The sequence below is a fragment of the Myiozetetes cayanensis genome, unplaced genomic scaffold (genome assembly GCF_022539395.1).
Source record: "Myiozetetes cayanensis isolate MyiCay16 unplaced genomic scaffold, myiCay2020 scf3, whole genome shotgun sequence".
Classification (NCBI taxonomy): Eukaryota; Metazoa; Chordata; class Aves; order Passeriformes; family Tyrannidae; genus Myiozetetes; species Myiozetetes cayanensis.
Window position 1 is genome coordinate 7,249,870 of NW_026087521.1, and position 144,179 is coordinate 7,394,048.

General features: G+C 40.8%; 1 protein-coding gene and 1 long non-coding RNA gene across 4 annotated transcripts; one reads left to right on the top strand and one right to left on the bottom strand.

Annotated features, from left to right (window-relative positions):
• Positions 1-3,217: 3,217 nt before the first annotated feature.
• GRM3 (glutamate metabotropic receptor 3) lies at positions 3,218-107,348 on the bottom strand. Of its 3 annotated transcripts, none has more exons than XM_050324886.1 (7): positions 106,672-107,348; positions 67,649-67,757; positions 46,980-47,580; positions 35,146-36,001; positions 15,090-16,156; positions 9,419-9,593; positions 3,218-3,765 (listed from the first exon to the last, which is right to left on the bottom strand). In XM_050324886.1, the coding sequence occupies exons 3-7, from the start codon at positions 47,445-47,447 to the stop codon at positions 3,692-3,694; spliced, it is 2,640 nt and encodes an 879-aa protein (XP_050180843.1). In that variant the 5' UTR covers positions 47,448-47,580; positions 67,649-67,757; positions 106,672-107,348; the 3' UTR covers positions 3,218-3,691. The 3 variants fall into 3 exon arrangements, with proteins under 3 accessions (XP_050180843.1, XP_050180844.1, XP_050180842.1); XM_050324887.1 differs by lacking the exon at positions 106,672-107,348 and adding an exon at positions 69,058-69,192; XM_050324885.1 differs by lacking the exon at positions 67,649-67,757.
• Positions 107,349-107,627: 279 nt separating this feature from the next.
• On the top strand, positions 107,628-119,918 carry LOC126644992 (uncharacterized). Its single transcript, XR_007630054.1, has 4 exons — positions 107,628-107,662; positions 107,947-108,118; positions 108,359-108,531; positions 118,363-119,918. It is a non-coding gene; the product is annotated as an uncharacterized LOC126644992 (long non-coding RNA).
• Positions 119,919-144,179: the final 24,261 nt, after the last annotated feature.

Sequence of the window (144,179 nt, forward strand, 5' to 3'; positions counted from 1 at the left end):
AGCACTAATGAACAGGCAGTGGCATCATGGACATCAGACTGCATTTAGTGATGAGTTAAGGGTTTGTTTTGGTCTCCCTTACTCTAATTTTGGGTTGCATTGTAAACCTCTTTAACCAGAGTCAAAATTTCTGGGTGGAGTCAGTATATTTTGGACATTTTTTTGCTGATTTTTGGGATTTGTTCTGTTCAAGTGCAACATGATTTTTTTTTAAATAGGTTTTGATTTTTAAATTTGAAAAGACAAGTCATTTTGAAATTGGTTTGGCTATGACTGAAACTAGTCATGTTTAATTCAAGAAAAACAATCACTTGAAGACAAAATAAAATGTTTTGATTTTTTAGAGTACATTTTGGTTTTGTTTTCAAACTTCATTAAAGACTTAAAAAACAAATACTTCTTGTAAAAAAACCACAAAACCCCACACTAAAACAACACATCCAAACCTAAGAACAGAGACAAAACCCCACAAACCTCGTTCACTTCAGACTGACCTGCAATGATTTTTTTGAGTTTTATTTTTCTATTCTGCCAATACATACAAAGTGCTCAGTTTTTCACAAACCTTTCTGTCCCCGTGATTTGTATTAGAGAGCTGAGGTACTTGACTTACAGCTTCTGAATAAAAAACTGGTTTTCTTCAGCCTCCAGTAAAGCACTGTAAGGCAAGGTTAAGCCTTGCTCTCATCCACAGCATTCCCTCTGCTTTCAGCATTTCACCCCCGAGTGTGCAGGGCTCAGAGCAGTGTGATGACTTTCAAGGCTCACAGCTGAAGTACTTGGGGCTTCCCTCCACCCTGTGAGGAATTGCTCAGATCTTTTCACATGGTGGGAGAAATAAAGAGCTCAGAAGAGGTTTGTACTCTAAACCCAAGTTTCACAAAAATGGGAACAAAACCTATAAACTGTTTTAAACAGAGAAACTAAAATAATTATATGAGACAATGGCAAAGAAAAAAAATATTTAAAATTCCCTTTGTCAAGAGGTTTTCATAAAAGTACGGTGTAGAAAGCCTCTGCCAGACTTTGACACTTTCCTTCTCTGATCTGCTGTCTTTTGAAACTGGATTACTTGAATCAACATGCAATACCAGATAATCTGCATCCCTGGACATCCAACAGAAAGTAGTGAAAAGCTTTCAAGACAAAACCAAGTAAAGTACAGGAATGTCAGGCGCATTCTGTGGGGCTGGATCTCCAGAGCTGCATGTTTTAGTTGTTGGGAGTTTTTTTGCATGAAAAACCCACAGGCAAGTGGCTTTCAACCCAACTAAGTATTCGTTACATGTCCAGACACAGGTATTGGGTCATTTTCTCAATAGTGCCATTGAAACGAATGAAAACTCCAGCACAGTACAAACCTCACCTGCTACAAATTAACTTCAGTGGGGTCAATTTAGATTTTGGGGTTGGAATCACCTGACACAATGCCTTCATTTTCAGGTCAAACTCCGTGATCTGAGCAAGCTGTGCTAGCATTTATTTGAAGAGATTCATCCCTGCCTAAAGTGGCAGTCTGAGATAAGCCAGGGGATTATGCCTGCTTCCCTCCACTGAGTACAAAGGGAGAAAGGGTTGACAATTTCAGATGTAGCTATTTACTTAGTCATTGTAAACAATAAGTGTTAGATGAGGTGCTTTTGACCCTAATTGTGGCTTTCCATAAAAATTGAGAAGAAACTCTCATTGTCCTGGCATTTTTAAGAGCTCCATAAAGATGGGCTGTCAGCATTATGATCATATACTCTAACCTTTTGCCACACTGTGAACAGCCTCTTAATCCACAAAAGAGCACACCAAAGTCAAATGGATGTAGCTGCCCAACCTGAGATGCTTTAAAGGGTCTTAATTTGGAAAGCAAGACTCCCAACCTGTCAAAACTTGACTCTGTGCCCTGCATTAAGGTGGGAAACAAACCTGAAATATTAGGCATGCCAGAAGTTGTGGAGAGAAAAGAGTTGAATGCAAAGCTCTGCATACAATGCAGGCTGACAATATTTTGGGGACAGTCACGGGGATTTCTATACAGGACAGCTCCATGATGCAGAGGCTTAAATGGCAGCCTGTGTAGCCAGTCACAGAAGTGTTGACATCAGAAGGTCTTTGCCGGTGGGTATTCAGAAAATACAGGTGTCTATCTATGAATAGGAATTTTAAGATCCTTCATCTTTTAATTTTTGCATTCCAAATAGCAGCTACTTCCAGTGCTAGTTCACCCCTAGGGACTTGCACCTTTACAGAAATGTGTAAAAACCTCTGCAAGTGCAGGAGAATTGGGCTCCAGAGAACATGTACATCCAACAGTGTGTATCTCTGGTGTCTGACTTTCAAGCCTCGGTGATGCTGCCTTTGAAGTCAATGAGAATTTTGCTATTGACCTCAGCTGGAATGAGATCAACGGGAACAAGCCCTTAGGTAAATATGCTCAGACACATTAATCAAAGGTGTGTTTGTTTCCTTAATGACTTTTTGGACCCTTCAGAAGGGAGGATTTCAGTTTGTTTCAATAGAGTGAGGGCAGCTTTAAGAGTAGCAGTTATAAAAGCCAGACTTTCAAGGTATTTTGCAATTGTCTAAGTAGGTGGTATGTGTGTCTTGAAGCATTTGGTTTGAACGCAAAGGTCACCCCAGAGACGTGTGTAAATGTCTCCTGGATTTCTCTTTTTTGACTGTTTTTTGCTCTTTCTCTGCAGTGCTCCAATTACCTTTCACAGCACTGTTGATGCAGGCAGACTGAACCAGCTTTGTTTTGGCTGGAGATATAAAACAGTCTCAGCTAATTTTCTGACAGATTTTCTTCCAACCTAATCTAAAATCTCTTTGTTTTTATGTGCTACTAATCTGTTGTGTGCATGATGGCATTAAGTCGTGCCAAGTGAGTGAACCAGCGATCAAAAACTTGTTGCTAATATCTCATTGAGATGCAATTAGACATTTTTACTTTTGAAAATTACATTTCAATAACAAAAAGAGAACTTGTGATGCTTTAATAATGTGCCTTTTTTTTTTTTTTTCAAGAGAAGGAATTTCTATTTGACACCGACAAACTATTAATTGTAAGCACATATTATGTGCTATGGATTTCATAACACAGGTACAGACCAACACAAAGATACCTGTGTGCACACACTCCAGACTTTTTATCCTTTTCACCTAACCTGCTCTCTAGAAGAATGTAATGACCTTGAAAGAGGAAGAAACAAAAATGAAACCATGCTGAAAAACTTTTACCTTTTTATTATTGGTGCCTTTACATTAATACTGCTGTTTTGTGCTGAGAAAACCAATCTGTTACACATAAGGTAACTGTAATATACAACATAGAAATGCAGTCTAAGTTAATTACAACAAGGAGCTACAAAAAAAATTCGTAGGAAAGAAGTCACCTAACATTGCAACTGTGCTTGCAACAAATCACTCCCTTACTGCAGGACTATGCACATTGTGAACCATGGTTATTTACATGTCCCTTACGACCGTTAACAACAGAAGGGCTAAAATCAGTCTAAAAAGTTCCAGAACGTCACTATATACTGTACAATCCTCAAAAATAATTTATTACACTGTTTCTAAAAAAAGGTACTAATTTTGCTTTGATTTCTTTTGTTTTCTGGTGTTTTCTGGAGTGCACAACATGTGCAAAGTTTTGCCTAACAGTCTAAAAACTCAAGAACTGAACCACGAGCCACAATCACAGAGACGAAGTGGTGGAGTCCAGAACTTCCCTCCCATTGCAGACGGTGGGTACGTACATACTGGCAGATGCTGAAAGAGAAAGAGAGGGGAAAAATCAACTCACTTCAGGACAGCAAAAAATGACAACACACAGGATTAGAATTTATGTCGATCCGGACCATCTCACCCAATTTAGCCTAATGAAAAGTCCCTCTACACGCCTGTGTCAGCAGCGGAGCTGATGGAGGTGCTGCTTGCACCTCTACATGGCAATTCAGACCTGAGGCTGAAGCATCCCCTGGAGAAACCTGATTTCACTTTGCTGACCACTGGGAACACGCAGGGTGATTACACTTCTACAAGAAGTGTTGGAATAAAATACATGATTATTTTTTTTTTGATGAGTCTGCACCAGTGGGTCTCACTTTATAGCACTTTGCATGTTAGTGTGAATTAATACAGCTAGAGTGGTGCTAAGATATCTCAGTAGAAGTAAAAAGTGAATCTTTGGATTCTTTGTGTTTTATTGGCAAGAAATAATAAGGTCTGATCCTTTGAGCTTTCAGCTAATTGGAGTGGACATTCTTGTAACTAAAATATATGTACCTTTAAATCCACCTCTGCATATTAGAACCCTGGGTTGATCTACTTTTTAATTACTATAAGAATTATAATTAGATGTTGGATGAAGTGAAGAAATTTTTGAATAACTGCATTTAAAAGCAAGATTATTTCTCACCTAATCCCAGAATAATTTCTACCTGTGATACACTTCATTTCTAGGAGCTCTGGATCAGGATTCAAGATGCATCCAGAGACGAGGGCCAGATTCTGATAAAATTGTTTGCAATGTATAACATTTTATACATCAGCTTTTCACTGCTCCAATGATATCAGATGGTAATTGAATCTGAGTACTAGAATCTGCTTCTAAATCTATTTTTGATTGTAGAATATATTACCCCATTCTGCTAAAGTCTTGTGGATTTTAATTTAAAAGCAAGCTGGTTTGTCCATCTTTGTTAAAATTATCCACTGGTCATCAAGAATGTGTTTTCAGTTGCTCTGTGACATCTCTGCCCACAGTACCACAAAGCTGTTTTTTGAAAGATACATTAGGTTAATGGTAACAGTGACCCAGAGAAATGTGATGCCTTCATCAAAGAAAACACACGGCAAGCAATGACTTAGTAAACTCAATCATCCAGTGTAAAAAGCAATTTATTCAGCTGACAAGGGCATGCTCAATCTTTCAGATCTGGTGCTGGCTACACTCTCAGTTGCAGACTGGTTCATTAAAGATGCTCAGCATCATTTTTAGAACAAATAATTCTTTCCTCAAATCGGCTACTATTTCTAATTCTTTCATTGACTGAATTAATATTTTACGTAAAAGAGAACTGCTCTAAAAAGAGAAATTTAAAGCCATGTATTGAATTAACTTACTACTTAGAGGGCAGGACATATTCCTGATAAACAGGAGAGCCAAGAATGAGCCCCTGTTCTGGATTAGGTAGATGGAGTTTGATATCTCACAACACAGATATGTGTTTTGAGTCACAGATGTGGAAGCAGTCATTGTAGGTAGAAGGCCACAGGGTATCATGTTTGCAGTTTGGGAAAATTAACTATCAGGTCTTGTGTTCTGTTTTTCACTGGGTATAATGTGGCAGCACATTGACCTAAATTCTTTACTATTGTTGTTACTTTTATTTCTACTTTTTTTGGAAAGCAGAAAAATCAGTTCTGTTCAGGAAACCTGATTCAAATCCCCGTTCAACTGCAGTATGGCTACAGGCAAAAGCATTTTTTTCCCCCTGAACATCAGTCACTTATCCAGTACTTTTTTAGCTTCTGGGTTTTTTTTTGAAGTCCAACACATTGATGAGCATGAATAGCTCAAATAGTACGGTAACTGGGTCAGGAGGATATCAAAATTGGACAGAAATATGTGGTGGTAGACAAGAAAGTAGTGGCCTTGCCTTTTGAATTCTCAGGATTTCTCCACAGCACATACCCCTCTCGTGCTGTGCTGGGATGAAGTTATTAACTCTGCTGGATGGAGTAAAGAGTTCACACCAAGCATCCAGCTCTCCTGAGACAGTACAAAAGATCTTGCTTTTCATTACAGACCTCAGCAGTGTTAACCACTGGCCCTGCAGGGTTCTGAGTGTCCTGTAGAAGCAGCCAAGGGGTTTTCTGAAATATTGCAGGATATGCAAGAGACACTTCACTTTCATTTTGCCTTGTGTTGAGACCAAGGGCAAAGGTGTGACATCACCAGAAGTTGTGATTTGGCTCCAGTTCATGCTTTTGATCTCCTCTTTTCTGGCTGTCGCTGATTTTGCTTAGACAATCCAAGGAAAAGAACCAGAGGTACAACGCAAGAGCCAGCACTGCTGTGGCCACCTTGCAGCATTCCTACAGAGCCAGGAATGGGGAGATCCCAACATGCTGTCAGTGTGTCACTTAGAATCATAGAATCATAGAATATCCTGAGTTGGAAGGGACCCACAAGGATCACTGAGTCCAGTTCTTGGCTTTGCACAGGACAACCCCAAAAATCACACCATGTGCCTGAGAGTGTTGTCTCCTCTGCTCATGCTCGTAGCTGAATAACCATGAGTTAATCATATATAAAGGTCATATACCAGGGTTGGTTGGAACAAGGTTTAGGAAAATAAATTCAGAGAGAAAAAAATGTACCAGTCTGGCTATAAACAGTAGCTTCAATTCTCTTTCTGACCCATCTGGAGGACACCTGGAGGAGCTCAAGTGTGTGTGCAGCTCTCCATGTGGACATAACTTGGAAGAATGATATCTTCTGGGTGTAAAAGCTTAGCCTTAATCATCTAGGCACTTAAAATCAGTCCTGAGCTCTCTAGGAAATTTTACGAATGCTGAAATCCACAAAATAGGCCTTAAGAAAACTGGGGAACATCCCATTGGGGGAAACACTACAGGGGAAGCAGAACTTATGCAGCACCTTGTCAAATGGAAATTTTCAGATTCAAATAAGTGTGTACAGATATATACATTTCAAAACACATATACCTAGTACAGACTTACCCTGCCTCTATTCATCCTAAATCAATATTCTTTTTTTTAGTCCAGACTTTAGCTATCAAAATGATCAACGCTTGGTGCCTCTAAAACAAGTTTCCTTGCCGAGTAAAGTATTCACCTCTGCTTGCTTTCTGCAGAGCATGTAGCAAAGAAGAGCTGTGTTCAAATGACTGCATGAGGTGCTCAGTTTAACTCTCATGACCACTATCACACTACAGCTTATAGAGCTGACCATTTACTCAGGCTCTCCCTCCACTGCTCAGTTTAGGGATGTCATTGTGACACTCATTTAGAGCTAACACTTAGACTACCCAAGAGCATCATGAGTGTCACTTACCTTTTCTCATAGTGTTTGAGCAGTTTTCATGGTTCAGGGAACTCTGTTGAGAACTGTCTGTGTGTCTCTTGCTGTTCATGACTCACTATGCTCATGGAATTAACAATCAATGGAGTAAAGAGGTGGTGGCAACCTTGAGATGCAATGGACATGGAAGTCCATGGGAGACAGGAAAAATACTGCCCATTCAAGCAACTTGGGTACTCCTGACCTCCAGAGCTCTGATAATGAATAAGAACTGGCTTTTTAAACATACTTGAATGCCCTGATATCAATCTGATATTAAGAAGTTTCTGAATGATGAAAATACCATCAAGACCAAAATAAAAACAAGCTGACAGGCCCAGGACTGATGACAGGAATATTTTAGACATAGATTAGAATCAATATGGATGGCAACCTTTTTGGAGTTCTACAAATGACTAAACGGTTAGGAAAAACAATAGAAATTGATTTAAAATAATCTACAAAAAATTGGAAAGCAGTAAGGGAAAATTTCTCATCTTGAAAATACTGGTATTTTGATAGAGACTAAATTCTCAGCATTATTTTCCAAAATAATTGTAAATATAATTTTATTTATTTTCCAGGCTTTTTCTATTTTATGTGATATACCTTTTAGCTCTAATTCCATGTCTTTCTATGGTTCAAAAATTCAACAAGACATCCCATATTCAATTAGTGTAATCAGTGAAAGTACAAGCCTGGAGCCACCTTTCTAAACAATGAAGCAGAAAGAGATTCTAAGTCTGGATTTTTATGCTTTTCTTAATGTTTTAAAGCTACTCACAAACCTGAAAACACAGGCTTTAATGCAAAGATGTGCACTGAGGATGTCTCTCTGTTGCATGCATGCTTGCATGCACACGTTATCCAGCTGTTAAAATGAAAATATCAAATTCCAAAACCCAATCCAGAATCCCGTACAAAGTATTTATGAATCAAAATGATTTCTGACTAAGCTTATTCTACAGCATGAGAGTATTAAGAAACTTGGTAAGAGCACTTACACAAAACTCCCAAGGGATGAAAATAATCTCATGGGACCAAACTTCTCAGGATTTTGGGAATCCATTGGTCCTTTGGGAATGTTTAGTACTTTGGGCACACAAGGCCATCTCATTAAGTTTTCCAAAATAGCAAGGAGTGTTTGCTCCCTGGTGTCAGGGCTGGATGCAGCTCTGACTCTGATGAGATGGCAAACATGTAGAGCCACATGGCTGCTCTCTTGTTAAGGGACCCTGGGCATTCACGTACAGTGTGGTTTGGGTGGGGAGAGCTGGAGATGGTTGGGATCCCTTTACCTCCTAATCCCTGCCATGGTGATACACAGCAGGGTTCCAAGTTACTTCCATGTTCTGTCTGAAATCTGAAGTGCCAAAGGTTTTGAGCCAATTTTGAAATTTAGGTGACACTTAAAAACCTCAGCCTAGGTTAGTGTGAACTTGCTAGCAAGCCTTGTTCTGTGCCCCTCCCTCCCACCCCTTTCTTATTCCCTTCCTCTTTATAGCTGTAGTGTGATTTCAATTGGAATTCCAGGGTAGACACGCTGTCCACAGTGCTCTGCTAACAAGGTGCTGTGTGCTCCCATCTTTGACTAGTTAAGCTAATTAGGCTAGATTTAAAAAAAACCAAAACAAACCCCAAAGAAATATACAGGTGACCTTTTTTTTTTTTTTAAATCCAAAAATATCTCTGAGAAGCTCACACAGATAAGGAGCAACAGCCTCAAAACAAAATCACAGCTGTGAATCTGCTTGCAATGAAGAGAGTAAAGATGAAGGAAAGGAGCGAAGCAGAGCAGATGAGCTGTCCTTGCAAAAGAGCACTGATTGCTTCTCCTGGCTGTGGCACTAACAAAGGGTATTGATCATGCTCTGCATACAGATGCCATTTATGGCATCCCTTGGATGCTTCTGCTGCAGACTTGGTGCCTTTCCTGATAATGCAGGTGATGAGCCATTGAGAACGTGCTGGGCTGTGACCAGGGTCCTGCCAGCACGTCACTTTGACAGGAATACTCCAAGGCAATCTGTTCCTGTCACAGCTGCCAGGGTGACAGTGAACCACAGGGTCTATTTGCTTTGCGCAACATGCTGGAGTCAAAGCCCACCAAAAACTTTCTGCTGACTTCAGTGAGCTTCAGAGCACACTCTGAGCTGATTCCCCTGGGAAGGGGATGGATTTTTCTCTCCAGACACATAGAAAGTGATCCTTTCACAGGACACAAAGTTCAGCCCATTAAGATATTTTTCCTGCTGGTAAAAGACCTGTTTTGCCTTTACCCAAATTCACCACAACCCCACACCCTTATAGAAAAGTGACAGTTTTGTTACTTACACTGGGAGTAAGTTGTCCCGGTCCCACTGACACTGAACCTGTTGAGATGGAGTCTGTGAGTGACCACGTTCTTCTGGGGCTGGAAAAGGATGATGTGCACCTTGGGTGCAAACAAGCAGCCCAGCACAACGAAGCCGCTCAGGCTCACAGAGATGCACATGGTGGTGGTTTGCACCTAGGACAGAGCGGGCACAAAGCACTGTGTTTCAGCACAGAAAACTCTGAAATGCAGAATACTAGAGACATTATCATGCAACAGCAAAACCACAGTCCTGGGGGTTTGCATCCTTTTCTTCCACAATCTCAGGATTGCATGAGTGAGGTGCGTGGTGCTGTGTCTCTTCATATCAGGGGGAGATTGATTGAGTGTGTTCTCCCTCTGTTTAGTACAGAAAGGATAGTTCTGCACTCTTTCTCTCACACCCTTGATTTCTAACTCGATGAGGGAACCCTCTGTAATGCCTTTCATGCAATATCTGAACAGTCCTGGCTGCAGTGGGAACCAGCTCACACACACCATACATCATGTGGGTTTATATGTCTCATGCAAGGCATCCATCTGAAAAACACTTTAGTCTCCAGCCTCAATCCTATTCAGAGAATTTGAGTAATCCCTTGCAGAAATATATGTGTAATTTGGAGTAAACATAATAGCTAGTGACTCTTGTCAGAGTGGGCCTGAAAGGTGTCCTAACTCTGAGACATCAGTTTTTGAGCTAAGAATTGAATTGTTTGTAAGGCTGTAGGATTTTAGGGTAGTTGCTTCAGGGCATTTGTTAGCATAGCTTTGATGGCACTGTCTTTTATCCTTTTTATTCAATAGTATGACTAGGTGCAAGTTTACTGCCTCATTTTCAGTTTATATTCTTTTCTTCCAAGTAGATTCCTTAATTAAGATGCTGAATTAAACTGCTTTAAACTCTACTGCTTAATTTGAATGATTATACATCCACGGCTCATTTTTCCTCAGTTACACTCCTGTAGTTCTTGGAGATTAGCCTTCATCCATGGGAATGCTTCTCATATCTCCTTGTCAGAAATAATTGGTGCAAATTAAAAAATAGAGTAGGGAATGGACTTTGTTACTTTATATATATACTGAGCACGATTGGTGTTTTGTCATCAATAATTATAATTAATGTGATCATATAATAATCACCCTTTACACAACGTGGATGTGGCAAGCACTGTGAAAATGTACTCAGCTTTCATGGGGTGAGTGAACATGGAAGGTTCTACAGAGGCTGCATGAGAAAGGAACACCTTAGTTGTACTTTCACTTCTCTGCATTTTGTCCATGGAGCTAAGCTGTCAGTTCAGGTGGGTATTGAACTGGGTGCTGTACAGATAAGACAGGGAGTTTTCTTATAAAAAAAGAATAAATGAAGCTACCTTTATTTTCATTAGTTTCAAGGTAAGTTCTCTTCACTATCAAAGCCCTCCTCCCCACTCTGCTTTCCTAGGGTTTGTGCCTCCTGGAGCAGCTCAGCTGTGCTGGTATAATTACACACTCAATCAATTAAATGATTTGGGTTAAAAATAGCTCCCTCCCACAGGTTTCCTTTTAATCCAGGTCACTCCAGTGGTTCAGTGTTTAACCTGGCCTCACAGACTGGACTGGTGTGCTGGTGGAGTGGAGGAAATCCTGCTAAACCATGTGTTATGCCGAGGCACGTGGAGAACTGGGAGCTGATTCAGGACAGACAGCACAGCTTCACCAAGGGCAAGTCCTGCCTGACCAACCCAGTGGCCTTCTGTGATACAGTGACTGCATCAGTGGACAATGGGAGGGCTACACATGCCATTTATCTGGACTTCTGTTATGCCTTTCACACAGTCCCCCACAACACCCTTATCTCTAAATTGGAGAGAGATGGATTTGATGAGTGGACTGTTAGATGAGTAAGAAATTGGTTGGGTGGTCACATCCAGAGGGTCAAAGGCTCAGAGTCCCAACAGGTATCAGAGACAAGTGGTGTCCCTCTGGGATCTGTACTGGGACCAGTGTTATTTAATATCTTCATTAATGACATAGATGAAGGGATTGAGTGCACTCTCAGCAGGTTAGCTGATGAGTGGTACAGCTGACACACCTGAAGGATGGGATGCCATCCAGAGGAAGATGGACAAGCTTGAGAAGTGGACCTATAGTATGGTTTAACAAGACCAACTGTAAGGTGCTGTAGCTGGGCTGGGGCAACCCCGGTATCAATACAGGCTGAGGGATGAGCAGATCAAGAGCAGCCCTGCTGAGAAGGACTTGGGGATGCTGGTAGGTGAGAGGCTGGACACGACCCAGCAATGTTCGCCTGCAGCCCAGAAACACAATTGTGTCAAAAGCAGCATGGCCAGCAGGCTGAGGGAGGTGATTCTGCCCCTGTACTCTGCTCTGGTGAGACCCTACTGGAGTGCTGCATCCAGGTCTGGGGCTCCCAACAAAAGAAAGACATGGAACTGTTGGAACAAGTCCAGAGGAGGGTCACTTGGCTGATCAGAGGACAAGATAAGCTCTCCTATGAATGCAGGCTGAAAGAGTTGGAGTTGTTCAGCATGGAGAAGGCTCCAGGGAGACCCTAAAAGGGGCCCACGGGAGAGCTGGAGAGCGACTTTTCACATGGGAATGTAGTGACAGGAAAAGGAGGAATGGCCTTAAGCTGAAGGGTAGAAATAGGTTAGACATTAGGAAGAAATTCTGTACTATAAGGGTGGTAAGACACTGGAACAGGTTACCCAGAGGGGTTGGGGACTCCCTGTTCCTGGAGGTGTTCAAGACTTGGCTGGATGTGACTCTGAATAACTGATGGTGTCCTTGCCTGTGGCAAGGGGCTGAAGCTAGATGATCTTTAAGGTTTGTTCCAACTCAAGTCATTCTATGATTCTATTCTATGAAACACACCATTTGCCTGAGAGAATTGTCCAAGAGTTTATTAAATTCTGTCAGGCTTGGTCCTGGAATGGCTTCCCTAGGGAGCTTGTTACAGTGCCCAGACACCTTCTGGGTGAAGATCCTTCTTCTAATATCCAGCCTCTCCTGACACAGTTTCAGGAAGAAGAAGAGGCATTACTCAGATAACTGGAAGAAGTCTCCTGTTTGCAGGCTCTGATTTTCTTTGGGCAGTTCTCAGTCTAATACTGACTGGAGGGACAACACAGAAGGGCAGAAGAGAGGCAGAGAAAGCTCCAGCTGCTGCAACCAGCAAATGGTGGAATTCAGGATTCCAAAAGAGGATAAAGCCAGGCAAAAAGTCCATAGAAGTTCAGGCAACTTCTTGGAAGAATACCATAGGATACCTGGAGAGTAGGGCGGTCAAGGAAACCTGGCTGCTTTTCAAGAATCATTTCGTCCAAGCTTAACAATGGCAGTGGCCCATCCCAGTGGGCAGGAAATCAAGTAAATGTTTTGGGATGTTTGCATGGATGAGCAATGGCTGTCAACAGCATGGACTGACACAGGGAAAATTGTTTAATCACCCTGAAAGACTTCTACAGTGAAATGACTGGCTCGGTGGATGGTGAGCAAACAGTGAATATACTTTGTTCTTAGTAAGGTTTTTAACAGTCTCCTATGACATCTTTGTTGACAATATGATGAAGTACAGACTAGATAAGTGGTCAGTGAGTTGAAATGAAAACTGGCTGAACTGCTGGGCTCAAAGGATTGAGATCAGTGTCTCAAAGTCCAGACAGAGGTGGGTCACTAGTTGTTGCAGGGGTTGATATTAGCACCAATGCAGCTTAAGACCTCCATTAACAGTCTGGATGCAAATAGCAGGTGTATTTGCTGCAATCTCAACATAGTGATAACATGCTGTCAAGTACCTGTCATATAGGGTTCATAGAGGAACATTTCTGCTTCAGTATTGGTATGAATGTATCCTATGTTGAACTACTTTTTTTTTTTTTTTGTTCTTTAACTACTGTGGTGAGTTCAATAACAAATCTCTGGATAAATTCTAAGGAACTCTCCCTTTATTTTTTTAAAAGGGTGAGTCCTAACTGATGTTTGTGCTTAAAGATGAAATCTCAAGCCAGACAGCATTAATTATTTTATTGCTACTATTATGTTTCTAAGGTTTTTGTTGGGGGTGCTACCAGAATTGGGCTACACTAAGATGGCACAAGTTGACTCATAGTCAACATGTGACACTGCATGGAAATTAAATATGGGTTTCTCAAAGCAACCCCAGCAGTGCAGACTTGTTGTGAAAGTATAAAAAAGGTGTTAAAAGCATTTTCTGCTGATTTTGTAGGACTTGAGTTTGCTTATTTGGAATCTTGAATTTAAATTAAATGCCTACAAGTGGTTTTGAAAACCCCACTCAGGACATAAGGCTGTAAAATTCTGCTTGAACAATCAAGTCATGCTCCTCTTGACCATTACTGTCAGCACTGTCCACTCATGTGACTGTCTGCACTGATATTTCCTGTCTGCTGAGTCTGTCTTCCTGATTGCTTTGGGTGTCCAGAGCTGTTCCCTAGTGCCTTCCTTAAACTTTTCCATCATTAGTTTCAATCCATTACTCGCTATTCTAACTTCTCCTGAGACTGAATAATCCCTTCCTCTCTTTTTGTTGCCTGGAAATTATTTATAGTCTGTGATCACGTCTCCCTGGGTTTACTCTTGTCTAGACTAAATATATTTAGCTCTTTTACTGTCACTCTGCGTGTCTTACTGCGTCATTTGTTAGCTATCCATGTTTTCTCGAGGTTTTCAGAACCTTTCCTAAGATGAGAAAAATAGTACTAAATACATTGTTCCAGGGTGGTCACACCAAAATTAAGTTAAATGACATTATTAGCTCCAGTTTTATATGCTATTTCATGTACACTCTAATAGCAGTAATACCCACCTAAGCTAATCTACCTTTCTTCCAGGCAGAATGTTGAACTAATTTTCTGAAAACTGCTGTAAGAGCCAAATCCCTCACTCATTTCTCACATCATAATAACTGTGAGATTTCAAGTGGAGCAGATCTGAATTTTTTTCTCAGACAATTTCCTTCCTTTCAAAAATACGATTTTATTGAACTTGAAGCTTTGCAACACTATGTGACAATTTAAACAGTTTAATATTTTTAGAGTTTGTTGGTGTAGGCTGACCAATATTTTATGCTCAATGAGTATGTGTTTTACAAAGTGCAGAAAGAATAAAAAGTTCTATCTATTCTTCTTAAAGAATAACATTTGTTGGATTTTTTTTTACCAACCGTGTTTAATAGGAAATTTTGAAATTCTATCCTTTTATTTTTTACTTGGAAGAAAATACCACATTTCAATAGCAGAAGGAGACTAGGTATCTCAGATTTTATTTTAAGGCCCATTTCTGCCAAATAACTCATTATGACTCATTCTAGCTCATGATCTACTAGGTTTTTCTGTTAGAACTATGATGTCAGATATTCATGAACCTGTATGAATACTTAATCCATACTCTGTGTCTCTATCACGATCAGACTGATAGTGCTAATCCTTTCCAGCTCTAACTGTACATGTTCTTTTGGAAATGAGACCGTCTTTCTCAGAAGTAAGCCAAAATCTGCTAACACTGAAAGAGAACTTGTTTGCAAGGGATCCAGGGGACAAAAGAACTGAAAGAACCTTTTAGTGAATGCTGACATGGTCCTCTAAAGTGATTCATATGATTTACGGAAACAGATATCCAAAGACTTACTCTGTAGTCACTGGACGTCACATAAAATATAGGGAGAAAGGCCAGCCAAATGATGCACGTTGTGTACATTGTGAAACCGATAAACTTGGCTTCATTGAAGTTCTCTGGACATTTCCTTGTTTTGAAGGCATATACAGTGCATAAGACTACGAGGATTACATCGTATGTTAAGGAGATTAACATACTGGAATCCTTGACATTGCATTTCAGTATGACAGTCTCTCTCTTCTCGGGAACAGTGTACCGCCTGGTGCCTGGGGCCTCCAGGATGAGCCACACAGACACCACCACCACCTGGACCAAAATGAGACTCAGGCAGATGAAGACCTGAGAACTGGGGCTGATGAACTTGGGCCTTTGAGCACCGTTCTTTACACCATCGAATATTCTGGCTATGCAGTTCGTTTTTGTCAGAAGGGCAGAGTAGCAGACGGCAAAGGAACTTCCCAGCCCCAAGCGACGGAGGGTGCAGATGGCTGGAGAAGGCTTGGCTATGAAGAAGAAAGTCATGCTGTAAGACAGGAAGACCCCAAAGAGCAAAATGTAGCACAGTTCACGGCCAGAGGCTTTGACCAGGGGGGTGTTGTTGTGCTTGATGAACACACCAATAACCATGAAAGTACAAATAAAGCCCAGGCATGCAATGGTAACAGGACCTATTGCCCAAGCATCTTCCCACTTGATGTAGTCTTCCGGTAGGTCGTAACAGCCAGTCAGGTCAGCTGTGGGCCATTTCCCAGGTCCGCAGTCTGCACAAGTGAATTCATCAGCCAGGTACTCGTAGGTTTCACAGGGAATGCAAATCCAACAGCAGACATCTCCTGGTTGCATATTCTTCATCTCGTTAGGAGCGCAGGGGTCGCTGCACTGGGAGACAGGGACAGCGCTCCTGGACCACTGGATAGAATCCACCTCAAGTGACAAAGTTTCTGCCCACTGACCAACTTTCACGTAGGAGTATTTGTCTCCAGTGTACTGGAAATTGAACACGTTGTATCGTCCTATCCCATCTCCATAGGCATCAAATTTGACCATGCTGTCCGGATCATTGGGAGGGTTGAAGGGAGCTGTGGGGAAAAAACAAACAAACAAACAAACAAGAACAGAGAATGTTATTACCAAAGCTGCATCTGACTTTTTTTCAACCCTTTAGCAAGCACAGACATCTGACAGCTCATAGAACCCAATTGTCAACAGGTAAGTCAAAAGGTCTGTATTTGCCTCAGTTTTGAACCTGGAGGAAGAGAAGAGCTCAGATACTACAACTCTATTTCACTTTGCTGTATGACATATATTTGTAAGTGTAAGATGACCAATCTCCTTACTGGTTTTTGTCTTGCATACAAATCAATTCTCCAGTTACTTCCCCCAGTAAGCACTGCTGTTACCTTTCACATTTTCTCTTGAATGAAAGAGGTCTGCTTCTAACTGAGACTCAACATTGTTTGGTGAAACTTGGCTGCCGTGATATAAGAAAATTCAGATGGTCAGATCAATAAATGCTGTTTTGAGGCCAACACTTTGGAATACAGTTGAATAGAGGATTAATTTTCAGGATGATGGAGAAGTAACTGTGAAGTCCTCAACAATTTCTTACTATGTCTTTTCACTTCTCCCTGTGTAGTAGGAAGTTTTGAATCCCTTCTATTTTGTTTCAATTTTACCAGTTTCTGATATTTCTTGTGTGGTCTGAGGTTTCCAGCACATGCTGCTTTGGTCCTGTATCTTGTTTGGGGAATAGATGAAAAAACCACAAACTGTATCTGTGACCTTCTGTGAAATCAATATTGTAACACTTCCAACTGCTAAGCTCCGGAGAGTTTTGTTTTTATTCCATCTGAGGCTTTGGCAGGGAATGAAGAAATATTAAAAATGTAGGAGGAAATTGCATTTACCATGTGATTTATTGGCCATTTGCTGTAGCATCAAAGGTGAAAGACTTTATAGGCAGGAAGTGAAAGGGGTTTTTTTGCCACTGATGAGCAATAAAGGTGATTTTATTCTCCAGTGTTTTTGGTTACAGAAGTAGTTCCACTGCCATTGCTGGAATAAATCTCTTTCCCTACCTCTGTGCCCATGCTGTGCTTGAGCATGAGCAATATTGTATAAGGGTGTAATATCTTACTCCACTTCAATTTCCAGATACTTTGGATTTCTTGTGGTAGATTTATTTAGCTTCTTTAAAGCACTGAGGCCAAATTCTTTCACCTTTATTCCTGCAGAGTGTTACCTTATTTTGCAATACACTGGCTAAGGTCAGTAAAAGGGACACTGGACTTTGGCACAGAAGCCCCTGCTGGAGTGTTGAAATGTAACCTGCATATCCTCAGGTGATGCACTTGGAGGGCATTTCTTTCCCAACTTTCTGCTTATTGTAGAGCAATACTGGAATATAATTTAAGTCACCTATACTCTCTTCTGGGTTTGAGTCAAGACTGATTGTTCTTATCCCTGCTCACTCCTGCACTTTATCACCTCACCTGTGTCAGCTCCAGTGGTGGACAGCCTTGGTTTGTAGGATTGCAGACAGAATTACAGAATGATTTAGGAAGGAGGGAACCCCTGGTGGGTCATCTGGTCCAACTGCCCTGCTCAAGCAGGGTCATCCTAGAGCACATGGCACAGAATTGAGTCCAGACAGTTCTTGAATATCTCCAGTGAGGGAAACACCATAATCTCTCTAGGGAACGTGCTCTGGTGCACAGTCACCTGCACGTAAATGAAATTCTTCATGTTCAGGTGTTCCAGTTTCTGCCCATTGCCTCTCATTTCATTGCTTGGTACCACTGAGAAGTGGCTGGCTCCCTTCAGATACTGATATAAATTTATGAGGTCTCCTCTTAGTTGTGTCTTCTAAAGGCTGAACAGGCCCAGCTCCCTCAGCCTTTCCACATAAGAGAGATGATGTAATCCTCTTATCATCTTTGTAGTCCTCTACTGGACTTGCCCCAGGAGCTCCATGTCTTTCTTGTATGGTACAGAGTAGGAGTGGGTAGCCCAGGAACTTGTAAGAGGTTTATTTTATCTTCTTCTATACTGTTGGCATCTAATTGTACCACTCTGCAGTCCAACAAGACCTCTGAGTGCACAAAATTTAAAAGCAGCACAATACTCTTCCAAATGGCCAGTCATCCTGGAAATTACATGCTCTAAATTAAACAGGTATTCAAAATATAGGTCAACAAGAAGAATATTAAGCAGCTTCCCTTTTCGTCCTCCTCCTCCTCACGCACAGGCATGCGAGTTCTCTCATCCAGGAGCAGCATTAAAACGAAATCATAATGCAGCACTTAACAGCTCTTCAATAATGTGTTGTCATTGCCAGTGTCTTATTTCATTATTCATGACACTCATATAGATTGTAGAAGCTGTTAACACAGCAGCCCAGCTTTAAGAGCCAATTTATTCACTTCAGTGTTATCCAGGCCAGCTCCTGGGATGGGCTGAGAGCCTGTGACTGCTACTGGTGCCAGTGGAGCTTCAGGTAAGCAAAACAAACTGCAAACTGGTTGTTTGGCATCAAAACTTGAAGGGCACAAACACCCCAGTGTAAGTTACCTTACGGTCTGAAATACCAGCACTTTTCAGGAAGGAATTTCCTCTGTGTAATATGTTTAACAACTTCTTAGTTCTGATAGAATATTTATCATTGAAACAGAGCAAAGTATTTTCCTTAGACTTTGCAGGTAGGTACAGAAGGCAGAGCAGGTAATCTCACACAGAGTTAGCTTGAAGCTCATGAATAGTTGCCTTCCATGGGGCTGTTCTCATGCTACAAGTATAAACAAAAGATTTTTGTAGGATAATATATTTTAAGTTGACCAAAGCTTGTAGCTTGAAACATTCATTTTTAGTAGCTGCTGATACAGGAAAATAAATCACCCTCTTTCAGATGGAAAGGATGAAATCATTAAACCAAACAGTGATGTATTTAATTATAGTATAGTAAGCCAAAGCCTACAAATGAGCCCACTGGGTGGCAGCAATTAATATATCCACTGATTACATACAAAATCACTAAGGCATTTTAATGTATCATTTATCAACATAGTCTAGATCCTGTAGGATCACTTTCAAAAAGTAATGTTTTCAGAAAATATGGTGTAATATTCAGCATAAAAATAAGACGTTTATAGGCAAGAATGTAATAGCACAAAAAAAGCAGGACTTTATTTTTAGTGTTAAAAAAGGATAATTTTTGCAAATTGCTTTTCCCAGAGATGATGTCAGTCTATGTCATAAGTCAGTCTGCAAATTTTCTCCAGTTACATTTCAGTTTTGAGAGGAAACCTACATTCTTTACAGCAGGCATTTCTGGTAGGTCTTTTTCAGAGCTAAGCTGGTTTGGATTCATCCCTTGGGACAGGAGGGACTAGAGTCTCTGATCTATCCACCTGTTGGCTAAGAAGCTATCTCAGTGACAATACAAACTTTGTCTCCTTTGAGCAGTGTCTTTCAATCTTGATCTTCCTTTGCACTTCATGAAATGAATTATCCCTGTGCAAAGCAGTTATCCAAGAAAAATTTTGGAAAATAAGTTATCAAGGGAAAGAAAGGATAATTAAAAGTGACTTAAAGATAAACCAGTGATGCTTCGTGCTCCAGCTTGCAGCAGTTCAGCAGTGAAGATGCCACAGCAGTGATGTTTATGTGCTCAGAAGTGCAGAAGACAGAAACTTATGGAGACACCTCTGTCAGCTGACTGGAGAAATCCTACTGGAGGACAGGATGCCAGTGTGCAAGTGGAGGACAAACTCCTTCAGCTTCAGATAGAGAAAAATCACTACAGATTTATGGCTGTCTCAGTGGCAGATATGGATAAGAACATAAAATAACATCATTAGCTTTTATGTAGTGAATTATATAATTTGTTTCCATCTTCCTACAGTGGCATCAATTTTTTCAGAAGTCAGGTAACTTGTAAATATGTGCTCATTAGCATATGTGCACATTACCAACTGCTGTTGGAGGCAGGTGAGTTGCTTTCATTTAGAAATCTTTATTATTTTTGATGTGAGTGATGTACAGCTCTTGGTGACATGAAAAATTTCAGAAAGAAAGTTCTGAAGGGGGGGATTTGTTTTTTTTGAGGGCAAGCCCATGATTTGAAGAGGTGGTATCAGAAGTATTTTTAAAATGCTTCTAAATCTGCCTAAGTTGGGTGAAAAATACTACAGGATTTTTTAACCAGGAATGAGTAGATGAGGAAAACAAAGCAGTTTAAAACCTAATTAGGTACTGGGAAACTTTTAAGAGACCAAGCAGCCTAGGAAAAGATGAGTGTCATTTTAAGTGGCTTGGAATCAGACTGGGTTTTGTTTATCAGCATCTTTGGGCCAGAAAAGGTATTTTGCATCTGTCACAGAGCTGAATGTATAGATGTTGCCTTATAGAAAACATCCGCAATAACACTTCCTGGTAGGGATGATGACAGATAAGCCTACATCTGAGAACATCTTTCATTTCCATAAAACACACATCTGTTCTTTGCTTGCTAAGTGTATTCTTTCAAAACAAGATACAGATCACTACCTAGGAGGCAATTCATTAATAGCAAGGCTTGCTGAAAGCGCTGCAATTTTTCAGCTTGGCAGTTTGCAAATCTAGGAGGTTTCATGGGGTTCAGAAAGAGATGTAAGAAGAACTATTTTGTGCACCACAGGTACCTTCTTCCACATCTTGTTGGCCCCAAAGACTATCAGACCAACAGACTATAAGAAGATCAAGATTAAATGGAAATGTCAGTGTAGAGGGAACAGGCTGGAGTTCCTGAAAATTGAGTAAAACCTCCTTAGTCTCACTAGATGGTGCTGCAAAAACTCTGAACTTCTGATTTAAGAATGAAAAACAAGACATTTGTTTATGTAACAGAAAAATATAGTTATTTTTTTAATCCCCCCTACTCCTTCCTGTTACATATCCTGGGTAATGCCTTTTTAAAACACTGTAAGGAAGAATCTTGGTAATAATATTACAGAATATGGTGTGTTTGTCCAACAGGCTCATCTGCATGTATGATACCTTATCTTGAAAAGTATCAGAAAATATCCTGAGAATGCACATATCTTTTAATTCTCTTTTATTTTTAGCTAGATATGGCTTGTTGAGTCGAAGTGACTTATTTCTGCTTGGCTGAACATTGACCTGATGCACTCACTCCTGTTTCTATCTCAGCATAATGCAGCTGGTTTCATACCTGATTGACAGAAGGCACGTTGAAATTCGGCAATTTAAAAGTTAGCACAGGGAAAGCTCAGAGTGAAGTGTCACTGGTTTGCACCTCTCCACAATTAATGAATAATGAACGGGCTTAAAATACCAGATTCCACAGAGACAAGCAGTCACTCTTAACCTCTGCACCACAGTTTCTTGATGTGTTTGGGTCACTTGCAGCACTGCTTTCTTCTCATTCAAGAAGCAAACAAGACAGATTAGTCTTCTATAAATGTAGTTTTCCTATCTATGTCTACAGATTTTCCATTCAGGTCTGTGGTTTCTCTCTTAGGTTAGATGCTTGCTGTAGGGAATTTCAACACCTCCCACAGACACCCCCTCAAGAGTTTGCAGTGGTCAGAGACAGAAATGTTTCCCCGGGCCTAGTTGCAAAGATCTATCACATATCACAGATATTTGTAGGTAGGTTAGTTATCCCAAGCTTCCATCCTACAAAAGAGAATGAGTACTTCTAGGGTTCACCTTAGAGAGGTATTTAGCCCAGCTAAACTGTACCTGCTCTTTTTCTGCTGACCATAATGATTGTGAGTAGCTAAAATACATCCACAATACATGAATCTGCAGTCAGGTGAGATGAATATCAGCAATATCTGGAATGGAAAGACTCACAGCTGGAGCACCAAGTGATAGCAGCTCGTGCAAGCTCTCTGTGGTGCACCTGTGAACGGGTGTCTCGTGCAAGCTGTCCACACAGGCTGCTGTGGAGGCTGTTGGAGAGCATGCCTGGGAACACTGGCAAAACAAACTAAGAAGGGTCTGAAAGATTAGAAGAACTTGTTCAGCTTGTCACTATCCTCAGCCTGGCTGAGCACAGAACTCCCCAGCTACCTTTCCTGTGAAATGCTTACCTCAAACATCATGTTTTACATTTTCAGGTATATGTTGTCCTCTTGCTTGTGTGGCCCTTAAGCATATGTGTGGTCTACAGAACTCAGGAACAATTAACTAGATGCTAACCTTCACCAAGGAAGTTAAGAAATTACCTTTTTTTTTAAAAAAAAAAAAAAGGAAATTTGAGGAATTTAAAAAATAATTTCTTACTTCTTACCTGGAAGGTAAAAAAGCAGGTAAGAATTCTGCACTCGTTATATTTCTCCTTAAAAATACAAAACATCTCCTCTGAAATTAAGAATATTTCTTGGAGTTTTTTTGTAAAGGTCACACCAGTGCAACTTCAAAAATGAAACAAACACTCATGGAACAGTGTCCAAGGTGTTTTTCTTTTTAATGTCTGCTCGGTTGATAATTGATATGAGTGATTTGTGAGATTCCAACACAGTAATGCATTTCAACTGATACTGTTTTTTTAATTTAAGACTATCCACTTAAAGAAATGGTTGGCACAAGAGGCAAAATGCATGTAAAGTAATTCATACCAGCAATCAACTTGCAATTACAAAGGAAATTAAACCATGACTTCAAACTGCCTAACTCCTCCCTCAGGCCAAGTAGTTAGTTATTTTGTAAACAGAAGCAAAGGGAACTCAGTCCCATTATGAAGAATTATGGCCACTGTTAGGGTTACAACACACACTCAGGAGCTGGAACTGTAAGTTCTGGGTTGGCTTTTGGTAGCTCATGAAATGTTTTGGTCTGAGGAAAAAAAAGGGATGGTTGGTGAGTTATCTGTCAGTTACTGAACATTAACATCACTGTCAGAGCTTGAGATTTTGGCTGAGACTTTCTGCCAGTTCAGAGTTTCCTGTCTTCAATTTAAACTTCTGTTGAAGGACATTCCCATTTAACCTCAAAGCTGGGAACTGGTGCTATACCTTAACCCTTCTCTCCCCAGTACATCTGAGGTACAGCTGAAAGAGACTGAAGCTGTGTTTTAATTTTGCTAAAATTCACTTCTGGACTAAACGAGGGACTTGGTTATATCACAGGAACACGACTATTTCTCTTTTTGGAGGCACCATTCCATGATGTGCTAATTCCACCCCCAGACTGCATATCTAGCTGTCTAAGGAAGTGTTAAATACCTAATAATATTTTTTGTCCTTCTTTGTCAGCCCGAAGGAAATACGAATAGATTCAGTTATTAAGATATTAAAGGGACTTGGTTAAAACATCCTCTTCTCTGTGGGGACTTGAGGATTAGAGAGGTGTTTCCAGACACAGCTCTGAATAATTTAGTTAGATAGTTTGCCCTTAGAGATCAGAACCAAATGAACCATGAAATAGACCCTCTGGCTGTTATTTCCTAATTGATGTGATATGAAGACACTCCCAAATCCGGTGGACTGATATGGACTTAATGAATTATACTGCAATATTATTATTTAGCAGTAGTAATATTGCAGCTGTTACATTCCAAGATTCAAAAAATTTCAAGTGCATGAGAAAGGTAATATTTCTTGTTAGAGTAGTCTATAGATGGAAGAAGTGCACAAGCCTTCAGGCACAAGGTCAGTCCATTAGGTTATCAGAAACATTACTCAATAAATTTGACCTTCTTTTCTTTTGAAGGAACAGCTCTGCTCAGAGTTTAGTATATCAGGTTTTTATCTCCTCCTGGAAACAAAATTTCACTTTGCAAAGAGCCTCATTACTATCCATTTACAGGGTAATTGCTGAAAAGCTTTTTGTTCCCTTCTTTAAAAGTATGTAGTTTAGAAACACAAGGGATGATCAAGATGAAAGACAAGATATGACAAAGGGATGTTATGCCAAAAACTTCTGTTTTTTCCAGATATGTGGGCAGCCTAATAAAAGTATTGCCTCTTCCTACATATCTTATGACTCTATGCTATTATTTTTGTTAAGGAGCTACTGAAAACTTTCAGCAATCACCCTACAAATTGCTAATAATGAGGTAATTTGCAAAATGAAATTGTATTTGCAGTAGGAAAATAAAACCATAAGTAGTGAATTCTAAAGAGAACACCTATTTGAAATAACTGAAGCTCAAATTTAGTGAACATTTTGCAGAAAAAAAAAAGAAGTTTTAAAATGCCTCAAAACCGGAATAAAGAAACACTGCTGTGGTGAAACACTGGAACCTTTATGCTCAGACATGCTCAGCTCAGTTACAGCATTTACCACATCTGACATAATGTTAGTGGAGGACAAAGAACACTTGGAGTTCAGCTGGAAATATAAGTGTTTCACACATCTCATAGTGTAAGATTCTGGAGTGGATCTGTTTTCTCTCTGAATATAATATGTGAATGAAAAAAAGTGGCCTATATTTCTTTAGCCTAAACTTAATTAGTATCAATATGATGCAGTTTTCTCACAGAGCTCCTATAATCAAGTGGAGAGAAATAGACACCGCCACAGGTGGGCTCTGGCTAACATGAGCTGCCATCAGAAGGGTGGGTAGCTTCCTCCATTGATAGTTCTACAGTTATTATATTACAAAGTGTATCAAAAAACACATGAAAGCTGGCTGGCTTGAATTTTGGCCACTAAAGAAGAAATCAAACTAATGCTTTCAGTAAGGCTCACTACACATATGAAACGTGTTCATCTTCCTTTTTAGAGGTTTGAGTCTGGATTTTATTTTTACTCATTTCCTTATAGTAAGGAGGTGCACTGAAAATGCACATCTACTGAAACTGCAAGTTAAATCAGTATTCAGTAGAGTTTATCTCATGTCTGGCCAAATCTTGAGTCAGCCAGTCAAGAGGTGAAAGTGGGTTTCTCACAACAATGAAATTTCAGTAAAAAGATAGTGAGATAAGGGATAAGAAGCCTTGGCTTTTAAGGTTATTCATGCATATTACACACCAGCTGCAAAGGTAGCACGTCACCTCTCCCAATATCATCAGTGTTCATTGGCATGCCTTATGGTACAACATGCAAGATGGGTGTTCTATTAATACTTGCAAATTCTGCTACTCTCAGGAAGAAAAGATAAAGCTGAAAGCACAGAATCATTTCTGTTAATGTTTTGCTCCACTGAATCAGTTCAGCAACAGCAACCACTGGACCTCAGGGAAAAATGTGAAATGAAAATGTTGATTTATTTGCCTGTTTTATGGTGGAAGCAGAGACACACTGATAGGCTTTGACTGATAAAGTGTTTCAGAGATCTAGAAAGGACATCAACAGCACTGCCACAAACCTTCCTCTGACCTGAGATAATTTCTTCTCCGAAGAGCCTTTAAAGATGGGGTTTTTATTCTTTCAGTTACGGGAGCATTAACTAACCATTAGCTATTTATTCAAGTAGATACACAAATGCTGTTGAGGAAGTTTAACAAACTTTTTCAGCACATTTCCATCAGTTCCCAATAGCAGCTTCATACAGTGTTTTATCAGCCACTGTCTGGTGGACGCTTGTCCTGGCACAGCAGGCCAATCTTTGACACAAAACTGATCACTTGCAGCAGTGATCAGCTTCTCCATTCATGAGGACAACAGAAAAATGTAATGCAAAAAGTTCTGTTTTTTCAGCAACCATAGGCAAAATTTATTTACAGGTGTATAATTATTTATGTCAAGGGAAGGAACCATAAGAACACAACCTCTGGCTGTCACAGGCAACAAGGATATTGCTGCTTAGCATAGAAGGGTCCAGCAACCCCACTCCATACACTCCTGCATATGATCAAGCATGTCCTAGTGTTTTGGAGCAAAGAGACCTATTGTAAAAGATAAAGAGTGACAAAGAAATTGTTCCCACGGGAAGAGAGCAAGAGAGTTCTGTAGCAGAAGCAAAGGAAGATGCTCGAGGCTCCAGAGGTGTACACAGTCAGCTACTGATCACTACAGAAATTTAACCTTGGGAAGAAGGGAGGATTATTTTTAGGGTATAATCAGTATAAAGAAAAGCATGTATGCAGCATATGCAAAACATCCTGCGTAGGGTGAAAAGACAAAAGTGATAACAAGAAGGTATAATGCCAGTAATGGCCTCTGCAAGTAAAAGAACAAAAGGAAGATTGAGAGAAGAATCGCTCTGGAACTGTCCCTGGTTGTGGATGCTGGAACTCATCAGTGCTGCTACCTCAACACAAAGAGGTTCTCCCTTTCCTTTGATGTGGAAAGATAGCTGCTTTTGGATTTGCTGTTCACTTTTTACAAATGCAAACTGAACAATCATACATGAAGTTACTATGTTTTATTATAGAGTTGAGTTCAATAAATTTAAAAAACAGTGAGTGAGTGCTGTTGTGAATGTGTCTGTGTGTGGGTGCAGGCCTGTGTGTGTCTTTCAGTCCAAACTTCCTGTAAAACAGTGTGGTTGATACTGGACCACAGAGTCAAAGTTATATCACATTCCACCCTGGAAATCCAAATCAGCTACAGAGTCACACGGAAATTCTGTGGCACATATATTCTTTGTGAGGACTTTGTTAAAGGCTGTGCTTCCCTCAGCTTTCTCACACATGTTTTCCCTGTTTCCTTTTGCATCCCAGCAGTGAGCAGGTGAGTTGTCTGTGGCTGGAGCAAGAGGTGAGAAGCCAAATCAAAGGATTGCTCCTGTGGCTGAGCCATGCTACACTAGGATTTTGTGAACATTTCAGTTAGAAGTTTCTCTGCTTCTGATATCTCTCTGCATGAACATGTGTGTTCCCTGTGCCTTGAAGAATTTTAGTATTCTTTGTCTTCACTTGTTATATCCTCAGATGAATATACTTTCATTGCAGGAAGAAGGAAACAAAAGGAAATGACTCACCCAGATAACAGCAATGAAATATATTTTTCTATTATATTCTATATTTGCTAACAAAATAACCATAAATGGTGCAGTGATGCCAAGGCAGACATTCTCTGAGATGCTTTTAGAGGTGTTTAGTAACATGGCTCTGACAGATGAGGAAGTGAAAGAAAGTCAAACACATTTGCCTGCCAGGTCCATCCAGTTTATAGTTGATGGGAATTGTGTAGAGGGTCAGTTTGTGGTGAATATGCATAAGCAAAAGCAGTTTCTGCTCTGTGAAAATATAGAAAATACATAAAAAATTTTTGGAAAAATATTTTAGTGGAAAAGTTTAAACAATGGCTATTTGGAGTTTGGGTTGAGTTTCTTTCTCCCTTTTAGATAGAGAAGAGACTTGTATCACTGAGGGGTTTTTTCTGTACTGTGAATCAGAAACAGGCAAGACAAGCTTGAAGGGAATAGTTCAGGCTTCCCAGAAAGCTGAAACAGATTCACATGCTCATCTGGGCTGCAGTTTAACAAGTACAGTACAGCAGTCGTCTTGGGACAGGTTTGTCTGGAGACATGCTACATGCAAGTGATGGAGGATTTAGACCCTGTTGAGATTGCAACACCAGACTGGGCTGAGTGTCAGTGTCCTGCTAATGCAGCTATACTGGTCTGGTTCCTCCTCCTGTTTAGTCAGTGTTAGCCTGGAAATATCTTTGCACTGTGCTCTACTGGGCAAAGAAAATTTTCCAGGGATGTTGTGATATTCAGTTTATTTCAGGAGAAAAGATGCTTTTCTACAGATTATGCTTTCACTTCTGCCTTTGTAGGATAATTATTATCTGCCAACAAAGATAGAGGTTTCGTAAAAATAACATAACATTTGATTGTCTTTGGGTTTAGACATCTAGGTTTGTGACTTTCTGTAGTTTTCTTCATCACCTTTTGGAAAGACCATTTTTTTCAGGCTCATTGGAAGTCCAGGACACAGATGGATTAATCAAAAGAGTTAAATGGAATCTCCTTCTCATGTTCTTGTCCTAATCCTCATTAACACTTTTGTGGTCATGTTCTGAGCACAACCTCTGCCTTTGTCAGCCCCTAACATATATCTCAGTGTCCAAGTGAGACTAACTGATATTAGTTATGAAAGTGCTAAACTGCTCTTCTGCAGCAGGTAGTACAGAAGAATCTTGTCCTCCCTTGGGCTTTTTGGAGACAAATTAGATGCTAAAACGTAAGGGATAGAAATCCTGAACCAAATTCTTCTCTCACATGATAACTTGTCCTTCCAGGCCACAAGCAGAAAGAAGCAGACCTGACATCACTTATGTGTGAATGTGTCTCACAGGAAAATCTGCATGAAGAATAAGAATATAATCCCATGGTTGCCCCCTATCACAAACCCCAGTAGGACTGGAAAAGGGAGTGTGCATATTTGGGGGATGAAAAGGTTGTATGAGACTTCCTGCTCCTTTGAGGACTTGGAATGTGCAGACCCTTGGTATTTGGGATTCACATGACATTTTCCATCAAAACAAAAGACAAAATAATAACAATAACTATTATAAAACAAGCAACAGGCAAACACAGAAGTCTGTGATTTAGAGAAATTAGGTTACCAAGCCTTCTGTCTCTCAAATATGTGATCTGAAAGAAAATCATTGCTCAGTTTGTCAGTCATGTGTTTCTCCATAAACACAGGGTGTCTAATCTCATCCTCATTTACACATTTTCATGGATGCTGTGATATCTAGAGATTTATGGATGCCTAAAGGCCACATTATTAATATGAGATAAGCAGCTGACTATAATTTACATACAAGGCACAGACTATTTAATTTTATGTTCAGTATTTCCTAGCTCAGCTGAAGTGGTGGGTTGGGTAAATATTCAAGTAGAGGAAACTGAGATGGAGAGCTATTTGCAATTTTAGGAATGTCAAAGCACCTTCACCTAAATATGCCATTATAACAAGTTTGGGGCCGTTGCTGGCCTGTGGTTTCTGCAGTCTTTCCAGGAATGACACCCAGCTGGGTAAAGGCCGAAGGCAACATACTTTCAGAGACTTCCTGAGGACTATGAAGAAAAGCTGTTGCTGCTCTCTGTCCTGCTAATGCTGCATTTCCCATCTTTCTGTCCATGGGAACTCAGTGCCTAGGTTGGGCAGAGAGTGGTGACAGCAGGCAGAGGTGGCAGTGGTGGCAGTGGTGGCTGCAGGCAAAAGTACCTCGCTCCTGAGTCAGGCAGGGAGCAATGGCCCAGCACACCTTGGCCTCAGCTGCTGGAGCTTATCTCAAGGGGTAAAAACACAATTCAACCTCTGCCCTGCTCACTCAGGCTAATTACTGTGAATTAGTGCCAAATGAAAGCACGAAAAGGCAGCATTTTACGATGGTCGTTGGCTAGACAGCAAACACCACTAACAGGTAGGTCACTGACCTGCTATCATGACATGAGAAGTTTTAATGAAAATTTTATTTGGAAGTTGTGCCCTAGGGATGATGATTCCTGTGTCCTGCTGCCAGCCCAGGTATCCAGTTTACATGAGTCAGTGTGTGACACACAACACACCTGGAGTGCAGATCAGTTTTTTGCCATCATGATACCTCAAAACTAAACCAGAGGATGAAAAGGTTCTTTAGTATTTGAATCTATAGTATATATCGTTAAATATAGATAGAAATGCATATATATATATAAATTACATAAATATATTAATATATACACATATGAAATGCTTCAGGAAGAACTAAGCAGAGATTAGCTTATTTACCCTTGGAGGGGTAAATTTGCCCAACAGAAAAGAACTGCATATCCCCATAAGGTCTGTGAAAAGACAGCTGGAGGAAGAAGAAAGTAGATGGGGCCACCAGGAATACCATGCCATCAAAATCTCTCTAGAGCTCTCTGCGTGTATAAACCAACGTAACTCTAAGATAGAGAGAAATATGGGAAAATACTGCACAAGTTCAACTCTTCCTTTGCTTTGAAACAGCAAATATCAAGTGTACTTTCAGAGACTGTCCCTTAACTGCTTGTAAAGTTTTAAATTCTATGACACATTTGTGGTCCCAGGAAAAGGCAGTCATTTTTTCTATAAATTCTAGACATCTTTTTCATGTGCACTTTTAATTAGTATCTAGGGAAATTCACTCTGCATTTTCCTTGGTTTTATTAGCTAGAAATCCATCATGAATTACACTTTTACAACTTTTATGATTAACAGGGTGTTTAGATGCCTTCTGCACATGTAAGTTTTGCCTTCATCTGAAAGCTGTGTTTTGTTTTCATTTACAAATAAGCATCACAAGGAAGACCAGGAGGACCTCGCTGCTGACTGAGTGCTGAAGGCAAGGGGGATCTGACCTGATGAGAAGGAGCTCCTTGGGTGCAGTGACAGAGTAGCAGGGCCCTCTGCTGCAGAGCCTGGGCTTTGAGCTCTGTCTTTAGCCTGCACATCTACTGACAGGCACTCCCTGCTGTAAACTCATACCTGGTCTTTGACGTTTCCACATCTGTAATCTGCCCATGATAGCAAATGCAGAGTTTTTGGTCTGTGCTCCATGCAGCCTGGCCAGGCATTGAGTTTTGAAGTGGACTTTTGAAAGGAAGTATTTATGGCTAAATCCCAGAGCAGGCACCATGCAATGCTTCTGTGCTCAGAAGTGAGGTGACATCTGCTTGTTGCAGACCGTGACTTTTAAGCTCTTTCTTACTTGGATGGCACAGTCACGATGGAAATGGTCTGTGAAATTATGTTCCCACAACAGAAGTCACCAGTGTTGAAGAATAAATGAGAAGGTGAATTTGTGTTTCTGCTTCATATTATTTGAGTGTTGACAGGGGCACAGTGAGGAGGAAGAAAAGAAAGGAAATAAATCACACAGAAATGTAGGACCAGGGAGGAATAAAATTTTTGTCATAAAGTCCTATGGATGAAAGGGAACAAATCAGACCTGACTTACTTTTCTCATTTGGAATAGCCATTTGGGTTAGCTACAGGAAAGGATTTTCCCCAGTATAAGCTAGGTTTGATGACACAGGCTTGACTGGAGAAGAGATGGACTTCTGAACACAATACAGAAAGGAACAGGACTGTGACTCTTGTACCTCTGGACAAAGAAAGGGGTAGGAAAAGAACTGAGTTCCCTCTCTATGCTGCCCTTCACCAAGCAGTGGCTGGCTGAGGTGAGAAGTTGAGTTTGTGCTCTTTCCCATGGAGCCCTTTACTTATGTTCAGCACTTTGTTGTTCTGGTAATACAAGTTAACAGCCTCTTGAACCAGCTTCTCTTTATCAGCAGAAAAGCATCATAATTCAGAACATCAAGTGCTGCACTTGTGCCCTCAGGAGGGAATGCAGAGGATGGGAAGATCAAGAAGATGAACCAGCCTATATCTCTTTGAAAGGCCAAACAAGCACTGAGATAGAGCGCATTTATCTAGGGGCTTTGGATTCTCACATCCTTCTGCTGAAAGCTGGAATCAGACACAGGTGTTTCTTTTTTTCCTTCCTGAAAAGATTCAGGATATCATGACATTTGTCATATATGTCTCACTGACTTGCAAGAAAATTATGTGCTTGGTGTTTCTCACAGACAATAAGGAATGAAATCTCACGCTGCCTTAATGCCACACTTCAGTTCTGTGGAGTTATTTCAATTTAACGAAAAAGGAGAAATAAGTAGGACCCCAGAGATATTAATGGAATACCTGTCACACAGCATGTCAGCAGCAGTGGCAGGATGAGGGTGCACAAATCCTAGCCAGTCCTCTACTCCAACCCTGCTGTTAGCTGGTCCCTGAGTATTTCTCTGCGAATCACATTATCGCTGAATTTGAGAGCCTCACTTCAGGCTTTCAGCTAAATGGCAAGTGAAAATAAATCTTAGTTGCTCTATGCTCCATCTGTAGTCAGTAGGCGAGAGGTGTAGGGGCAAATCATACCTCACATGGGCTGGAGCACACTCTGTAAGTACTGATCCCCTCCATTAACTGTAATCAAAGACCAGCCAAAATTAATTTGAGTGTGAAGGGTAAATATCTAAAATTGCACAGTCCCACACCAGTCATATAAATGCACCTGATCATTTACTCAGACTGGTGTGTTTGAAATGCACCATCAGATGTTCCTGGAAAATGGGAGAATACATTCAGAGCCATTTGCCAGACTTCTTTCATGGAAACCTGTAGGTTTATGCATGCAGGGCTCATCTATATGTACCTCTGCCTTTCAGCAGCGGAGGCATTGCTTAAATAGCTGTTTGTGTGTCTGCAGATCTGCTTATCACTGTTCTGTTTCGTGCCTGCTTCCTTGAGGTGGGTGTGAACCTCTACCCGGGCTAAGGAAGAGAGAAAATCCACAACCTGACTTGGTTGCAGTGTACCTGATGGACTGGTAGCTTCCAGGCCATCCTCTCTCTGCACTGGGAAAATATTCTCAGATTTCGAGGTGGAAATATGAGAATATCATTGATCAAATATCCCATGCAGCAAAGTCCTGATTTTCCATTAGCAACACACCCAAACACTTTCTTCAGCCAGGAAAGAGCAAAGGATAATTCTTGGTCCCATAGAAACAAGACTTATATGTATGAAAACTTCACATATGTATGAAAATTTCACACCTTTCTGAAAGGAGGAATTCATGGGAGATTTGCTGATTAACTGCTACATGAAAATCACTCACCTTAAAAAATAACTTATATTAAAACAGAAATTTGCATTATAATGGAAGAACTGATAACAAAGAAATGAGATGAGAAAATTATGTTGTAATCTGGTAAAAATATATATGGAACAAAGCCACTGGAAAAGAACTTGACAGGTTTCTTAATGTTTTAAATTGGAAATGAAAGCTCTTCAGAGTTTCAAAGATTTCCATGTTGATTTTAAAACTAATTTTGTTCAAAAAAAGAGCCTTCTGTTTTCAAAACTGCACAATTACAAGCTTCAATTTTTTTTTTCCAGCTTTAACAGCTTCAACTTCCAAATCATAAAAGTATAAAAGATATTTCAGTCAAAATAAAAAAAATATTTTTTCTGTCTGTAGCTAAATAAATATTTTCCTGGAGTTTTGGCTGAAGAAAGATGGGGTTGACTCTGTATCTAGATGTTGAGTGGGAATATGCTTGGGTGCTTAAAAAATGTCTGCATGTTAGAAAAATGATTAAGAATCCTGTACTGGAACCAAGATTGCTTGGTGCTAAACCTACAGTCTATTAACAGAGTATGCATTTAAGCCCATAAAAATACCTGTGCTGTCAGAAAAGGTTTCAAAATAACTTGAGATATTAAAATGCCTATGCATTTGGGTAGGTCATTACTGTCCTGAAGTGTCTCCCTGCCAAGGACAGAAGCACACTACACAACTCTGCCTTCCCTTATCAGCATGCCAGGAACCAGCTTCCATGAAGTGCTATTCTCCTAAAACCAAATGATTTCAACAATTTGGAGACATTGAAGTATCTCTGAGGATAAGTGAGAAAATAGTTTCTATGTTTTAAATGCTGTGAGGAGGGGAAGGAGAAAGGATAATTCTTAATTTCCGGAGGTCTTAAACCAAAAAGGTTGTTTCATTCTGACTTGTGCTGCTTGTGATATTAATAAACAAATCAAATGCAGTGACGGAATAACACATGCCGTGTGTACATTGTCTAGGTGTCTGTAATGTCATGGTGTGTGACTGTCTTCACTGATCCACCATTTTTTTAGTGCACGATGCACACAAGCATCGTGTTGCTCAGGCAGGACGTGGCTTCAGCTGCACTGCATGCAGCACCCAGATGAGGGTTTGAAGCATCTCACTTTGCAGCTGCTCTCACCTTACTTTTCCTTTGTGATTGAATCTTTATTACCAGAGTATGTCCAAGATCGTGCATCCTGCTGAACCCCTTCCTGACAGGTTAAATGCAGCAACGCACCAGTCCCATCTGTCCCTTCCTGATTTCTGTGGTAAAGAAATCCAGGCACATGGGTTGCAGGAATTCCTGATGTGCTCTAAATTTGTCAGCTACTCAGGTATCAGGATCCTGGGAGGCCAGGCATCCTAAGGAGCTCTGCAGCATGTGCTGGGAGGTACATCAGCAAGTACCCAAGAAAGTGGAGTACTTGGCCACACCAGCCATATCCCACTGGGAGTGAGAAAAACACAAGGGATGTGGTTAGTAGTATCTAGAGATGGTCTGAAGCAAATGCTGAGAAGAGGGAAAAGTTCAAGCTCCAATATGACAGTTTCACATAGTTTCCAGTGCTGTTAGCATTTTACAATTACTGAGGATCTCCTGGGACTGAGTATGCTGAATCCTACACATATTTATCCTTCTATTCCTCTTGGAGTTAGTTCTCACACAAAGCACAGCATGATGTTTCCTTGCTATCAACTCATTCAGCCGAGAATATCAGTTTAATAATACATAGAAATGCAAGTTCAACGTAGATGCTTCAGAAGAAAGAATGTAACAGCAAAAAACCAGGATGCTCTACAGTTTACTTGTTACCTCTGTAGATCTATTTAGCCTTGCTGTGGTGTAATATTGCTATGGTGTAATATTAATCACAAAGCTAAGATCAGCCATATGTGATGGCAAAACCACAGAAATATCACGTGACGCGTGGTGAGTCCCCATGAAATCTGCTCATATTGTTCCCAGATTGTCCACCCTCTCCACTTCTCCTGCACATGTTTAATGTAGCTCTTTTATAATTTGTCATTAAACCTGTAGTTCTGTGACACAGGAAATGGCACTATTGCAAGGACCTTGGCCATTGGCCATGGTCCAGTTATTATGTAAATTCATAGGAAAATAAGGAAGAAAAGGCCAAGTCTTGGCATGGGAATAACAGGCAGCTGCCTAGTGTAGCAGGTGGTGAAATGACCATCAGCTTCCAGACATGTCCAGACTGCCTGTGAATTAAATGGATGTTGGTGTGTGGAATTTTTAGAAGATCGAGGGTAACATTGCCAAGACCAGCTGTTGCCACCTTCACCTCTTCCTTCTGCTGGAAGCAGGAGGAGCATCGAGCTGGTTTTTTTTGGGTTCTCCCCAAACTCCTGGTCCTTCTTTCTGCCTTCCTGTGACAGGGTTGGCTTTACCTGGGTACCACCCTGGTCTGAACTGTGATAAAAGTTCTATCAAGAATTCAGCTAGCTATTACTGTGACTGATGAGCATTTCATTAATTGCAGTGATATTTTTTATGTATGAAAAGAGAAGTTATTACCTGTAAAGTTTACTTTTAGGAGATAATCTTTGTACAGCTTCCTGCCATCCAGATGCTTCATGGCATCACAGAGCTTGGTGGTGTTTGGACAGAGAGTCCTCTGCATTTTATGCAAGGCATGGGCCATTGCATACACAGCGTTCACAACAAACATGATCTTGGATTCTTGCTCGTAGTTGGAACTGTTGATGGTGAAGTGCTTTTCACAAGCCTTTTTATGTGGTTTTCGGTTCTGCAGATTGCACTGGAATTTTTGCTCCCAAAAGTCCTTGAACCAGGGGTTGCGCCTGTTATTGTAAGGGCTGAGACTTTGGAAGTACCTGTCAAACTCTTTAACTGGATGGGAAGCAAGCTCCAAGGTTATTGCCCCAGAAGCGATGCGCTCATTGCCTTTGACGATACTCTCCTGTGCTCCCCATCCGTCGCTGGCGATCCAGGTGAAGGACACGTTGAAGCGGTTGGCAGCTGCAATGAGCTCCCGAGAGTCATCCCCTCTCATGAAGAGCACCACCACCCTGGCGTTGGGTTTCTGAAGCAGCTCCCTGATCACGCCATCGTAAGACTTCCTGATGTTGGACCGTCCCACCTTCTCGGAGGTGGCGATGCAGATGTTGCGCAGGCGAGCTTCCTGCTCAAAGGCTTCGATCCCCGTCTCCCCGTAGTCGCCCTCTGAAGCAACTGTGGAGACGTAAGTCCAGTTGAAGTACCGCAGGATCTCAGCCATGGCTTTCGCCTGGTAGAAGTCCGGAGGCACAGTCCGTGCGAAATAGTCGTAGCGGGATTTGTCGCTCAGCTTGGCACTGGTGGAGGCGTAGCTTATCTGGGGGATCTGGAAGAGTCTGAGCAAATTTGCCACCTGGAGAGAGAGTGGGAAAACACAGATTGTTAAAGAGTGGTGTTTATAAAATTGGACAGAAATATCCGGGGAAAGGCATTAACAGTGTTTTTTTAATAAGATGCGTTCTGACAGTCACAGATTGAGGGTGTTGATAGAGGATGCTGATAAACTCCAGTGGGAGCAGTGCACTGTGCATAAGCACAAAAGCTGTTCTGCTGCCCAGTTAATTCCCTGGGTTCTACTGGAACTAGAATGGACATTTATTTTTGTGAAATTGAGTCTGTTTAAATCAATAGAGAATTAGACACAAAATAGACAATACACTTCAGTCTCAGTCTGTGTTCCTCACTAAGGTCTGGGGATTTGTATGCCTTTGCTGTTCATAGTGGGATTCATCTTCTCTAAGATTCATTGTATTTGATAACCAAATACACTAATAAGACATAAATTTCTCATTAGCGCAAATATCACAGATGTACCAGTGGTTTGGAGAACTTTCTGATCCCATTTATTCAAGCTCTCCTAGCTTTTACTCATTTAAACTCTTTTTTCTGAGATGTTCTGACTGCAGACCTCCTAAGATGGCATATTTGTTGCATGTTAGTACTCCAAGTACTGCACAATGTCATGATGACCTAATGTTTTTCATAAATGATAAAAACTTTTATTAATCTCTATTTGCCCATCTTGTGTGATTTATGTGGTCCAAAGTCCTTTTTTTTTTCTTTATACATTGCTATGTCCAGTGATTATATATTCCCAAATCTACTCTCTTGCTCTCATAAAAGTGTGTGTCCTGATCATATCTGGAAAGAAATCAAGAAAGGCTATGGCATTTTTTTTCCTATGATAGCTTCTTAAATGACAAAGGGGAGATTTTGGAGTTCTCCTCTTGGTCACTAGAAATTGTGTCCAGTAAATTAAATTTAAAGCTAAGAGTACAGCCTGACAAAACCATTTGAAAAGCAGTAGTGTACTTGAGATTCCTCAGGGAAAATTATTAAAAAATGCCCAATCATTTTCTCCAGATGTTTCTCTGACCACAGACTATGTCTGTGAGAATTCAAAGGCAAAGGACTGTTTTGAAAAACATGTTGTGGAACAGGCAAATTTTGAAGGCTCAGACGTCAGTAGCAAATTAGACAGTCTGGTAAAAACAACCCAAAAAATCAGAAGAATTTTATTTCTTTTCAGCAACTGTATTCCTTGGGATTTTATAGATTTAGATTCTGTCTTTTCTGTAATGCAGACACTGGACTAGTGTCCTGCTGTGTCTCAGTCTCACCCTGTAAGCTGGTGTAATCTCATCTGGGCCAGACTCTGCTGCCAACCATAAGTGTACAGTGACTTTCACAACCCCTGGGCCACATGGAACTGAGGACTTCAGGAGGTTCTTGCCCTCCTGTCCTTCTGGGACACCAGGAAAGAGCAGGTGCGATGTCCTGGCATCTCAGCTGTGTATGTGGAGTTGAAGCTTGCCCTTTAAAAATAAACCAACAAGAGTGGTTTATTTTAGTTTAAACCAAAATAAAACCTTCTCTACACCTCTTGAAAGGGAGCTTTAGCTAATGCTCTTTGCATTTGCCAGTGGGTACAGGATGGGAAGTGCTGTGGTTGAACAAGTTACTGTCCCTCAGAAAGCTGCCAATGTGTCCTTAACCTCCCTGCTAGATGGTAACACACCTTAAACTGCCTTATACTGGAAGTGTGGGATTTAATTTCCATCGTGGTGATGTAAATGAACAGCTTTAAAGCAACAGGATGGGCAGAGAGGCTTGTTTTGTCACCAAGGTACAATGGATGCTTTGAGAATTGTTGAGTCTGTGTGGCTTTTTATCTTGACTATATGGTGACACATCCACATGATTTGGTTCACATGTCCTCTCTCAACAAGAGCACTATGATTTGGTGATAAGAATGTCCTCTGTGTAGCTATTATGGAACATCTCTCTCAGAACCGTGTGGGCTGGAATTGCTATTCTTGTCTCAGTTTATTCTAGCAGAAATTATTTTATTTTAGCTAAACCATAATGAGGATAGGCACACATATCATTTTGCATTTTTCCCCTCAAAGTGGCTAAAGAAGTCCATTTTCCAGCTCAAGCAATGCTTTTCAGTGCATAGACAAGCCTTCAGCTCACAGAAAGATGCTCCCAACAGATATAGCAGCTTCTTTATTGTTTGTTTCTGTGGTTATTTTTGTTGTTGTTTTGTTTCTCTTTTAGTTTAAGCTGCAAAAGCATCCATACACAGGCGAACAGAACTACACTTCCAGTTTACACAGGGGCTTCCAGCCTTTGAGGTCACCATAATTCTAGGGTCCCTGCAAACAGCTGCAATTCTGATGCCTGTGCTCTGGGGAGAAGAAAGTTTTTGTGTGTTTACAGCTGTTTGCTGTAATGCTCTTCACTGTAAGGCTGTCCAGACGTATGTTTCTCGTAGACTAAACATTATAAAATATAATATATAATATAATTAATTACAGAGGATAGTGACCCAATCATCCCTGAGAACTGTGACTGCTCATGGAGTTCAGTAAAGTTGTATCTGTTATTAATTCAGATCAGGACGCTCTTTTCGAAATTCTCGAGCTGGGGATTTCATGCAATGTTGTAGTTTCTTGATTTTAGAGACTAATTTTCCAAAAGAGCTCAAGCCTCAGGAACTTGGCTGATGTAATTGGTTTCAGAACAGTCCCTTTTTCCAGACATTTCCATCCTGATCTGAATATCTGATCCTGAAAATGATATCCTGATTAAGCAACCAACTAGATAAGAGCCCAGGTAACATGTTCTGGAGAGGAGCTGATATCTAAGACTTTGTGTAGTAGATTCAGTGCAGTAGAGGACAGTGTAAACCAGAGTTATGTGCACTGAGGTTGCATCACTTGAGGCACACCTCCACCGTAGCTCCATGCTGCCTTGGGACGTGTGCCACAGCTTCAAAACTGCAGTGCACATCCGGCAATCGCTAAGTGAAATAATCTATTTTGGCAAAGCTCCAGGCAGCAATTTAATCAAGTCATGGTGCATGCAATTAGTGCCTGAAATCCATATGTTGGCACTTAACGGTTTTTTTACTGTCAAAACTAGTGGGTTTTTCAGATACCTTTGAAAACAAGGCTGGATGTTCCGCATCTGCAAACCGGAACAGTCACTTTGCACAGCTTGCTGTGAACAAAGCGTGTCAACATATTCAGCATTCGCCGTGATGGGAAACCTTTATTTGCCCTCACATTGCTGGGTTTATTGGTGTAGCCACTGTCCTGTGCTAAAGTGTCCAACTCCCAGGCAAAACTGGCTCTCACCCAGCTGCTGGGATGGTGGGTGATTCGCTGCCCAACATGAGCACAGGAGGAGTCCAGTGTGAGCCACGTCCCTCCACAGGGACATACTGCCCCAGCAAATCCTGCAAATGGAGTGGCCAGGGCAGTGCCAGGGGATACTGATATCCCTCTCCCAGCATTGGAGTCACATCAGTCAATTCTACCTCTTTGAGCACCAGGGACAGGATAAATGCCTGTGGGAAATTGCCAGTCTTGTTTATAACACTGAAAATGGCTTCATAATAAGCACCTGCAAGGAGCCATGAATTAGGTACAGCTATCAAACACATGAACCTGGTTTCTGAGTGTATTCCTGACCATTCAAGAATCTTGCTGGTAAATGGGGACAGAAAGGTAACACCCCTCTGCCTTAGTAGTCTTGGTCTGTCTTATGATTTATTGAATCTCACTGACATTTTGCCTAATGTTCATAGGACCTTTTTTTGATGGCAGTAGGATTTATTATGATGGTTTTTTATTAAAATTTTCCTTTTTGATGGCCCAGGGACTGCTACATGGATTGTTTTAATGTGTATGAGACTGAAGAACACAGGAAACATTTAGGAAAAAAAGTTAAATCTCAGAAGTGCTAGAACAGATTGGGTTTCTTCAACACAACACACAAGTGTTTATCGCACATTTGTTGGACAGAGGAGGCCCCTTGTTGGATGACAGTGCTCTCTACCCTCCTGAAATTTAACCATGCGAGAATCTCAAGGGACTTAGTACGGCTTAATGAACTTAATTTCATAGAGCTCCTTTGAGACAGGCAAGAGCTCCTGTGCCAGTTTTGAACAGACAATAAATTAATCTGTGCAGCAGAACAGGATTGAGGTAAAGGAGGTTTGTCTCTATGGAGAAACTGGAGAAATCCCTCCCTCTCTGAGCTGCAATCTGTCCTTATGGAGATTCCGTGGCTGCCTTTGGTCTCCTGAGAAAGTATTTCTATTTTTGGGGATAAGTTTATTGTCTGGATTCCCACAGCAAGACCATGGCAAAGCCATTTCCCAGAGATTTCCTAATGTCTAGATCATTACTATAACACAGGGGCTGAGCTCTTGCTTAGGAAATACATGTACCGCTGCCAGTGTATGTTGTATCTAGTTCCTAAGTGATGGTAATCTACATTGTAGGCTTTTTGTCATTATTTGGGCAGTGGGAGTCAAACTACAGCGAAAGCATTCATTCCGATAAATAATACAGGGGTTTTTTCTTATTTAAATTCTTCTTGTTTCTTAAACCCAAAAAGATACCAAAATCTTGTCAGAAAGCGCCATTTTCAAAAGGGAGAAAAGAAACACTGCTTCTGAATGGGCTGGGATGTGGGTGTGTGATAAGTGGTGGGCATAAACCTAATGTAAAGGCAAAATGAGGTATCTCTCCAGTCAACTGCCTCCATTGGCCTGTGCAGCCTCCCCATGATCCCAACTCCTGATTTGTACATTTTTCTTCAAGTTAGAATCTCCCTTCTTTCAATTAATAACTTTTTTTTCTGTCCTCTTGTCATGCATCATGTCAGCAAAAGCTTTTGCTTTGTGTTCCTGAGACTGAACCCGTACATACTGAAAAGCTCATACCAGATTGCCACCAAACCTTCTCTCCTCCAGGCTAGACACAGTCAGTTCCCCCAATTTCATCTTGTAGGGCATGTGCTCCAGATTCTCCTCCCCATGATCATATCCATATTTATTGAATCTTTTTTTTATTGAGGGGCCCAAAGTTGGACATAGTATTCTAGGTGTGGTCCAATGAGAATAAATAGAAATAATTCCATCTATCTACTGGTTATGTTTCTGCAGACAAAGCCCAGCAACCTGTGAACCTGCTGTGCTGCCAGATTGCATCACTGGCAATAAATTTGAGAAATACTGAAGAGTTGGGCTCCACCATAGCTTTCCCTGTTTTCTTGGGATTTAGTTGGTTCAAAGGCATGGCTCCTGCCTGGGGACAGTATGACCCAGTGTGACTCATTCTGGGCCCTTCTGACATACTAATGTAGTTTGGGAGTATTTGGGAGGGAGAGAGTTCAGTGATGCAAATGCAGATGCTCAGCTCAGACACCCCCTCCATAAAAAAAGAATCACTTCAAATTCTGATTTGTTTTCAAAGGGAAATTAGGACCTTAAGCTGATTCCAGAATTGAAAAACCTTTATTGTGGTAGAACATCACCTCTCCATAGCCTATTTAAAGCTGTGGGTGCTGTGTCTGGGATATTATAACAAGCACTATGAAAAGCAGTGTCACAGGGGCTGTGACATGACCTACAGCAGAAAACACCCACCTGGCTTCAGCTGAACTTCAAGCTCTGGCCCCAGGAGTTCATTTGGAATGCCAATATCCTAGTTCTTTAAATCAACAAAAGATCAGTTGCAAGGAACTAACCCAGATGCAGTGAGGTTATTTAGGAGTCCCAGCCTGTCTTGTGCACATTGTAGGACTGAAGCAGTGATTTTCATCAGCTTTCTCACTCTTTGGTATTAAGTCTCCTAGTTCATAAGTAATGTTCCTTAACAAAATTCCTTCCAAAAGGTAACTCAGATGAAGATAATTCACTATCAAACAAATAGAAATTATCTGGCACTTTCTGTTAGCAAGGAAAGGGAAGAGGGCAGCACTGTTTTTAGCTTTGCTCTTCTGGAAATTTAGGCAATGAAGCTGGGAAAAATACAGCTAAATATTTGCAGCAGACTCTATAGCTGTCACACACAGAGAATCAGTGTTTAAACTGTGAAATAATTGCATCTGCAAAATGAACATCAGTAATAAGGAATACTGTCACAATAACATCTACAATTTCTGCAGAGGAACTGGGAATTTCTTCTTATATGCATGTCTGTCCTGTATAATAAAAAGTAAACCAGGGAGGGTATGCAGAAAAATGTGCTTTCAGAGAAGAATTTTTTTGGAAATCTTTTTTCCTTATTTTCCTGCAGGGGATGGCACAGTGAGCTGTCACATATGCAGTCTGCCTCCACACAGCATTAACTGTTGAAGTAAGCTGAGTGCTGAGCACTAAGCTGGCACCTTGAGAAGGGACCTGTGTGGAAGACTTTGCTTTGCATGAGGAGTGCAACTGTTCTCAGAGACTTCCTAAACCTGATTGTGAGTGACTCATGCCACATTTACAAACGATCAGAAAAAATACTAAAACTGGGACTGATGGTTCTGAAAGCAATTTCAGAAATTGTTTCTGAAGTTTAAAAAGCTATCATTGATAAACATGGTTATTTGAGACTCATTAACTGATGTGTAAGTCCTAGTCAGAAGGGGTAGAATGAGTGTAGGTGAAGTTCAGATGTCCTTAGATAGTTCTTCTTTCTGTCTACTTTCTCTTGTAGTTACATCCTTGGAACACTTGACTGCTCACTACAATTACCTGAAAGGAGGTTGTAGATGGCTGGGGTTTGTTTTCTTCTCTCAGGTAACAAGTGATAGGACAAAAGGAAAGGGCCTCAAGTTGTGCCAGGGGAGGTTTATATTAGACATTATGAAAAATTTCATCACTGAAAGGGTGGCCAGGTAGTGGAATCAACATCCCTGGAAATGTTAAAAAAATCTGTAGATGATTTAGTGGTAGTCCTGGGTTAATGACTGGAGTTGATGATCTTAGAGGTCTTTTCAAATCTTCATAAGTCTATCACTCTTTGGTAGGGCTTCTTCCTTCGTACATGTGACCTCAGGGGTTACTTACCCATCCCTGTAAAACCGTATAATTTCCCCTTGGCAAAAAGAGAAAATGGTCATTCTGAAGAGAAAAATAAATCCCAAGCCCAAACCAAAAAGACTACAAAGGAGTCAGTTACAGTGGGCTTTTCAAAGAAGCCAGCCAGAGGGAGGTACCCTCATTCCTTTGAAATCTCTAGGAAAGAAATATCCAGTGCTCTTTGGGCACTTTGCAAATCGCAACCTAGTGGCTGTTCAGTTTCTGAATGTGGAATAGAAGAAACAAAGAGAGGAACAAACAGCAAGGATCTGGCTGAGAGGTAGCAGAGAGAGAGGCACAACAAAGAGAAAGGAGGGAGAGAGTTTAAAGGAGACACATGGAAGTTGGCAAGGGCATGTGTGGCTTAAACGCTGGTCGTAGGTGGTCCGTCTCACAGAGTAGATCTTTTAATAAGGATTTGGCTTAGTTTTCAAGCACAAAATCAGGAGAGGCTGTTGTTTCACAGTTGAATGCAAAGCTCCTCCATAAGCAGAGCACAAATGGTGTGTGTGAACTGAGGTTCCTGGTGAAATCCCTGCAGCCCCCTGCATTTTTCTCCTGCCAGTATCCCTGCTGGGTCCACGCACAGTGGGACAGAGCCCCATATGTTCTGGGGTTTTTTCTTTGCATGTAGTTCTTCTAAGGATTTTGCACTACTTTCAGTGGTTATGGAAGTCACAAGCTATCGTTAAGACTCTGTTTGAAAGATGGTTTATCCTTGGAGGAAGGAAATGGATGTGATTAGCTTTCAGGCTCCATGAGTCTTTGGCAGACTTTTGTGGCTAAGCAGAAATGACAGCCAGGAAAAGACTGCCAGTAAATGAGTACATACTCTGAATTTCATGCCAGATGGTCACTCACTTAGGAGTGGCTTTAACTTTTGTGATAGCGGTAATGTACTGTTAAACCTTCTCCAATGGTTTTCTTAGAGTTTACTTGAGACACAGTGAGGAACTGAAGAGAAGACAGCTGGGCACTGGTTTCTATTCTGCCATTTTTACCGGATGAGTCTCTAACTTGGAAATAACTTTCATGACTGTAATCTGGAGGTCTTGTGAGCTGGTAGCATAAAAAAATATTTACATACACCTGAATAGAGTGGATATGGAAAATCAAAGCCCAGCCCAACTAAATTAATATCTTAAGTTTTCTAAGAGATAACTGCAGGGAATGGACCCCAGTCTTCATTTTCAGAAGATGAATCCAGTTTTCAGAAACAGAGAAGAACAAATACAGCACTTGAATAATTGCATTCCTGCTTCCACAAGCATATTCCTGACAAGAACTGACCTAAGTATTTTAAATATGGCATGGGGATTGGCTATGCAGGTGCTCCTCTGCAAATGAACACTGTTTTTCTTTTATCCTTTTTAAAATGTCATTGAACATCTCCAAGAAAAATGTTTGAAATTTCTGTTGTAAACTAGGAAAGAGTGGATAACCTGCATCAGATGAAAAGCCATGAACCCAAAAGAAAACCCTCCAAATTTTGAAGCATTCTCCTCCTGATCCCAGATTCAGCTCAAATAAGAATTTTATTTCATGAAAAGAGGGTTGTTTGGGGTTTTTTTCCTTTTTTTTTTTTTTGCTTTTTTTCATCATGAGTTTTCCATTGATTGAAAATCCAGGCTTGAGTTTTGAGAGATCAAATGCTGTACAGATTGGGCTCACTGCTAATTTAAACACAACATCTAAAAACTAATTATCCAGATCATCATTAATGATAATAGCCTAGTCTGACCAGAAAATAATTAAGCATTCTGCATTCTCTTGTTGTTTTTAGACTCTGCAAAAAGTGCCTATCGCACATACTGACTCAGTGGGGAAGGTGTTCATTGCTGATTTACCAGCAAATTCTTTTTTCCTTAGTGGAAGGATAATGAAAGAAGTAGAAATCTGACAGCAGGAGCATCATGAAGTGATTTGGCAGACAGCTGTCCAGACAAAAAAACAGGAGAGGGAGGGTGACAGAAGGGGAAGAAAATGTATTGAAATATAAAGAAAAATTCACAGAAGGAAAGAAAAAAACAGAAATAATTTTTGTATGAATAACTCAGCATGTTTTATTTTAAGGCTAAAAAACTGCATTGTGGACTCTATGATGTTTACAGCTCTGAGGAAAAGAGAAATGTTTGACAGGGCTACATCTGGAAGCATCCAGCATCCCCAGTGCTGCTTGAAAACACAGGGAATGAAGATGTTGAGCCTTGTACACACACCTGATGAAGTATTTTGACTTTCAGCAGTGGTGCAATTACAGTTGTTACTGGAGCTACTCTGCACAGGTGAGTGGTTTTGAAATTGGGTAGTTTCTTCTTCTGGCGTGGCACCAAAATGCCTGGCATTAATGCTTCAAAGTCCTTACAACTTCAGGCTTGACTCTTCAACGTCTATTATTCCTGACGAGGATTTTCTTGTGAAATAGAAGTTGTGACTGGCTAACTTAACAGGACGAGCAGCAGGAGTGAATGGCTTAATTACATCATTTCTAGATAGTGTGAAATCTAAGGGAAAGCTAGAAAAGAGAGACTGAAGGAGGGCCAACACAATCTATGCCAAGGGAAAATAAGCAACTGAATACTTCTTTTCTAGTTGGAAAATGCTCAATGACATGTTGAAAGATTTGTGAAACTAATTTTTTTATCTTTCTGAAGAACTGTGTTACAGATCTTTTGTTTGAACAACTATTGGCAACTACAGGGAAGCTGTACAGATCATAGAGTATTAGTAACTATAACTATTGTTTCATCATCCTTCATAGGTTTTGAAAAAATGGAACGACATACAGATAGGCATACACCTACACTGCCATTTTTACATGTACTGAATGAGAAACTCTCTTATCAAGACTTCCAATTTCCATTGGACAGCTGCTCCAAACCAAAGATTTTGGAATATGAAACTTCTATATACACTGTATTATTACATTCAATGTGCTCTGTATCCAGTCTACTGCCTTAGATATGGATTTATTCTTAGATCAGTAATCGCCAGAGACTGGTTTCAAAGGGACAGATTGACAGATGTTGTGCAAGAGGCCACAGGACACTTTGGAAGTGTGGCCTGACTCCCTCAGGGTTACTGGGAGGGAATGGCCAATATCTTTGCCATTTCCTCAGCTCTAACTACACTGATGCCATTTTCCTTCTTGGCCAGCTGGGCACGTGCTGGGTCATGTTCCACAGGTTGTTGAACAGTACCCCCTGTTCCTTTTCCTCCAGGCAGCTTTCTACCCACTCTGCTGAAGCTTGTAGTGCTACTGGGGGTTGTTGTGACCCAAGCGCAGGACCCAGCACTTGGCCTTGTCGAACCTCATACCACTGACCTCAATTCACTGATCCAGCCTGTCCAGATACCGCAGCAGAACCTTCCTGCCCTTCAGCAGATCAACATTCTCGCCCACCTTATTGTCATCCACAAACTTACTGAGAATGTCCTCGATCCAGACTAACAATAAAGATATTAAACAGGGCTAGTCCCAGAACCGAGCCTTGGGGAACCCCACTAGTGAATGGAAGTAAGATAAGGATTTATTCTTTTATTTCAAACCTATATTGTTTAAATGACAACTGTTGCATTCATGCAGCATGGCGGGCACACATACATTCAGAAACATAAGAGGTATCACTTATGATTGATGTGAAAGCAGAGATCTGCACTTAGAGCTTTAAAAGTTTTAAGAAATGCAGAGTTCAAAATAAATACTAAGACTTATGGAAACTTCGGATGCCCTCAGGATGCCCACAGCTAGAGGAAGTGGACAGCTGCCAGAGGTTTAAACTACAGCAGGTGTTTTGAAGAGTGAGTCAAACTAATACAAATTCAGCAAAAATCATATGCTAGATTGACCCCCAGGGTAAAGTGACCAAACTTAGACTTGCTTTATTGACAAACTTACATAAGCAGTGGTTCTCTCACTGGAACTGCAGATGAACAGCTCTCACCTGATGGCGCTCCTGTGACTTACCTGTATGGAGACGCTGCTATAGGAACCGCCTATGACTCCTGCAATGAGCAATGGCAAATTCTCCTGGATGGCATACGAGCCGTCAGGGCACATATACTCTGTTTCATCTACTTTAGTCAAAGATGCCCTGACAAACTCCAAAGACTGTTCTAAGGCATATGTATCCCTGGAACACGTGTCCAAGATGTGAACTCCAAGCTTAATTCCCGGAAGCAAGTAGTTGTCCTTGTTGATTTCATCAATAGCAAACAGCATGGCCTCCAAGCGCTGGATGCCTCGGTCTTCATTGATTCTCCCACATTCTTCTATCCCAGTGCCTTTCTCCTTGATTGGAAATAAACCACCTAAGACCAGGTCTCCTTCTATCTTAATTTCCTTCCTTACAAAGCTGTGGTCACTTAGGGAAAGGAAAACTCCTTTGGAAAAAAAAGCTAGCGCAAGGACTTGGAGTCTGGTCAGCATCTTCATCGGTCCTGTTTTAGCAGCTCCAAGAAACACTGGTGGGAGCAAAAGTGCTCTTCAGTCCTTCTGATCCATTGCCAAATATAAAGTGCTGTCCCACAAGCCAGTGAAGAACAAGCCAAGTCTTTCCACTGGACCTCTAAAGAAGAGATAGAAGGAATTAGAAAAGGCAAAAGGAGACATGAAGATGTGAGATGCCTTAATCATGAAACCACCCCTCCTTAAGGCAAAAAAGACTCTCTTGCAAGTAAATTAAGGTAAATACATAAATAAATAAGAGAGACATGAAAGAGAAAAAGAAGAGACACGACAAGGAGGAGTCTTGTGTTTGGTGCTTGCTCAGAGCATGAAAATGCCTATGGTCGGACTTGCTCTCTTTAATGTTAATCACAGTTTGGTGCTTGGATCAAAGGGAGGACACAGCAGTGATGTATGTACTTAGGATATGATTTTACTCTCACTAAGGTCAGGACAGTTTGCCAATTACCTTAAAAGGAGAAAAATCAAGCCTCAGAGTGAAGATAATGCTGTAACAATTTTGTAAATAAACACACATACGCAAAGTCTATTTATACAACACAGGTGCATGACTTGTCCATAGACTCCTTGCCAATATCTCTTCAAATATGTCAAAGTGGCTGCCTTGATCTCCCAATCCTGAGATAAATTGTGTGGTAATAGTTAAATAGATCACTTCAATAATTCAGTTCTGTACTTACTTTTTCCTTAACAGAGGATGTACTATTATTAGAGTTGCAGGGTTATTTATAATTTAGAAACACTTAGCACAAAGAAATTGAAATAAGCAACAATTAAGATTTAACACTGACTAATGGCTGAACATGTTTATTGCAAGGCAGCTGTTTACCCTGGTACAATTTCCATGTTGCTGTACCAAATGGTGTGAAAGGATAGCTTTTTATTCATATTTATTCCAACATTTTTCTCTCATAAATCAGTAATGGGTCAGATGCACCATTAAAGGTCTCTCTCTGCTATCAAACTAGTCTGAACTGCAGACTGTCTCAGCAGAATTTAGTGATGTGTCAATGGAAAACAAGCTTCCTTCCCTGTAAGTGATGAGAAGCTAGTTTGCTTATCACCTGTGGTTTATTAAACAGGTCCAGAAAATATATTTTCTGGTAACTTTATGAGAAGTAATGATGTTGACCGTGTTCATCAGTACATTCTGTATCAGACTTAGTACTATAATTTACTAAATATTATTCAAGTGTATACAGGGCATCTAAAATGTTGATACTGCCCACTGGAAATCATTATCAGACAAAAAGGTGGCATTTGTGACATAAATGGCTGTGTTGTTAATAATTCAGTTGAACTGATTTCCATTGTTTTCATCACTAATCCACCATTTGGATAAAAACAGGACTTGGGATTTTTTTTAATGCAATATCCATCTTTTTTACTTCTGTGGTTTCTGCTGTAACGGTGTCTCAGCAAATATTCACACATTTATCCTTATAACACTGGAAAAATATTTGTTTTACCTGTTTTACACTTGGGGGAAAAAGAGACACAGAAAGATGAAATAAAATTCTCTGAAGGTTCTCAATTCAGATTACGATTCACTCGGCACTCACAATCACTATCAAACTTTGGAAAGGTCTCTGTTTCCCTTTAGGAATCGAAGAACGTGCTTTCAACCATGCCCTGAACCCCCTGGTTCCCACTGAGGCATTGACTCTGAAAAACTTCCTAAACAAGCTGGTGTCTTTTCCAAGCCTGTTCCTGAGTGATTTACTTAAGGTCATCAGCACAGCCAAGAATCAAACTTTGATCTTTTCCAGTGCTCCTCTGATACCTAAACAATAAACACCTGTTGTTTCCCACTGCTCCTTCTGGTTTTTATGACAGTCTTTTATGAAGTCATATTAAAACAAACTGCTTTCAACAGCCCTTCAATGCTACCAGGAACAACTGAGTTACCCAAAGGAAAGGGTTGTAAATGGGGTTCTCTATAAGGTTTTCTGAAACTAACCTGGGACAGAGCTACAGTGGATTTACCCTAAACAGCAGGGAGAATGTTCTCATCCCCTTGACTCCTTCATAGGAGCTGGTTTCTGCAAATGGCATCACCCTTCACCTTCCATCTCCTCTGTCTCAGGACTCTGTGTGACTGATACATCAGCAAGGTTAAAAAGGTAGGAAAAATTATTTCAGCACTGCACATAGAGAAGTGATTTCCCCTGCAAAGAGCACAAAGGCTTTCTATTTCTATCACTTGAGCACTTGTTACAGTGCTACTAGTGAGAGAAACTGCAATCAGTGATGGCACAGCAAAGGATCAGGCCCTGCAGAAGTCAAGGGACAATCAGAGAAGGCAAGGATTTGGAATAGGCATGACCATTACACTGTTTATTCCCTGTCACTTTGTGTTGACGACACTGGCCTGAAAGTGTCCAGGGATACGAAAGGAGGAGATGGTGGGTACCCCACCTGAGTTGGAGTACACAGAAGACTCATCCTCATGTTACTGCTCTGTCTGTCTGGGAATAGAGGGACACTGCTTGGTAAGGGATGCCCATGGGTGGCAGCCGCCTACCTACACCAATTGTCTTTCCCTCCTCACAAGGCAGTGCCTGTGAAGCTCTTTTCACAGGGGCTTTGAGACTGTAGGGAGACACCACGGACATAGAGTACTGCTTCCCAGGAAAACAAGATAATTCTATTTTCTGTGTTCAAATACTGTGCTTATGAATGGGAGACAGTTGACAAAAACACAGCTTAGGGTATGAAATGTGTTTCTCTCCTTCTGCCTTGGTAGCCTGTGCACTGCTTGCTGTGTAGTGGCATTGCAGTGTCCTGCCAAGGACCGGGGATGCTGAGCAGAGGTTGGGGAGTGAAGGCATTAATGAAAAGGCTGATTTGTCAGGAGAGGTTTCCCCTTTGGGCTATGAGGGAGGGATCTGTCCAGGATTTCTCAGTGCCAGGACTCCTGAAGGAAACTATGAGGCATATTTGGGTGGCCAGTGAGCAGCATCACCATGGTGACACTGAACAGACAGCTTGATGTGAAGAAGGGAGACTATTTTAAAGCAGATCACAAAGATGGGCTAGGAGCTCAGTTCCTCTGCTGCTCTCTCTTGCATGCACCTCCTACATGTTTTCTCTGCACCTTGCATAACTCACAAATATATATAGAAATATTTCATACCTATTCTGAGCTGACACAGCCCATATTCCTTCCCTTAAACATGGTGAAGGTACCACTTGCCATTTCCTATCAGAAGTGATTTCACTATAGTGACCACTCCAATTCAGTTTTGCAGTACCCTGGGACATTTCAAAAAGAAGCACCTGTTGATCAAGCTGCAATTCTTTAATTTTTCATTTATGTTTAAAGTTTTAACATCAGCTACAGGCAGAGTTGTGTTGTTTTAACTGTTCTTTTAATATTAAAAATATGTACATTCCAGCCCTATATACTTTGGTGGAAATAGAAGTAGGGTCCAGGTGTAGAAGTGATCCAAATATCAAAATGAGAAATAAATAGGCTGAAGGAGAAAAGTTTCCATGTTTGAATCAGAGCATTTCTGCCAGCTACACTATCTGAAATTTAGTCAGCTTGTGAAACACCTTAATTTGACACTTCGAAGCCCCTTCTCTTTCCACCATCAAAAGTCCACAGGGGAAAGCCACCTCTGCCTTTGGGGACCACTGTCAGCACTTCCCTCAGTAAAAGCAACTCACTTATTTGTGTACAGCAGCAGCTGTGCTGCTCTCATTGAAAATCCCATTCCCTCTAGGTCTGAATCATCAGTTTTGGAGGACTATGTCTGTGCATGTGAAAAAGTTGATTACACAAATTTACTATTTCTTGGTGTAAGTTTGCTTATTTACTAAGGACTGGCGCATTTCTGTTCCTGTGAAAGTAAACTGGAATGAGAAAGACGATGTCTGGGGTTTCTGCATTTAGTATCCCACTGATATCATCTCCAAAATTAAATCTGTCTTCCAGACTCACATAACAGCTTTGGTCCTCTTCAGACTTTGTGTCTGCAGCTCACAGAGTAGGTCCACCTGTGCTGTTGGTTCAGAGATGAATTCTTATCATACTATGTGTTTTCAGTCTATTTTTCTAGTAGGTACCAAAATCCAAAGAGAATTGCAGTTGAATCTTTCATTTAGCCAGATGACTTACAAATCTAAATCATTGCTTATACATCAATGCTAATTTTGTTGATACCTTCCAGCATATCACCAGTGCTTGGCACTGGCAATTCAGCATCCAGCAGCCATTCACTTTCAATTTTCCATTTATAAGGATGGAATAGGAAACCTTACTGAGAGCTGAGGCACTTCAGATCTCCTAGCTATTTTTCAACACCATTAGCTAACAAATGGGACAATCTACTGAGCTAAAACTCTGGAGAGGTTTTCTCTCTTCCTTACCATGTGCTATATCCTAAATTCCCCTACATTTGTTCCCCTTCTCAGTATTTTGTGGGGCTCATCTGTTTCTACAGCTTCCTGACAAAGGATGCAACAAAAGCAGATGTTGGTGCTGGAGAAGATTAAACATAATCTTAATTGTGGGTGGCTCCCCCTGGCACTCATGGGTTTATACTTCAGTACTCAGGACTATAATGTAATATTGTGGTGCCTGGAGCCATATGTTAACATGGTATCAACCTGCCATCCTTTGTAAACTTTCTTTGGAGGAGAACCATGCTCACTGTAAGGTCAAAGAAGAGGTTCCCACACCTGTGCTCCTGTGGCATTTTACAGCATTAAAGATTATTGTTTCATCAACAGATCTTTCTCCAAGGTCACCCCATCAGAAAAGTATCTTTCCCTGAGCCCTTGCTACACCCTACAAATTTTATCCTAGGGAAGCAGGTTTCTAAAGCCATTCCAATTTCAGCCCACCGTTCTGGTGCATCTTTCAAGACTGACACAAGAAGCTAAATGCAATGATTTCTTTCTCTCAGAGATCATGGATAACTTGCACAGCAGCATTGCTCATCCAACACATTTATCACGCTTATATGTGTTCTGCCGGAACTTGACCTTAATGCCTGATGAGAATTACACTGAAAGATTCCTTATTTCATTGGAAAAAAGTGATAGACAAGCTTGAGTCTCCTTACCAATTATAATAAGAGATGCCGTCGCCTCTGGAAGAGAAATATTTATAAAGGAATCCAGGCCTTATGGTGACAGATATGTGCCAGGTTCACAAATTGCTCACATCCTGATTCTGTCTGGATGAAATCTGATAGCTTAAATCAGGATGTAAAGGAAAAACCAAAACAAAACAGGAAAAAGTCGCAAAAAGATAAGGTAGGGAAGACAAGTAAATTTCCTCTGTGGAAATGGAGAAGTTCATTCATGAAATGTTAATAAGGTGCTGACACATAAACTTGACAAAAATGGCGTTCCAATTGGGTGATTTAGTGCCCTTCACTTCATCTTGGAAATCCATACATGAAAAACATTAATTAATACAATTACCACTGACAGCAGCATGAGACTATAAGCCAGACAAGTTCATACCATGCCTAGCATATTGTAGAAGAGTTTGAAAAGCCCTGAAAATTTAGGGGCAATTTCAATATAAAGACATATAAAGCAAGAGATAATATGTCAGTGCAGAAGTAGATCATTGGTCTTAAAATCTTCTACTCTGTTACTTTAGAACAAGAAGAAAAAATCAGAACACTGTGTTAGTTTGTACTGTGTTAGCATCAACAACGGATGCTTTATGTTTTCTACAGTGTCAACATACAACAGATGCCCAGCCCTCTCCTCAGAGATCTATGATCCCGTTTCAAAACAGAGAATTTAAAACATTAATCACGCAGGAAAACAGATGTCTCTGACGTGCTACTCCTTAAGTTTCCGGATATTAAATATCTCTATAGAATAGAGGTAGGTGTATTAATTTAGCCTGGTGAGGAACAAGGAGACCCTGAAGATCACTGGACATTAATGTGGTGTGGAAATATGGGCATTTGTTACTCGTTAAATTGCATGAGTGCATTTGGCACTGGCTGAGTCCTTCTAAAGCAAGTTTGGTCTCAGGAGAGGGAGCCACAATGAGCAGACCACCAGAGCTGGAGACCTGGGTCAGGCCATGCAGGCTCCTAACTCGTTAAGAGTTTCTCCATACTTTGACAATAAGTACATTCAAGTGCATTGAGAAGTCCAGCCATGGGCCTGAGGCTTTGTGCCATCTGGACAATTTGTGGCGTAATGATCTTGATGTAATGCAGGGTTAGACCTTTGAGAGTCTCACCATCTTCCCGTCTGTCTTCTTTGGAGTGAGCTGGATCCTACTGCTTTTTGTCCATCTGCTTGTTTCTTCCAGGCACTGGCGACAGCTGAAAGCCCACCAGCAGAGACAGCAACAACCAGGCAAGTGCTGCCTGCTTATTGATTGCGTGTTAGCCGACTTTCGTCTCAGTCTCCATGTGTGGTCCCAGAAAGACGTAGAAGAGGAAAAATGGGAGTATAAAGACTTTGAGGACAAAGGAGCAGCTGGCTTCTGTGACCTGTGGATGTCACAGCAATCATTCCTGCTAGGTGATGTGGGGATAACGTCACCATGGTGACAAGGTCAGCAATGTTAAAAGTTGGGTGAGAGAGGTAACTGCACAAGTGCAGAGTAGTCTTGCCCAAAGTGAACCATGATGTTTTCAGAGTGATGAAGCATTCAGAGGGATGAAACATTTAGCTAAGAGAAGATTTAACAGTTGTGGTTAATGCAAGTGAGGCTTAACTAAGTGATATTAACACCAACCAAAGTATAGCCTCACTAGGGAGTATCTGTGCATTTAGTCTTTAGATACGTATTTAGCCTTTCCCTCTAAATTGATTCTTAAGCATCTGGTTTTTCTGCCCTCACAGAGATCATTTCTGCCTAGTGCCTCTAATCTCTTCTCAGCTCTCTGCAACACCTGCAGGGTTTTCCTTGAGGCTGGATCTCCCTGTGAGTCTCCCTCTGTGCTCCAGCCGAGGTGCTCTGCCTGGGCATTCTTGGCTCACTTCAAATAGCATCAGCGTGAGCTGTCAGATTTCACTCTCATCACTCCCCTGCCAAGATGTTTCCCTCACATTGCAGCAACATGGCCAAAATATGGCTGAGCCTCTGCATATGTAGAGGGCAGAGAGTCCTTTCTCACTATGGCTTCTGCTGCAGCTCAATCTGGCTGCCAGCACAGCCAGCTTCAGAGTCACACCAGCCCCACAGAGCAGCAGAGTGTGCACCCTTTCTTTCCTCTGTCTCTGTGTGGGATGATTTCTGCTGCCACCCTGTCTGCTCTGATGGGATGCAATCCTGGCCTAGACTCCCAGGCAGCAGCACCTGGCTTGGTGCTCTCCACATTACTGGTCAGGACAGGAGAAACTGGAACAGCAAAGGTGATGGTCAGCAGTGGGCAACGCCCCTTCTTTGGCTCCTTCTCCCTGCCCCAACTTAGGGATACGTCAAATGTAAGCCTTCCCAGGTTGGAATGCTCCCATCCCTGTCTGGTCTGAGCTGTATCTCCCAGCTTCTCACAGGAGTGCCTAACACTCAGTGGGAAATCTCCCAAGTTAAAATGGCTCCTCTCATTTGTCGATCAAGGCAGTATTTCTCCCTCTGACATATGCAAAGCAAGCACTTCAGTGCAGGAGCTGTTGCTTTGCCCGTGGCTGTGCAGGGCTGAGCTCTCGGCTCATCACCATTGACCGTTCACTGATGAGATTTGATCTGCCTAATTTACACACCAACATATGGCAACATTTTAGCCACCTTTGACCTCCCCCAGGAGAATCTCCTGCCTGTTCTGGTTTAAGAAATACACCAGGTGTCTCTGGGACCCCCAAAGGCATAAAAATATTTCTAATGAAATGTAGGCAATTGCTTTAGGGATACTGGTTCGCCAAGCATCTATAATATGCGGTCAAGGTAGGTGCCTGATTGCATAGACAGTGTCTCACCTATTAGCCACTGGTTTTGTTGTGTTCTTGGTAATAACACAAAGCAACAGCAAGGGATCAAAATATGGAAAGAGTGTTCAGGTTTTAGGGAAAGAATTGTTTAGCAGTGGATTGTAGCTTTTTACTGCTTAGCTGTTTTTATTAGTGTTTTATTTTTTTTTTTTAACATAAAGGGATTGCGTATTTAATAACAGTAGCCTCTCTTGAAATGATCCCTTCCTCTCCCCTCCCCCCCACCAGAGCCCAGACTGGTAACTCTTCCATCACATGAATGTTACCTCCAGGCTACAGCATTCAGCGGAGTGTGAAATCACAATTAACAGAGCAAGTGTTTTGTAAGTGAGGAGAGACGGCCACAAATTACATCCTGCTATTAGCTGATTTTAGAACAACATTGTTGAACAGCTTCATGATTACTGGGCTGTGGCGTGTATTAAAAAAACATTAATAAAACATAATTGATTGTGAATTGTGCTTACTGCCTTTACAGTTTTAATTGCAAAAGTCACAGAAGTTTACGGGAAACAAAAGCTTTCCTCAGCTATTTATGTGAACTGGAGTGTTCTAAAAATTTACAGAACGTGATTTGCAGCTTTTGTAAATCAGCAAATTACTGAAACCATACTATAGAGTTTGTTGACTGATGGATCCTCTTTGCATTTTTTTTTCCATTTGGCAAAGAAAGGTATGAGAACTGCCTTACCTCTGCCAGAAAGCACCACTGGAAGTGTGATGGAAATAGTGTCCTTAGTCGCTCAGACCTGCCATGCACCAGGCGTGCCCTTAGATGCACGTAATGTCACTGGTAAGGGAAAGAGCTGGTGCTTTCTATTTACTGAGAAACAAGCAAATAAAGAGATACACCTCAAAAATATTCACATTTATGTCTCTCTTTTGGGCCCCAAATTCAAACCTTAAATGGTGTACTCTTACAGGAACCCAGAAATGTTTAATTCTGATCTGTGACCCCTCTGGGTTCACACAGGGACAAGGTATAGCATGGGGATTTATGGCTACGTTTTTCACACTTGGATGACCTGCTATGAATTTATGACTTTAAAATGGCCATTAACAACTGGTCCAATGTGGGACTTTGACAGAATTCAGGTCCCAGCCAGTGATGCAACCTTTCTGCTCTTCTGCATCAGTTAGTGCTATGGGGATCTAAATCTTGCTCTCAGGCAGAGAATTCCCAAAACATTTAACTTCAGGCACTGCCTGCACTTACTGATCAAGGTGACACCTAACTCCACTTATAAGCCAAATTTAGTCTCTGCCAAAGTCCTCGGGGAAACAGGCTCAGGGATGTGGGCAGGATCTTGCCCTACCTGCAGGTATTTAAGCTCGTAAAGTTTTCTCACCCCGCAGAGTGGTGGTATAAAGTGAAGGAATAACCCTCAGAAGTTCTGAATCTGTCTGGCTGTAACAACTAGAAATGCTATTGCTAGGAGTGCAAAAAAATATTAGAAGTGGACCTGAAGTGAGGTAATACAATGCGTGCATTATTTATTGACTTTTTGTCAGCCTGTGCCCTGGTAAATAAACTTGTATAAACAGTGGGAGTAGACTGCTGAAAAGCATTTCCTGTTAAAGAGCTAGCAGTAAGGGTTATTTTTAATAAAAATAAACCAGAGAAAGAAAATTTTTCCTGTTTCTGCAAAGATTTATCTCATGAAGGCAGTAACAAACATGCCTTGTCGTGAGCAAGGGAGTGACTTCTACTGCTATGAACTGAAATGTAAGTCAGTTACCACTCAAACTCGTTCCTGTTAAGAACAGATCTTTGCAGGTGTATCCTGGAAAAAACAACTGCAGCCTGCAGCAAGTTTCTCCTTATTCCATACCACCTGTCCACCCCTCAGGTCTGGTGTTTGCTTGGCTCCTTCCATGTAGCTCCCCAGCAGTGTATGCACATGCAGACATATATTTTTATGTGAAGAGCCAGAACCTCACTCCCCCAACACATTCACTGCCTTCTCTCACTGTAAATGGCCATTGCTATGGCAACAACTGCTTAACTCAAAATTTAGAGAGGTACTTAGCACAAATAATGAAAGAAGAGATGAGATTGTGTTCTGGGTAAAGCCATACAGTTTGATGGTCCATTGTGGCTCCATTCACCAATTGTTTCAGGACACCCTGGGGACCTTGCCTCCTCTGGTGTGGCACCTTCTGCCCCTAATGGTGCAGGAAACAGCCTTCTCTAACACGGGCTTTGTCTTTATTCTTTTCTGTGCTGACAGCAAATGGCATTTCCCCACAGATCAGCCACAGAACTGAATTTGCAATCTACCCAGCCTGGTATTCAATACCTCTGCCAGAATATTTCATGGTCTGATAGTGAAAGGGGGGAATTTCTTGCTAATGAAGGGAAGGAAAGACAGGCCCTGTTTAAGAGTATCTTGGACAATGCTGCTGTTCTGCATCAGCGTGCCTGGAGTCAGATGAAGGCCCAGCTGAGTTGCAGGATAAAGTGTACTCCATGTCTGTGACTCTTCTTGCAAGGGGTTGCTCTGTGGTGCCAAATCTCAGACATAATGACAAAGAAGAAGAAAGACCAGTTTGAATAATCTCAACGATTCCTAGCAAATTCACACCTTTCTAAACCTGTACAAACTTTGTCCTATGTTCTTACATATGGCCACGTGTTATATAAGTTGAGATGAAAGATCTACAAGAAAGCTGAAGAACTTTTTAGAAGGGCATATAGTGATAGGACAAGGGGGAATGGCATTAAATGAAGAAGGACCAGATTAACATTAGACACAGCGAAGAAATTCTTCACTGTGGAGATGGTGAGGCACTGGAACATGTTGCCCAGGGAAGTTGTGGACTCCCCATTCCTAGAATTTTAAACATCTAAAGTGAGGTTCCCTCTTTAGTTTCCTTTATAATGGATGGATGAAGATAGGAACTTCCAAATGGCAACTCCTCCCCTGGGTGGGATAAAATGCTTTCTAGAGATGCTGCCTCCACTGTGGAAAGCAGGAGCTTAGGGTGAAAACAACCTAACTTCAGCAACTTTAAAGTCTAAAGCTAAGCAGGATGAATCCTGGTCTTAACTGTGCTCCTTCCATTGCTTACTGGAGACAGACAGAGTTTTGGTCAAGGAAGAGTTAAAAATGTTTTGCATGGATGTTTGTATAGAGGTTTATTATTTCTTGGAAGGTACAGTCCACAGTAGGATGTACTCCTGCCTCACTCTGGGAAGAGTTAGATCTGATTTATTTTGGGAGGGCCAGGGCTGGATGTTCTTTCTGTGTGGCCTGTGTGCCTTGTAATAACAAGCTTTCTTGTTATTACAATTCTCATTGCAATCTAAGATTAATACTTGTTTCCTAAATTTCACCGAAGCCAGCATGAATGAATAATAATCCCATTAAAGAATTCAAGAACTAGCCAAGAGTCACTAGCTGTATTTGTTAATGAAACTGAACCAGAGGTATGGATTTCATTGTTTGCCTGCACTTTCTGGCTTTGATCAGGGAGAAATTCCATGTTTGCCAACATTTCTACTGACCACAGGAAGGCCAGCAGAGCCATCCACATGGCAGCAGGCACGCAATGAATGTTATTCTGTGATAATTGCCCCAAATTCTCCTGTCAAGCAGTGATTAAAAAATGTTTGCTGAGAAACCACAAGACCAGGTGCATGAGAAAAAAGTAGGTTAGGAATTGTACATGCCAGATTGTGAACCAGGCTGCGCTCCCCTTGAGGGCATATTCTTCCAGTCCCACAGCTTGTTTCACAGAGAGGAAGATGATGGAGAAGAACCCTCTCTGCAGATCCTCTGTTCTTCCCAGGGCTTTGGTGTTACCCATGTGTCAGCCCCAAGGCTCTGGGAGGCAAAGGGCCCTACATAACAGGTGATGAACTAACAGTTGATGAAGTGCAGAGGTGTCTTTGAGCAAGGAGAAAAATCAGGAAACAAACAGCAGCCCTGGATGTGGCTCTGCTCCAGCGGTAGCTCATCAGCTCAGGGCATTGCTGAGCCTCGGGACAAATTCTGTGGATCTCACTGACTCTGCCTGGGAAGAGGGGAATTACAGAAGGATAACAAGCATGGAAATGTGAAGGAATTTGAGGGGAAATTTTGAAATTCACTTTATAGCTTTATAGCTTTGACAAAATCCTAGACCTTTAAGCTACATGACAGTTTGTGGAGAAAAAGAAGTGCAGTTCTCTAAGTTTTTAATTAAATGTGCTTTTTAGGACTATCACACCCAGTTTGGCAATAAGCAGTGAAATACACTCCCTTCGTGGCTCAGGCCCAGCTGCCTTTTTCTCAGGAAAGCAAAATCAGCGTGGCCAACATCCTCTGCCTTTTCTATTCCACATAGAAATGAAAAATATACATGGGAAACAGTGGAGTCCTGCGAAAGCAGGTGACAACATTTAAAATGGGAAATCCCGTGGCATCTCTCCAGCATTAAAATGAGGACAACACTTGAGTAACAGCCTACATTTATCACAGACTGCCTGTTCTCAGTATGTCCTAATAGGTTGCAGAACAGACATCTACAATATGATGTCAGAGATGGTCAGTCATCCTGACCATCCATTCTCAGTGGTTTGGATAAGCTACTAAATATTTTGGTGGTGCCCTACCTGTAACTTTCTTGTCTAAAACAAGGCCACAAGGTGTGAAATCAGGGTTTACTGAATTCAGAGCCAAGCTTTCACTGATGTCTGTCAAACACAGGCTAGCCTCAAGTGACACTTGAGTTGCTGTTTGACTGTTTTCTTTCTGACATTGCATGAGACCAGGGCATTTTACTTTTTCCAAGGCAGATACATTATCTGACAGTTTCCAGCTGATGTAAGATAGGTTACAACAGTGATTCAGCCCATCTGAGCAAAGGACCTTATGGAAAGTCTGTTTGCCTGTGGTTTTCTCCAGGGGGGTTTCTGATGTCTGCTATGTGTCTGAGTTCACTCTTCAGCCTTTCTTTATCATTGGGGTTTTAATCTCATTCTTCATTCCTTTATTCCTTTATTGAGCCACCTCAAAAGGAAACCTGTAACAGATTAATGTCTCCAAGGTCAGTATTTTCTACAATTTTGTTGAAACTGGCTAGTATTCAAACTTGATAGGAATTGACAGTTAATGAAATTGCATAAGCCCTATTTCCTTAGGAAAACAGCCTTCAAAAGACCAGGGCATGCTTTGAGAACTCTTCTATCCTTGCAATGTCCCAAGCTGTAACTTTTAAACCTCCCCTAATGTTATGTAAGCCAAAAGCACAGCTTTACTCCTGGATTAGTCAATTATAGGACATGATTAATCTAATATATCTTAGAGGTTGGAACAGGATGAAATAAATTGCACCCAACTATATCTATTTTTCTCCATGACAGCAAACAGGGTCTATAGAGTGGAACAATGAAATTTTCTGCATGGAGTGGACTCTTCAGACTCTCATTTAGGATTCTCAATGAGACCAAGAAAGCCAAAGGATACTTTGGCATGAAGTTAATTTCACAGACTTACAGAATCATGGAATGAGTCAGATTGGAAGGGACCATAGTGGGTCATCTGGTCCAACCTTCCTGCTCAAGCAGGGTTGTCCAGTTCTTAAATATCTCCAGCGAGGGAGACTTCACAACCTCTCTGTGCAATCTGTTCCCATGCACAACCACTCTGACACTAAAGGAATTCTTCCTAAGATTCAGGTAGAACTTCCTGTGAGTCACTTTCTTGCTGTTGCCTCTTGTCCTATTGCAAGGCTAAACAGGCCCAGCTCCTTCAGCCTGTCCTTGTAAGAGAGATGCTCCAGTCCCCTAATCTTTGTTGCCCTCCAGTGAACCTGCTAAAAGAGTTTCATGTCTCTCTTGTGCTGAGGAATCCAGAACTGGACGCAGCAGCTCCAGCTGTGGCCTCACCAGGGCTGAGTAGAGGGGCAGGCTCACCTCCCTTGACCTGCTGGCAATGCTCTTCCCAGTGCACCCCAGGATACCATTGGCTTTCTTGGCCCCCAGGGCACAATGCTGGCTCAGGGACAGCTTGTTCACCAGAACCCCCAGGTCCTTTCTATTTTCGGCTGATTCACACGCTACACTCTATTGACTACATTGATGAAATCCACAAAGAGTCACTTAGTTCACGTGCAGATGTCAAGAACAAAGCTAAAATGGATTAGATAAGATGGGTAAGATGGTCTAGATAAGATGGATTCCCCGTCATGCTCTCTTAAAATTTCAATCTAGCTAAGGATGGGTCCCTCTCTCACATTATTTGTATGTTATCAGGCCCTGACAACATCAGACCTTGTGCCTTAGTACTAAAAGCCCCCCTCTGTGAATAGCAGCAATACTATATGAAATAGGGAGAACTCACATTTTGCAAATCCATTCTCTCTGTGGACAGTGTTTCAGTTTCATTCTGGGATCATTGATTTGCTGGCTTCGAGCTGTTTTCTTCATCAGGCCCAGAGGATAAGCTTTTTTTGCACTGCATCTTTCTCTCTTCTATGGCTAATGCTAGTTTATGCTCCTTCAAATCTTATGTAAAGCTTTTACAGGAGAATACATCTGTGATATGCTCTTCGGGTGTTTTTTTTTTTTTAAAAATATGAATAAACCAGAATAAACTAGAAGATTGTCAGTGTATTTTGCAGATTATCTGTGTTCCAACTCTACTCACAGGAAAATGCAAAGTCGATTAAAACCCACCCAGTGTAATAAATATGGTTTTTGATTCTGTCAGCATGGCTAAAGATGAAAGCTAATGGCAAATCCATAATACAGTCATACAGATCAAATGATCTATCAATCCATAAGCTTGCATTCATGAGAGATAAATGCTCTTATTATCTTCACAGCATGCCCCAGTTAGTCCAGCATGAACTTGGTGAGTTAACTTGGCACTCTGCAGTCAGGGTGCTGGAGTGTAGGAAGTTTGCTCGCTACAATAGGATTGCAAATGCTAAAAGTTCCATTTCTTCAGTCTGTGAACTGTTCCTTTCACTGATCACTGCTCAGCTCAGCAGCAGCTCTCAGGTGTATCCCATTCCTTGGTCCCCATTGTGGTTTTCCTGTGTTCCTCTTCCAAGCCTTCCCCCTCTTCATGCCAGCAGCCTCTTTCTCCCAGGTTATCTGTACACTGCAAGACACTTTAGATGCCCCTAACATTTCAGTGGCAGGTTTTTTTTCTTTCATTCTACCCAGCTATGCTGACAATGGAGAACAGACTCTTCCAGTGGTCAGCCCTACATTTGTTGGCTGCCGAGAACAGCAATGGCAGTAAAATCCCAACTTTGCCTCTGTGATTTTGTTATTCTTGGTGTGGATAAGCTGGTACCAAGAAGACACAGTGAAGCAATGCAACTTCCTGCTTTATTGTGTGGGATTATTCTGGATGGCACTAGAAGCACGGAGAGGCTCAAGTGTTTTAAGTGTGGACAGACTCTTTAAAGGCTTCAGCTACTGGTATCTTAAGAAGGTTTTCCTCAGCATGAGTAAGTGGTGATTATGTTGAAGGGCTGGTAACAACCCATGTTCAGGACATTCTCAGAGGTTTAGCAAAAGTCTCAGTCACATGACTCATATCCTCACTCTCAGTGTCCTGAAATGAACAACTGCAATTGCTTTTCAAGGAAAAGCTTGCTGGAACTTTTTAAAATGGCAAAGCAGCAATTCTTCCATCTCCACTTCTCCACTTGTACCTCTTACACAGTTCCTGTCTGAAACCTTCTCAACTTTCTCACCCTTATCCCACTCTCAGCTCACCTTAAACTGAGCCTCAAGCAGAAAACACCCTACATTTCCATTCACCTGGGGCTTTATAGAGCCACATGACAGGAAATGTTTGACAAATTTAGCAACAGGCACCGCAGTCAGAGAAAACTTGTACATTTTTCAAGCTGAATTCAAGAAATTGTGCCAGTAGCTGTACCAGCATCCAGTAGAGTCAACATAAGACTTTGGTTTGGTTCGCTGGTTCATTGAAGAAGGGGTATTATAGCCTTGAACTGTGAGTTCTCTTGCACCAATGGACTGTTTTGAGCAAGGACTATAATCACAAGGAATAAAACACTATGCAATGCAACGGCCAAATTAAGTACCAGTGAAAGAGGCTCCATTTGTGTCAATCATAGTTATCTTGTTGATGGATCTATCCCATTGCTAACGTTAAAACCTTTTTGTTCCCTTGTTCCAGCTATTCAGAATTATTCATTCATCGTGAATGAATATTTTGTGCTTAAACTGAATCTTAGTAGCTTATTTAGAACCACTTAAGATCTTAAATTAAATATGAGTGTAATGTGGGGAGGCAAAGAAATGAAAGAACCATAATTTTTCAAGTGGAAAATTAAATTTCCTCTCCTTTCTCCTCTTACTTGATGCATCTAGTACAAAGTTTATGGAATTTGAGTAGGTGTACTAAGAAAGTCAGAGAGCTTTGGTAGATATCTGCATGTGATAGATATCTGGCTCTTATGGACACACTTGTTCTCACTGTCTGGGGCAGCATCTGCCTGACACATATGCAGGTGACCAAACCAGTTTTGCCAGATGCATGCTGGTGACCCTGAGTGACTGCTGCAAGTGAGGGCAGGTCCTCATTGTGATGATATTGAGTACATGGACCACATTAAAATGGCTACTGGTGGTCCACAGGAATATACCAATTGATTAATTTAATTTCTGATAGAAGGTGCAAACTTTCTCCGTTGACACTTAAAGGACAGCAGGACCAACCTACGAATTTGTTCCTGTTTATCTGTTGCATCTCAGGAACCACGGGGAAGAAATTAAAAGCTCATCATCTGGCCAGCATGGAAGCTCAGAGCTTTGATGCTTTCAGCTGTTAAGCCTGCTGTTTCATAGAACCCATTTTCCACTCCTTAATCTGCTGACCAAATCAATGAGCTGATGTTTCGTTGGGAGCAATACAGTTCCAGACAGGGTTAGCAATTTATAAAATTTCCATCGGCCTAAGCATAGCAGTGAGCATATATGTGTATGCATGCATGTGGTCTTTCTGGCTGCTTTCAGCATTTGGTAAACAATTACAGGAGAGCATTAGCTGTGCTTCAGTGAATATTGTGAGTCTAAACTAATGTCATGATCTTCACTCAGGGACTGATAGCATCCCTGATGGCTCAGCAAGGCAACAGGGAAATAAAGCTGCAATACACCTCATTTTCTTTAGGGTGCTTCTCTCTTTTGAATACCTAACCCTTACACTCAGAAATATTTTTTTTCATGGAGTTGTGAATAGGTCTCTCTTTTTCAGTAGCTGTACAGATAAATAAGAATAGTTTGTATTTCTCCACCACTACAAATCCCTTTATGCCATCCCTGTATTTTACCAATGAGAAGCTGTGGAGAAAACAAAGTATGGCATGAATTAACGGCAGAAGAAGCAAAGATCACTTCATTCCCAGTGCCAGGATATAACTCTCTGAGATCATCAATGTCTAAGAACAATGAGAGAACAAGAAGCTCAAGGCAGTGGGGTATTACCAGTCCACAAACAAGAAGAAATGGTTCCTGTTATAAGACTGATATAGCTGCAAAGCCTAGACACCATTTAGATTACCAAAACACCTTTTCAGGTCTTCATTATCCAAAGCTCACTTGTTTCTCCTCAAAAACACTAACTGCATTCCCATTTCTCTTTACCAGTGTTGCCTCACTTAAACTAGACAACTAGGCCACAGAGCTTCACAAAGCTATTTGTTCATGAAGGTAATGAATTTAAATTAGGAAATGCATTGACTGCAGCAGAACCAAGAGATAAGACTCTACAATAATAGGTCAGAACTGCTTAAAGTGCCCTGAATACTCATTGTTTTGTTGATGAGAAGGAGGAAACCCTGGAATTTTGTATGAAGGTGTCCTTCAGCACTTTTTGATTGTATGACAATCATCTAATTTAAATACTGACTTGCCCAAATCTCAGGAAAACTCATGTACATCATATTTTTCCTGCAGTTGGCTCATTAAAGCACATGAGTTATTTTTTCAAGAGACTTTGGGCTCACAATACAATATGTAAAATCCTCTTTCATTTGCTGGAAAGGCTCCAGTCTAGTAAGTAAAACAGGGCACTGAAAGTTGGTTCTAGTTTCATCTCTGCCTTTGGCTCACCTCTTTGTACCTATAGAAAATAGAGATAATATTACTTTCTGACCTTGCAGTTGTGTCCTAAGAATTAATGCTTGTAATGCACTACACGCTCCTCCAGTGAGTGGTAGTCTGGCCAGTGAGTTCACTCTGTTCTTCTTTGCATGGAGGTAAATTAGGTGTGCCTCTGATGGCAGCAGAAATTTGGTCCCATTGGATAGCAGCACGAATCCCATGTTCTCCAGGCATTAGACAGATTCTTTCAGCTGGCTTCATGCCTCAGACCTAACTTCAGTGTGGTGACATACCTTGCCAGGAGAGATTTTTTTTCTAGGTTGTGAGACAGTATGATGACAGGTAAAGAAAGAACTAGGGGCACTCATTCTGGTCAAACAGGAGATCTCCTCTGGAGAATTACATTACCAGCTCCCTCTGAAAGGAGTGATGGCAGAACAGTTAAAAAGGCCTGTGGGGTCATCTCTGCTGCTATCACATAGAGAAAAAATCATAAGCTAGCCATCTTCCCAGGGCTCCCTCTCCTTTCTGGGCACATAAAAGTTCCATAGGAAAATTCCATGGGATTTTCAGAGCACCTGGGTTTGGCTCCTGCTCCAAAGTGCTTTCTGGAGAGCCTTTCTAGTGGCTGTGGGGAAATGTAGGGAAGCCAGCTGAAGTATGAGGGTGTCAATAATGTCTACTGAGTCTGAAGTGCCTCGGGACAGAGCTGCTGGTGTAGACAGACAGCCTGTAGGCAACGGTGCTTGGCTGACACTGCTTTCTGAAGCCAGCCTTCATCTTACAGCCATCAGCAGTATGTTGCTGGGAACTCCTCCTCACTGTACTGAAAATAGCCAGCCTATAACTTGGGTTGCAGCACACAGTGAGCTGGGGGATCTGGACACAGAGGAAGCCCTCTCCCCAAACAACCCATGACAAGTATCAGCTAAAACCTCATCACACACCAGTCTGGCAAGCACCAGTTACTGTTAGCATTAATTATTCATATATTTCCATTTTACTTAGTAACTGACTTACAACTGTTCATGTTACTGTCTCCTTACTCCAGCACTTACGGAGGCTTAAAGGGCAGATGATAAATACATTTCATACTTCCTCAAATGCAGATGTTTTTGTTTGTTTTTTGATGTTTACTTGCTTGACTGGAGCATTCCACTTGAGTCTCACACCCTAGTTAGTTACAACAGATTGCAAAGTGGGATTCATGCCTGGGTAAGGATAGTTAGCTTGCTTCACAACACCAAGAGAGATGCCGGTCTGAAGCACTGTCATGAGGTCAGTCAGGTCTAAGATTTTAAATGCCAGAAGACTTACATTCCCTATTGACACACCCTCTGCTCCTCCTCGTCTTTTCCCCAGCAATAAGACTCGTTTAAAGCTTTAAAATATGGGAAGCAGAAAAGGAGTGATTAATTTTACTTACACAACAGCATTCACACTTGTAAGGTTTTGACAGCTTTCCTAAACCCAAAGGAATTCAGATAGCTAGAGCAAATGAATGCAACACCAATACTTGCATTGAAAAGATGTAGTTTTCAGGGCTGAACACATATTTTTTTCTTGCAGGAATCTGACAGTGATGTGAGTACGTAGGATGCTTTACTACCCCATTCACGTGATGCTACTTAATTCCCCTCCTCATCTTGATCAGCATATTTTCTTTGTGCTTCTTAAATCAATAGAACTGCAGCGAGTCAACAGATTATTTCAATATTTCATAGGATGATCTGCCCTTACCACCATACTTAGTACCTATTGTTTTTGGTAAGGCAAATAAAATCTTTAAATGTTAGATTTGCTACTTAGAGGGAAGATGACTGCGTGTTTTGGGGGATAAGAAATTAAACTGCAGAAAGCTAAACGTATATGGATGGAGCTGAATGCTTTTGGAAACAAATTCTGTAGGCTTAAATTTTTCGTATCACTGTCATGATTTTGGACGGAAAATGTAAAACTTGTCATGAATTCATAATAGGCCATTGCATTTCCATCTGAGACGGAAGGAACGTGCTTACTTCTTTAGGAGGGAAGACAGATGAAGGCAGGCAAGCTGCAGAATAAAACAAGAATTAAGTGATAGCTGCTCAGTGATCATTGTTCTGCTCTGTGTCCATTAGCTGTCTGGGTGTAGGTAGCAAACACCACATGAATTTAAATAAAACCCATTACTCACACTCGCTTACAGACGTGATGATAGGAGTTGCTTGACAGGTCCTACACAGGGAACTCGGATGTAATTGAGCCCGTTGCTCTCTTGATTCTCCTCCAGCAAAATCCTCTACCTGTGCAGGAATATTTTAAAACCTCACTAAATTTGACAGAGTGTTAGGTTTTTTGCTTATTTGATTTTTTTAATCATTATTGGGTCTCTACCATAACAGATGGTGAAATCTCTCCTGAGTAAGCCAAATGCCAGTGATTTTCCTTACAGGATGTCATGCAAAAATACTAACAGCTCGGCTCCTATTTGTACTAGAAACTAATAGGCTGGCTCCAGCACCTTTTAAAGTTCCTGGGTGTCTTTGGATCAGCTCCTTTACATATCTGAATGAGGCAGGCAGTCTGCTTTAAAGACTCCCATATTATTCCCAGAGTTTCAGTTTGGCATCCTATTAAACAGATTAAAAATCTTTCTTTAAAGAGCACTTTCTTTTTAAAATACACAGGTTCCCATATACACTAATATAGTCAGGGTATAAGGTCAGGGCAGTTTGCAGGTAAGTTTAAAATATCTATTTATTTTTTCCTTCTTGAATGAGGGACTGCTCACTTCTGAGATGGCCACTGGTTGGTTGTATTTGCTGGAAGCAAACACTTATAAGATTGCACTTGAGGAGATTAGACAGGTGAGAATCAGCTGGACCAGGTTTGTCTTTCCTTGGTCTTTTCCTGTGTCTCTTGCTGTGCCATACTGAAGGAATAGGGCTTAATGGCTATAAAGGGATATTTGGATTTAATTCATGCTCCTAAAGCTGTCCTAATTGACTCTTTTCTCTCATCATGGTTAACTTATCAGCTGCTGATCATGAAATCTCAACTGAATTCTGTGTCAGTCTCACAGTTCTGTGTCAAGTGGGCCTGCGGTAAAATTTCTCCATCTCTATAAGTCCCATATTCCCCACTGGTGATATGAAATACATTGGAATATTTTCATCACATTGATGGGGCCGTGAGAATGTTTGGATATATTTATAAAGGACATAAATATAGATTTTCTTCTATTCATATCTACCTGCATGTCATGCTGTAATTCTTATTTTCAGGCATATGTATCTATTTATGATCACTTTTTATCATTTAGATTTCCTTTTGATTTATGGATCAAAAGATTGTAGAAGAGACATTGCATGGAATACAACTGTGAAATGAATGAATTGAGGAGTATATAGATATCTCACAATTGCAAAAAATATCAGCAATTGGCTGCGGGGGGTGTCGGGGAGGAAATGAGCTGATAAACATGTTTGAGAAGCACCTGTAACAAAAGTCATAAGACACAGGCTTTTGGTTTACTGTGCTCAGCGTGTCACTTGCACATGAAGAGAACCCCTAGAAGAGAAGACAACTCTGAGCAGGGGGTACCTTAATCTAGCGAGCAGGGTTGGGTTAGTCCTGGTATGCCTTCCTCAGAGCTGTACAGCAGTGGATGGAGGTGCTTCTGCATCGTTGTAAATCATAGCATTGATCCTTTTCTTCATGTATTCCTGTTGCAATATGCTTTCAGGATATAAAAGAGTGCAGAGGTTTGTGGTGTTCTTGAAGTGACCACGTTTCCAACATGGTGATTGCGACCCTTTGTGTAAACTTTCTTGCTCCCAAAACCCCCCACTGTATCCCTGGACTGCCTGAGAGATAACGGGAAACTCACCTATTGGCTGTTAACCCTTTCCTGTAATTGGTTGGTTTGTAACGCCTCCCTTCCTCCCAGAAGCCTTATAAGCTGCGGGAAATTTGAATAAACTCTCTCTGCCTGTTTCCCTGCTGCCTGGCTGCTGAACCGGTGTCCTCTCTGCTGGGAGGCCACGAGGTGCCGCGGGGTAAAGGGGGAGAAGGAGGGAGCATCATTCCCCCTCGGAGCAAAGGGTAAAAGGAAAAGCCTCTCTCTCCGGGGTTCCCCTCTCCCTATCCACTTCAGTGTTCGTCATATTCCTTCCACAAAGCTTGCACATACTTCACTTGTGTCCTCAGACACCATCAGGGGAGGAAGAAGTATTGGTGGTCCCGAAACAGAGAGTGTTTTTCTTGTTGGAACTCTGCTCTGAAAATGCCCCAGACCTGAGACCAGGTTTGAGTCTTTCCTTTGCACTTAAAGAGAATGGGGCAGAAGTGCTTCTCCTTCCCTTTCTGTTTACTCTGCTGAGATGCCTGAATTTGTGCCAAATATTGTAGTTTAAGCAATGTGTAAGTATAACCAGGGGTCCTAAAGAGGCAAAACACTCACTACAGTAGGCTTTCTACATATGCCAAGAGTCCTTCCTTCGTCTCTGGGACTGTCTGTGTTGGATAACAGTCAATAGATGGTAATGGACACGGAGTGACACAGTAGCAATGGGGACAAGATGCCTGCCAACCCGATACAACCCCAGTTATGTACAGATATTCATGGGTTTAGGCTTTCATTACTCTAGGCCCCTTTGTAAGTTCTGAATTTATCCGCTTTGGCATTTTCCTTGAGAGAAGAGACAGATAGCAAAGACAGAGGAAAGAAAGTGGTTCTTATGAAATGTCTTTAAGGAGAGTTAATTTCTCTTGACTGATGTCTGTGGAATTTTCATATTCACTTGGAAGGAAATCATCCTCAGCAATTGTCATTACCTCCCAGAGAAGGGCTGCATCTGTTTGAAGGTATATTTGGCACATATTGTGTCAAAACTCACTGTGTCTCATACATGACATCTGAGAGCTGAAATGATTTGAGATGCTCCAGTTAAAGGAATTTGGAACCAAATTCCCAGGGGCTGTGGATAGTTTCTGTACATAAAGCTCTCTTTGAGTATATAAAGTAGATTTTTCAGATGCATTCAAAATCATTTTTACATGCTCTGAATAGAGTTAATTCTGCATTCTCTTGATCACCCAGATAATTCTTCACTGCATCTGATCCAGTTTGGCTAAAATTATCTAAGCAAATAGGGTGGGCCATGGACCACTCTCTGGTCTGGATACCCTCTGGTAGAGCTGTTCTGTGCCCTTACAGTGAAAATTGCTGGAGCTCCAGGATTGCAAGGTCCCATCCCAGAGGTCTGATGTGAACACTGCTGGGGCTAGGACAGTCTGCAGTCTCTTCCCAGGAGTTGTCTTGGGAAAGTTATCTTGGTCAAAACTCCATGCCTAGAGACTCTCTTAAGTGATATGATCATATTCTGGTGTCTGTCACTGTTTAAGAGCTGTAGTTGCAATCTTCAAGCTCCTCTGTCATGAGTGCAGATGATCAGAACTGTGCACAGTCCTTCAGACAAACAGCTGTACAATTATCATGTCAATATCTATGTCTTGTCTTATAAACTAAATTCCTCTGGGACTGTTCTGATGCAATGAGAACATTAGGCCCACAGTTGTGGCCACCCATCCATCTACCCTCCCCCAGTCTCTGAAAAAGGGGCCCACATTGAGAATGGATATGGTGAATGGTCCCCACTATGTCTTAGTCCCAACACACATCTAGGAATTATTTGAGACAGTGTCACGTTCCAAAAGAACTCCATGACTCAGGTCAGAAGTATTCCAGGGATCATTCCAGCAATTTCTCACTATGGGCAATCAAAATTGTATTGTCAAGGACTTTTCCCTGGCACTGTTTAGCTCATTAGTAATATACAAAGACAGTCCTCACCACCTCTGCTAGAGCAATCTTGCCTGATGTTTGCTAGCACTCAATTTGCTTTGCTAATAGCTGCATCAAGATTGTCTCTGGGCATCCTTTCATAGATAAAAATCTCATGTGTCTCTTCCCAAAAGGTCTCAAGTACAAGCTTTCAGGTGCTAACTGAAATTCCTCATATTTTCCTAAAGTTGAAAGCTGCTTTGTTGAAAACAACAGAGGAGATTACGTGGGTGCATGCAGCAGCCAGTCAGTGAATGCAACTTCCAGGACACAGACAGAAAGAGTATTTTCTGTAGATGCAAGGTGTTGTTGGTGCCATTGCACAGGATACCATTTAAAACTTGTGTATAATCCATGTATTAAGTGTGAAACTAATAACTGAATTAGGAATAGATAAAGAGAAGCACTACTGAAAAGAACAGGGGAATGATGAGACTGTCTTAAGGCAGGAGACAATGGGACTTCATTTATTTAGTTTAGTGAAAAGAAAGCTAAAGTTTTTGACAGCTATCCATAGACACCTCAGGGGTCTGAATATTCAGAAGGGAGGAGACTAAAAACACTTCTGGCATGAGAACATATGACTATAACCTGGTCCTGAATAAACAGACATTGGAAATTATAAAGAAGTTTCTAAACAGCAGAGGAATGAAGTTTTGAAAAAGCTTTCTGACAGCAGGAATAACAGTCAAAGAAGCAAAATTTAAGAGGGAACTGAAGAAATCCAAAGAAGGAATTATATGACCTGATGGGTCATGACAGTGGGAACTGAACTCAGTGACCAAAGAGGTGCCTTCAGGTCCTGTCTCCGATGATCTGAAAGGTATATAAGACCATGTCCCATTGAGCTGCAATGACAGAGAAGGTGGAGACTGAGTCTCAGACTCTCCAGATCTAAATGCAAGGTGATGCCCTTGAGCAACAGTCCTGCCATTCCAAATAATATCAAAAGAGCCCAGGAACAGCTTCTCTGGAGACGCTCACAGTAACTTGATTTAACATAGTTGTGAAAGAATGGACTCAAAGTGTTAGTTTTTCTAAACTGTAGTATCTTTTCTCCTGGGTATGTTAGAAGCATGAGAAATAAATTGGTGGATATCTAGATACAAATTTTAAATCTACCAGGTCTTAAATTCAAGAGCTTTTGTATCCAAATGGCTGCTTCATGCCCTAAATTCTCTGAGTTGTGCTTAATTCTCGCAGCACATAAGGCATGTAAAAACCACCCACTCACTACTTCAGAGCCATTTTTCTTCATCTAAATGAAATTTCTTTGGTTCCATTCATCTTTACAGCTCATTCAACAGGTCCCTCTGCAGCAGTGAAGGGAAGCATGTTTCAGTGTGCTAATCCAGCTCGGAGATGGATTAATTGACTCACAGCCCCCTCTGATCACTAGCCAGATGTCTCTCCCCAGCTGGCAAGCCTTACTAATTTTCTTGTTGTTGTTGTTGTTAATTCTGGGTTTCCAGCCAGCGGGGGCCCTTCTAGGCTCAATCAAGGGCAACATGCCCTCTGCCGACATTTTGTATCCTTTGGCCTGCTTTCCCTTGGGCAAAGATATTCAGCTATGAACCTCTTTTCCTGGCTCTTTGTCATCTGGCCTGTGGCCCCTGGAGAGAGCTCTCCTGGTGCAGTTACACTTGGGCGTCCAGCACGTTGGGCCAGCACAGGGCAGTGCCATGGATATTCAGGGTGGGTGATGGAAGCACATGGGCCCTGCAGGGCCAATTCCAAGAACTGATTTCAGGTCTGTGCATTTTGGGGAAAAAAAAAAAAAGAGACTCATAAGAAGAGTTAGAAATATTTCCTTCACCAGGCTGGGTGCTATGAAATGTCAATGAGAGAGAACTCTCAAGAATGCTTAGAAGGACTGCACGTGACTAAACTGGTTAGGTCACTAAATTGGGAAGCAATGTAGCATCAGGGGTGGTTTGAAGATGGGATATATGTGTGCCTCAGGCTCCACTTATGATTCTGTCATTGCCCTGATGTCGTGAGCAAGACTTTTCACTTCTCTTCTACTTCCTCATGCCCACATAAGTTCAATGATAACCTTTTTTATTTTTTTTTTAAGATACTTGCAAATGAGCAAGACACTGTATAAATTAAGTAGCATTTGCATGACTGAATATACAGGCATGTATTTCTTCTACAGTGAACTGCAGTGATTTGGGTAAAACCATCATGTTGCCAAATGGAAAGGTGTTGATTTTGGCCAGACTGTAGAGCATTACTTCCTCTTTCCCAGTGTCTTGGGTCACCGCTGTGATTACATTGAATGGAAACTTAATGCACAGGAATTCATCTGGATGGTACAGTCTTTATTCACCTCAGCAGTGAATTCCTCAAACTCAGATTATGGGTGGTTAGTGGTCACTGAGCGACGGCAGAAGTAGGAATATTTGAAGATTTGTACTATTTAACACCAAAACTCTGAAGTTAAGCTATGCATATATACATCTGAAGCATTTTTATCCCTTCCCTTCCCTTCCCTTCCCTTCCCTTCCCTTCCCTTCCCTTCCCTTCCCTTCCCTTCCCCTTCCCTTCCCTTCCCTTCCCTTCCCTTCCCTTCCCTTCCCTTCCCTTCCCTTCCCTTCCCTTCCTTCCCTTCCTTCCTTCCCTTCCCTTCCCTTCCCTTCCCTTCCCTTCCCTTCCCTTCCCTTCCCTTCCTTCCCTTCCCTTCCCTTCCCTTCCCTTCCCTTCCCTTCCTTCCTTCCCTTCCCTTCCTTCCTTCCCTTCCCTTCCTTCCCTTCCCTTCCCTTCCCTTCCCTTCCCTTCCCTTCCCTTCCCATAATGAGCTGTCTGAAATTAGTTCACCAGAATAGAAAAGAAAAGCAAAGACTTCTCCTTAACTGCAGAGTTATTTTGGTGGTTTTTTTTCATTAGAAAAGAAGTTGCAAAATATTGTTTCATGACAAGATCAAGAAGAGTGAAGCTTGAGAAGAGAGAAGTAAGAAGTTCATGTAAGGTGTGAACATTAAGAGTTCAGCTGCATTTCTATGGAGCTAACACTTCCTACTCCAACTAAAAATGGGGAGGAGGTCACTTCTTCAGCATCAGAGCAGTTGCTTACAATTCATAGGGATGTAAATAAGAAGAAAATCTCACTCTTTTAATTTAGCATCTTTGGTCGTTTTTAGCTTAGGTACGTGCCTTGTATAAATCCCACCACAAATTTCTTCCCACATCAGGCACAGCCCCGGGGAAGTTGTTTTACAGGGAAATAAAGGCTTCGACCTTTGATCACTGTAACCTGCCTTCTCACAACCCTGAAAACAAGTGTCTAAAAAATTGAAATGTGAGCAACACACACCATCAATATCAATTACTGCGTTGTTAGGTGGTAAATTTTCCCCACAGGGGGTGAGCAATTCACTTGACATATTTGGCAAAGGGTTTGATTCTCCTCCGCACTGGCAGCACTATGATGCTGACATCTCTCTATACACTTTGGAGGGGAGCAGAGCAGAGTAAGGGAGCAGAACAACAGGAGTAAGAATCAGACCTGAAGCCTCTGCGAGTGCAGAGAGAAGTGGTGTCTGTCAAGAGAGGGTTTATGCAGTCTGAACAGCAAGCTCCAATCTTTGAAGAAAAGACTTCAAAGAGAACAGGAGAAAAGAAACAATGTCTAATCTTCATACAAATGTGCTCAGGGGTCGCTGAAATTCAGAAACTTCTGGGATTTAAGAATTAATTATCACTTGCCAGAGGGAAGCTTTATTCACAGGTAATGTTACAGCAATCCGAGTCCTTTAGGTGTAAAACTCATGGAATTATATTGAACTGATTAAAGCTCAGTAAATCACCCTATTTCCCTTTGGTGTACTTGCATGCTTTCCAAGTGTTTGATGTTATCCTTCACATTGTTTATGAGGGACACATGACAGCAGCTCCTAAAATTTCATCTTTGAAAGGAGATACACATGGAAGTATTTTGGTACAAGAGTTGTGACTTACAGGTTCACATTAAAACATGCAACAAAATGATGCAGCTCCTCAGGTCCTGTAGAGCAATGCAGCCCTGTTTGCTTCTCTTTAACACAGCAAAAGACAAGACTCTAAATCATTTGTCAGCTCCATGGCTGTATAAACAGCAAGGAGCACTGTGGGTGACTAAAAGCAAAGCCCTGCTTTTCTGACTCCTCTTAGCAGAATGGTGTGTGTAAAATGTCCCTCAGGCCAGGTATTTAGGATATCTCAACAACTCACAGGCTTTATTGTATTTTTTCTTATAATACCCTTTAGAGTAAGGACTCCTCTTACATCCATTTAACACTTGAAGTTTGAAACCTAAGGAGGTGATATGACCCGTGGTTGCTGGGCAAGTTAGTGGTGAAATCAAGAATTAAACATGTAAGTATCTGGAGGACTCAGCTACATGATGGAGTTAATTGTGCTCAAGAAAGTGAATGATTTAAGGTGGATATCTGATCAGAGACATTCTTAGGCCATGGTAGTGTGTAGTTTAAATCCTGCGTTTACTGAAGCTGAGGTTGTGAACCCAGCTGGCTGGTGTGGCTCAGCTGCTGCACAGAAACACATTAAACCACGATAACTTGATTTTGCATCCCAGCACTCTCTTCTATAAAGCACTACCTGTCTTTCATCTTTAAGACTTCAATGAAAAGAACTGCTGCAGAAGTTCAGGAGAGAGCTGCACCGCAGCAGGGAACCAGTTCCCTGACACGAGCAAGAGGGTCCTCAGACCCAGAGCAGCTACATCTGATACACAATAAAAAAACTACCTCTTCTAAAATATCAGTGAGCCAAGGCACCTGCACAGAAGGGAAAGAGAACGGAAAATAGAGACCATGTCCAATGCAGATATTTTGAAATAATGAAATTCTCTGGCAGGTTTACAATTGCTTCATTTTATGTTTATAGCCATATGGCTTTGGAGGTTAAATGGAATTTGTCTTGGTATTTGCCCACCAGCAGTCAGGAGGCATCTGTGACAGTTGTCTCCCTGTACATATGAATACTTTGTATCCCAGTAATAAGCAGACCCAACCTCTGTGCACCACTGGCATTGCCGAAGAGATGGCCAAAAACTGAGTGGATGTGGCAGTTCCTGACATGATTTAGTGGGCATGGCGGTATTGGGTAAAAGGTTGGACTTGTTGATCTTGGAGGTCTTTTCCAACTTTAATGATTCCACAATCCTATGATCTGCTACTGCTTGGGAGTGTCGCTGGTTATCACAGAAGATCCAAGTAACACAGGAACATTGTATTATCCCATGTTAGCATCCAGAAGGATTCAAAGGACAGAGTTTGACCCTGGTGTTGCTTTACAGGCAGGGCTGTGGGTGTTTGTTTTCAAAGGAAATTTTCTGCGAACATTCAGAAAGATCCCAGGCAGCCTTCTCTCTGACTGTGGCAGCTCCCAAGACAACAAAACCAAAGATATCTGGTGCTGCCTCTCTCTCCAAATGGGAAATGTTGATATTTCAAGTATTTGTTTAACTGAGGATAGTTGACACAGCTTGTGAGAAATTATTCGGGGAGGAAAGCAAACCTCCCAAACTCCTCCACTTCCTTTGTCTCTGACTCCTCTTGGCTCCCACTGGGTGATCTCAATCACCCCACCAGGAATGTCCCTGCCCCAGAGCAGGGTCCTCCACCCCTTCCTCAAGGTTAGTGTTCTCCTTCAGCCATCACTCCTTCCAGAGCTGGGGATCCGGGGGTGCACAGGGAACAGATCCTTGGCAGCCATAAAGGGGTTCAGCTCTCCTGGCATCAGTGGGGCCAAGCTGTGACACCCCAGCCCAGATGGGGTAAGTCAGGAAGACTCTACCCCTGAGAGACTTTGTACCAAAACAGGGAATCTGGTACTGAGCTATTTTTGCCCAGTGGGGGATATTTGCTGTGTTTGTTGTAAGATTTTTGGTGTCACTTATCACATGCTTGGTATAATGCATTGCCTGAGGCATAATTAAATTCAAAGGGCATGTCTGTGTTGAAAGGGAGGGTTGCAATTTGTTGCTGTTAGGATTTTTCATTAAAAACCAAGCAGTTTTTCTGACTGGCAGGAACAATGGTTGCAGAACAAAAATGCTGTTAAATAAAGAGAAGGCAAAGGCTTTTCTTTTCTTTTTATTTTGAACAACTACCTGCCTGACATTCCCACACTGACTTGGAATAAAGTACAGAATTTAAAAACAGTGGGATTGTAACAGCAAGCCAAGGCAAAGAAAAGAAGAGTCTTGACATTAAGAAAGGTCTGGCAGGTGATAGGTATATTATATATACCAGATTATATATGTATATCTATCTATGCACACAAATATCTATATCTATGTGTGTGTGTGTATGTGTTTAATCTCTGGATGAAAAATTTGCCTTTGCTGCCGAAGTTTCCCTGAAAGCTCAGTTAATTAGTTCTCATAATACCCATGGAGGCAGACATTAGTATCATCCTTATCCGCAGATGAGGAGATAGGAAAGAGCACAGAGAGAAGGATGCACAGAGAGATTAAGGGATTTCCACTACAGTGAATTCAGTGTGGAGCTTAGAATTCAGTCCAGCAGGCAAAATCCTAACCCTATTAAAAGCAATGGGAGACTAACTTACGAGAAACCTGGGTTTGGCAATTTTTTTTTGCTTTGTTGAAACGTCTCTGATCTATTCAGTTACATGTGTCCTGATGATGCTTTCAGAAGAAAATTGTATGTCTAACTGTGTACAGCTCCTGGTCAAATCACAGCTGAGTCCTTCAGTCCCAGAGCTTCAAAATAGGGTCTGAATCTTTCTTTGAGGGACTCTGTAGCATACATTTACATATATCTTAAAAATAGTCTGGAGTGATAAGTAAAGTAATTTAAGATCTTCCTAAACAGATTTCTATATTCTCTTAGGCTACCAGGGTCACAGAACTGAATTTTTACATGCCTGGTTGCTAAATTCCACAGCACAGTGCTATCAAGAAATGACTGGAGGGTTTCAGCTAAACAGATGAGCTACTTTTAAAATAGATTGGGCAAGGCAGGCTCATTAAAGAAAAAAAAAATTAATGTCCTCATTTTATAATGGCTTTGTTGCCTTCTTGCTTATATACTTGTTCCAGGGCAGTATTTTCATATTATTAGGGTGTTTTCAGCTCTTATTTTTAAGCTCACTTCATTAACGTTGGTGGAACACTTTGAAGTAGGAAATGTGAGTGCTAAGTGGTATCACTGACACACTTTCAAGGCAGCGCTTTTGCCTTCCCAGAGGTCATGTGAAGCAAATTTGTCACACCTGCAAATGTGCACAAATTGGTGCTGGCAGTAGAGGGACAAATTTCCCTCCAAACTGCTGCAGCAGCTCTATGCTGGCTGCAAGTACCCAGAAGAGGATTCCTCTGTCCAGCAGGGAGCTGGGGTCTGCCAGCCAGGGAGCGAGTCCCCATCCTTGCTGTGAGGAATCTGGCAGCGAAGCAGCTGTGGTGCAGGGCTTCAATATCTGATATTTATGTGCTGGATAAAAATCCCCTAAACTCATCTGAAAGTCCCCCAATGACTCCTCCAGTGTTGGGCACCAAATCTCCAAAGTTTCTTGTTTCTCAGCAAGACAGTAATGGACTGAGGAGTGTTGGGAGGAGCACAGTGTGCACTGGGTTTTGTGGGAGAGGAAAGGCTGCTGGGGTGGGCAGCAGATGCACTTGCTGTAGCATCTTTGAATATGGGGAGAGTTTCACAGAATTGTGGAAAGACTTGGGTTGAAAGGGGCCTTAAAAATCATCCAGTTCCACTCCCCTGCCATGGGCAGGAACACCTTCCACTGGGCCAGGTTGTTCAAAGCTCTATCCAACCTTGCCTTGAACACTTCCAGGGTGGGGGTGTCTATAGCTTCTCTGGGGAAGCTGTTCCAGTGCCTCACCACCCTTATCTAACATCTGTGTCTTTGGGCTTGTCCGCTGAACAGGGGTTTAACAGCGGCACAGGGCTGTTGAACACCAGGCTTTACTGCTCACTTGCCTCCAGCCTGGAATATCCCAGGGCAGAAGCAGGTTTCTAACACTTCAGACAAGGGCCACGGATAGTTGTGAAGAGTGATCTCTATGGAGTCCTATGGCTAGTTTGTGAAATCTGTGGCATCAGCTTTAGTTTTGAAAATCTGTTACTGAAACCATGGCCTGGCTACCTGTGTCTGTTCTCAATCACCCTCTGGGGTGTGGGATCACAGGAAGGATCCTGTCTATTGATCTCTGGGTCCAGTTTGGACATGCACTCTCTGCTGCTTGCAGAGAGAAGAATGAGAAGCTTCTGTATGGCAGCCTTTGTGCTAAACTGCAATAGCACAGCTCCCTGCTCACCCATGGCTCTGATTTATTACCTTGTCATATTTCAAAAGCTAAAGCAGGTTGAACTTGGTTGATGCTTAGATGGAAATCTCTCCAAGGAAAACACAAGAACTAGAGGAAATGTTCCCTGAGTCAGAGTCAGGGCAATAATCCAGTGTGGTGTTAGGGATGTTGCTTTTGGTCTGATTGCAAAATCAATGTATTGGCCACTGGTGGTCTGTGGGGAGGGACTGTAATACCTACCACGACTGGGCAATAGCTACCAGGTAGTTCTTTTCCTACAAGGGTCAGCTCTACAACAGGTGTGAATTGGATGAAATGAAGATGATGAATCTGGCCAATTGCTTTCCCTGTTGTATCCTGATATATGGATTTGGAGGTTTGGTTGTTTTACTTTGTCATCTTTCTTTGTATGTTGCATAGTTCCTTAATTGGCAATGAAGTACACAAAATACAGGAAAATCCATAACTTAAGGGTCCCTTTAAAGTTTTTTTCTGCTAAACTATTGTTACATGGTTTCTAATTTTCCTTCATCATTCCCACAGAATTATCTGAAAGCTCAGGATGCTCACCACTGTCTGCAGAGTTGGATCCATCCAGTTTCTTATAATGAGCATCATCTCTGTGCCTGACCCTTGAATTCAATTGGCTACATCTCTTCCTGTTAGCTCTTTAGATGTGATTCAGGTATTGGATTCTCTCTGCTGGTATCTTGGACAGTGCATTTTTCCACAATGAAATGTAAGTCCTGATTATTCATCATATAGTTTTTTTGAGATTGTGCCAGTCAAGGAACATTGACATTTCTTTTCTTTGAAGCAAGCTGCATGCACATAATAAAAGTCACAACCTCTTTTGTATTTGTAAAAAGTGTATTAAAAGAACACTGATCTGAAGTTAAGGAGATAATGAAAATGAACAGTTTCATCCATGCACCAGTCTGGCCTCTCTGGTTTCTAAACAAATAACTGTTCTTCATTTATCCTCCATTTGTATCACAAAAAGAAACATTTTTCACTGGGATGATGGAATCCAAATTCAAAAGCTATATTTTCATGCCCTGATTCTTTGTTTCTAGTTTAACAAACTGCAAATTTGAAGTAGGAAAGGTGCTAAATGATCCCATACTGAAATCAGCAAAGCAATGGGAGCGTCTCTACCCACTCTGTTACTTTAGGTGGTCATTTCAAGAATGAACCAACCAGGCAGCTTTGAGGATGGCAAGGTGTTTAAGAACTACTGCTGCAAACACTCTGTGACTGTAGTAATTAACTATGGCTCTCCACTGGGAAAGCAAAGCCTTGATAAGCACGTTACAAAACCACTGTCAGGAGTACAAATGCTTTGAAGAGAGCACTGAAAGGAATTTTGCTTCAGAGTATAAGAAAGTATGTAATGTGAGTTCTCTCAAAGGAGAGGAATATGCTTTATTTGGGCTTTTCTATACAGATTGAGAAGCAGAATGTGAGAATACTTCACGACTTATTTAGGAACACAGATATTTGCAGGCTGGATTGCACCCAAGCCTAATCTAGCCCAGCGTTTTATGTCAGAAAGGGGCCAGCACCAAATGATGCAGAAGAAGGTACAAGAGAATCTGTAGAGGTTATGTTTTCACAGGTGGGGAAACTATCTTCCTAATTTCCAGTTATTGTTGTTGCTGCTGTTATGTGTAGATTTAATTTCTTTTTAAAGGACAAAAATTAAGCAGAGGTGTCTATTTCAGGCTTTAGATATCATTGCCCAAAGCATTAAATGTTTCCTCCCAGTTATACACTGAATGACAAAACTCTCACTTCTTTCCATGCACCCAGTACCTCCAGTGCATATTTCCAGTATATATAGCCATAATATGCTTCAGCGTGGAAATATCCACTTTCCTTTGGCCACACAGCAATCAAGGAAAATAGGAATCTACCCTGTGGTTTTGAACAAGGTGAAGGACTTTTCCTGACTGTCACATCAGCAGATCAACACTAACATCCCCAAGCCCTCACAGAGGGGACACAGAGGAGACCTGGCCCAGGCTGGGACCCTGTTGATGGGGTCCTTACTGGTACTGACTGCCTTACAGATATTGTACTTATTGATACTGGGCAAGTTTTTTCTTATCTCTGTGTAGCCTCTACAGAGTAGAGATACTGACACTTGCCTTCTCTGCAAAGCAATGTGATTGACAGCTGTGGCTAAAAAATAACTGTAGAACATAACAGGAGAGTTGTACTTTTTTTTTTTTTAGGATTATCAACCCCACCACTGAAACTGTTTAAAACCACCCACAAACCTCTACTGCAGACAGAGAATAACACATTCACCTCCATGCAAATTTTCTCCTTCTGTTCCTCCTGCAGAATTAAGCTGAGCCTTTGACTTTTAATTCTGGGCATTGGCTTTTTTGTTATTATTATTTTTAAAAACAGACAATGTAAACTTAACTGTGGTCAGATCCCTCACCGAGCTGTGGTGGAGGAACGGCATTTGCAGTGGAAATTAATATGGCTGGCATGTCTGCACTGGTTTTGAGAATAGTGTTTTCATGTTCTTTTCCTTTCTTCCTCAGCTTTCTTCTCTTTTGTGTCTGCCTGCCTCTTTCCCGTTTCTTTCACAGTCGCTATTTTTGCTGCAAGCAAAGAACTCAGTCATGCTCTCCCCCTCTCATGGGTTCTCTGTACGCTTGAGGTCAGGCAAGCAAACCTTACTGGAGCCAAACTTTGCATCCTTCCCCTGCCCTTTTCATACCCTCTGCCTCGTCACAGTTTTCTGTCCCCTGGGTTTTCCCCTGTCTTGCCGTGCTCCCAGAGGGCAGTAGTCCCTTGCTGCTGGCACATCTGGCTGGGGCCAGCTTGGGTTCTGTCACTGCCTCAGATGCAGACCTCCTGTTGGACACTGTGCCAGTCACTCATCTCTCCTCTGATGTATTTTATCTGTTTCAACCACATGATTTTCAGGGAAGGGGACAGTCTGTTACTCTTTGTCATTACCCACTGTAGCACAACACAGCTCCCCTGAGGTTCAAGGCACCATATGCTTCTTTAAAATACACAGTCACTTTGATGTGCCCTCCCATTCCTTTGAAATCACTTTACCCTCCTGTCCCTCCTTCTTCCTCTCTCTACTCTTCATTTGACACTGTCTTCCTTTTTGGCAATGTGATCCTTCTTCCTTTCCCCCACAGTCCCCTTGCCCTCCTCCAGAGCTGTGCTGTCAAGCCTTGGGCAGCTGTCCTGTGGTGGAGATGGGACCAGGATCAGGGGACAGCAAGGATTTGTCAGGAAAGGTCAAGCCACTCTGACCTCTCTCCCTTGTGAGGGAACAGGGATTTCTCTACCTGATCCTAAAGGGGCAGAGAACTAAACAGAAAGAAGTGGCAGAGCTGTCTAATGAACCCAGCAGAGGGGACATGGCTTGTAGAAAAGACTGTGCACTGGGAAGCAACCCTTGCTGGAAGGATTGTTTAACATCTGGCTTGCAAAGCCTCATTCCTTGGAGGTCTGCAGCCATTTTTTTCACTTTCCCTGCCTTTCATTTTCATAGCTTCCATAATCTGTATGTTTCCTTGTATATAGTTTTCTCCAGATCTGTTCAACCCTCTTCCTACCATACCCATCAGTGTGGCCTGTGGGCTGCTTCCCTCCAAGCAATGTTCCTAAAGTTTCTTGATTGGGGTGCTCCAGTGCAACAATTAATTTCTCTATCTATAATTTGTTTATCTTCTTCTAGAGAGTCTTACAACAAGCCTCAGGAGAGGGATATAAATGATGAATGCAGGTTAATAACACAGGAGTCTGTGGAAAATTGCATTAAGATGGCACAACAATAAGGGATATAAAAACAACTGAAGCATGTGGTGAAGCCCCTACTATATCAAAATATTTCCACTGGTAATATACATTATAGTTTGTGCTTAAAAAGTCTGAAACTTAAAAGGGATAAAAAATTAATACCTCCAAACTGCTACTGAGAAGAAAGAAGGTTAGGCAAATTATTCCCAGTTGTTACAATAGGTGAAAAAAATAAGCAAAATGGGTAAATTTAATCCTATTTAATTTTAATTGTTCAAAGGCCTGGAGCCTAGCCATGTGTATAAACAGAACTCCCTCTCTCATCAGTGCAGAGTGACAGAGACCTCAAGGGAAACAGATTCATCCCAACCCAGGAAAAATGCTTAAAAAGCAGGGATACTGACTCTCCCTTCACTGAAGAAGACTAATTCATCTAGTCTTATGTAGGCAGGATGTCTGACCCTTCCAACAGCTACACTTGGGAGCTTCCTCCTTCTCAAAGACATTTAGAAAAACTGACCTAAGGTGGCTACAGCCAGAGTAAGATTAGCAGAACTGTTTGTGGTTTCTGATATTCTGAAAAGGCGGTAAGGCCATTCTATTTGTTTAATAACACAGAGGCAGCTCGTCAGTTTCTCTAGATGGAAAGTTTCTGCAAGATGTGAGGTGTTGGAAGCTGAGCTACACATTTGTACCAGACACTCAGGATGCTCAACAGCCTATATATCTATTTAAAATTTTGTGTGCCTGCATATGACACTAAGGGGAAGCTACCAGTGTGAGCTGATATCATAGAGGCTTCAGGGTTCAGGGTTCAGAATAGATGCCACAAATCTTCAATCAGGCAAAGAAACCAGAGGAGCTTTGCCCTCTCATGACAGTTTATCATTCTGCTTTAACAGGTTGAAAAAAGCTGTCAAGAAGAGATGTGGGAAGCCATCACATTGATATGGAAAGGGAAATCTGCTTCATTTTTTCCAGTAACAAACAAACAAACAACCAGAATGAGAGCTGGACACTGTCTTTGGAGAATCACATCTGGACAAAGGTCTAGGACATCTCATCCAAACCAGAATACGTTCTCTGTCAGGACACAGGCATTGTGGAGATGCAGCTTTCAGGCTGATGGGAAAATGATGGGAGCTACGTGCTGAACTAAGAACACAAGCAGGGTGTGCCATCATAGGAAGATATGTTTCTATTAAAACCTTTCAGCATTAATGACACTGATGTTGGGTTTTGGAGTGATTAAATAGAGATGAATTGGATAAATTCTTGGGCTAGAGGTGCATTCCTAGCGAGCCAAGAGTGCAAAATCCCACTTCAGGGGGATAAAGTAGAAGAAAGTACTGTGGAAAAGACTTAAATGAAGAAAAACTTAGTTCATAAAATTGTCTGTTCATCCAAAGCATTACCAGAAGTCTGCCTGAAACACTGTTTCTCAGTATGTGATCTGGTAGCTCAGAGACTGCTTCTAAAGTAAGGATTTGGGTGTTTTATTTTCATTTTAAATGCAATTTCCCAATAACAGTAAAATTTCAGTTTTCAACCTCTAGTCTGTGAATCTGCATGGGTCCCAGATTAACTTCTTGTTATCCATGCTTTTGTACTTTTCTGAGAAAGACAACACTTTTCTGTTGACAGAATACAATGCTGACAATACATTTTCAGCAGAACCTGCATCCACAGGGAGAAACAGGGAGGGTTTAGCAATGAGGAGTGAAAACCACTGGTGCAAAAGGGATATTTTTGAACTCAACATGAGAAAACTGATCAAGATTTCCGTGGCTGTTTTTTTTTTTTTAAATGGAAACATCTCGATTAAAGAAGTAGCACCTGCACCTGTAAGAGGAAAGACTGAAATACAGAGAAGATAGAAGGTAATAGTAATTGATAATGTCAACAATGACACTGTCATTGTCCAGAGAAAGTAGTGCAGAAAGTGCTGAACTGCAGTTAGACTTGCTAAACTAATCACTGGGATTTGGAGAGTTAGACTGTGGCTTTAATCTCCAGCCTGGTGTGTGAGTCATGGCCCTTTGCTCTGAGAAGGGGAAGATCTGAAGTCTTACCATCACCCTTGATGACAGGGGGATCAAGCCAGGAGGCAAGAGGCAAGTAGGAAGTGGAAAGTGCTGATTGCCCTTTTTATTGCAACAATATAAACATAGCATGGGACTCTGCAAGTTCCTAGCCAGCTGTTCTTAGATAATCATGGAATCTATTTTAGCACAATGCAGATTTTGGGGGTATTATATTATGCAGCAGGATGACTGGTCTATAGAAGAAGTGTTGCCAGATTTGCCACAGCAATCTGCCAGACACAACACCACCAGCCAAGTGGTAAAAATATGTGCATGTTAAAGGTATTGAGGATTCAGACTGATCCATGTCCTATGCAGATGAGACTGCAAAGTGCATTTCCTTTACCTGTCTTGAGTTTGCTCAGTGGAATAACAGTCTGTGAGGTAAAAATAGCTCACAGAAAGAGAAAATGCATTTCCTCCGTGTTGTTTGTGTTCCTCACTTGCTACATGTTGAGATGTTTGTTTGCTTCTGTGGTGAGTTTTTGTTGAATATCCAGTGGAGAATTAGCAGGTGGAATAGAGATCAAAGGTCTACCCTGCTTAATATCTGCAGCATTTCTCAACTCTCAGAACCAAACCACACCAAAAAATCGTCCAGGAAATAGACTTTCAACTGACAGAACAAAACCCATGATTAGCAGTAACAACTAGGCAAAGTCCACGTCTTTGAGTAAATCATGGAGGGGGGTCCTTGAAATGACAGAGCTCAGATGTATGATACAAGCTACAAATAAAATTTTATTAAATTACAGTCTTTGCTGTCATAATAATCTTTAGCTGCTTGTTGATCTGTATTTGTGAAAAACATGGCCTTAACTCTTTCAGTTCATTATGCCCATTTCTTTTTAAGAAGATAGTAGCATTTTTAATATTCTCCTAGGGCTGTTTTGTTTGACTATGACATATTTATGTCAAAGACAGATGTCCAGTATTATGAGATGTCTAGCCTAATATCACAATTTTTTTTAACACAATGAGACATTAGAACTGAATAATTGTTAGATGAGTTCTGTACCTCTAGTCATCCATTGACAGTTGGGATTTATTTTAAAAAATATAGAGCAGTTTATTAACAGTTTCGACCTAATAATATGTGATTCATAAAGACAGTTGCTTCATGGTTCTGTGAGTACTTTTTGACTGATTTAAGCAGTAAATACGTAGCCTGGTGAGACATAAACAAAGGTTGATCTGGTTTATCTATTAAAAAATCCCCCTTAGTTTATTTAGCTACAGCTATGATCACAAGAGAGTTAGTACTAGCAGATTTGTGAATTCAGATGGTAGAAAACAGTAACTTGGTTTGCTTTCCTGATGTTTATGGTGCTGTAGCTAAGAAGTTATTCAGCGAAAATCAGTGGAGACAGATCCCTCAATTTCATGTTGGAGTGACATTTTCAGCTGTAAAGACATAAGAAAAGACATCCCTGGACACAGTGGGAATACATTATTATTAAATTTCAATTTTTGTAATTCAGTCCTAGAGTAGGAAAAACCAAATCATCGAAACCACTGGTGCAACAGCAGGTCAGTCCTTGGCACCAGTGGCAGCAGGGTCAGGGCTACGAGCAATCCCTGTGTAGGTCCAGTGACTGCCTGTATTGTAATTAGTCCTCTGGCACATTAACAAATATTGATGCAAAGGGGTGTATGTGTGTGTGATTACAGACCCTTGATACAAGGCTAGAACATGAAGTCGTGAAAAAGTGAAAAAGTTTCCCCAAACCCCTGATCCCCAAAGTTAAATTCAACCCAGGCTGTAAGGACTGACCAATGCAGATGGTGCACTCTCTTTAGGTTCAGCAGGGGAATGTCTTTGTAATTGTTGCTTTTACCCAGTTATGCCTCTCAAAGCCAGAATGACCATCTTGAACTAATAAATAGGACAATTTTAATATGTAAAGGAATGAACCATATTAACCAAAATCCCACCCACTGAGTAGATGGTGGATGTTACAATAGCCTTATCCTGATCATGTTAATAGTCCTGTCTTTTGGGGTTAAAAGTTAGCTGACTTAATTAGCAAAAAGAAAGTCAAGCAGGTTTGGAAATTTTTGGGAGATTACAGAACATGGGAATCTCCAGGAAGCTTTGACAGCCCCAGGAAAGAGCTCCCTGAGCTCTAATTGAGCCAGCCTCAGAATGAGAAATACCGCAGAGTGCAGCAGGGGAGGAGGAATAAAAGGTAGCTTTGAGGAGGAGAAAGGAGCACACGAGGGAAATCATGAGGGGGCTATAAGACTCAGATTCATGCTGTTTTATGCAGAAGGGGCAAAGTCTTGCCTTTAATCGGAGAGCTTCAAATGCATGACAGCTTTTAGCAGAAGACAGAAAAGGCTAAGGAAAGAAAAGAAAGAACTCAACCCATCAGGCAGCAAATTTAAACTAAACTAAAGTCTGATGAACCCTGTCAGGAAATTTGTGCTCAAAAAGGAAATTAGGGGACCTGAGGTCTCAGGAGCTCTTGATGTGAGGAGGAAGAGCAGGTACTTGTGATACTGCAAACGCCTCTACATGAAAACCTGGAGTCTAGCAGAAGTCACTTTCTGACAGCATCACTTGGAAGGAAATGTATTTGCTTTAATTTGTGCAGTGCAACCTCCTCCACACTCAAACCACAGAAGCTCTGAGCCCAGTTCAGCTTTATGAACAAGAAGCAGTGTTTTAGTTAAAGAATGTTAAATTTTTGGCTTAGGAAAATGTTGGTTCAGTCCTTATTATAACCAAGATGAAAGTTATCACATATGCATGGTATGTAAACTGAGAAGAGTTTGCATATTTGAATACTTTAATATTGGACCAGAGTGTTGACACTATGTGATGATTGAAAGAATAACTTAATATTTTCTGAAGGTCTGAAATGCAAATCTTTCAAATCAACAAGACCAAGATTAATAGTGAGTTTAGACTTGAATGCTTGCCAGGTTTTCTAATAACATATTTTTTTCCTCAGTTTAGCACAGTTTTAATTTGGCACCCCTGAAGATAATGGATGGCCAATTCACAGATCTACTGAGTCTAAAGGCATAGGGGCCATAACTGATCTTCCAGCTTGACCTCTCGTATAATACAAGCAAAGGGACTTTCCTGTATTAATTCCCACTTCAAGCCTAACAGTTTAGCTCTAAGAAATTATGAAGCTTTGGGCTGAGTTAAACCAAAGATCTCTGTAGCCCATGCCTCTCAGAATTCAGTCTCTGACAGAAGTCATCAGTGTACACTTAAGGAAGGATAGGTAGGACAATGCAAGAAATTTCCACCAGTAAACTGTTGCTTTCATGTGTGGTAAAAATGTTAAACCTCAATGGAAAGGAAAACTCTTAATTCTGGGAGATAAAATTCCTTTTCCAAGATAAACTTATCTCCAAATAATAAAGATTGTATCTTAGAATCTCTGACACATTTTGATTTCCTCCTACTGAGAGTCTTGTGTTGCAGAAAGGTTTCCTTTTTGAAAGAGATGCAGAACAGACTCTTGTGGAAATAAATGCAGGAGAACAACCTGGCAAGGATCAGAGAAAAAACAGCAGCACAAGCTTTTCCTCTCTCACTGACATGGCATTTTGTTCGAGGTCACAGATCAGGCTCTGAATAAAATTGTGACTAAAATTTCAATCATGTGAGAAACATAGGTAAAACTAAGCCTGAACTGCTGGAGTCCCACCCTAGGACTTTAGGTGAGATTCTTTTAACCAAACATGGATTAGATTACATGGTTCTACAGGTGATCTGGTTATTCAAAGGCCTCCTTATACTCTCTTTTATAGAAAAAACCCAAATTTTTTGCATGATTCCTTTCTTTCTATAGTAGATATCTAAAACAGGTCAGTTGAATCACTCCTTAAAAGGGTAATTCTTTTAATAATGAAATATGACTTTCCAAAGGTATGGACCTCTATACTGTGGCTGTCTCCGTCTTCACCTTATGTCTGATGAGGTAAATCCTACCCTCAAATGCTTCTTTTCCTGGATTTCTACAAAAAATGACGTTGTGGAATAAAATGACCAAAAGAAACACCAGCAGTAGTCATAGAAGGGGTGAAAAGTGCAACAGATACTTCTTTCCCCTGCCCCACAAGGTCCACAAGCTTCTTCTGAACTGAGGAAAGCAAGATTATCTCATAGAAAGGGCAATGGAGAGAGACTTCTTGTTTTTCCAGACGTCTGAGTGGGAGTCAAGGCAGTTTCTGGTCTTTTAGTGGGACATGAGGCAAATATTACCTTCACTGTTGGTATTATTCACAAGCAAAAGGCTTCAGTATAAATACCTTCACTTGACTTGAAGTGGAAAGGACTACTTGCTCGCCTGAGAAAGTTTTCATGTGGTGTAAATCTGAAGTGTCTCAGATGAACAGCAACTATTTGGTTAACTGCAAGGACTTCACAGGAAGACTAAATGGTACTTGAGACCTAGAGGCAAAACAATTAGCATAGTTGTGCAACCAACAGAGCCTTTACAGTTGCTCTCCACACACTTAGCTGGGCTGGAGTAACAGATGACCCTGAGGGCTCAGGGCACAAGGTTCTCAGCGCTGCAGGCAGCAGGAGGCTTCTGGGCAAGAGTGAGGACACCACTGCCTACATGCCAGGCACAGATCCAGGGCATATGGTACTCTCTACAGGCCCAAAGGTCCTCCATGGCACTGTAGTCTTACTCCAGAGGAATGTGCCTGAGCTGGGAAAATGACTCTGCATTGTAAATTCAGGTATTCTTGTCTGCTGAAAAAGCCATTCATGGGTGTTAGACGTTAAAGAGGACCAGCTTCCCAAGACGCAGGAGGTGAAAAGGAGCTTGCTAGGCAGTCTGTCCATAGTCTGAAGACTCTTAGGAAAATTTCAGGGAGGAAAGTGGCTTAGAAGCATCTAAAGGATGCCATTAAGTGTCTTCCTGGGCTCTGCAGTGAGTGGGAGGATTAGATAAGCAGAGGAATGCTTCAGGCCCTAGAGCATGGCTGACAGTCAGTAATGAGGACAACAGCCCTGGAATAGCCTGCATATCTCTCTGACCACCAGACAATGCCAACCTCTTTCCCTCCCTCTCAGTAAAATGAAAATGAATTGACCTCCACTGGCACCAAGTGGAGGTAGAGCAGGAGACAGGAAAATACTGTAGTGAAGGTCCTCAGCAAGGAAATACCCCCCAGCCTGAGGTTTAGTCAAGGCTGCTACCTCCAGTTGCTTGGAAGAGAAGACCAAGTCCTAGTGAAGAACAATGAACAGGGAGGGTGAAGTGATACCAGTGACTGTTTACTCAGGAAAGGTTTTGAACCATTTTTTTTTTTCAATAATCAACTTAGGAAGCACTATGGTCCTTGAAGGAGATTTTATTGATCATAGCAGAATAGGCCACTAATAGAGAAGAAATTATCAGAGAAAAGGACATTTCTATCATTCTCAATACCTTTTCCATCAAGCTTTTTCACCACCAATAGTTCTTCCTTTTACTTACATTCTATTTTATTTTCAAATTAATGTTATTTTCTTCACCAAACACTAAATATTTTCTTTAATGAGCATAAGCGACAATAATGAATCATGTTAAGCATTAGTTGTAACCATCATGGAAAAAAACTCAATGCCATTTAAGAAACACTTAATGCACAGGCAGAAATTTGTCATCTCACTAAAGAGCATGAGATTAGTGGTGCTGCAACTTAGAAATGAAGCATAATCCCACTGATGACATTGTGCTCTCCTTTGAAATGCACCCCACTGATCACACAAACAGTCTGAAACATGTCTTATTTTAAGGACCCTAACAGAATGTTCCTATAATGGCTGACAAAATAAAAAAAAAAAAAAACACCACACCAATCTTAGAACTTCTTTTTTTCACAAGTATTACTTTGAGTCTTTCCAGTGGCAAAGAATGTTCCACTGTTTGATGACCAATTCAGCAGACTGGAGGCTGTCTCAGACTGAGAAGTGGGCCAGTTTCAGACAGCTAGAGAAGACATAGACAGACCGGGCTGAAACTCACAGTTTTCCAAATCCAATCAACAGTCTCAGGTTCATGACAGAGGTGGCCAGACCAGATTGTAAGCAAAGCTGAATCAAGCTGAGGGGGTGAGAAATTAATTGGGATGACAGGAGAATTTTGGCTTCAGTCGTTAGCTAAAGCAAAAACGAACTTAAACCGTAAAAATAAATGTTTAAGCTAGTCACTGGGGAAAAGTGTTCTCATCATAAAGGTACTGAGGCACAGGGACATGCTGTCTGGGAGAGTTGTGGAGTGTCTATGACCAGAAGTTTTCAAGAAAAAAGTAATCTTTTTCAGAAGTGGCACAATAATACTGACTCTGCTTTGGGGCAGGAGATAGATTGAGTTGTCTCTTCTGGCTTTATTTATGTTGCACAACCCCCATATTTCCTGTATTTACAAGCTACCTCTGTCCTTGGAGTTTGTAACAGTGCAGTTACACTGATTTACACTAGTTGGGGGATTGGGACATGTTCATGACTCATGTTCTCATGCCATCAACTCCTCAGCAGCTTCCCACTGGTGATGGCCAAGCTCAGAGTCAGAGGGCATTATCCAGTCTCAATTACAAGGGCAAGTGAGCATTCCTGAAGGTAAAGCTTTATTGCAATGCAAGGGCTATGCTGCAAAGTCCTCTCTACTGCTTGAGTAAGAGCAAGGGAAGGAAGCTGGCTGACTTTGAAAACCCAAAACTGCAGATCTTATTGATCTCTTGAAGCTATTAAATGATGGAAACGCAGCACACCTGACAAACTGAGCAGCATTGCCAGTTGCTGTAACGTAGACCAGCTCTGTTGACTTTGTTGCTAATTTATCACAGTCTTGTCTTTGACCCACTGAATCCTGAATTAAATTTTTATACATTTGTGAACTATTTATTCTGTATGAAAAATCAATATCTTTTTATTGTTCACCTGATTTAGGACAGATAAAAGGAATATTTCAGTATTCTCCAGGGTCAATGCAGAGAGGCCTTGAATGATGAAAGATATGGTATCTTTTGAATAGAAGAAAAATTTCAGGGTAGAAAGAGTGTAATTTTGGCTAAATATCTTTTCTATCAGTCATATGAATAATACATTTTTTCACTACCTCATGACAAAACATAATGTCTTTTTGGAAGACAACATCTAATTCTTTATCTCTCTTTAAGAAATAATTATTAATTTTGAAAAAACTTTCTTTCTGAATTTCTTTGCATTTTATATGAACCGTAAAACCTCCAAGGAGTTATTTGAATTTCAATACTGTTTCCCACTTTTATTAAAATATAGTATAACCCTGCTTCAGTAATTAACATGAAGATAGGACTCTTACTCTAAAAACTGAAATCTCTCAGTTATTTCAGATTTTCCTTAAGTATACTTTTGATTAAATAATTACTGAACAGCAGTATTAACAATTTATCCATGGTAGGGAGAACATCACAGATTTCTTACTCACGTTGCTGCAGTTTATGCTTTTGCCAGTGTGTTTTATGAGTATTTATTAAAGATGACGCCTTGAGTTAATAACATAAACTACCTACTAGTTTCATAATCATCACTGCAGTGCAGAAAGCTTTAGAGTTACGGTAGTTCTGCATTGACGACGTCAACAGATTTACTGCATTCATTTCCTTATGCAAATATTCCAAAAACATACATAACTTTATAACCTTATATAGTGCACTGCCTACACACAAGGGTATCAAAGCCTATGAACATGCAGAGTAGACTTTAAAGTTGACAGCACGAGTCGTGCTGCTTCTTGCTTTCTTATTTATCTGCTGTCCTAATATTAGAACTCATTTCATGTTGGGTTTTGTAGGTACAGTTCTGCACAGTCCCTACAGTAAAGGGTGGGACTGCTCATGGTCTTTACCTGACAGACTACATGGCTGGCTGTGCTGAAGGCACTCATAAAGAGTCTGCATGTGAACTAGGCAGAGACTTGTGATGCATTTTTGCTCTCTGTACATACGTGATTTGCCCTTGCATGGCAGAGTTTGCCTCTCCCTTGCAGGAGAACCTTGTTTGCTCCTGAAATTTGTCCATTTTCCCCCCCTCTTCCCCAAGAGAAGCATGATGTTGTCTGCTCTGACTCCTGCACCTCACCAACTTAGCAGTGGAGGCTCTGCTGAGCTGGCAGGTGTTTAGACTGCAACAGAAGGAGAGGTTTGCAATACAGAGGTCCTGGGATTGGAACCCTCAATTAAGTCACTTAGAGAAGAAGAAGGTTAGGAGAGATCTTGAAATACCTTGATCTTCCTTTGCGATTACCCAAATCAAGATCAGTTTTACTTATGGCTTATCTACTTGGTTAGCTTGTTTTTAAACACTTTGGTGACAGGAATCTCCTGGATTTCCTAGCAGTTTAATTCTGTCTTTCCCACTCTTTAAAATTAAAATATTTTCATAAGGTCTAGTCTTCTGTGAGACAATTTAAGTCTTTTACTTACCTGTGATAAATCTATTTTTTTTTCCCATAATTCTTCATGTGGATATTCTCTGCACTCTGAAAGATTTATGTTCCTTCTTAAAACATAATTCTCAAAACTGGGCACCATACTCCAAAACTGTCCCTACTAGTGTTGAGTAGAGATTAATGTTTACATGCCAAAACTTGAAGGCAATATTCCTATTTATTAATCCCAGTAGGAAATTTCCCTTTTCCACAGCAATATGATACCGTGGTGTTGAGTCATGCTCTGCTTCTGAGCTTCTCTAGCCTTAGATCCATTCCTGTTGCACTGCTACCTGGCCTGTTGCTCATTTCTCATATTTGTGGCAATAGCTATGTGAATAATTTTATGGTGAGCCTATTTCCCTCCAAGGGTTATTTTGGAAGCCAGAATCCAACAATAATAAATTGTAACTGAACTGAAAAAGAATTGCTTTTTGGAACTCAGAAGACATGACAATCAAGTTAGTTACCAATAACTCTGTGTCCTCTACTTATCTGGCAAACAGATAGTCAATTACACATCAGAATAATGTACTGAACCAATACATAATAGCCACCAATTAGCAATTAATTTTAGAACAATTCTTTTTGGTCAGGTACAGTCAGGACCACTTTCATAGAAATTGCATAGAACTATGTATAATTTTGCAGAATAATATGTCTTAATTAAACATGAAGAGTATCTGGAATCGATACAGATGGAGAATGCATTCACATTAATCTTATTGAAGGAATTTAGGTTTTATTTTAGGAAAAGAGCAGTACAGAGAGTTCCAGTTACATCTTGAAGTCCTTCTGCTACTGCTGTCATGGAAGTTTTGCTTGAGAAAGGACTATAGGATGCAAGACCTGCATTTCAAGGGAATGTTTTTATTAGTAAATAAACATAGATGTATTAATACATGCAAAATAATTTTAGCAGGGATCATAATGGAAACAGATAGAAAGAATATTGAATGGATTAGCACACCTAATTGGTCTTAGGTTGCCTAATGCACCATTAGCCTACTGTTTAATTTCTCTCAATCCATTACTCTTTGCAGTTCTTACTCTCTAAAGATAAATGTGGGTCATTCCAAACGTGCTTTTGTTTTTGAAACTACTTATATTAGTATTTCATTGTAATCATTGGCCTGGAAACTCTGTCATAAATGGGAAAGGACAAAAATGGGACATGCTGGAGCACCTATTACTTAATGCTTAAAAAAAAGTGTTGAAAAAACCTCACAGCACTCTAAAATATGACTGTGATGAGTCCTGTTGATTAAATATAGATGACTCTTTACACAGAAGCTGTTTTTTTAAGGTCTTGGGAACACTCTGTTGACCATTCAATAAGTGGCGTTACAGTGCTAGGCCCTGCTGACCATGATCGGGCAGTGCATCTTAGGTACTTGATTTATTTATTATGATCTATGTTCAAGAGACAGCATATCAGATGAGTATTTGGTATTGCTTTATTACCAATTGAGGGAAAAACCATCAAGCTGCATCCCATGGGTTGCCTGAAGGTGGCCCCTGTGTGTCTCTCTATCCCAGACTGTAAAAAAGTTCTCTCACATGGAGACCACTCTTCCCTTTCCCCCAGTGCATCCAAGGAGTGCTTATTTGGCAGTCCCAGTGTGACCAAGTTAGAAAGAGGAAAGAGACTGTTCTCATATATAATGGTGGCTTGTGCTCTGGTGGAGTCATGCCACTTAAATCTTCAAAGCAGCTGCTTACCTGTTCACTGGGAATTCAAGGCTTGGAAGTTAATGGTCAGGAACTAATGAGTTGTGTTTTAATTTACTGAGAGGTATTAAAACAGCATGTTGATTAGCTTGAAGGCCAGAGGGAACGTTTTTGTTGCAATGTTAGGGTGCTCCATGAATTACTACAGATACTCAAGTAAAAGCTTTTAATTTTGTCATTCTTTCTGAGTTTTTTTGTTTGTTTGTTTGTTTGTTTGTGGGGATTTGTTTTGTTTTTGCTTTTGGGTTTTTTTTTTTTTTTTTCCAGTAGTAACTAATACTCTCTTATGCCTGAACCTTACAGATGCAAAGGGTTCTCTAAGGAGCCTTTGTGGCAAGTACCTGTGGCAGCTTCATTAGGACCCCTCTGACACTACCCATGTCCTGGACAGTTTGGGAAATGTTCTAGACTGGCCAGGGAAAAGTTTGAGTCTTAATAAAAGAAGAGAAATTAAACAAGTGAGGCACGAAATGTGTCTAGGGGGTATGAAGTTCTGGATTCTTGCCTAATGCCACATTCATCAGGCTTAATGTAGATGAACTGTGTGGGTTTGCCAGCAGCAAAGTCGAACACCTCATTTGAGACCTCCTGATGCATTGTTCTGTGGTTATGATCATGAAAGCAAAAACAGCTTCTGCCTTTTCATAGACCTGCAGCCAGAATACCCAAATGAATACCAATTCCATATTTTTATCCATCACTCAGCTCTGCAATGTTCTTTGGTACATTTTATGCTTGGAGCTCGTCTGGAAGCTTCCCTTTTACAAACTCTCCTGGGAGCTTTTCTTTGACTTGTGGACAGGTAGGCTGCTGGCTGATGTTAGTGACAATTTCATGCTAAACAGGCTAAACCTGTGTCATTCTGAACATGCTAGACAATGCAGCAGTCAAGTATGCCCTTTCTCTAGCAATGACTGAATCAAGAGAAGTCATCGCCCATGCACATCCTTGTGGCAAAGACAAAGCAACAGGTTGTTCAGACTGCCTAAAAAATTTTCTTCTGAAATGTTAAGGAGGATGTGAGGGCTGCAAATTGTTTGGTTGGAGTTGTAGTGGTTGCAAACCAGAAATGACCACAAGCCATCAAGAAAAAATGTAGCAAATTAAAAGGTGACAGGACAAGGACATCACTATGGCTCAGGGAGCTCCTGAGGACTGCTCTGTGGGCAAAATGCTGATTGGAGTGACACTTGGAGTGTAGAACAAAGTAATAATACAAAGGATTTCTTTGAAGAGTGTTGTATTCAAGACAAGTGAAGTCAAGCCATTCATTGCCTGTACTCATCTTTTGGGTATGAGTCCAAACGGGCTACTGGAGAAGGTCAAAAGGAAAACAGAAAGAATAACAAGAGACTAAAAAAAGCAAATGGCAAAAAAAAAAAGCAGTTATTTCACTGAGTCAAGATGAGATGACTGAGGAGAACATTACATAAATGAACGTTAAACAGCTGAAATCTAATACCTTTGCAATATAAAAGTCTGGAATGGAAAGTACTAAATTGCTTTGAATTTCCATAGCAGAGAGGATAGGATAGGAGTGATAGGCTCAGTTGCAAAAAGTGGGATTTAGTTAAACTTTTGGAGACCTTCTGTCCACAAGAACAGTGAAGCACAGACATATGCTGTTGCAGGAGGCTGTGAAATTTCTGTCATTGCAGATTTTAAGGAAATCGTTCAACAAGTATTAGTTAATGAAGATTTTAAGACAGTTTATGCCATCTTTGGAGGGGCAGATGGATCAGATGAAGTCCTTACTGGTGTAATTGTCTGTGGAACTATAATTTCCGAGTTCTAGGCAAAGGGAACTTTGTGTACAATCTTTGAAAATGAGGAATCTTACATAAAAAGGGCCTCTTTCTATCTGTTTCTACCCTAATGGATACTGCACTCTTTCAGGATGTTCTAATTGGAACCTTGTGCCTTCGCCAGGAAATTACAGGGACTAAGAAGCCCTATTACTTTCCTCAGCTTCTCCCTGGACTTTGATTTAAGGTATTTAGGTCTAAATGGAACTATTTATCTGCTTTCCTCCTTAAAACTGGTGAATGTGGAATAGACAGGCAGGTTGAAAGGATTATATGGAGACTTGACTTCACCTTACCTACTGACCAAAATAACTGCATTTTAGGGAGCAGGAGCATTTCCCAGAGATAAGCAGACAACAGGGCACTACTGGGTCACACCACTCCCTGATATTACAGTTGCTGCAAGCTTCAATTTACATTTCACCCTTTGGCCGAAAACCTGGGATACAAGTTTATGTCCCAGCTCCCAGAACCTGGTGTTACTTCCAGGCTAGACTCTTATTCCTTTCTTCACAGTGAATAATGCCACTAGGAATATGTTTGTCTGAGCTTGATACTTAAGGTATTAGCATTAATCTCTAAGATTTGTCGTGGATATCTGCTTCTGGGGAAAATTTTGGTTAGATGACTGATATTATAAAGAAATTCATAGTCCTTGGAAATCTCAGAAAGGTCAATGAAACAATAAAAATAAGTCAATTTTCCCCTATTCATCAAAAGTCTCTAATGCTGTTGAAGTGCCTGGTATTACCAATAGTGTTTTAGTCTCTGAAACTGTTAAAATAAAGACACCTTTCCCACATTTTCCTTCTCTGCATTTCACAAGTGATGGTTCTTTTAACCTCTTTCTCCCCTCTTTGTTTGCTTAGAGGATCAAAGCTTTTTTATTTATTTCTTTTTCCTCCCAAACAGTTTCTGGAGTATTAAAAAGCACCACCAGTATACTGAGTTTACATTACAAACAAGTTAAAATTCCCAGTCTTTCAGAGCTTTTCTCCTAGGATACCAAGGAAAGCAAAGTTCAGCTAAACTGCACAATTAATCGGAGATCACTTCTGAGTGAAGAAGAAAAGGTTGCTTGAAGTGGAGTTATTCTCTTCCTGGAGATTTAAAATCCACTTCAGAAAACAAAGTTATTATTCTCTGAAAGTTATCTGATTTTATTTGTATTCCTGGACCTACTCTATTAGATCATCTTTCCTTTTCACTCATAAGATCATCTCAATGAATCAACTGTGGGACTGGCCATATGTAAATGTATCATTGACAGCCATGCTGACAAGGAAATGAATGAAAAAGACATGGGCTGCGTGTTGTTTTTGCTAGAAGAGCAGTGAGGTTTGTTCTGCTTTCATGACCCTGAGACAGGTAATTTATTTCTTTATTATGAAGAAAATGCTCTTTCTTTTTTTTTTTTTTTTTTTTGAGGTAAATTTATTTTATAATAATGGTAAGATAAAGAAACATGTGGTGTATAGTTCGGGAGTATTTGGCTAAAACAGACTTCCGTGTTTGTCTACCATTCCCACACAAATTCTCTCCTTTCTCTTAACTTCTGAGAGCGAAGACTGGACTGATAACTCAACCTGGCACATCAGTCGATGTAAGATGAGCTCACACCTGTCTAAGAAAATGCACTGTCTGTTGGTCTCATTGTCTGTAATTGTCAGGGCTCTTCTAAAACCTGTGATGGCTGCAAGGTAGAAAGTGAGCAAGCACGATTAGGAGATCACAAGGGAATACACTGGAACAGTTGCATGGTGGATTTGACAAGTGTACTTCATTGTGTTCTTACAGTGTTTGGAAAAAAATCTAAGAAGATTCCTACAAACTCTGTAAATGTCCTAGTAAAATGTCATTTTGTGGACACATATTTCATAATAGGGAAAACAAGATCCTTATTACTGTCTATGCAAATAACGTGCTGTAACACCTAGCGAGCATTGTAAGGTATCGTTTTCACACAGTTTAATCCAATATTACTATATTGATGTCCCACGTGGGTGTTTTCTTTCCCCTGCTTTTTGCAAGGCAAAGTTAAATACTGGTAAAATACATCTGTTATAAGGTAAAATCAAGATATTTAATTTGTTGTATACAGAAACACCCAGAAATTTTTCAGTGGAACCAAATGAGGTGTCAGTTGATGCCTCATGAAGTTGTCCTTCTGATGGATGAAGGTTAGTAAAAATGCCACTAAAAATCAATGATAAAAAGTGAAGAAGTCCACAGCCATATTCTCAACTTGTGAGACTCAACACTTAAATACATACACAATCTTACCAAAAATTATAATAAGCCTTTTTGAAAAGTCACTTGTTATAGCAAAACCACTTGTATTTTTGCATGAAAATATAATTTTTTTATTATCTTGCAGGTAAAGATACTTTTAGACATTTCTTAACCATATGAGCTTATCCAAACAAACTCTTTTAACACCTTAGAAGTAAACCCTACATGTCTTACAACACAATATCTTTATTTTTCTTTTTACCTCCATTCCTTTGATTGTTTATCTGTTTTCTCTTGTCTTGAAAATACACAGAAATAAGAGGAAAAAAAAATTCATTCTATGATTTCTGAAAACATCCCCAAATTTTGCTGCTTGATTTTCCTTAGATCTCTGGCTATGTGACTCTAACAGCAGGGCAGCCGATTTCTACTAAGCATCACAAATGTAATATTTTCAAATACTAACAGAACAATGTCTTCTCATGCTTTCCTGATACTTTCTTCACTGGTTGATATGACCACTCTTAATGAAATTGATAATAGCAATATAATATATACTGATTACAAAGCAATAGAGAAATTGCTAAGCAGTAAGTACTGGATTGAAAAATATCTCAGCCAAAAATCTCCCATAAAACACACATGAAGAAATGTTTACTCAGAACCAGCTGCAAGTGTGTCCCATCATGAAGGCACGGCACATACAAACAGTATTGGACAGTACTGGATGTAAGGATACTTAATCACAGCTATATTATGAAAAATAGAGAGCCATCCTGATGCAGTGAGCTGTACATTAAACTGGTCCAGGTCAACAAGGTCAGGAATGGTCTGGGAGCCTCTCAGAGAACATACTAGCTCCTTACAGGGCTCCATTCCTCACCAGGGAGCAGGAGTGTATTTAGTCTGAATTCCCAAAGCAGAGACCTAGGCTTGCTGGACAATTTCTTCACCATCTCAGCCCTGCTGTTACATGTCGGTGGAGCAGGGAGCTACACCACTGATGAAACAATATTTAGGAATTTTTAGGGATAAAAACATTTAGCAATACATTTAGGGATAAATTTTAGGAATTTAGGTATAGGACAATATTTTTTTTAAGATTTTAAAACCCTTTTCAAATGATGTTCCACCCTATGCTTCATAGGCTGATGTAATGGTCATTGGTTTGATCCCACAGTATTCAATGACTGTTGCAAACCAAAGTCCCTCAGCGTTAGATTTGGCATCTGACACACTCATTTTGCTGGAAGAGGTTTAGAGTCTCTAGGCACAGTCAGACAGCCCCTTGTTGCCCACTCATCTAGGCATCCTCTTTATAGGGCTAATTCCAGGGAGGAATTCCACTACTGCCAAATCTCAGCCTTGGTGAATTGCCTACAGCATCCTCCTGTGCAGACTGCAAGGCAATGTCTCAGTCAACCTAACAACATGTGCAGTTGAGCACCAGCCACCACCAAACAGAGAGGCTGAGGCTTTGCAGAGTCCCAAATTATGTAGTTGTGTTAACTTCTCCGGATACTGCATTTAGGTAATACAAAAATTGTCCCTGGTTTGAGTGTGGGCTTGTCAGTGGAGCTTTTCAGGGGAATAGAAGCTAATGCATAAGTTTTACTGTATTTCTCAGCTGAGGGTGCTTTGAGTCACTACATCCTGCACATTTTCTTTTCCATCAGCATGTCATCTTCTAGACAAAGGTTTTCCACAGTTTTCAGGTTCCCTTCAGCTCTTTTCCCCTGGCAAGCTCAGGCCCTACCTCCTCCTCTGTACCAGTGGGAGGTGACTTCCCTGTACCACCCACCCTCTCTGTTCCTCTTTTCTTTCCTTTTCTTTTTTTTGGCAGTCTTTGCTTCCACCCTTTGTCTGTGCTTTTTCTCTGATGTAATGTCAGTCCCAATCCTTTCATTTTTTTCCCCCTATTTTATTCTTCCCTTTGTCCTCCTCTCAAGTACTCCTCATTTTCTCAAGAGCAGTTCTGTTTCTTCTCACCTGTATACTCTACCTCCCCTTCTCAGCACCTCTCCTTTCAGGTACACTGTTCCTTAAGGGGTACTCCAAGCTAACATATTCGTCCTTCTTTTCATGAGAAAATAATCATCCCACTAATTCTGCTAATACAGTTCTGACCTATGAATTTGCTGACTTTTTGGTCAACCACTTAGCTTTTGACTTCATTCTTCCTTGTGTGCACTTGCTTGATTTTCCTTTGGAGTGTGACAATGTCTCCATTGACTTCAGCACCTCCATCTGCCTTACAATCTCTTCTTCCCACAACTGAGTTATCATTTAATTTATTTTTCTTCCAGCTTGAATACTCATTTGAATATCTTTACTTATCTTTTTTCCTTTTCTATCAAGCTCTTTTCTTCTTTTTATTTTTCTCATTTTGTCGCATACAGAGGTATTTTCCTCAACCTTCTTTTTTTTTTCTCCCCCACAATTTTTTTCCTTCTCTATTCACTCTTCTAATGGAGAATTTCAAGGTCTCACAGAATCCACCAAGAGTTTGCTCCAAGTTCCCATTTCACCCATGAAAAGTTTATCAACCGTTCCTTATGCACACACCTTGCCTGATGCATATTTTATATAGTTTAAAAACTTGGTGATCATATTGTATGCAACAGGAAAGTGACTTTCAAGGTCAGGGTCATCAGTACTATCAAGTTCAAGCCACTTGCCAGACCTTAAAGCACTCCAAAGTAGGGCTGCCTCAGTAACTGGAGTTAAGACCATGCTTTTGCATGTGGTTAAATTGGGTCTTAGGAGGTCTGGAAAAGCTGCTACCCTGCTTCCTAGGTTTTTGGGAAAACCTGTTGATTTACGTGAGGAGCCCACATGTTCCTATACAAGCAGTACAATTGCTGACTACATAAATGCTCCCATAATCTCAGCATGGCTATGAAAATGAAAGCATGATAATAATTCCAAAAACATAATTTTATATGTGAGAAGATGAATATGAGATAAAAGCAATATACTTCTATAGCCTATTTTTTGGGGGGTGTAATTTGCTGTTGCTCTAGTAAATTCTCTTCTTTTTGACTTTAATAGGTTCACAGCAATTTAACCCTCATGAAAATTTGCTTCATTACTTTGAAAAGGCTGGAAACAAGACAGTATATTTCTTGTAGTATTTTTGAAAATCTGCACATCCCTGAAACAAAATGTCTGAAAACCTCATAAGACAGTAGATAAACCAAGCAATCTATTTAGATTGCACAGTGGATTCTGGGCTTACCTGAAGAAAGAGGCAATTGCATTAATCTGCAATAGTTAAAACACTTCTAACAATGAACTGTGGTTTTGTCTCAGTGGAAATACCTGACAACTGCACTGAGGCTGTTCCCAAGCATCATTGTGCCTAGGAGGAATTCTTATTTTTTTGTCATTTTGTTCCTACTAGTAAATTAAACTCAGGATTTTCAGCCAATATGTATTTTTGTAAAATGAAATGTTCCCTAGATTTTTCTGCCAGTTTAGGCCTGGATTACTACCGTAGAAGTTGTCTTGCTAAGTTCATAGCAAGAAACAGTCAGAAGCAGAGACTTAGGAAGATGGTACCAGCCAAAGGATACTACACTCCTTTCCTGCCGCTTTTGGATCCCAGGTCCACTGCAGTTGAGCTCTAGGCATTCAGCACTGGCTGCAGGGACAGGGTGGCTGATTATCCCTTTGGTTACCCCTTCTCGGTGCCTGGGAGTACCCCTCTATTGCAAATGCAACCCAACCCACTCAGGGGTTAAAACACAGCCTTATTCTCCACACTAGTAGAGAGCAAGAGGACAATCTTCTCTTTAACTCTCTGACCTGGACTACATTTTTGATTAAGCTTTAAACCAGCTCGTAGTTTTATATCAATAAGCAGAACACCTCCCTCCACCACCAACAGTCAATATTACATGATCTTCACAAGAGCTCATGTAGCTTACCACAGTTATACACATTCCCACACAAACAGTAATCCTGTCTGATCCTGGAGTGTGTCAAACACCTTGGTGTTGTTCTGTGGCAACCTGAGAGTGATTTTATCAATGACAAAAATTCATACCACCTAATCAATAACTGTAGTACAAAAAGTTGGAGCAAATGAGGAGCAGAAATCCCGATAAACATTTTATAGGGCTTTAGAAACAGCTTTTAAAAACTGATAGGAGAATGAACTCCCTTCAGCAGGATGCTGTTGGCAAGTTTAACAGCCTCATAGACAGGATCTCATGCCCTGTGAAAGTTTTAGGTTGTATTCTCCAATCACTCTGCTAAACCAGGCTCTTGGTGGATGCACACTTCATGTGATCCTACTAAATTCTTGTAGACAAATAGAGAATCTGGCCCACTATATTTAAAGGTAAAATTGCAGTTTGACTCAGCATAAACAACATTAGAACCAGGTCATTCATGTCTTATAGGATTCTAAATTGGACTCTGTGACCTACACCACAATGTATATTCTGTAGGACACTTCCATAGGTGGGTTGTGTTCACACAAGCATCCAAATAGCTCTTTCTTTAAATGCCAGTATGTCTCCCTACACTGTCTTCATTTCCAAATTCAGCTCCACTTATGTAACACAGACCACTGAACTGAATGATAGCATTGTTTGCAATGTATTTCTTTTATTTTGTCTTTCCAGTCTGATTTAGTACTTTGCTTTGTCACATTTATTTAACTATAAAAACATTATGTGAATCCAAGAAGATACTTTACCCCTGCATCTTGCTTTAGATCCACTCTTTCAATGATAAAATTAGAATCTTACTCCTAGACAAGGTGTCAACATTTGCCTAAAAAAACTTTATTCCCTTATTTGTAGAAGCTTATAAGTAGGTCATCAGCACAAGTAACCCAGGCAAACATCAAGAGTGATTAGAAAAGCATCTTGGCTCCAGGATGAAAGTCTAGTTTTACTGCAGTTGATACCAATGCCAGTGCTTGTTTTTAAGTTATAGAGCAGTAAAACAATTGGTGGATTTTCTATTTTGAAGTGTGTTTTATTTTTGATATATAATGCAGGGCTCTAGAAATATTGAGAGTAGCGGTGGACAGCATCATTCTTAAAAAAACACAAAACCCAAACCCAACCAAACAAGAAAAAAGCCACAGAAAGTATGAAATATTCTAGTGAAGCACAAATTAACCTTCATAATCAGTTCATTAAGAAGGATTTGCATGAATTGTTACTGATTTCACTCAGAGGATGAACATCACAAAAGTACAATTTTTCTATTACCTTAATTGTGAATATAAGTAGTTGATGTGCAATTTTCCCCAATATAACCTTAATTGTGAATAAAAGTAGCTTAGTATGTATTTTTCCCCAATATAACTGAGGAGCTACATTTTGTTGTAATACATTTATCAACATAAATAAGAGCAGAAGTCATCATGATTTAGGTGCATTTGAAGAAAATTAAAAAAGTAATTTTCCTAAAATGTGTATTGGATCAGGTGGGTCCTGTGCTTTTCAAATTTTTTTCATGCATATTTAATCAACGTGAGACATATACTTATGCAAGCTGAAATAGGTACAATTCTGTGTCCCAGGCTGTTCTGTTTCACAGTTTTCCATTCAAGATTTTTTTAAGCTGATTTAATTAATTATTAAAAACAAACAAACAAACAAAAACAACCTAAAATAATCTTCAGCAGGTGGCATAAACTGAGAAAAAGCCAAGGAACTCAAACTACCAGCAAACCCTTAGTTCAGTTCGGTGCAGTATTGGTGAGACGCCTAGTTTTTCAAGAATTGCTTGGCTTTTATCAAGATTACTGAAATACAGGGATGGATATATAAAATGATCCACTGAAATACTGAAGCACTACAATAACCTGGGAGGATAAAGCCCCCAAAATTACACCCTTCCCCCAAATCCTACCTATACACTGGCATAGAAATATACTTTCTCACACCCACATGTGTATTTTGGCAGAGATGTGTGCCTGGCACACAGAGGGATGGAAGGTAAGTACCCACACACCTCTGGGTCTACAGAGGGTTAGATGAACACCGTCTAGGAATAGAAGAACATTTCTATGAATCTGTACATACCATACATCCATATGCATCCAAGCAAACACATTAAGCATGGATATACACACCTACACACCCAAAGACACAGGGACATAGGCAAGGCACATGCACAGGCACAGACAGCTCCCATAAGCACACACATATACCTACACAGCTGGCTGCATACTCACATGGACAGACAGATATACAGGCATGTGTGTGAGGGAGAGTTTACACTGGCTCCATCATCCCTGCTAATTTTTCCTTCCTTTTTGAAGCATTCCAGTTTTAGGATCCTGGGGTGAGCCAGGTCCCTGCAGGGGAGATATTCCCAGAGGAACAAAGCACTTCCAATTTCTTTAACGTTCCCCACCTCTCTCTCTCTCCCCCAACAGCAGATTCAGGGAGATGAGCTGGGCACCCAGCACGGATCTCCCAGCTGCTGGCTTGGCACTTTCCACCCCAGCTTAAGGAAGGGTATAGGATGGCAAGCTTAAGATCTTGCCACTTCCCCCCCAAACCCTGAGGGAGAAGAAACCTTTGGGCAGCATCCGGACATAGCTCCTTTCTTCACACCCCCTGCCTCCCCTCCATGCCCCCTCAGCTGTGGACTACAGGGATCCCCCTGCACCCTACCCGTTCTCTGCAGGTGTGAAAGCCCTTGCCCCCTCCCACTCCACCCTTCCCCGTTTCTCCTGGCCCCCGAATCCGGCCAGTAAACCTCTTCGCAATCCACCACTCTAAACTTTTTCCCGGCTGCACAACCCGCAACCCCCCGGGCAGCGGCTGCATCCAGTCCGGAGGGCAGGATGGGGCGGGAAGTGGGTTGCAGGGACCCGGGATGCAGGGATCAAGGCTGCAGGGTGTGGGATAGAAGGACTGGTATGAAAGGACTGGGATGCGGGATATGGGGATGTGAGGACCGGGATGCACGAATCTGAGACGCAGGATGCAGAGATCGGGATGTGGAATGCAGGGACCAGGACGCGGGATACCGGTGCCCAGCTCCTTACCGTGCAATGAGGGTAGGTCCTGGCGAGGGTCTCCAGCTGCTCCTGGGCATCGCGTGCCTCCCGATGTGCTCGTTAAAGATCCACCGGGGAATCTCACCCCAAACTTGTGTGAGCTACTTCCTCTGGGAACAATCACCCTTTCTCCCCCCCACCTTGGATCGGATCCCGATGGAAACTCATCAAGGCCTCCTAAGCGGTCAGAGATAAGGTTGTGAGGGAAGGAGAAGAAGAGGGGGGGGCAACGGGACGGAGAGGTTGCGATCACCAAGCAATGATCCCCTTCCTTTCTCCTCTCCTCTGGAGCACCCGCTTCCCGTTTCTCTGACCAACTTTGACTCTGCTTGGCCAGGCAGCGCCTGGGACCGGCGCTGTGAATTGGGGTCCCTTTTCGCAGCCTGGCATCTTTCTAGATTTCCTCTCCTTTCCGGGCAAAGGGGATTGGTGCAAAGCTTTAAATTAGGAGGCGACCTAGAGTTACAAAGGCAGGGAGTGGGAGCTGGCTGGCGTTCGCAGACCGCCTCCCCCGGCACTAGGTTGCGCGGAGGGGCCGGCTGCGCCTTATCCCTACCATTTATTAATTGACTGCGCTCCTAGTTCTCACTCTGGAGCTGCCTATCGCTCCTGGCACGGCCGGGAGCGGGGCTGTGGCAGGAGCCCTCGGAGGGAGGAGAGCTCCATGCTGCGGGGCTCCCCGCGGCTGTTTAACTGCGCCGGCAGCGCGGGCAGGAGCGCAGCCCGGTCCCGGGGGGAGGACACGGGTGATGAGGGGGGACGGGACACGGGGACGCTGCTGTCGCCTGGCAACCCTGCATCCCTGCCCCGAGCATCCCTCCCCCAGCGCCCTGATTGGACGAGGCCGCGGTGTGTTGGAGGAGGGGGGAACACACACACACGCCCCTCCGAGGATGCTGCGCCCCGGCACTGCGACTTGTCGCATCCTCAAAAAGCCGGGAGCGGGCAAGGGGAACACGGAGCAGCCGGGAGAGCCGAGGTAGTTCAGGGCGTTGTATCACCTTCCTCCTGCTGTCTCCCTTCCAGCTGGCTTGATCAATTTGTTTCTGCTTTACATCTCCTAGAAAAAGAATGTATTTGTCTATGTATGTGCCTACGTACGTGTGGATGGATGGATGGATGGATAGATAAATAGATAGAAAATGTACAAATATATGCATATATGTATAAACAAATATGTATTTGTATACACAAATAGATGTATATGTATTATCTATAATCTCTACATTATCTCTCTATATTCTAACTCTCCTATACAAGAAGAAAGAAGAAAATTAGTTTCTGAGAAAAGAACACTCTAGAGTGCAGCAAAGCTGGATGCAAAAGGAAAAGAAAGCTACTTTTTGGGTTACAAATGCTTGAAAACCAAAGGTTTACATCACCTGGAGTGTTAACAGAAGGTTGTGGTCCTAAAGAGAGAATTAAACACAGTGAGGTGAGTGAGATGTAACAGTCAGTGAGGATGGATGTGTCGAATTCAGAGGGGGTGAGTTTAAGCTGTGCTGCATGGGGCTACTGGTATTATGTGTGGCTTCATTGCTCATTCTCTGCTATGGGGGGACAGTGAGCAGCTGCTTCCTGCTAGTTGAGTATAGTATGGAGAGGGTGCGTGTAAAATCCCAATACCTTTACACCAGAGCTCCAGCTGGGGCACTGTGAATTTCCCAATCTTCAGCAGGGAGAAGGCCGTCGTCCACTTCTCACTGAATCCTTCCCCCCACCTTTGGACTTGACCCCAGGCAGCTCCCCGTCAGTGCTCTGGTAAAGCGAGGAAAGAGACACTGCAGTCAGGAGCTGCAATCCAGCAGCTCACGTGGGGCCACTATTGTTTCACCAGCCAAGGCTCTGGTAAGGAATTAAGCCAAAGTAAAAGGAAATAAACCAAAATAATCTGTTTCTGCTTTGTAATATTTTATGTTAAGTTATTTAACATCTGTTTACTTTTGTGACCTAACAATTACATTTGAGCTACTTGGCTAATTGGATGAGTTTTTTCTTTCTTGTAAGCCAAGGACATTTGCTCAGATGTGCATGTTAAACTGTGTCATTAGGAGCTAAAGTTAAACAGGGAGCAAAATGAAAGAGATCCGTTTCTCTCACTTTTCACCTTAATGTAAATTTGAATAAAATGTACATGGGACATTACATTAACATGAGGGTAAAAAGGAATGAATAGAAATCACTCCCATGTCTTTCAAATCATAGCACAATTTGACAAATAGGCTGGAATATAATTATTTGGACAGTCTTGCAGGCTGATTGCCAGGAAAGGCTAGTGGAAAGAAGAATCTGATTCTGCATTGCTTTGTACATAGCAATCATAGCTCAAAGTGAGTATGAAAGTAACTTTTTCATTGGGTAGGATATAAAACCCACTGTGTATGAAATTGGCCACCACAGGCACCAAGTGGAATTTGGCTGAGATGTATTGTATTATTTGCTGCAGGTCACTTAGAGGCAAGGAGGTGACCGAGTCATTCATGTCTTTGCTTCAAGAAAGCATCCTTGGTACTGATGATACTCTCTTTCCATGCCTGCTGCTGTGCAGTGTCTGATAGAGCCCCTGGTGGTCTAGTGGTAAAGGCACCGCGCTATCACCGCGGAGACCCGGGTTCGATTCCCGGTCAGGGCCACTCCCGGGCAGATGGAGCTCGTTAGCCCTTAAAGGCAACCCACCTACGTCCTAAGGACCTCACTGCCACTGTCCAAGCTCGCTTGGCCCCGGCAGATGAACCTTAGGATTAAAGGGTGGGCTCAGTTCCACGCACACTGTGTCTCACCTAAAAAATCCAATGCGCAGGCTGGAAGGTGGAAAGACCTTCCCCGGATCTTCGCTCACGAAGACTGGCCATTAATTAACTTGCATTTACACCTGATTCATGGCTCATGAGGAGCAGGAAAATATGCCTGGACAGGCAAACAAGCTGTAAGCAAAGTCACAAGGATTTTGTTCCCACTTTCTGCCAGGGCAGAAGATGCAGTCGTGTACTGAGCACGATGTGGAGACTTACACAGCGTTACAATGCAGGGCAACCCAAATGTCTCAATGGAGCCTCGTGCTAAGCTGTGTTTGGGTGCTACTAGGGAAATCATTCACTTGAGGCTCAATCCAGCACCTCACACTACACTTGACTGTGGATGTACCCTGGGTTAGGCACAGCAATCAGACTGTGTAAGTTCTGCCAGGGGACAACCCTCAGTGTCTTTGGCCTGGATCCAAATAAGGAGTTTTAAATACAAAATGTATTTATTTATTTTCTGCCTGTGACACAAAGATGGTAAAGCAGCATTGAAAGTTTTTGAAATAGGAATATTTTTCCTTTGTGAATTATCTATTAGCTAAATAATAGTTGTAGCTAGTCAAGAGATTGATTCCTTTCAAATTGAGTTCCCACATAACACCAAATGGAGTTCGTAGAAAGCTTTGATGAGCTGAAGAATTTGTTTTTATAAAATTCATGAATGTGATTAATTAGGAAGTTTACGACCACAAGTAAACAAATGTGTATTTTTTCCTTACACGGAATTTTAGCATGAACTTCAAGACTGTACACATGGGAACTTTCCAATCTTACATTTGATGGCAAGATACTGTTCCAGCAAAACACAACTGACTTGCTATAAGCAGCTGTTTTGGGACACACTCATTTGCTGATTAAAGCCTAAAGCGATGCTTTAGAAAAATTGCAAATGTGCATGTACAGCCAGTGAGTGATCTATGGATTGGGCCCAACCTAACTGAATAATTCATGAGGTTTATGGTCTTTCCTCCTTTCCTGAGGACCTTACAGAAATGGACAGGAATAGGGCCATGGATCAATGATTTTTTTTCTAGCAAATTACTCCCTGCTACCTGATTTCCAGCAGCTCTGCAGCTTCTTCCTCTGTGAGTGGGAATGATTCAATTCTACAACAGTTTCCCTGAGCTAGCAGTTACGGTCATCACTCCAGAAGCAGTCCTGGCATGTCTCACCCTAGAGATGTAATCTCCTAGAAGTCTGCCAATCTCAGGGTGCAAAACACCAGTTGGATGGAACAGAGCTAATTTCCCATTTTTGAGTAGTCACAGGGGTGTAGATGTGTCTCCATAACCCTATGGCCAGGTCATTCTCTGTCTTTGGAGACGCAAAGACAAAAGGTTCATAGTGGCTGATGTGGAGATCTACAAAACCCCACATTGTCTGGCTCATCCCTACCTGCCGATTGCAGGTGACACTGACATACCCCAAAGGAACAGAACAATGGCACACAGCTTTCAGAGCAACATAGTGGTTCCTAGGGAAGATCCACACTATGAAGAGTGTAAGGGGTGTTGCTCTGTCATACTCAAGGACCTCATGGATTGCTATGGAAAACTGTGCGCTCTTATGGTGGGTTGGCCCTGGTTGGACACCAACCAAAACCCCTCTACTGCTCCCCTCCTCAGCTGGGGAAGGGACAGAAGGTGTAACAAATATACACACTTTCTTTTCTCTTAACAATACTGATGGCTGATTAACTTCACCATGAAGCTCAGCATCAAAATGGAATGTCTTCTTTTCTTATTGTTAAGTGGTTTTGAAGCGATTTTAGGTCAATACGCAGAGTGAAAAAGTCCCCATGTACACTAACAATGCTGATCCTCTTATGGCTGAGTCATGTGGCACCCCTTGGGCCTTCAGTGACATTGTTATTTTCTGTCAGATGTCCTGTGATGGCTTTTTCAGCTGACTGAAGGGATACTGGCCTAGCACCAACATGAAATATGCCATGACATACTCAGGCTTTTTTTGTACATTCTGAGCCTTTCTCATGCACAGGGACACTAGCAACTCTGACTACAAGGCTAAACTGGCAACTCTAAGGCTAAACACAACAAAAACTTGGTTTCATGTGGTATGGTCTGGAAGAAAGACAGAATTCAACATGGTCTGGGCACATGCAGCAGCATCCTTCCTTCTGCCTCCACCTCCCATGACCATCAGTGTCTTTACCTACCTCTTCTTCTCAGCTTCCCTCCAGCCAACTTTCCAGTTTCCTTCAGTTTCCCTTGGCCTTTTTCACCTTCTTCCTTTTCACTCTTTAGACAGTTGGCTGCCTGCTCATGCCTGTTGGCCATGTCTCCAGTTAACCCCAAGGTCTCCTTGCCTCTTCTCAGCAAAGAAACCTCTTTTTACAGAAAAAACCCAGCAGCTGTTGTTCATCAGCTACAACAGGCGAAAAGGTCTGACTTCACTCTGGGAACCAGCTGCCCTCTTTCCACCTCTGCTCCCTTCTCAGAGTTCAGGTTTCCCAACATACTGCTGGGGACACATATGACATCCAGATGTTGTCCAAACGCGGCTTCTTCATAAAAAACCATGAGCAGCAGGGATCTGTCCAGGTCCCTGAAAGATATACAAGTATACACACTCCACTTGCACTCATCAAACTCTCACTAACCAAAGTCCTACTGCGGTTTGTGCAGGTGCAGGGATGAGCATATCACAGGCTCTGCCTGATGTATGCCTGATACATGCAGGGCTCCTTAAATCACCTCCAGTTTCCATTGCTCGTGACGCTGGGTCCAAGATCCACCACTAATCTGCATCTTCTCACTCTATACTTCCCAAGTCTCTGATATAGGAGGTTATATTTTCTTTTAGGGGACTCTAACCTTTCCCAGGAGGCACAGGAGTCTTCCTCATGAGGGAACAGGGCATGACACAGTAGCACATTTCAGTCTCTGCCATCTTTAAATTGATACGAGCAGATGACCCCATTCTACAAAATCCTGGCTGTTATATTTTTTTCTTACAGTGTGAATAATTGGATACCAAATATCAGAATCACCTACACATTTTGCTTTTGACTTAAGTCACCTTTATGTTTCTGTGCATTATTATTCTCTTTATTAGTATTTGAGCTTCTAGCAGTCTGGCCTCTTCAAACTGCACCTCCCTCCTCCCTGAAAATCCCCTAACAACGTTTCTTCTCTTTCGAAACACTTTCCCTTCCCCCATCACTCTTCTCTGTAGGAATTACTGCATTTACATATTTTGTTTAAGGTGCTTAGGAGTTATTGACAAGTTTGCCTTGCCCCTGGGGAGGTGATGCAACACAATCAAGCTGTGAACCACTTAAATCTTGACTAGCTCAAGGGGGATTGCTTGGGACTCTGAATTAGGGCACGGGCCAAGAAATGTAGCACAGGGCTGTCAGAGGCTGTGGCACACAGATCCATTTCCTTTATAATCCTATCATATCTATGACCTACCACATACAGAGCAACGTAAAAGACCTACATTTTCCCATTAGCTCAAGATACAGGCTTCCTGTGAAATAAATTTACTCACAGCCTCTATGCCACTGCTTTGGAAGCCTGAAAACCCTGGTTTTATTATATCAGTGAGTGTATTTCAGAAATCTTTCACACTGAGAATCCATCTGGATATACTACTTTCTAAATGTCCTGCTGAGATTCTGCTTTGCCACTAGTTAAAAATGAATGGATAAATTTATAAACAGGAAGTTTATTGTATTTGTTTTCTGAAATAGACTCTAGATTTTATCTTGGCTTGGATTTTTGTTGGTGGTGTTTTGGATTTTGTTGTTGGGTTTTTTTTTTTTTTTTTTTCTTTTTCTCTGCCATTTAATTTTATTAGCACCCCTGGAAGTAATAGTGAGTCCAGAATTAGAAAGCTGAAATAAAAGGAATGAAGTTCTTGGAAATGAGACTGGAACAAAAAAGCAAGAGACCCAAATCAGTCCCAAGCTAAGGATTTCGACTTCCCCTTAACAAAGACAGACCATTTTCCACAAAGGACGACATACCTGTTCTTGGAAAACTACTACTAGCACAAAATATAATTGAGTCCATAGTGACAAAAATAGCACTTGGTCTGTTTAAAAGCCCTTTATTGAATATCACTTTTTTCTTCTTTTTTTTTTTTTTTTTTTCCCCAGAATGCTATTGTCCTCTCTAATTTAAGAAAGTCCAGGAAATACAGGTGAATTGAGAGAACTGTATGATTTTCTTCAGCTGGTTCTATTTAAATTGCACACCAGCATATGTAGTTAAGAGAATAACTTGAAGTTTCAAAGCAGTGAGAACTAGCATTGATAGTGGAATCTTAATTCAGCTCCCTTGTGCATGTGTGTACACTCTTTAACTGGTTTAACACCGTCTTTTCTTCTCTTTCAGAAAATCCTGACACATTCAGCACCTTTAAGAAATAGGGCGTTGTCGATAATTTGATTTCCCTGCACTACTCGTTGAGTCTGCCTTGCACCTTGTATACTATGCACTCCTCCTAGCCTGCCTTAGAGGGTCCATTTCTTTTCAGAAAAACATTTAAGTGTCTTACCAACTTTTTTTTTCATTTAGTTTTACTCCATTCCTGAGGTAATGGCCGGTATTCTGGCTTTCCATTTCACAGACAGGACACAGGCATTAAGACCTGAAAGTGTGACCGCAGACTGCCTGATTTTTTCACATTTAGGAGCTATACATTTTCAGTATAGTTTACATTATACCTTGAGAGAATGGCTACTGCTCACCAGATTTTAAGTTTGTGGTCCCAGTTGCTGGGTTTTATCAGGTCCTAGAGTTTGACTGGGAGAACAATGTTTTCTTAGACTCATTCTTGACTAAATTTTTTATGTGAAATTCTGCACAGAGGCAGAGAATTAACATGGAAAAGTCCACGTCAACAACTAAATTTTGGCAAAGGTGCAAGCCATCATAATCTGGGCTTCATGACGGGAAATGCTCCGTAGTTAGACTACTGTTTGATATTAATCCCTGAGTTCTAACAATAACTCGGTATTAAATAAAAGATACTTTGGTTTAGAATACCAATTAACATTACTGAGGTAATGGTGACACATTATCCAAAGATTACTGACACCTTCTGTCTGCCAAGCTAATTTCATGAGTCCTGTGACATGGTAGGGGATCAAGTGTCTTGTTCTTTTATTTGTATCTGTCTCTTATAGGGGCTTTACCAAATATGTGTTATTTTCAAACTTTGTAAGGACATACATCTGTGGGTCTTTCTTCCTCCTTCCCAAATAAGGGGAGGCTGAGATGCCCTGCAGATATTTGATAGAGATGGGGGACTTTGCTCAGTCTTCCTGTTGGAGGGACTTGCCATTGTTGGCTCTTATGTAGCCATAAGGCTCACGATGTGCATCAGTACCAGACAGTTGGACTGTGGATACACAACAGCTGTTTACACATCCTAATTTTCCATGCCAAGTCTTAATGAAGGTGAAATCCTCTTAATTTTCCAAATAATAAAAGGCAACCAACATCAAACCCTCTCACTGCAGTATGCCCTAGTGTTACTACTGGGCTTTACTTCTAAAAGGTCTGGATTTTGGCTTACTGTGATGAAAGGCTTTTGGAAAAGAAAAGAAGAGAAAATAAAAAAGGAGAGGAGATTCGAGGAGATTTGAGAAGATTAGGGGAGAGGAAAGGGAAAGAAAAGAAAAGGAAAAGAAAAGGAAAACAAAAGAAAAGAAAAAAGAAAAGAAAAGAAAAAAGAAAAGAAAAGAAAAAAAGAAAAGAAAAGAAAAGAAAAGAAAAGAAAAGAAAAGAAAAGAAAAGAAAAGAAAAGAAAAGAAAAGAAAAGAAAAGAAAAGAAAAGAAAAGAAAAGAAAAGAAAAGAAAAGAAAAGAAAAGAAAAGAAAAGAAAAGAAAAGAAAAGAAAAGAAAAGAAAAAAGAAAGAAAAGAAAAGAAAAGAAAAGAAAAGAAAAGAAAAGAAAAGAAAAGAAAAGAAAAGAAAAGAAAAGAAAAGAAAAGAAAAGAAAAGAAAAAGAAAGAAAAGAAAAGAAAAGAAAAGAAAAGAAAAAGAAAAGAAAAGAAAAGAAAAGAAAAGAAAAGAAAAGAAAAGAAAAGAAAAGAAAAGAAAAGAAAAGAAAAGAAAAGAAAAGAAAAGAAAAGAAAAGAAAAAAGAAAAAGAAAAGAAAAGAAAAGAAAAGAAAAGAAAAGAAAAGAAAAGAAAAGAAAAGAAAAGAAAAGAAAAGAAAAGAAAAGAAAAGAAAAGAAAAGAAAGAAAAGAAAAGAAAAGAAAAGAAAAGAAAAGAAAAGAAAAGAAAAGAAAAGAAAAGAAAAGAAAAGAAAAGAAAAGAAAAGAAAAGAAAAGAAAAGAAAAGAAAAGAAAAGAAAAGAAAAGAAAAGAAAAGAAAAGAAAAGAAAAGAAAAAGATCCTCCAAGCAGAGATCCCAGATGGACTGTGCCCTGGTGGCTCTCTTATGGTATGGAAGAAGCATCTCACGTGGTGACAGCTATCAGATCCTGGCCTGGGTACAGAAACGGCTTCCTAAGAACAGTGCTTTGTGATCACATCAAATGTCCATTCAGGACAGTATTTTCTGTCTAATCCTGGTCAGTAACATATGCTTAGAAAAACTTGGAGACTGGACAAAGTAGGACATTTTTCTCTTGATATACCACTTACTGCTTCCGGCAACCTGTGCTTTAGGGACTTTAATCTTCTTTTGATCCCATTATTCTATTTGCCTTTACAAAACCCTGCTGTGGGGATTTCCCTCACCAAAATAGGTAGTGTGTGAAAAGCACTTCCAATTTTTTTTTTTTTTTTCATTTTAAACCTGTCTCAGCAAGAACCCTGATCTACTGTGTTCTGGGCAACCACGAATACTTTTTCCTTCTTCATCCTCTTCACATTATTCATGGCTTTAGACATTTGTCTTATCCCTCCCCTGCATAAAAGATGAAAAATTCCAGGCTATTCAGTTTTCTTTTCCCATGATTTGCTTCTGACCACATTTTTGTCCTTCTGAATTCTTTTTCTAGCTTCACAGTCCTTTTTCTCAGATCAGCACAGCACCATGACTCCTCAAGGTGTGGGAGAAATACCTATTATATCATAATGAGGATATTGCTTTTAATTTTTTTTTCCTCTTCCTTCCTGAAAAATTCTAACATTTTCTTTGTCATTCTGACAGCTGAGCTGGCATTTTCAGAGAAACTAGCATAAGGAGTAATATTTAATTTAGAATCAATTGTATCATACACAGAGCTCAAGTTATTTTGTGTCTCATCTGCAGTTTTTCACATTCATCAACAGTCACTTTAATCTGCTATTTTATTGTCCAGTCAGTCGATATTGTGAGATCCTTTTGTGCCTTGTAGCTGCTAGTTTGACTTTTTACTACTCTGAATATCTCTCCATGTAAGTAACAGTCTCATATCTCATTAGTCAATCATTTTCCAGTCTTTCTAGACTATGTTAATCGGTATCAGTCCCAGAACAGACACTGGGAAACTCACTGGGGGGCCTTTTCCCTCATAATGAAAACTGAACGTGAATCCCTACCCTTTGCTTCCTTATATTCAGGCACCTTCTACCTGCTCTCGTCCTTGCTAAGTTTCCTTGAGACTCTTTTATGAGGATACTTGTCAGAAATGTTGCAAAGATCCAAATACAGGTCACCTGGATCTGATTGCTTAAGGGCTCCAAAGTGCTCCTACAGCCATGTGCAGCACAGCTTTCTCCATATCAAGAACATATTCCCAATAGATTTTCCATACACTAGTTAAGGCTATTCCTTGCTAGTTTTCTTAGCAATTTTCTGGTGTGACAGATTTATTCATCACCCCCAAAACGTTTTCAAACACTTGACTTATTCTACTCCCTTGGTAACAGGGCTGAATTAAGAAACAGGTTACAGATAAAAGGTAGTAGATCAGCAGTTTCTGAATCCTTTTATCACTTGGTCTATAAATTTTTTTGTTGTTGATTTTATTATTTTATTTTATATATCTTTGCTTTTGACAACTGGATTTGAGACAGATCCTCAGAATTGTCACCTGTAAAGAAAAGCTAGGGTGAACACTGATGTGTAAAGATTATTTGTGTTTTTTGTTATAGCCTTAACATCCTTCAGTGCTTCTACTATACCTGGACTATTTATTGACCCTCTAACTCTGCCAGCTTTCTTCTGATGTAGTAGAGGGAAAAAAATTGCCTTTGTAGTTATGCTTTTTTTTTTCACATTTAGCCTCAAAATTCATTTCCATTTAATGTATGACACTGAAGATTTATAGATCATAAAGCAATTGCCTAAATCCTATCTCTAAGACCAATAGGTAGTTGACTGCAGAAAAGGGAATAATGTAAATAAGTTATATTAAGGATGAAATTTCCAACTATTAGTGAAGGCATGGATATTTGTGGCTATTTGAATGGCATCTGAAGTGTCTTGTACAAGTTTGAGGTAGATGCCAGGACCCTTAAGTTTAATTTAATGGAATCTCAAAGTACACTTCCAGCTACCTCTTCCATCAGTCCAGGAACACAGGTTTACTTCATCAATTCTTGCCCAGCTGTCAATGCTTACTGTAGAAAGTCTTGCAAAGAAGTAAATGGGAAATACTTTGCTGACACTACTCAAAAGAATTCTCATTCCTTGGACTGGCAATTTCATTTCTGGCTCCCTCACCTTTCTGGTCATACTCCTCAACATTAAGAGAGTCAGAGATATTACCCCAGCAGTAAAACACCCCTTTTTCCTTCTCTCTGTTTCATATTTCCTGAATTGCTTTTATGGGAGCAAAAAAGGAGCTGGGAAGTGAAATGCCTAACCTATTACACCTGACTGATCAATATATGTCTTTTTTTGCACTACAGTAGAAAGATGAAGTTGGCTTAGGTGGTTTCATAACTTACAACTAACTTTCTTTACTTCAGTCTAGGCAGACATGAAGGAAACCTGTGCATACTAATGAATAAAAAGGTTTGAGGACATCTGCAGAGAAAATACTTCCCTCTGGTTTCAACTCAGTGGGTCTTGTCGACATAATTCAACTAGAGAAAAAAGACAACTAGCACCAAGTGCTTGCAGAAATCCTGGGAGATTTATTACAAACACCAACTACCTTCATATAACATATAAACACACACTGCTAAGTGCTTGAGATAGCCCTATGCTCAAAGGGTAACTGTTAAAATAACTTTTAACTTCCTGAATCTACTGGTCTAGATAAACATCTGCTACTGATGAAGCAGATGAGACAGGCAAAGGAAAGATTTGATTTGCCATAGATTATGATCCAAGCAACTGAGACAGAAGGAAAAATGTCTGAAAATCAGTTGACACATCAGTTGTGAATTGTGGCACAGAGAATTAGACCCCTAGAGAGTGAAACACCTGTGGCATAAATGGGTACAGTGGAATAGCCACTTTTGGATCACTATATAGTCAATGGGGAGAAACAACACTTTTTTCCTCCTCTTTGTTTTACTTTAAGCTGTTTAACTGATCTTACCCATTTTCAACAACTCTTTTTAGATGTAGGGTGTTAGATGACTCATATCTTTAAGCTGCCTGTTTCCCTCTGCTAATTGTAAAATGAGTTTTTGGGGCTATCTCACATAGAGTTGCATCCTGGGCATTTGACCAGATGAACAACTCTGTAAATGCTATAACTGATGTCTGTGTCTGAACCCTAAAAAGAGCCTCAGCAGCGCTGTGGTGCCCAACCCTGCAGCTCACACAGCCACATTGCAGGCACACCACAGCACTCCTCTGCAGTGCTACTAACACTGTCACTTACTGAAACCGAGAGGATTAGAAAAGAATAAAGAAAATCCCTACTGCTTTTTTGCCTTGGGGCAGCAGAGGAACGGACATGCCAGGATCACCTTGAGTTATAGAGTGGCATCCTAGTCAGTCTCATGTATTTAATCCTTTTGTGCCAGCAGGAAGTCGAAAAGTCTGGCCTGCAAAGATTTAATTATATACTAGTAAGGCTAATTAAAAAAAGGAGATGAGAAAAAAGAAAAAAGTCTTTTTAGAGTTTATAAAGTCTTACCTACTCTAAACCTAAAATTTATTTCCATGTGACTGAAGGCTTTTCTCTAGCAAGGAAGAGGAAATAACATTGAAATGGGAAATAAAACTGCAGATAACATGCTTTTTATTTTTGTCTTATAACCTTGGAGAAATGGCAGCAAATATTTTTGTATACTGTTTTGCTCTGACTGACACATTCATGTTCAAATTTTAATGTTGTTAACAGCCGTTCTTACAGTAAAAACATGGTTTTTTGAATAAATTCTGCTTATGTTATTTCTTACAGTGTTAAAACTTTGTCAGATAACTATGTCAAATAAATACGTATCTGTGATACAATATGAATGGGATAGAGTAGAGGTGACTGCATGGAAAATGAACTCTGTAGCCTTTCCCTTGCACTGTTTCCTAGTATGTTTCTCTCAGATATTGGTACTGTAAACATCTGAGATGCTCCTAATAAAATTCTAATAAACCCAGCAAAATAAAACTCAACTCATTTTAAAAGTAGATGACTTTCTATTAAATAAGTATTCTTCACTTATTTCTTTGTCCCTGGAATTACACTTGTCTCAAACCTAGAAAAACTAAGATCCAACACGACCACATTCTACCCTATTTATTTTTGTTTACACACACTCCCCTAAACAAATCCTTCCACTTTCATACTTACTGTCCTTTTTTAGTGTGGAAGTCAAGTTGTTATCATGAGAAATGTGGTAAAATGGCCCAGCTTTTTGAGAAGACTTACCACTTCACAGAATCACAGAATCACAGAATCATGCAGGTTGGAAAAGCCCTCTGAGATCAAGTCCAACCTTTAGCCCACCATTGCCAAGTCCACCACTAAACCGTGCCCCCAAGTGCCACATCTACACATCTTTTAAATGTCTTCAGGGACAGTAACTCCATCACTGCCCTGGGCAGCCTGTTATTTTAGTATAGAAGACTTCTAAGTATTTAAGTCTTTAATGCCCTGACTTATTCAAACGAAATTAATTTTGGGTGTTTTGGGGATTTGGGGATGAGATTTGCAAGCAGAAATTAAGGGTTTGAAGATATGAAAATGTTATCTAATGCAAATTCCTCTGGTATTCTTAAAATCTCATCTCATTGAACCTCATTTTGGATGTGTCTGGAGCCTGCTGCTGCACAGTATGGAGGAAGCCAGCCCCCACCTCTTGGGGAAGCCTCACAGGCACCAATGAAATAATTATCTGTTTGCTAAACATTCCCTACCTTAGCTGAGAAGCCTGATCCAAACCTGCTTTGCCTGTGACCTTTCACAAATCCATTTCTCCAGAGCTTTTTACACCCGGTGGATGCTACAGGGAGCCTGTGTCATGTTTGTTCTGCACCTGCAGGCAGTGAGATGGCAGCTCCCACACCACTGGCAGGTGCAATGCTTGATTTCCCCTTGGGTCCCTGAGTTGTGAGCTTCAGTTTGAGGACACTGTGGTAATAGGTGGGATTCATCTCATTGAAGGCAAATATTAACAATGCAGATATATTTGTGTGAGCTATCACTCGAAGCTTGCTGTCTGTACATCTGCCTAAGGATGAGATGAAGTGGCCTTTTGCCCTCCACTGCTTCCAAAGGCAGCCTCAGACAATCAGCTCAGGTGAAGATGTCTGTCCTGCAGAATTAGGAGAGATGGATCCCATCTCCTGTAACAACAGCCTGTTCCTCCGAATGTCCGTGTATGGGTCACGCTGTGGGACTGCTCATATTTGCAGGGTTACTCATATGCCTCAGTGTTTCCTGAGTGGGTGAGGGTAGTGGAGCACTGGAATAGGTTGCCCAAATAAATTGTGGACTCCCCATCCCTAAGAGTTGTTCAAGACCAGGTAAGATGGGTCTCTGAGTAACGTGGTCTAGTGGAAGATGTCTCTGCCCAGGGAGGTGTCCCCTGCCCAGGACAGTTGGAAAAAAATGATCTTTAGGGTCTCTTTCAACTCAAACCATTCTATGACTCCATGATTTCTTCATCATAAAATGTTCGAGCTTTGCCTCCTGATTTTGGGAAGCCTGAGGCTTGTAGTTTTGTTATATTAATCTGTTAAATTCCACTAAACCTTACCTCTTTCCTTGCCCAAGGTCTCATTTTCACAGGGACTATTTTACAGCAATTAATTTTGTACATGCCTGTATTTAAATTAACACTTCATCTGAGGTACATTTATTTGTAGATAAAAGGATGTAGAAGAACTGGACTAAGAAAAGGATCTCAGAAACTTGGTTTGGTGATGGGAACAAACATTCTTTATATTGCTATGGCAGAAAAGCTTTTTTAGTCTCAGTCTTTTTTTTCCATGCAATGCTTTTGTTTGGATTCTGAGATTAATATCACAAATACTTAAAAAATAGGAGTGATCTTGAGTTAACACCTTTTTTTTTTTTTTTTTTGTGTGTGTGTGTGTGTGTGTGTGTGTGTTAATGAGCCAGTGCAAACAAGGAATACTCAGAAACCCAATGCTTTGCTTAGTGGTATTTGAAAACTTTATAGACCTTGTTCCTTCCCTGTTTTAGGGGGAAAGATGAGACCCTCCTGTTTCACCTGTTCTACTCTTTCTTCTATTGAATAGCTATATTGTAGAAACCATAAAACGTAAAATTTACAAGCTGATATCTTTCAAAACAATTATGTTTTCCCTGGAAAGAAGTACAAAGAGTGTATTTTCTCTGCTGTGCAAGTTCACACAGCTATTTAGCCACACATTGATAAAAAGCATAGCAGATAGAGAGAACTGTAATTTCTTACTATTTGCTTTTTGGTATAGTGTAGAGAAGTCACATTAAAATGACAGTGCTAGTTGGGTGAGGTGTTACAATATGAGCATGATAAAAAGTGTAGATAACAATTACCTCACATAGAATCAAAGGATCTTTAAGGTTGGAAAAGACCTTTAGGACCCCTGAGTTAACCCAGCACTGCCAAGTCCACCACTAAACCATGTCCCCAGGTGTCACATCTATACATCCTTTAAATACCTCCAGAAATGGTGACTCCATCATTGTCCTGGGCAGCCAGTTCCATGACAACCCTTTCCATGAAAAAATGTTTTGTAATATCCAATCTAAACCTCCCCTGGTGCAACTCGAGGCCATTTGCTCTTGTATCCTTTGTTACTTGAGAGAAGAGGTCAACACCCACTAGGCTACAACCTCCCTCAGTTAGTTGCAAAGAGCAATAAGGTCTCCCTTGAGACTCCTTTTCTCCATATTAAACACCCTCAGCAGACTTGTGCTCCAGACCCTTCCCCAGCTCCATTGCCCTTCTCTGGACATGCTCCAGCACCTCAGTGTCTTTCTCAGGGTGAGTGGCCCAAAACTGAACAAAGGATTTGAGCTGTACCCTCACCAGTGCTGAGCACAGAGAGACATCACTTCCCTGGTCCTGCTGCCACACTATTTCTGATACAGGCCAGGATGCCACTGGCCTTCTTGGCCACCTGGCACACAGTGGCTCATGTTCAGCCACTGTCATCCAGCATCCCCAGGCCCTTTTCCATTGGGCAGCTTTCCAGCCACTCTTCCCCCAGCCTGTTGTGCTATCCAGGGTTGTTGTGACTCAAGTGCAGGATCAGGCGCCTGGACTTGTTGAGCCTGCAATTGTCCTCAGTCCATTGATCCAGCCTGTTCAGATCCCTCTACCTTCAAGCTCTAGTACTTTAAAGTTAAGCTTTGGATGCTTGTGGTTCAAATCCCTGTGGTTTGCCTGAAAATACGGTATTTCAGGCTTCTCAGTAAGGAGACAAAAGATGGGGAAAAAAAGAAAGAAATGGCTCCTTTACATAAACTAATGGATCAGACAAAGAGATTAATACATCAAAGTATTTGCATGCCTAATTTCTATTTCTCTCAGAGAGAATGCAAGCAGATAAACATTTTCCGAGATTTGGCCCAGAGGCTAAGCAGAGGACTTTCAAAGAATATATCACAGCCAGGTAGTTTGCAAATAAATGATCTTTAGGTGCTGCTGCACTGAAGCAGTCTGATTTTTAGTTTTCACATGGATGAAAATTTCAACTCAGCCTTTTAGACACAACTGTATATGATGTTAAGTTGGACAAGAAGGCATCCCAAGGAGGCTAAATTACTCAGATCTTTCTTTCTAGTATGAAGGGCAAGTGGGACTACAACCATGAAACCATCCTGGCACACAGAGAATAAGTCCAAAGTGACCTCAGAAGTTCATTGGTCCCTATTTCTGCCTGCAGGCAGGAACTATTGTGCTTAAATCTAATCAGGCAACTTAAAAATGACATATAATCAACAAAGAAGATAAGGAAAAGGATACTGCGCTCCTTCACCTTAAGACCTTCTTTTGATCCTAATGTTAGAATAGAGTAGCCACACCAACTTGTCTCAGTCTGGGCCCACAAACCATGTTACTTCAAATTACAACATATTTCTGCTTTGTCCTTTCTTCTACCTCATTTAAACTTAATGGCCCTTGGTGGCAGCTGTTCCTCATGAGGCCTGACAGAGAAAGGACTGTGTGCAAAAGCCAGCACACCAGTTTATCTGGAAAATTGTTTCTTGGCACTCTTGACTCTAAATTTTTGAGTGTGAATAATCCCCTGTTCTGTATAGGCGGTTTCATATGAAGTGTCTGACAAAGCCAGGACCTAAACCCTTATTTCCTGAGTTTTATTCCAAAGCCTGAAGTATCATTTCTCTAAGCACTCATCAGTGTGAACCTACATCAGCTCCTTCACTCTTGAGATGAACTGTACTAGCAGAGACTGTATTTGGTCTACTCACAGTCAGCAACATCCCAGGAAGGAAGAGTGGGAGTGCTCACAGCATGGATGGCTACACCTGACTGTGCAGTCTGTGCGTAGGGAGGAGATGAGCTCCTGAATGGTGGGGTTTTTGACCTTTCACAGAAGTTAACGATGGGAGGACTCATTCCCTAGACTTTATGGACTATTTTGATTTTACCCCCTTTAACTGGAAGGGGAGATTAGATAACTGTTCTGAATGTGGCACCTGGGGTGTGTCAGTCACCTAAGTGAAGGCATGGAACGGCATTTCAGTTACCCCAGAACACCTCAATTACCTGCCCACCCATAATACATAGGAATTACCAGAGGCCCATAACTCTTTGGGGCTGCAGCTGGAGGCCAGTCAGCACACTACAGTAAGTTTTGTTCTGACAGTTGATTTTCACCCTATCCTGCAGATACCCCTCATCTTGAACCCGTCTCTACAGGTTAGAACCATTATATAAATACAAAACTAACATTTGCAGTCCTGTTAGTGATGGTAGGGGTAGATGCTTTTAGGATATTTATTTAAAAAAATCTCAGGCAATCAAAGGAGAAAATATCTTGTTCATCTCTTTCTTGGCTTCGTCTTGAGCTATATAAATTACTAAGCCTTTGGTCAAAATAAGTGAAGTTGTGCCAGTTGACTTGATGTGGGTATGTCCAAAGCTTAACCAGATCACTCACCTCAAATATAACAAGAAGCCAAGGACTGCATCTCTATCTTTCAACCTTGAGTTGCCTAAATACTAATTTAGCTCATGCAGTGACCAGGGACAGTTTGCCATTAAAAATGTTCAGGGGTAGTTAAAAGCCCAACTGCTACTCATGACCAAAATTCAAAATGGTCTTCAGATTTATTTAAAACTGCAGTATGATGCTTTTGATACTCCCTTCACTTGTTTTGTTGTGGAAATTAGAGCTGTTGTGGCAGAGCAGTGGGGTTTTCAGTGACAGATGATGTACCCAGTGAAATCTCTGGAGTGAATTTCCCTCTTCTGTTGTAAAGTCAAAAGTAACCCCTAAACCAATTAACAGAGTTACACAAGTAAGTTACATTTATATGGGAGTATACCCTAGGCAGAATTACTTCCTTAATTGTACCTGGACAGTGTTAATGAGGGCAAAACAAATTTGTGATATTAGCAGGGGAGAAGATGGCTTAATAATTCATCCATAAAATGTACATGATACAAATGATGGTGGATTCCTTACAGAATCAAAACACAAACAGGAATCTCTCACTCTGTTCTCAGGGATGAAACCTGTGACATTTAATCTATATTATATTTTAAATCTACCATGTAAACATCTTTTTAAAAGTCGTTAAATTTGAATGTAATTGCTACCACCTCTTGATTACATACAGATTACATAATCTATCATTGAATCAAATAATTACTATTACTACTGGGAAATAGGGAATTATGCAAGAGCCTAAAGAAAAACACTGCATGGCAGGTGAGAAACAAACAAATCAGGGTTGGGCAATCAATCTCTGTACTATAAAATGCTAATGTTGTCCTAATAAATAAGAATTCTCTTCCATTACTTGATACACTCCCTACCAAGCAAGTCACTTAGCCTGTGGTATGCTTTAGTTTAGTTTGAAGTGGCATTACTATTAGCACTTTAGTAAAATAATATTTATTCCTTTTCATTTTCATAAAAGTAATTAAACTTATCAGTTTTCTTGTTATGCAACAAACCAACCAATAAATGGACAAAAAAAAAAGTTCAATTTGTGGTATTTTCGAATTAGCATCCTATGCACTAGGGATTATTCAGATATGAGGTTCTGAAATAATGATTTTTTTAAATGAAAAAAAAAAAGAGGAAGTAAGAGTGACACTGGAAGAAAAACATTCCTGTCAGTTCCTGCATTGACAAAATTATATTAATTATAGGATAGCTACTAATACTTCATTGCAAGATCACAGTTTTTTCAGATAAAGCTAACCTGATGACTCCAGAAGGAGACAGAAATTTAAATTGCACTTAAATTAAAAAAATACCCTGACATGGTGAGAAGATAAATGCATGTTTGGATGGACTTGGGCTTTTCAAGGTACACTGAACCTATAGGATGCACTGAATGGAAGGATGCATTCTACTCATGGAATGTAAATTAAAGACCTCTGAAAAGGAATTGTGCCATGAAATCTGCTCAGAGATGTGACAATGAGCTAAGAGAGGAAATAATATTGTTGGAGAATTCATAATTTACATTGACCAGATATCAACTCCTTCATGAATACAAATGCCCAATATATTTTAGAACCAGTCCTAAAGAGTAGAAGGCTTTATTAGATTTATGACCTAATGAAGAGACAGAAAGATGGGTGGCCCCTAAGTCTATTTTGTCCAGGTGATACATTCCCCGGTCTGACTTTTAATGTTCCATATGATGAGACTCCCTATATTTCGAAGGTCAGTTATGCCAGAACAGAAGTCCAGCAGGAACTTTTATCTTCTATCCATATGCTGGCATGCAATAGGGGATACCTGCAAACTCACCTGTCTTGCTATATAAGCAGGAGAAGAAAAATAGATATGTGTGTTAAACTCAATTGATTTCACCTCATTACACCATACAGCCAGAAGGGACTGTTGCTTGGATGTGTTATCCCTGTGCCTCTGATGGCAGATTAGGAACAGGGACAAGGAAGCTGTTAGATGGGAACCTACCAAACACAGTATTTCTGGTCCCAAGATGCTGAGAGCTAGGATATTGCAAATTTTCTGAATAGCTTCTTTTAGGCTTTCTGACTCAGGAAAGTGATCAGTGAGGATTTACACTGTAACAAGAATTAATTTTGCCCTTTTGTCCATGACACTTTCATAATAACCTTTAATAAAATGTTGTGCCTTATAGTCATTGCTTTATAGTCCTGTGGGTAAGATGCTTGATGTGACACAGATGACACAATTTTGTTGTGTTGCAAACCTTGTCTTGGACCAGATCTTCAAAATTGTTCAGACAGGAAGATTTTCAAGTCTACTAGCTTAAAGTAGATCCTTGATTTCATTCAAGGTTCTGTACTGTAGGAGTGTATATATATGCAATATATACAATTGAACATCTCACAAGGTACTTATATTTATCAGCCTACTTTGCCCTTAATTTCTCAGCATAACAGCTGTCTTTAGGTGACCTTAGTCTTTAGAAAATGAGCAGGATCAAAACTACTTTTCTGTTTTCATATACAAACACAGGCAGCACAGCGTGAGCAGGCAACAGGGCTTCTGTGATAGCACTGAACAGGGTTTCTGCACTTAATTAGATGATCATAAGATCTAAAAGCAAGAAGATTGTCTCAAATCAATACAATTTCTAAGCAAGTATTTTCAGCAACTAGCTTTCAACTTGAAAATTTTGTGAATTGGCAATGAACAGATGCCTCTCATTTGGGGATCTGTGACTTCAGTGAACCTTAACTTTTCAAAGCATTGGTGGAGTAGAGCTTTGTTTTGACTCTCTGGTCACATTTGGTGGTAAACTTATATTTTTATTAATTTATGTTCTTTAATATGATGGGCAGGAAGAACAAATACCTGTCTCAGTGTATAAACACTTCACTGGAAATGAGAAGATGAACAGATTTCAAACCCAGAAGTTTTCCTCACTTTAGTCTAATTAGCTTTCTTATATAAGAAAGGTTGTGGTATTTCAAACAGTAAAAGAGGCTAATTTTCAAGTTGAAAGCTTGCAGCTAACTCTTAAATAAATCTGTTAACTTATTTTGGAGACACATATGGAACAAGATTTTGATTCCTCCAAAATTCCTTTAGTTGCTGAATATATTTTAATCATAGAATCATTTAGGTTGGGAAAGACCTCAAAGATCATCAAGTCAAAAAAAGCTGGACCTGTGAGACCCATGCAAAGTAGCACATGGAGACAGGAATAAAATCTGAATTTTGGAGTCTTACTATAGTGTTCTCTATAGCAGGAGTGTTGACTTCTATTAAAACCAACACCTGGGTTTTTCTTCAAACATCTAACACCTACCAGACTGCAGAAGCGGGGTAACTCTGGTCTATACACTAAACCAAAGTGACAGAGTGTATCACCAAAACAGCACATTTGTCAAAAAAGTATTTGAACATTATACAATATTTTAAGAGAGCAAACAAATCTGTTTTCCCACAGCTGAAATGATTACTCTCCCCACCACAAGTTTTAATGTGTGTTTTAGTGATAATCTCTGCTGCCTTGAAATGCACAAAATAATGAACAGCTGCTCTGGCTGATGAAATGCAGAAGCAAAGTTGAGGTACTAATCTCTCATGAAAACAGTTTATTGCATCTGGAATAAAAAAGCAGTAAGGGGTTATTGTTGATGCAGAACAAACCATAATAGAGATAAGAACAAAATAAATGTATTCATCTTCTTCCTTTCTGAAATCTGACTCTACTACCTTTGTAACAGACGTTTGGATGATGTGCACATCAGCTTGCTTTGGGAAGGGATGATCTGCATTCCTTTACAGGTGCTGTGTCTGGACACAGTACCTTACCTGTTCCTGGTTTCAGTTGGGATATAGTTAATTTTTTTTTTTAGTAGTTGGTACGGTGCTGTGTTTTGCATTTAGTTTGAGATTGATGTTGATAACACACTGATGTTTTAGCTGTTGCTCAGTAGTGCTAAATCAAGGACTTTTCAGTTTCCCACACTCTGCCAGTGACCAGATGCACAAGACTCAGCAGGGGAACATGGCTAGGGTGGGTCACCTGAACTGGCCAGAGGGAGATTCCATACCACAGAACACTGTGCTCAGGCTAGAAACTGGAGGAATTTGGCCAGGGAATGCCAGTTGCTGCTTTCAGGATGGGCTGGGCATCGGCCAGTTCATGGTAAGTAATTGTATTGTGGATAACTTGTTCTTCTCTTCATTACAATCACTGTCATGATCGTTGTTGTAGTTATAGTTTACTTTATTTCAATTTTTAAACTGTTTTTATCTCAACCATGATTTTTACCTTTTTTATGATTTTTCTCGCCATCCTGCTGGGAAAGCAGCAGACCAGAGGTGAGTGGCTGTGTAGTACTTAATTGCTGACTGGGGTTAAACCACAACTCTGCATCATTTAAACTAGTATTTAATTACCTACTGGTTATGTTTTTGAACTACAAGTGAACTGCGTCTTTTCTTCTTTTTACACCTATTAATTATTGTTATTCTAGACAAAGCTTGCGAGCTTTTAAGGAGAGGAGTGTGTAAGGAACATACAAGGAAATAATTTGAGGAGGAAAGAAAAAGCAGCAAAGGCCTATGAAGTTAAGCCAGCTCGATGCCAGAGTTAAGACAGTGTAGTAAACCTGGCCTTACTCTGCCCTTATCCACTCCATTTCTGAGCTGGGAGCACACCCATTTGAAATGGTGGAATGAGATCTGGGGAGATATATTTATCACTGGGGAACAGCAGCATTTCACAGGACTTAATATGTAACATTTGCTGAGGAGGGGATAGTAAAAATTGAATCTTCTCTCCTCCTGAATATTACTTTTCAAATCTTGGATGTCTAGTGTGGCACTCTTTTTCTTTCATGCTCCTTGCCTGGGAGCAGGTCATCTTGGTATAGGCTGATAGAGGAGTCTGTCTCACTGTCCTGGTTCTGGTCCGGACAGGGATAATTTTTCCAGTAGCCAGGAGGGGGCACAGCCAGGACCTGGAGGTTATTGGTCGAGTGATGGTCGGTTTTGTTGAGCTCCACCAGGTTATAGTGGTGAACCTTTGCATGTGAATAACTCCCCTCTCTTGTCCCCTTTTGGTAGTAATACTGTTGCTGTTATTGTTTGTTTTCTTATCTCATTACTGTTTCCAGCAAATTGTTCTTATCTCAACCTGTGATCTTTACCTTTTGTGCCCCCAGTTCTTTCTAGCCCACCAAAAGGAAGGGGGAGGCAAAGGGGAGAGTGGGCAAGTAGTGCATGGTTTGGAGTGTTTCACTTCGAACACTGAATTGGACAATACCATTTCTAAGCCACAACACCCGCTTTTTCTCTTTGGCTTCCTGGGTGAAGGAAGGAGAGAGAGTTTCATAAATTTGTCTGAACTGGGGACTGTAATTTTCCCACACTCCTATGCAAAGAAAATAATCCTGTTTATCCACATAAGATCCATAGTCTGACCCACCTTCAACTGGGCCTTCATCCTGCTGTCCTTATCTTTGTAGAATCATAGAATATGCTGAGTTGGAAGGAACCCATCAGGATCGTTGAGTCCAACTCAATGACATAGGACACCCCATGAATCACTTCATGTGCCTGAGGGTGTTCAAATGCAGCTTGAACTCTGTCAGGGTTGGTGCTGTGACGATTTCCCTGGGGAGTTCCAGTGCTCAATCAGCCTCTGGGTGAAAAATGTTTTCCTAATATCTAACCTAAACATCCCCTGAGTCAACTTCATTTTGTTTTCTTGAGTTTAAGATTCTTTTGTTGTGCATGCTGGCTGTGACCAATCCATTCAGGCAGAGGGCCGTATCTGTCCTATGATGACTTCTCCTCTTTGCTGCACTGAGCTGAAACTGGGTACAGGGAAGGATCTGTCTTGTGGTTACCCAGCCAGGGCAGTGGAAATGAATTGTGAAAAAATTGGCTATTTTGACTTGAAAAGTTGATTTATAATCCTTTTTGTGTTGTACTGTTTTTAAGAAGATAGTTCACAAATAAATCTTTATAAAGTCATGGATGTCCAATAAATCATCTGTGTACATGATGGGTTCTGTGGAGAAACAGATACTTCAAGACTGAAGCAAAAGTTTTATTTAGGAAAGCTCTATGTGCATATTTTATACCCTTATACTTAGTGATTTAATTGAAAACAATTCAAATTTTGTAAGAAATAACAACACAAATGCTTTTAAAAATGGTCATTGAATATAAAAGATCAAGCAAACATTGTCACACATGAAATTTTATCCAGGTTTTCAATCCCATCAGGACATTACCTTTTTTTAGAGATTAATGGAAGGAAGAGGTGAAACATGCTGGTGGTTCAAACAGAAGCAGGGCTATTGTCAGAGGATCTTCTCAGTGCAGGTGTGTAACACATCACTCGCTGGAAGGAATCAATCAGAAGTGAAGGTCATGGAAAAACAATCCCAAACAGCATAGTCCTAACTGGAGTAAAGGGTTGGGCCAGAATCACAGGTGGTGCAAATTTGCAAAGCTCAGTGGAGATTTGTTGAGTTATAGAAGCAGGGAATCTGCCTATCTGTACTTTATTTTGTTAATATGTGGATACAAATGACAGAAGTGTTAAATGCAGAGAGCCTGATTTTCTTCTCACTTATGTCAGTGTTAGTCAGGAATAACTTCACTGAATTTACTTAACACGCTTTTTCTGCCCTCTGGCTGCCTTGTAGTTAGTCTTAATTAGAGTTGTGCAAGGAGTTGGCTGTGTAGGTCATTCTCTAAAAAAATAAGATTAAAAAATATTTTAAAAAATCTAGGATTTAATAAAGGAACTTAGGTGCCATTTGTTGTGCCAACGAGGTTTTCTCTTGATTTGCAACAGAGAACATGTTTATTTAAGTAGTAAAGACTCAAATGACTTTGAGGTTTAAGTGGTGTAAGCAGAGATTCAGAAAGGTTCTGTCTGTACTCAAAGTCAGGTAAGAAGCAGTTTGGATATGGGTTTCCACACATTGCAGGATATTTCAGTATCTGAGGTGTGTGTAAAAACCGGGAAAATGGGCTCCAGGTTTGTTATTAGCATCTATTTTTTTTAAATTGTTTCCTCTCAGAAAATAAGTGTTATTATGGAAATGTCAAACCAAAACATTTTGGTGTTCTGAAGAGTTTGGTTTTTGTGTTGGTTTTGTTTGTTGTGTTTGTTTGTTTGTTGTTTGTTTTTTTAATCCTACATGAATGTTGTAAAACTGATAGTTTGTATCCCTGAAAACCTTTTTTGTGTAGGACAAATAAGGGATTTCTAGGGTTGTCTTCCCCCCTCCCCTCAGTACTACTTTGCATCTATGTAAACCAGAAAAAATTCAGACCAATTAGATTATACCAACAAGTGCCTGATATAAGCAAGAGGAGAGTGGAACCTGGCAGTCTCTGATGGAACCTGACTGTTCCCTCAGCCCAAGTAAGTAAAGGTCCATTATTCCAAGGCTGTATCATCAACAAAGCAATTAAATTGAGGAATTCTACAGACTTCCCACATAGTTAAAATGAACAAAACCAGATTGAATGTGGAGCATTACACACAAGAGGAGGAGAATAAGAAGAGTGGGGTTAGAATATGAAAATCCCAGAGTATAAAACAAAGAGAAGTCAAATGCTTACACATAGGAAATTATTATTATGATAGTAAAAAAGAAATGTATTATTGTTCAGAGGATTTTGGCTCTGTTTTATGAACCCTGGTTTGTATTTATGACCTTCTGACCTGTCTGCTAAGACTCCTGTGCTCAATTCTCCATGTGCCATGAAGTGTTTTTTAGACCATTTGTAGTTATGGGTTGAATCTGTCATTAACTGTAAGAGTGGAGATACGGAAATATCTGATTGTTCCACAAATAACTGCTGTACGCCCTGTCTGTGAGGACTGACCAATATCAGCTTCTCTTTTCGAGCTGTGGAAGCACAAGTGTCTGCCTTGAAGTTGCATGACTCCTTCTGGGACTTCTCTGAATCCAAGTAATCTCCTTGAGCAATGGATTCACTTGATGGTTCACAGTACTGCTGCCAAGAAGAGATTTGTCATATCTTTAGACTAAGGGGAGAAATTCTGCAGTACTAGCTAACTCCTCTCCACAGGGGAAATCAGCATATTCTTCTGGTTATACTGCAGTCCTGTGATCAATATATTTGTTCACATTTAATGCTACATGTAAAACCAGCATTCTTATTTTCACAAACAGCTGCAAGCAAATAGTGACCTATATATAGGATTTGTCCTCTTTCTAGCTCTATTCTTAACAGAACTTATCTGGAATTAATTGTAAATAGCTGGATTTGAAGGTCTCTTGATTTTTTTTTGAGAAAAGTTGGCATTTAAATCTTTTTCTGCCTAGCTAGTCAATAACAATGTTCTTAGCTTCTGAAACTTGGACAGATTTGTAGCTTCAGCAAACTCTTTCATATTGCCATTTTTAAATACGCATCATATATTTCACAGAGCTTCTCAGCAAAATTTTTAGACATGCCAATGCGATTTAGAAGTCTAGAGTATATTTAAATACGACTGAAGTGTTTGGGAAAACAAACCCTAAAGGCTTTCAGTAAGATTTAGACCATCCTCAAGTTAATTTCCAAAATGGCACATGCCTAGATGTAAAACCATCAGATGCTCTGATAGCTATGACAAAGATATTAATCTTAAGATCCCTCGTTCTTAACCAGTGGATGATTAAGTCATTAATAGCTCAACTTCCTATGCAAGAGTCTGTCAAGTCCATATATTTGTGGTACTCAGCATGTGAGAGCCAGTGAATCACTGACAGTGCTGGGAAGACCACTGAATCCCATGGCTACACATCACCCAGAGTAACAAGCAAAATACAAGCCTCTAACCCATCCCAGTATGGCAGCAGTCCTCACATAACCACATGTACAGACAAGGAGCAAAAAAAAGAGTGTTCCTGGTTTCCCAACCTTTACTGTATTCAGATGAGGTGCAGAAAGGCTTTTTAGGCTCGAATGCCTCCACTTCCTGAGAAAGATCACAGAATTGCAGAATATGCTGAGTTGGAAAGGACCCATGAGGATCATTGAGTCCAGCCCTTAGCTATGCGTAGGATCGTCCCTAAAAGTCACCCCACTTGTCAGAGAGTATCATTCAAACACTTCTTGAACTCTGTCAGGCTTGGTACTGTGACCACTTCCCTGGGGAGCCTGTTCCAGTGCCCAAACACCCTCTGGGGGAAGAACCTTTCTCTAATATCTAACTTAAACCTCCCCTGACACAACTTCAGGCCATTCCTTCAGGTTCTATCACTGGCCACCACAGAGAAGAGATCAGCGCCTGCCCCTTCTCTTCCCCTCAACAAGGAAGTTTGTAAACTGAACTTACAGCTGTCATGTACAAGGAAAATATACTGCCATGGGAAAAGGGACTCTGAACTGCTCCTCCTGAAGGTTCCTCACAGCAAATGGGACCATTAAAGTTGACTGAGATGGAAGCAAATGTTGTGAGGAGTCTTTAACCCAGATAGCTAAAGCAGTTCTCAACAGAAGTCTATTCCCTACTTACCTTGGAAGTGATGCTTAAAGCTTATTTTGAGGATGGGGATCAATGTCTATTCACAAAGAAATGGGATTTATGTTGAGCTGTCTCTTCTATCTCCTTATACTTTTCTAGGTTACTGGGTACCTCCTATCTCCATATACAGTTTCTAGACTACTGGGCCACCTCCATAGGGTCCCTGAACTTGAATGCTGCTACGGAGTGCTGCACAGTGAAATTCTGCTTCAAAAGTAACTTTTTTCCTTTTTTTTCTCTTCCCTTCTTAATTTAGCTTGATCCAGGGTGGGACTAAGTCTGCAAGATTTCTGCCTAATGTTTTCATCAGTTCCACAGCTGTACTATGAACTGCAAAACGATCAAGTACATTAAAATTCTTGCATTGTCCACAAAGACACTTTCAAAAGCTTTAGAGTTTCAGAAAGGGCTTTCAAGGACCTGGTGTGTTGACCCTGCAAACCCTGAAAATACCTGAATGGAGCTAGGCTTTTAGACTGAACTGCAGAAAGCCTCAGTTGCCACAAACCTACTGAAACCTGAAGTGCCTCTCAGATCCTGGGAGCTGTCTCATGGCTTCAAGCCATAACTAAGCAGTACAATCCAGCTGGATGTTTTAACAAAGCTGGCTGTCCAGAAACCACAAACCCGAGGAAGACTGGCATAATCAGCCCTAGAAGTTTCCTCCTTACAGCAGAATGTTTTGGGCAAAACTTCTGCGGCTCAATGAGTACCAAAAACCTATTCAAACTGGGCCAGAACTTTTATGGTAAAACTGGATTGCAGATTATTGTGTTGTAGTCACACTTAGAAATGCTACCTGATGTCTTTCAATATGTTTACACAGCACTTATTCCAATGGAAATGAAAAGAGCAGAGCTTAAATATATATATTTTAGGATGAACCTATTAAAAACTCCAAGCTGACCTATACCAATTCAATTACCTTTGTGATATATACTTAGTGCTAATTAGTTCTAAAAATACCAACTCCCATATTTTTAACTGTAGGATTTTCTGGAATTGTCCTTTCCTGTAGATGTTTGAGTTGGATGAGTGCCTGAATTACACAGCACGTAAGTCTCTCAATTGTTATGAGCTAGTAGGTTGGTGTGGACAGAACTGTGCAGTAGTATGTTTTTGCTCCAAGTTAGTTTGTACAGTTTTTTATCTTCCTAGATCTTTGCTGAACTTAGGTTTTAGGGTGACAGCTAACCCTGGAAACCATTTCCAGGCTCAGTGAGGATGGCAAAATCCTCAGGAGTAACCAGCATGGCATCACTAAGTGGAAGGATGAGCTTGACCAACTTAAAAAATGTGTATGATGAGATCTGGCCTGTTAGAGGAGAGGAAAGCACTGGGAATTGCCTACCTGGACTTTAGTGAGACCTCTGGTTGTGTCTCCCATAAAACATTCATAGAGAAGCTGTTGATGAGTAGACAGTAAGGTGGGTTGAAAAGTGGTTGAATGTCTGGGTCCAGAGGGTGGTGATCCAAAGTCTGGCTAGAGACAGTTCCCCAGGGATCAATACTGGGTCAAGCATTGTTTGACATCCAGATGATGAGGCAGAGTCAGCTTCTTTCCAAAACTTCAGCAAGTGTGCTGATGACACCAAACTGAGAGGAGTGGCTGATACACCAGAGGATTGTGCTGGCATCCAGAGGGACCTCAATGGGCTGGAGAAAGGGGCTCATAGGAACCTCATGATGTTCAACAAGGAGAAGGGCAAAGTCCTGCACCTGGGGAAGAGTAACCCCATGCACTAATATATGCTGGTAGCCTCTTAGCTGGAAAGGACCTTGTCAGAGAAGGATTTGGGGTCCCTGGAGGACACCAGGTTGAATATGAAACTCTCAGTAGTACTAAAAGTGAATATCTACACAGATTCCATTTAGAGATCTACTGTATATCCCACAGTTTTCATGTTGTGGGTGCAAATTTATGTGATTGAGGGCCATCATTCATTCTCCAAACCTAGTTAAAGTTGTACTTCATCATGATTTTCATATCCAGCTCTTTTGAATTTGCTGTTAATTCCTTCTACAAGTTATTGGAAGAAAAAGCCTAGTCTTAATAACAAAATACTGATCTGAAAATGTTTCATAATATTTTTTTAGGGCAGGATAATTTTACCTGGGCACATTCCAAAGAAACTTGTTATTGGATGAGTCTCACTTTTCAGAGTGAAAAGTCACAGTGCATATCTGTCTCCTCATCTAAAATCTAAAGACCGTTTACATAAGGATAATCAGGGAAAGGACAGAATGATCAGGATTGCAAGTGTCTGAAAATAAAGATAAGACCAGATCTGCCAGTATGAGCTTCCTCTGTGGTGCATCTCAGATGATGGAAAGCAGCTGTAAACTGGTATAACCAGCATTTGTGATTGTCTGCATCAGTGGAGCAATGCCAAAGAGTTCTGGTGTATCAACAAAATCCAGGGCAAGTGGCAGCTGCATCTTTCTAGACAGATAAAGCTTCTTCTGATGAAAGTAGTTGGAAGAAAACATCTGCATGTGCACAGTAGGGTATTTGTTTGTATGTTCCATACATGTGTGTTTACACGTACACAGTGCATGTGGTGGGCCTGGTAAGACCATCTGTTATTAAATTTACCCATCATCTCTGCTGATAAGAGCAGTTGGCTAAATGCTAGTCAGAAAATTGAAGTCTTCTATATCATCAATAATCCTTTTTGGACTCAGGCGGAATAAAGGAGAAAAATTAAAGAAATTGTCAAAACAACAAACAAACCAAACAAACCAAGCAACCTCCAAACGACTACAAAACAAACAAACAAACAAAACCCCCCAAAAAAACCCAAAACCCCAAATCAACTAACCAAATAAAACAACAACAACAACAAGAAAAACCCAAACAAAAAAACCCCAACCCTAAATCTAGATGCACATATTAGGTCAAAAGATCTGGTGGGTCTGGGCATGTGGAGGAGGAACTGGAACTGATTGATTCCAAGTGGATACTGGGACGGCTGGGGTGTGTAAAATGGACAAAGTACCACAGAGAGATGGAGTTTCAGATAGTGAGACAGTTTGGAAATTTTTTGCAAGCCTATTTGTTGGTGCACAACATGGGGGTTAGGATGAGAATCTGGAATCTGGAATATATATGGATAGGATGGCTAAGAGCTGCAGATCAAAGGGAATAAGAGATAGCATCAAAGTGAAAAAAAGGAAAGATCTTTGTGCAGTAGGGGAAGAGACAGAGATAGCAGTTGTTCAGGAAAAAAGACTGGCCCAAAAGACCAAGAAGGGGAAGGAAGTGAGGGGTTAGGTCAGTACTGGGTGGGTCTTTGGTCCAATAAGTTGGTGCTTGAGTTGGGGCTCAGAGATGAGGTAAAAATGAGGGAAGTCTCAGGGAAGAGTAAAGACAAAACTGCCTGGCCAAAGAGATGGGAAGTGTTTGGGTCATCCTTGTTTGCTGTGTGGGAAATGATGGCTGGTACACTCAAGTACAGACGATCCTTGCTGGGACTGAAGCATGCTCAGGATTGTGTTATTACTAATTTCAGTTGCCAGGCTCAGAATAATCTTTCTTAAGCAAACATGAACTGAGATTTTCTTTTTCCCTAAGACCTGAAATTTGCTCATCTCCTTGTAGGTTTTCTTATACACACTAAGTAGAACAGCCCAAATTTTCAAATTCCTCCACAAAACACCCTAGAACGATTTAATCTTTCTAGGAAAAAATCATGCTTATAGTTTTTTCTCATGTTGAACAACAGTATTCTCATTAAAGGCTTAGCTGTTTTGATTGAAACAAATTAATTTTTAGTCTGCCTGTATAGCACTAGGAGGGAAAAAGCCTTAATCAAGATGTTTAGGAAAGTTACGAACAACTAATAAAAGACCCTGAAAGAGACAGTATCGAGCAACACTAATTACAGGAAATGCTGGAATATTTATAGACACATACACAGATATTTATAGAACAACCTCTAGGCTTTCAACTTTCCTGGCCTAATCTCTGTAGAGGCACCCTTTCAAGTAATAACCTAAATATTTTGGTTCAGTATCTTTATAAACAACCCCCGGATTTCCTTGAAAAAAATGGAGTCTGGCACATGGTTGGGATTGCAGCTGACTGCATGGCTTATTCATTAGGGAGTATATTTTGCTATAAATGCTTTCTTTATTTGTTTGGAAGAAACTGCATTTTGACTTTATGATTTTTTGCAAGATAAGGCTGAAGCAGTTGTTTACAGTCATGTTTTATTGTATGCTGAAGCTTCAACTAGCACCTAATCCAATGATTGCTGAAAGCATCTTTGGTTCAGAAGCAATTTATTTTCTCCTGTTACCAGTGATGTGACGCTTTGGGGAGTTCCTTTGTATCAGAACTCAGAGAAGTCCCACTAGAAGAAAATTTGGCTTGATTTAGGTTTTTGAGCACTAGAATCCTTCATACTGACCTAACAATTATGCAGGATGGTCCAAAACATATTCAAAATGGCTGTAATTTCACATTCAGCCTTAAAAGTTCTGCTTACTGTTTGGTGTATGGTATGAAAACACAAATCACCAGCTATGGAAAGCCAAGGATATTGCAGTGATATTGAGTGCTTAATTGAACAGACTTTTGCCAGCAGAGCTCTTATTCACAGAATTAACTTGTATTTTCCCAATCATAATGGCACCGGGAAACTCTTGTTTTAAACATAAATGTTATTATAGGTTACTGTGGATTACAGAGAAAAGAGCCTGCTTTCTTTCCACACTCCCTTTGCCTTTTGGTAGAAAAGCAATGGTGTTCTTCTTGACTGTGATGCCCAGTCTGGAAACTCCTGCTCAAACCCAGGCAGCAGGAAAGGTGCTGTGTTGATTCATCTGGCTGCAGGTTTCCTGCTATATTCCTTCTTATAGGGCACCCTCTTTGTTGCACACCAGTCTGTGCCCCAGTAACAAACACTGCTGTGTAGGCTTATCTTCAGGCTAATGTTCAAGGGTATGACATTAACTGAGGTGTTACAGGAAATGACCACTTAGGGCATGAAAACGAAGGATAGAAAAAACTATCCAATAGTAAAATACCAGCTTATTGGACAGTCTTAACCACCCCACTGAGCTTTGTGAAAACATTCCTTTACACCGTCTAAAATCTTGGACTGTGATCTTTTAGGATAGACATCATCTTCTCTGAATTGCTTGCTAAGAGGAAAGACAGCACTATATTTGCTGCTGCTCAGCTAGCAAGCAGGAATTTATCATGATGCTCTACCGCAGCTGTGTCCCACTGCTGCTAGGCATTATCTTAATGCTTCTTTTTACCTAAGAAAAATAGATGGGCATCACCTTTGAGATTTAGTTACAAGTGCAGTTCATAGGTGGAAAAATGATACCTTGCAAGCAAGCTTCTTAAAAAAAACAAAATGGAAAAAAACACCACAACTCTCCCAAATTGTGAATCTCAGGAGATATTAATTAGAAATGGCTACAAATAGCAGCAGTGAAAGTGTTACATCTTGAAAACATTACAGGTCCCTCACTAATCTTTAAGTCGAGCAAATCTACGAAAGAAGTGGGCATTGGTGTTTCTTTTACTGCTTACATGAGCCATAAAGTAAAACGTTTCGAAAATACCAATGTTTAATGACAAATGATGTAATTTAGAGCACAAATAATTCTTTATTTATCAGAAGTGGAATAATATAGCTCAACACTCCCAACTTCCATATCAACCTGCTATTCTGTTCCCTGATAATGGTTTTGGAGTAAATAGAAAAGTAAAATATTTCCTTGAAAACACTCAGATGATTTGTTTCAGGGCTCATAAACATCTTTTATGAACAGCAGTTTAGAATACCCAGTATTAAGTAATACCAGTGGTGCTGTAACTAATCTAAAGTATGGATGCCAAAGAAATAATGTTTAGAGAGTTTTATTAGACTGATCTAATTGAAAAATGAGATCTGCTTTGAGGCACAGAAAGCTTGTGAAGCTTGTCTATTTTTTTCCCCAGTTGATGTGATGTTATTGTTACATATATTGCTTTGGAAGGCACACAAATGCTGAGGGCAAGCAAAATGTCCTTGGGCCTTTTGATGCTGGATTCTTACCTTGCTTATGTGTGCATTCAGAGGGTGGCCACAGCAGGCGTGCTTCCCATTCCCAGATGCTCTGGGAATTCCGGCCACCTTGATCTCGTACAGTGGAGCTGCACACTGGATGAAATAGCCCTCCATGGGATACATTCCAGGAAAAGTGAGTGGGCTTTCTCCTTTTACTTTGGTTTCTCAGAGACCTCAGTGAGCCAGCTTCAGATCGAGCGCCTTCATGCTTAGAAGAGTGCTTAGATGTGCTGGGAAGTGGTGTTTTAATATCTGCTATGACATTTTATGTTCCCTCTTAAAAGAACTTTCTGTCATGATGTACACAAAGGTTGACTGTAGTTATGCTTTTTATGTGCTGTGATAACATTCCACCATATTAATTAACAGGATGTCATTAACATGTTTTCTGTGTCCATCTACTGATTCCTGCCTCAGATTTTATACTGTGTGCTTGTAAGCATCTATACAGCACTTACTGTGCTGAGATCATGGTCCATCACTACATTTCCTACCTCAATAACTTAAAAAACAGCTCGACCCATTGGTATCAAAGGTACTGTGGTGGTTTTGATGACTTACTGTGCTGGAAAGTCTGAAGCAGACAAATAGCTATGGGTAAGTAAAATGATAGGTGGACTGTTTATGCTGGGAACAGGATTCAGCTCAAAGACAGATATGTAGTAGGAAAGACGAATAACAAAGTGTTTTTCCCTCTTGTCTTCTGAGTATGAAAAAGATGTTTCAAACACATCTTACCTAGATGCCTCTGGTATCTGCAGCGTCTTTTCATATTTTATTATAAAAGGAGCAAATATGTCAGCTCCAGAGAACAAGTATCAATAAATAAGTAAATAAATAAATAAATAAACATACCTATCACACTTCTTTGAAAAATGCTGGGATGCTTAAGTCAGGCACTTATATTAGTGATCTGAATGCAACTGCTGTGCATTATAGTATCAGAAACTGTAAGTGATAGCAATAACTCTGGAAAGCTTTTATCAAATTAGGTGGTGGGTTTGGATCAGCTCCCAGCAGCTACAGCTTCATTTCTCAGAAACCAACAGCTGGTTACCTGCAGCACCTTTGCTTGTTGTTCCAGCAGAGACCTCATGGCCTGGAAAACTGGGAATTGTTTCCAGGCTCTAATCAGTCCAGTAGGTTAAGACAGTCTCACACAGCTGTGCATGGGCTAGGATTAGTCCTTTCATTGAAACATTGCAATTTGAAATAGGAGTTGTTAATTTTGGTTGACAGCATCTTGGCAGAGAGGAGACAGGCAGATCCCTTCTCCTCCCTCAGTAGTTCTTGTTTCTGCTGTTTTATTAAAACAGCTCATCATATTTGTAAGCTTCAATGAACAATTCTTCTTAACATACTCCCACACAAGGATCCATTGAACAACTTGCATTGTCTCAGCTATTTTGAGGATAAACATTTCTTCAGGAATGCTCATGAAACCTGCAATCACTAAAGTTTCAAAGATAATAAGTGTCACCTTCTTCAGCCAGTTACAGAGGGTAGTTTCTTTGCTACTTGCAAAAATATAGGTTAGGAGAAATTACATTGCCCTTAAAAAGAATGTTGAAAAACTATGGTAGTAGAGTAGGACCTTGGCTCAGGAGTGTGGTAAAAACTAAGTTCATTCCTGGAAGGAATGTTAGATGAAAAAATATTAATCAGTTACTAATGATATAAGTAACCTTTAAAATGAAAGAATCACCTTTCTCTGGGTTTCTTAGGGGTTGTTTTCATATTCCTAAAGCACAGACAACCTTTACCTAAATCAGACAGGATGATTAAAGAATTTTAGTGGATAGTACAGTGAGAATTTACTAAATAAAGATTGTGTAGAGACCAATTTCCTGAAGTGCTTTGTTCCTTTAAACTTATTCCTACTTTAAAGTAGAATTCAGGGGTGACTTAGACTTTTGTGAGCCTTGCATCTCTAATAATTTGTGGGAGTAAGGCTCCTCCATCCCTAAAAGTGTATTGCATTCCAGCTGCCTTAGGTAGCTCTAATGTAATTTGCTTGGATACAAAAAGCAGTATAGTAGGGTTGCATGGCAGTTTGCCCAGACTAATATAGCAACTTCTAGCTATGTTAATTAGTCACAGTGGAGCTCCACAATAAGGCTTGTTTGTTCAGCACTTGCTCAGGTATCTTCATGCTGCACTGCTTTATGACATATTAGGTAAAATCTTGGGTGCTTTCTAAAATTGTAATTTCTTGCCTGATGGAAAATTAACGTAAAAATATCCATGCAGATTCCATCCTTTTTAGCTGCTTGCTGTTTTCCAGATCAGATGCTCTCAGTCAGGGCTGAACCTCCCCTGCAACATCTCATTCCATCAGCAGGGAACTTTTGGCAGCACTAGGGGTGAGCTGAACCACATTTTAGCCCTTGCCATGCTGTTAAAATGTGAGCCATAAACTCCATCTCTGTCCTAATTGGCTCTGTTGTTACAGAACTAACTCAAATGAAGCATTATTCAAACATATTTAGAAGGAAGGTTGCCTTGAGTAAATGATCCCCAATAGGAAGAGGACTCAGTAGGACTCTTGTATCTATGCTATAATTTCAGGAATACATTTAGACTTCATTCAGAATTGTATGTCCAATTTGGAATCAGTGCTGCAAATACAGTGGGAAGCTGCAGAGACCAGACTGCATCCAGTTTTATTCTAGTTAAACTTTGTTTGGGGTGGGACTATTGGGAGTTCAGCTTCTCCTGCACTGGAATTGTGGTTAGATACAAACTCAGAGAAGCAATAAGTGAACCACACAGTTAACTCCTTTATTTTTCAGCTTTCCAGAGGCTCTTCTGCTGTCTTTCTACCATTCATTAAGCTAGGAATGATAACAGGTGTAACGCTTAAGAAGTAAATATTTTGAGAGAGGGCACTTTCTATTTGGCCCTTTGTCCTGTTGGATTATAATTCCACCTTTTTCTTCTTTGTGCTTGTAGCACTGGTGAGAGGTGCCAGACTGACATGCCTGGAGAATGAATAACTCTTTTATGCACAGTTGGGGTCTGAGTACATCAGAGGTTTTGGGCTAATAAATCTCCTTAATCCCAAGAAGTAAATTCCTAAAAGAGGCTGTTGGTAAATGTTAATTATTATCCCTGAGACGGAACTCAGAGAGAAAAGGGATAAAGAAACGTGGACATGCCTGATAATTCTGAACATATCACCAGGCCTCTCTGCCAGGTTGATAAGGAAGTGCCCTGCTCTCTCATCTTGCTTTGAAATGTGCCTACCAATTTCCTATCAAATGTCACAGCCTTCAGCCACTCTGCAGCTGACCTATGCAATGCAAACACAGAACCTGCAAAAACTCAGCCTTTAGCTCCCGGTGATGCATTTTCTTTCAAGACAAAACAACTGTGACAGTTTTTCTTAAAATGTGAATTTTCTACTCATGAAAAGCAGCAGTTCAGATTTCTAAAAATAACTGGTATGTTTGCATGCCAGACCTGAGAGGTCTGAAGGAATGTGCCAATTAATTGACTAGGAAACTTAAAAATGGAAACCTGTCAGATGGATGTGTCTGGACCCTAGACTGGGAAGAAAGGAACAAGGAGAGCAATGTGTGTGCTGGCATTTCCACCCAGTCATGTAGCTTGGAGTAGGCACTCTGAGCCAGGTGATACTAACGTGGAAGGA

What these genes read in the sequence shown, in the direction of transcription:
- GRM3 (XM_050324885.1), bottom strand. Translation starts at nt 47,447, where the DNA reads ATGAAGATGCTGACCAGACTCCAAGTCCTTGCGCTAGCTTTTTTTTCC. An exon ending in CCTAAAAGTAAACTTTACAG is followed by an intron (nt 16,157 to 35,145) that starts GTAATAACTTCT and finishes TTTTCCCCACAG; the next exon opens with CTCCCTTCAACCCTCCCAAT. An exon ending in TGACGTCCAGTGACTACAGA is followed by an intron (nt 9,594 to 15,089) that starts GTAAGTCTTTGG and finishes GCTCTGTCCTAG; the next exon opens with GTGCAAACCACCACCATGTG.